Source organism: Camelus bactrianus, chromosome 13, assembly GCF_048773025.1.
Source record: "Camelus bactrianus isolate YW-2024 breed Bactrian camel chromosome 13, ASM4877302v1, whole genome shotgun sequence".
Taxonomy (NCBI): domain Eukaryota; kingdom Metazoa; phylum Chordata; class Mammalia; order Artiodactyla; family Camelidae; genus Camelus; species Camelus bactrianus.
In genome coordinates, this window is record NC_133551.1 from 66,966,600 (window position 1) to 67,108,444 (window position 141,845).

At 52.2% G+C, this 141,845-nt stretch overlaps 1 protein-coding gene and 1 long non-coding RNA gene across 7 annotated transcripts; one reads left to right on the forward strand and one right to left on the reverse strand.

Annotated features, from left to right (window-relative positions):
• Window positions 1-16,293: 16,293 nt before the first annotated feature.
• PAX7 (paired box 7) lies at window positions 16,294-117,880 on the reverse strand. 4 transcript variants are annotated; one of them, XM_074377302.1, is made up of 9 exons: window positions 117,304-117,880; window positions 114,513-114,748; window positions 113,822-113,948; window positions 112,718-112,846; window positions 64,361-64,560; window positions 58,343-58,508; window positions 57,009-57,211; window positions 27,730-27,976; window positions 16,294-20,280 (listed from the first exon to the last, which is right to left on the reverse strand). In XM_074377302.1, the coding sequence occupies exons 1-9, from the start codon at window positions 117,386-117,388 to the stop codon at window positions 20,165-20,167; spliced, it is 1,509 nt and encodes a 502-aa protein (XP_074233403.1). In that variant the 5' UTR covers window positions 117,389-117,880; the 3' UTR covers window positions 16,294-20,164. The 4 variants fall into 4 exon arrangements, with proteins under 4 accessions (XP_074233403.1, XP_074233401.1, XP_074233402.1 ...); XM_074377300.1 differs by having other exon boundaries at window positions 112,718-112,852; XM_074377301.1 differs by having other exon boundaries at window positions 113,822-113,951.
• LOC123617542 (uncharacterized) lies at window positions 84,687-89,043 on the forward strand. Of its 3 annotated transcripts, none has more exons than XR_006725698.2 (3): window positions 84,687-84,895; window positions 85,216-85,350; window positions 88,862-89,043. It is a non-coding gene; the product is annotated as an uncharacterized LOC123617542 (long non-coding RNA). The 3 variants fall into 3 exon arrangements; XR_006725697.2 differs by lacking the exon at window positions 88,862-89,043 and adding an exon at window positions 86,185-87,466; XR_006725696.2 differs by lacking the exon at window positions 88,862-89,043 and adding an exon at window positions 86,213-87,466.
• Window positions 117,881-141,845: the final 23,965 nt, after the last annotated feature.

Here is a 141,845-nt window from a genome sequence, read left to right on the forward strand (position 1 = left end):
GTCCAGGAGGGGCTGAGGACGAGCCAGAATTATCCTCATGGAGGGAAAGGCAAGACACAGCTGGCCGAGAGAGTGAAACGAGAACACACAGCAGATAGGAACCAAGTCTTGAGGGCAGCAGCTGGGGGGGGGGGGGTTTGGGAGTGTTGAAGCCCCTCCCCCAGTGGACAATGGGTCAGATAAGGAGGCTCGGAACCAAGACCAGGAACCAAGTAAGAGGTCAGAGGGCTGCTCTTAGGTGATATGGATGCCGATCTAATGGCCCAAGATGTTCACCCAAAGCTCAGACCAAAGGGATGGGTTGTTCAAGATGGCGGGCTTACAGACACAGGGAAAGGACAGATTAGTGCAGGAATGACCTTCATCAAAGTCGCTCAGCTTGGGCAATCAACAGAGAACTCCACCCAGGAATCTAAGACCCACGGGCCACCTCCCCTGTCCACTCCTGCTGAACCACGAAGTTCTTTATCTAGCCCCCAAGGCCGGAGCAAGCCACAGGCAGCGGCTTCTCATCCTTTCGTCTCCAGCCATAAAGAGACAACAGAAAGGAAAAATAATTAAAAAATAAGAGTGGAGGCTGGGGAGGGGGGTGGTGTGCCTTGGTAGAGGGGAGAGCTGGGGGCTGGGGAAGCGATTTCCAGAGAAGAGACGGATGGAGGGTTGGAGTGGCTGGCGTTGAGATAACCAACAGATGCGATTCTTCAGATAAGCGTAGCAATTTAGATAAATCTCAGGCTTTGGAGCTGGTCGCCTGCGTCTCCTCTCCTCCGTCTGCCTTTTTTCAATTTTATCTCTGAGCCAAGGAAGGGGGAGGGCAGGGGACTCTGAGGGGTGAGGAGATGGGAGGAGGGGAGGGCAGCGAGGGGGGCCAACTTCATCTTCGGGGCCTTTGGCTTTTCTTTTTAATGTGTTTTTCCCAGAAGGTGGGAAATGCCAACACACACTCGGAGACCTAGAAGGCGGCCTATGTTTTTTAAAAAGCGGCGGACAAAAATCAAAATATTTGAAAATGTATTTCATGGTAATTATGTCATATTTCATGGGCTGGTGCCACTACTGAAAGAGAGGCTGAATGCCTTAATTTGTATAGAAATTGTAATCATTTGTTCATTTCAAGGTGAAAATTGCATTTTTTAATTTAAATTGTATCCTGCATGATAGTCTATTATCTAGTAAAATTGTCTCCATGTCTGAATGCCTTATATGCAGCTGCAATGCTTGTTACAAATCCACTTATATTCATAAAAGCAGGTGGACATCTCAGGAAATGGAAGCCGTTGTGTGAACGTGAGTGTGGATGAGCGTGGATGCGTGTGGATGCGATGGCTCCTCTCGCCCATCTTGTTCCTGCGTTCTCAACCCCCCTCCCGCACCCCCCAACCTCCGATTCTCATGTCAGCATTTCCAGATCTGCTTAGCAAATGATAATTAGTCGGAGTAAATGAGGAAACGGCACAACGTTGAGAAATAAGCCCAGGACTGAGTCAGGGGAGGGGGCAGGGCTCTCTCACCACCTTGCTATGCAACCCTGGACAGATGATGGCCTTGCCCCTACTCAGACCCTCAGTTTCCCCATCTGTAAAGTCAGAAGCTTGTGCTCACCACGTGGCAGCCAGGTGGTTAAGAGTCTGGGTCCGTAGACTGACTCTGAGTCTTGGTTTTGCCACTAGCGAGCTGCATGATCTGACCCAAATTCCTTAACCCCTCTGGGACTCAGCTTCCTCCTCTTTAAAATGGGGGTAACAATGAAACCTACTCCATCTGGTTGTTGTCAGCAAACTACCACCGGTGGGTCAAATCCACCCATCCCTTGTCTATACAGCCTGCCAGCTTAGAGTGGTTTCTACCTTTTTAAATGGTTGAAAAACAAATCAAAAGAACAATCTATTGTGACATAAAATTATAGAAAATTCAAATTTAAGCTCCCATAAATAAATTTTACTGGGACACAGACACACTCATGTGTTTCCATGTGGCTGCTGTCCCCTACATCAGAGTTGAGTAGTTGTGACGGACACCATATGGCTTGCAAAGCCTAAAATATTTACTCTCTGACCCTTTATAGAAAAAGTTTGCCAACCCCTGAAATACCATAAGTACAGTGCTTAGCCCAGTGTCTGGGATGTCATAAGCACAACTTCTTGTTAGCAGTTGCTGCAGGGTGGGAGACTGAAGGAAGTTTGGGTGTTGGGAAGAAAATCAATCCATCAATCAAATGTGTCCAACAGTTACCAACAGTTACCACCTGTCTTGGAGATGCAGGATTTCTCTTTGGGGGCAAAAACTAGAATCAGGGACCTTGTTTCCCCAGAGGGACTTTACTCTGGATTTTTCTTTTTTTTGGAAAATTCTATGGCATCTTTTCTCAATCCTGTAGTGTCAGAAGGGGCTCTGGACCAGAAGTAAGATGCTTTTATCCATCCACCTGCCCTGGGCTTTAATTTTCCACATAAAATGGATCCCTTCCAGCAAAAGTTAGAACTGCCACGTGTAAAGGGTGAACATGCTTCTGTAGATAGTTAATTTCTTCCTCTCCTTTCACTGCGGCCGACTCCTTGGTCATTGGTGTCTATAAGCACCTATGATTCCATCTTTCAGCCAGCTCCTTCCTTCCTGACCATCTTCCTCCCCCCCTTTTCCCCATCCCACCTTCCCTCCTCTTCCGCCTTCTTCCTTTCCTTCCCTCCCTCCTTCCACAATTTCCAAGCTCCTCTATGTCCCAGGCACTGTCACATAGGAGACTCCATGTGGTCCCTCTTAATTCCAGGCTCCCTTTGGCAAAGGAGAAAGACACCTGAACTCAAAGCCAAGCTGAATGTCCTTTGGTAGGTGACTTCATCTCTGAGCCTCATTTCCCCAACCAGAAAATGGAACTAATCATGTCCCTCCCCCTCACAGGACTATGGGGGAGGGTTCAAAGATACAGTGTGTGTCAAAATGCCTTGTCAAGTGTAAGGAGTCATGCAATTGTTATTTAAGGATTTGACCTTTTCTAGGACTCAGGTGGGAGATGACTTGCCCAAGGCCACGTGGCTAAAAAGGAACCTAGATGAGTTTAAGACCAATGCTTCAGTTATGGACTGAACATTTTTGCATCCCCCCCTAGTCCGTATGTTGAAGTCCTAACCCCCAATGTGATGGTCTTTGAAGATGGGGTCTTTGTGTAATTAGGGTTAGATGAGGATGGGTCCCCATATGATAGGATTAGTGTCCTTATAAGTAAAGGAAGAGACATCAGAGCTGCATGTGCACTGAGGACGGCCATGTGCGCACACAGCGGGAGGGAGGCCTTCTACAAGCCAGGAAGAGAGTCCTCACCAGAACCTGACTGTGCTGGCACCCTGACCTCAGACTCTCGGCATCCTGAACTGTGTGCAAATAAATGTCTACTGTTTAAGCCCCAGTCTATAGGGATTTGTTACAGGACCCCGAGTAGACTAAGGCACTGGGCTCTTAACCACCCAGCACGCTTCCTCCCTGGGCCTATTTTGTGACGGGAAGAGAATGCCAGCCTTCTGTTGCAGCTTGGGGGAATTTCGGGTAGGAGAGAGTTAGGGTTAGAATTCCAAGTTCTCAGTTTCCCCACTGATTGTCAACTGAATGTGTGACAGAAACAACTGGGCAACTAAAATAATAATAATAATAATAATAATAATAATAATAATAATAATAATAATAATAATAATAATAATGATAATAATGATAATAATGATAATAATGATAATAATAAGCAATAATAATGATGCCTGGGCTTCGTTCCCAGAGGTTCTGGTTTAATGGGTCCAGGAAGGGCCTGGCTGTTGATGTGTTTTATCACCCCTCTCCCTACCCCATTCACCCATCCCTCTGTTATTCTGCACAGGAACATGAGACAATCCCTACCCCTTCCCATCAGCTCCGGAAAAGTGAACAGGTGCTGGAGTGGTGGGGGCGGGGTGGGGATGCAGCTCACATGGCAAGTCCATTCATGCCTCGTACCCAGCCAGAATTCCTGGAGGGCTCCCAACACTCTGTGCCAACTCCTGAGAGTCTGGGAACGTTGAAATGATTCACCCAGAGCGGATCCCAGGATTGGAGCCCCAAGCCAGCATCCCTGGCCAAGGAGCAATTGCACTGTTGAAGAGGGGCTGGTGGTGAACCAAGGAGCAGCAGCGAGGAGTCTGCAGATGCGCTGCTTTCTTGGCGATCTTCCAAGTGTATTTAAGCATTAATAACAATATTTACCAATTACCGCAGGCCTGCTCTCTTCCAGATGCTTTGTACACATCATCTCATTGAGGACCTACTATGTGCCCACCTGTTGCCTCAATCACCCGCCTCTCCTCTTGGCTTCAGTGCCATCCTCTCCTGCTTGTCCTCTTGTCCGCAGCTGCTCCTTGGCTGATTCTTTCCCCGAATTCTACTCTCTTAATTCTGAAATCTGGAGTGCCCACAGCCCAGTCCTTGGCTCTCTTTTCTTCTGTTTCTACCTCACCGCCTAAGGGGTCTCAGCCAAACTTAAAATATCAACCAAACTTTCAAAGTCATCGCAGGAGCATCACCATCTCCTCCAGCTACACAACTGTCAGGTAATGTTGACTTCACCTGGGAATTCTCAGCTAAACAGGCCTGTTGAATCTCTGCCCCATATTCTACTAAAATAAAATCCAAACTCTTTGCCAGGGTCTATAAGACCTTCCATTATCTGGTCCTTGCCCATTTTGCCCTGCCAATCTCCTACCCCAAATGAACGACTGATTGGCTGACCAAGTGAACAAGTGAATGAATGAATTTACTGGGAAGGGCCTCTGCTGAAAATTTAAGACATGGACTTAAGCTCTGGTTACTCTGGAACTTTGGACAACTTTTGTTCTCTTTGGACCTTTGCTCTCAAAGGCAATAAATTCTAGGAAGTAAGTATTGTTACACCCATTTTATAGATGGAAAAAAATCATCTTGGAGGGGTTAAGTCCCAGGCCAAGGTCACCCAGTAGTAGCTTAGAGCTAGGATTTGAAGACAGGTCCATCTGGTTCCAAAGCCCCCACACACTTTTCACTGTGCTTCCGCTCTGAATGTGTCTCCCATCTCAGAACCCTCCCCTTGGTCTCCAGGTTGGGACCAGGGGCACATCCAGCTACTGCTGGAACTCCCCTTCCTCCTTCCTTCTGGCTGGGAGCTGGGACCCCCTCATTCTGCAGAACCCTCCATCCCCCAGGCCTGGCCACTCCCACACCAGCTGCACAAGCTTGGAGAAGACGCTTTGTAAACCCCAGCGTACCCAACTGAAAACGGGCACACAGCCCCATCCAGCTGTCTTCCGGAAAGAACCAGATCAACTGCTACTCTGGTAAAGATGGAAAAATTCCGTTAATTTACTGAGTCTGGACACAGTGTGGGATGACTGAAGCCTCAGTCTCCCAGCCTCTGTGTAATGGAGCTAACCCCCTCCTGATCCTCCTCTAATCCAGAATTTCTCAACCTTGGCACTATTGACACTTGGGTCAGATAATTCTTTGCTGTGGGGGCTGTTCTGTGCACTGTAAGGTTTACAGCATCCCTGGGCTTTACTCACTAGATGCCAGTAGCAGCCTACTCACCCAGTTGTGACAAGCAAAACGACCTCCAGGCTGCCAAATGCCCCGAGGGGCTCAGATTACCCTTAGTGGAGAATCATTACTCTAATCTTAAGCATCGCTTGATCCTTACCTGTTCTAACAGGGTGATAACCACCACCCTGGGTGGTTATTTTCCATGCAGTGAGCTTCTAATGCTTAGTGGCTCCTGTTGAGCACCTACTAAGTGCCGGGCATAGACTAATTCAATCCTCACAGCAGCCCTTTGGGGTAGGTATTATAATTACCCCATTTTACAGATGAAGAGACAGGCACAGAGGAACGAGGTGAGTCGCTGGCTAGGCTGCCTGCTGGGCACGTGCCCGCATTCATGTTCTCATTCACTCCTAGCAACTTTGCAAGTTACACTGTCAAGATGCTCAGATTCCCAGGAGGAAATTGAGATTCCTGTGGTTTCCATGAACTCACCCAGGGTCCTGTAGCCGTTGCAACTGGCAGAGTCGATTTGGGTTTGAATCCAAACTTGACGGTAAAGCCCCTTGTCTTCCCACCTCTCCCGGTTGCCTTTTAGAGACTTGCAGGTGTATTTCCAGCTTGACTGGCACTTGGAGATCGTTCACTTACTCAACAAATATTTATTGATGCTCACTCCATGCCAGGCCCCGTGGTTAGGAATGTAGGCTCTTTCTTATCTATTAGAGACACTTGCTGAAATCCCTAAGGATAAGACGATGCAGGGTCTGGGATTTGCTCCAAAGTATGGATGTAGCGGGGAGGTGGGCAAGGGTGCAGATGAAACGAGCTTGGTGGTGAGTTGATAATTACTGAAGGCAGGTGATGGCTTCATCTTCACTCTTGTGGAATTTGCCATCATGCAATGAGTTTAGAAGAGTGGATACTGATTCCTTGTCTGGGTTCCAATCCCAGTTTCACTACCAATGGTATAGTCTTGGGTAGTTTTCTCTGCCTCTCTAGATCTCGGTTTCCTCATCTTCAAAATGAGGGGATAATAATTTGTAACTTGCAGGATTGTTGTGAGGATTAAACGAGATCATACAGCGGGTGACCGATCCTGAACAGAGGAAGGACCTGGCCGAGAGGGGGGCTCCTTGGGGGTCGTGGCGGCTTGTCTTTCTTCATTGTAAGAACCTCAGTGTCTGTAAAGGGGCAGGGAGACCCGGCCTCATCACAGAACTCCTCCTAGTGGTGTCCTTGGTCCATTTCCAGCCCAGGTCGCCAGGGACTGCTGCTCCCTGTGATGGCCCTGGAGGGACTCTAACCCCAAGTTACCCACAGAGCAAGGCGAAGGCAAAACTCCTAGTCCCCACAAAGGCCTCGGAGTCCAGGCAAGTCTCCCCTCGGCCCCAGCTGTGGCGAGGCCTCATCTGGAATTCCCGGTGGCCAAACTGTCAGCAAGATCCGTGCAGAAGCTGCAGATGAAAGGCCCCTCCCACACATTCGGTTCTCTCCCCACACCTGCGCTGTTCTCCCAGGGAGCCGGCCCCTTTCCTTCCTCAGCTGTCCGTGCTGGCTGAATCATTTCGATGTTCTCAGACTCTCGGGAGTTGGCACGACGTGTTGAGAGCCCTCCAGGGATTCTGGCTGGGTACTGGCCGTGGATGGACTTGCCATGTGGGCCACCCCCCGCTCAGTGCCTGTCCACTTCGCCTGGGTTGATGGGAAGGAGTGGGGATCATCTCATGCTCAGAGGGCTGCTCCTTGGGGAGGGACCTCCACCCAGCAAATATTCCATGGATTGTCCTCCATTTTCCAGACCGTCTTGCAGCAGTAAGTTGGAGCCATGTGGCCACTTTCATGAGAAGAGACACCAGGCAACTTCTGGGCTGAGGTGGTTAAGAGTCAGTGTGCTTTGGCCGCCCTCCCTTTTACCAGCCACAGTGACCTGGGGGCCATGCATTCCAAATGCTATAGGGACACAAAAGAGAAAACAAACCTTTATTGTGTAGGGCCACCAAGATTTAGGGGTTATCTGCCTCTGCAGTAGAGCCAAGCCTCTCCTGGCGGATACAACAGGGTCTGTCTAAAGGACCAGCCTCACCTCCGGTGTCAGGAGACTGCAGGTGAGCCATGTGGGCAGGTGAGCCATGTGGGCAGCCAGCCACATCTCCCCAGTGAAAACTCTGCACACCGAGGCTCCGGGGAGCTTCCCCGGTTGGCAATAGTCTGTGCATGTTGTCACCCTGTGCGTCAGGAGGGGTTGATGTGGTCTATGACTCCACATGGCAAGATGCTCCGTTTGGAGCCCTCCTGGATTCTACCCAAGCACCTCTTTTCTAGGCTGATTTTAATCTGTATCCTTATGCTGTCTTAAACCATAACCATGGGTGGAAGCTCTTTCAGTGTTTTCTGAGTCCTTCCAGCAAATTACCAAACCTAAGCGTGTTTTTGGGAACCCCAAAGTCAGAAAGAAGTGAGTGGTGGAAGTGAGGGTGATCTTGCGGACCACACCCCTAACGCCACAGTGTTCTCGCCCCCAGGCCAACCCCTGCGGAGGAACTACACAACCACGAGGGCAGCGGTGGCAAGTGGATGCCTCAGAGCAGAGAGAAAAACTACCCTTTGGATAAAGGAACCAGGTAAAGGGACCTCAGGTTGTGAAAAGCGTGGGAGAAGTCCCAGGGTTTTACTATTTTAAAATCTTGTGTCTTCATTTCAGGAAAACGATTCTTTGAGATGAGCTGTTTTTCAACTGTTTAAAGAGATGAGACACATAGGTCCTTACTCAGTTCAGCCAGATACAACAATCATATTTTTTTGTCAACCACTCCTAGATTTGGCTGCAAATTCCCACTTGGATCCTGGTTCTCTTACAGAGAAAAAAAAAAGTCTTCTCTTTTATTTTGAAAGTTCAAACCTCTGGAATCCACTTCCTTGCTGGATAGTCCACTGCTTTATCAGGAGCCCATGAGTTTGGGGTGGTAAGCCCAGGGGTTAAGGGCAGCCTCTGGGGTCATTGGGTCTGGGCTTTGATGCTGCTCTACCACTTCCTAGGGGTGAAACCTGGAGCAGGACCCTAGTTTCTTATCATAAAATGGGCCATCTTGAGAATAAAGGGTGATGATATATACAGAATGCAGTGTCTAGCACCTATAAAATGTGTCATTAGTATAATACATAAAAGTATTGGGTCACTATGTTTACACCTAAAACTTATACAATATTTTAAATCAACAATGCTTCAATTTTTAAAAAGCAATGTGAACCACCACCCCTTCATTTAAAAAAACTACTCTTAGCAGCTTCTTTGGGTGTTGTTAGGCAACTCCAAGCATTAAAACTGTCTGTGGAACTGGGAGTCCAAGAAGGCACAGAAGCTTGAGGTCACTGGGCAGGGAATTTATGGACCAGTGGTCACATGGACTCCATTTACCTGCAGGTGGCCAGATCTAAAACCTTGTCTTTTTGGCCATGGGATCCCATTTTCCAGAGGATTTGAACAGGATCCAGAGACTCACAATATGATATTCAAAAAGTCCAAAATTACTTGACATATCAAGAGCCAGAAAACTCTACTAAACCAATTCTCAAAGGATAAGACGATCAACAAATGTTAACACTGAGATGATCCAGATATTGGAATTACTGAAGACTTCATTTATATTTATAATCATACCCTCTGAGGTTAAGGTGAACATTCTTGAAATAAAGGGAAAGACAGAAATTCTTAGGTGGGAAATAGAAACTACAAAAATGAACCAAATGGAAGTTTTACAATTGAAACAGACAAAATCAGAAAATTAAAAAAAAAATTCATTGGATGAGTTTAATGGTGGAATAAAGTTCATAGAGAAAATAGTCATTGAAGTGGAAAACAGATAATAGAAATCATCTAATCCAAAGAGCAGAGAAAAAAAGTTTGAAAAAAAAAAAAAAAAAAGAATGGCACCTCAGAGACCTGTGGGACAATAAGAAAAACTCTAATGTTTCTATCACTGGAATCCCTGAATAAGAGAAATAAGAGGTAGATACAGGAAATATATTAAACAAACAAACAAACAAAAGGCTGAAAATTCCCCATACTTAAGTGAAAAATCATACATTTACAGATTCAAGAGGTTAGTGGGCCCCAAAGAAAACCAGCCCCCAAAACAACCTAATCAAACTTCAATTAATAAAAGATAAATAAAATTCTTTAAAGCAGTCAGAGAAAAGCTATATGTTACATAAAAGGGAACAACAGTTCGAGGAACTATAATGTTTCATCAGAAACCATAGAGCTCAGAAGACATTGGGACAACATCTTTTCAGAAAAAAATAGCCATCAACCCAGAATTTTATACCTAGCAAAAACATCCTTCAGATATGAAGACAAAATGAAGATACTCTTAGAAGAAAAAAAACTAAGAGAATTTTTATCCAGTAGATATGCTGTAAAAGAAAGATTAAAGAAAGTCCTGGCTGAAGGGAATCAACTCCAGAGGGAAACTTGGAACTTCAGAAATAAAGGGAGAGCCACAGATATGGTAGATATTTGAGTAAATATAATAGACCATTTTCTCCTCTTAAGTTCTTTAAAATATTTGCTTGTTTAAAAAATGTAATGTTACCTGGGAAGATTCAATGTGTGTACATGTAATACACACCACTCTAAATTCAAGGGTTGTAGGTTGTGTGTTTTATTTGAAGTTGTAAAATGTCAATGTTAAGCAGTCTGTAAAAAAGTCAGTTATGTATTTTATAATCCATAGACCAATTGCTGAAAAATAATATAAAGAGCTAGACCCCAAAAGCCAAGAGATAAACTAAAATGAAATACTAAAATGTAGTATTAAAAATCTAAAATAAGGTGGGAAAAAAGGAAAAGAGAAACAAATAAGGTTGCAAACAGAAAAATAATAAAATGGTAGACCTAAATCCACCTACATCAATCATTACATTAAATGTAAAAGGTCTAAAAAATAGCCCTTAGAAAAAGAGGTTGTCAGACTCTGACCATGCTGTCTGTAGGAAACCTGTTTACGTATTTATAAAATTATACTTTAAAATTTCTCCAGGGTCTCTTTGCCATTATTTAATATTTATCAAAACCCCAGTTGGGGAAAAGAAATGTTAAATGTAGTTTTTACCCTGCCTTACCAGGTATTCCAAAATGCCTTGGATCAAGTGACATCAGGGAACACAATGTCTGGATCACATCCCGTTCTCACTCCTCTTCATCTGCCACCAAGGTTACTTTGACTGAATTACTATTAACTCATATTGATGATCTTTATGAGAAATTATCACTCACAAAACTCACAACACACCTCTATATATTTTAAGAGTTTATTCTTGAATTGTTGTTTATTATATCACATTGTCCTATTTAGGAAGATGCCAGAGAGAACCTTCCTTTAGCAAGCTTCTTATTTCTCATTGACATTGATATTTGGATGACTCATCAGGTTTCCCAATTTCCATTGACGCTAGGAAGCTCCAGGAACCTCTCCTTAATGTTAATAAGCATCCTTACAATAAAAGATCCTATGGTCACATGAGTTTGTGAAATACAGGGCTAAAGAAAGTTAAATGCATTTCTTTATTCTGCCCCATTTAATCTTCATAACTACCTTGGAGGTTGGAAACATCATTATGCCAGTTCTATAAATTGTAAGTTTGGACTACTTGCCCAAGATTAGCCAGTTGTGTTAGGACTGGAACACAGGGTGTCTGACTTCAGAGTTTACCCTTTTAAAAATGTATAAAAATTGTGTATATAAAGTCCCTGGCACAGAGGAAATGCTCATCCTTATGTCATGGGCAGCTCAAGGGCTGGCCTCAAGCATGGCTTCACAAAAGGAGAGAGTTCTATAGGGTCAGGCAGGTGTGATCCAGCCCAAAGAATCAAGGAATCCATCCCTACCCCAATACCTTCCTAAGTCCTTTTGTCTAGGAATGCTCCTGCCAATGCCAATTTTATCCAAAGCTGCTTTAATAACCCACAGACCTCATACTGATACCCTAATCCTCACCCTGATTTCTCCTAGATACCACTTTCCTCTCTTGAAGGCTTTCTTCAAGAGATAAATTTGCAGGGCTGAGAGCGGGGACTTCGTGGACTTCAAATGTATCACGGAGGTAACCATTTATTGGTCAGCTGTGTACCAGTGAAAGTGGAGGAGGTAGAACCAGACAAGTGACGTTTTTGCTAAATTTCTTGTATAATGGTTCCCGATTCTTAACTCCTCTGTAGTGGAATTCAACATCCATACCTTTTCCATGCCTCAGGATGGGTGGAATGGACTTCCCCAACCCTTGACTTTTGGCTTGCCCATAAAACTTGTCATGGCCAATGGGTTGTTAGTAGATCTGACAAGAGAAGCTTGAAGTGCGGCTTGAAATGAGACCCCTTCAATGCTGATGCTCTGTAATCATGGCCCAGTATCTGTCTTCTTTATGGGCTTCCCAGAACAAACATTGTCAGACTTACAGCCTGAAGCCCAGCTGCCCATCTGTGTTGTTTTTCTGTGGAAAAGATTACCACAAACTTAGTGGCTTATGACAACTCATTTATTATCTCATGGTTTTTGTAGGTGAGAAGTCTGGGCATAGCATAGCTGGATCCTCTGCTCAGGATCTCACCAGGCTGAAATCGAGAAGTTGGCAGGGGCTGTGATCTCATGTGAAGGCTGGATGGGGAAGAATCTATTTCCAAGCCCATTCAGGATGTTGGTAGAATTCATTTTCTTGTGTAGGACTGAAGTCCCCACTTTCTTTCTGGCTGTCAGTCAAGGGTCACTCTTAGCTCCTAGAGGGTGACCTCTCATCCTAGCAATGGTCCTTTCATAATATAGCAGCTCACTTATTTAAAGGCAGCAGAAGAATCTCACTCTAATCTGCTGTGATGGAGTCTTATGTAATGTAATATAATCACAAAGTGAGTGTCCCATCACCTTTGCCAGATAACATAACAATGTCAAGACAGTGACCACCCCAACATCTTCACAGATCCTGCCCACACTCAAGGGCAGGGGGCTATATAGGGCATGTTCACCGAGGGGCAGGAATCTTAGTGGACATCATAGAGTTCTGCCCACCACAACATCCAAGCCTAAATTAGCCAAACCATGGTCAATCTGTGAAAGTGAGAATTAATGCTTGTTATAAGCTACTGGATTTTGAGGTGACATCATGCAGCATCATTGTGGCAATGGCTGGCTGATATGCTTCTTTTCAAGAAGCATGGCCTTCCTAGTTCATGTAGTGTCCTACTTCCATTTCGGGAAGGCAGCCTACTATGATGGACAGGGCCCTGGGACCAGCCAGGTCTGGGTTTGAATCTCCACTCCTCCCATTCCTGGCTGAGAGGCGTTAAGCCAGTTCCTTCACTTCCCTGGATCCATTTCCTCATCCAAATAGAGGGGCTCACAATGCCTATTTCATCTGGGTGTTGAGAGGGCTAGCTGAAACAATAAATAAGGGCCAGCTGGCACATAGTAGGCTCCATAAATGTTAGCATCCTATCTCTCTAAAGCTTATATTTCTAGCCAATATGCCCATGTCTTCAGAGAATGGATGTGGTGTGAATACTGGGACGGGCCACTGCACTGCTGATGTCCATGGGCTGTCTGGGTGGTACCTCACCACCAGATGAGGGTGTGACCTGCAGGGCTCTCTGACCTTGAATGGACTCTCCATTTGAGCCAGACTGTGGAAGGCAGCCCTGCCTGGTTTCTATGGGGTAGAGACCCTGGGCGTCCACCCTCAGACAAGACCCCTGTTCTATCTCTCTGGCACTTTAATTTTAAATTAATTTAAAAATGTGACATGGAAGCCTTCTTTTGGAGAGCTAAGTCTCTTCCACTAACCAGCAGTGTGAGCTTGGGCAATTGACTTTAAATTTCTGACCCTTGATTGCCTTGATTTCTTCCCCAAACATTAAGGTTAAGATTTCCACCTCACAGGTTGTTATGCTGATGATATGACAAAAAGCGTGTGCCTGGGCCCATCACAGGAGCCTAGTAGATGGTGTTCCCATTCCCGCAGAGCAGAGACTACCTGTGTCTGTTCTTTCAGTGCTACTCCCTGCCCCAACCTACCTCCAGAAGAAGAGCACAGAGCAAGTGCTTCAGGAAACATTTGCTTTCACTTTCTCATCTTTAGCCTCTTTTGATCCTCATGGAAGTTCTCTGCAGCAGGTGAGTGTGGTGGTCCTAAGGGTTGTTCCCGATACTTTTGCCTCCCACCTCTCAGGTACAGGGTGGATTACACTTCCCTGCTCTGGTTCAAGTTCATTGTGGCAATATGACTTGCTTTGGCCAATGAAGGGTGAGCTGAAGTGTCCCATGTCACTTGGGTGGAAGCTTTGGAAGACAGTGCATGATTCACCATGTCTCTCTTTCCTTCTGGAACCAGCGACCAGAAACACTCAAGACAATGCCTATTCTCTACCAGGCTGACTATGATTAATATTAAACATGAAAATGAATGAGAAAAAAGGTAAACCCTTGGTGTTTTAAGCCACCGAGTTTTGAGGTTGCTAGTTACTGCCTTCCAACCCGATATAGTGGGACAGACTTTATCTCCATTTGAAGGATGGGGAAAAATGGCTTGTCTCCAGTCACACAGAGGGCACTTGAGACGAGGGGCAGGGCTTTACCTCAGAAAGCACAATTTGATTTTTCCCAGGGTAGAGAGCACAGGTAACTGGGGCACTGAACATACTCTCCCTGGTGCCTCTGGGAAGTGAGTCCTTGCTCCCTGCCACAGCTGTTTACATGATAAGGAGCAGGAGTGATTCTCTGCTCGGAGTAAGTAAAAGGAAGCCTGGGGAATGGAGGGGATGGAGTTCTGGAAGCTGTATTCTTGGGACTACTAGACATTCTACACTTAACTTTGCAACAGACAGGATTATACTCAGAAGCCCCAGTCTCTGTTCTGTGTTTCCCTCCCCCATCTCAGTGGCTCCATTTATCTCCTGTCTCAGAAGCCTCCTTCCTTTGCTAGTAAGTTTTTCCAAGGAAAGTCTGTGAAACTCATCCACCATTAGGTGTACCTGAGCAATGAGACCAGGAACAGAGACTGTTATGTTACGCAGCATTGCTGTGGCAGGAGATGACTGATACACTTGTTGAGCCAATATCCATTCTTCCCTTTTCCCCTTGGCACAGAAACCTGATTTTATTCTGGGTAATAGTGTACCTGGGCAGGGGACTATGTTTCTCAGCTTTCTTTGGGGTATAAATAAAGGTTGTTGGGTGGGACCCCTAGGAAAGCTCTCTAAAAGGGGGTCAGAGAGCTCTCTAGGGGTCTCCAGAGGTCTGTATCTGGAGCAACTTGGCAACATACACTCAGCATCCAGCACTTTGTGTTGCTTTCCCAGCACTGATGATGGATAGCTCCAAGCCACCTATACACTCTCTGGGTTGCTTCAAGACCAGCCTTTGACTCAGCCCATTGTCACGGTAACCTGGAAGATCTTTAGATATCATCTAGCCAGCTTTTAAAAAATATACAGAAATAGGGTCTGAGAGGGGGAAGAAAACTGTCTCAGGACCCACAGCAAGTCATATGCAGAGCTAAGAGTAGAACTTGACTAGTTCTTGACTCTCCCCTGTATCTTCCTGACTTACCAAATGACAGTGGCTCTGTTGGGGTGGTAGATAGGTAGGGAGAGAGACCTGGGGTGAAATGTGGTTGGGAGACATGGATCTAACATTAGCTGCCTGGATTCCATAGGAGGCTGGTACAGAGCTCATCACACTGCAGGGATTCTATGTGAAGAAGGATGCTAGGTAGCCTTCCAGCTGGTCTCAGACCCTGGGAAGAGAACTTGGCTGGGCTGGATGGACTCAGGTCCTTCATGTACATCTTATTAATCCTTCTTATACACTTTCTCCCAACAGCTCCTTCAACTTGCCCCTCTCTGTGCTCAGATCATCCAAGTAAAGCACCCAGCACCCTGGAATAACATTAAGTGCCCTCGTTTAGAGCCAGGGGAACACACATGGCATAGACGGTGCCGGTCCTTGCCCAGGTGCCCTTTTACTGGGCCAGATCACCTGTCCCCTAACCGATGTGAATGTTGCTGCCGCATCTTTCCTGGAGAACTGCCCTCAGCCCATAGGAGCCACTTTGACTGAAGGTGCTTGAGTACATATGACATTTACCCACCCACCCGCATCCCAGGGATAGCCTGGCAGCTAATGAATGACTGAACTGTGCAAACAAAAGTCCCCTGGTCTTAAGGAGAGACTAACTCCATGCTACAACTCACCCTCCTGAGCTCCCTGCAGTGTCAGGTTGAGGCTAGACTCCAGGTAAAACCTCCTCTCTGCTTAGCATGTTCCCCAGCCCTGGCTTGCTTCCTTCACCCTCTTACAGATGTCTCTTGAGAACTCTCCCTCAGTCACTCACCTGCCCAAGAATCTCCGTATCAGGCTTCGCTTCTAAGGCACTATGGAAGCTTCTGAGCTCTCTCCTACCTTCCAAATTCTATACACTGGGAGATGGCCACAGAGGGTTCTAAGTCTAGCAACATGAAAAGTTTGTCCTGTTGAAGAAAACTGAGGTCTCACTGGAGAGATGCTTGAGAACAGTATCCATTTATCGAATACTAATGAATCTTCCACTCTGCATCCAGCAGCTGCCTAGCCCTGGGGGACCCGGTGGGGAGCAAGAGAAATGCAGTTCCTACCCCGACCCTCTAAATTAAGTCAAACGGCTTCCTGACTGCCCCTTCAGTCCTTTTTAAAGGCAGCCACACAATGGCAATCAACTGAGTACATGGCATCTTGGAAATGCTTTTAATTTCTTTTTAATGTATATGTAACAGTTACGCCTGAGTTACAGAGGAAGCGCTTACAAGCAGGTAGTTAAAGCAAATGCCAGTTTCTCTTTCTAGTCTACTACTCCATATAGCTGAATAAATTATGGTGCGATTATATTTAAACACACTCCTTCGCGCCCACTCGCCCATGCGGACACCCCACTCACACTCTCACGCGCACACACACACACTCCCACATGGAGGAAAATGGCTGTGAGTCAAACACGGATGCAACCAAGTTGCAGTTCCTAGGAAGAAGGAATGATCTAGAGTGCTATGCAGATAGTTTCCAGGTAGAGGATGGGCCTTGTGAGAGCTGACAGAGAGAGCACTGGATACACAGAGGTCTCTGAGCATTTCCAGATGGCGGCCGGAGCGCCCCCCGCTGGCCTGGGTTTGGTGCCTCTGCAGGAGGGGAGGAAAGATCCGTTGACCTCAAAATGCATCCATAGCGAAGGGCACCCTCGGGAGCTTGATGAGAACAACCATCAGAGAGAGGCCCCAGAGCGTGTCTTTTCTGGGCAACCACGGGGTTTCACAAGTTCCAGGATCCAAATCTCAGAACGCTTTACCCGCTCCGTCTCAAACAACATTGGATTTCAGTGGAGGGATCAAAGTCTGGGACCTGCCCGGTTCTCAGGCCATAGTCAGATTGGAAATCTGACCTTCTCGCTTGTCTTCTGGGCAAACCAACGTCTCTCTTGATTCTTCTCTCCTTCTCTCTCATTCCCTGATCTCTCTTCTCCTTCATGTTCCTCTGGCAAAAGAATGGCAAATGTAAATCACGGAAAACATAAAAGTATAAAAGCAGACCTTGGTTCTTACACATCACTTCTTTTTTTTTTTTTTTCCACAGCAAGAGAGAAATACCAAATGAAAAACAAAGCAATAAAAATGAAAGAACCCAACAGAGCCTGGAATGTATCATTTGAAACACACGATATGCAGATATATCCCTACAGATGGTCCCTGGCACTAGCACGACACACACTGCGGGGGTTTTCTTTCTTTTTTTAGTGTATATATTTATATATATAGATATAAAAGTCAACTTCCTATAAACGGACAGCACATCACCACGTTTCCAACTAATGTACAATGAGCTCAGAAGAGGGGCCCCCCCGTAGGCAGGACCAACAGCTACTTGTGATAAATTGGAGGAAACATCTTTCGTTTTGCTATGGACTCTATTTACAGGGATGGATGGGGGTGCTTCTGGGCCGGCCTAGCCACAGGGATTCAGGCCTTCTTTCTCAGCCTGTGGTCAACCCTCAAGAGTCTGAGGCCTTGTAACTCTCACGCAACATCACCTTTCTGGTGAAGTTGCAAGCTGCCAACACAGGAATGAATTTTATAGACCGAGTTGGCTAGACGCGTTAATACACTGGGTTTTAGGAAAACCTGTCAGGGTCAGGGTCTCTTTCTGAGGAGGGTGGGGCCCCTAAGGGAAGAAGTCCCGTTTTCTACCAAGATGGTAGCCTGGGAGAACTCTGGAGAAGTTGAATGTACTGAGAAATCGTTTGGTTTATTCCCATTTCACGACGGGGGGGCAGATGTTTGGGACCGGTCTTAGCAGTGGAATGTTACCTCCTGGGAGTGGGGCTAGTTTTCATGTCACCTGCCTGAGATCCCTGCTCTTGGGTAACATAGCATGTAAGTAGTTTCAGAGCATTTCTGATACAGTCCTCCAGGGGGAAAGATTGACCATTCAAGGAATGTGAATGAAGATTGTGTTGATTTTAAGGAAGAGTTGCTTCCTGGCTGTGACAGCTTCAAAAGCATGGACTGGGCCACCAAGAGACAGTACACTCTTCCTTCTTGTCCAGAGTTTGAAGAACCCAGAGTCTCCTGCAGTGAATGCTCCCATTGAAACCTTGGCTGAACTTGATGGGCCACACATGTCTGGGTGTCCGCTGCTATCAAAGAGTCTGTCCCCAATTAACAATAGGTTCCTCTAGACCAGAGAGATACAATCCACCTTGGTCACAGTCCAGGACAGGCTTGATATTACTGAGTCCGAAGACAAGAAGCAGGTGAGCATTTGTCACAGGGGTGATTTCCATGCAGGAAAGTGTCCTAGTATCTTGCCAACCCAGCTCCCCAGTAGGGAGGAACTCAGGTCGACTTCCAAAGCAGCAGCCCTTTCCTTTGGGAATGTCTTGTCAGCTGAGGGCAAGAGGCATGGGTTAAGCAAAGAGGTGGCCTCAGGTGCCCAGGTGGGGACAAGCAATTTGGTCCGGTCTTCGTGGGTTCTGTGCTCTGTCTCCTGCCTCAAGCGCCTTTTACCCAGCAGCACTTGATCAAGACGGTCCAAGTGTAGATGATAATGATGGCGATGGTGAAGATGAATATAATTGTGATAAACAGGTGAAGATGGTGAAAAGTTCTAAGGGAGGCCGTAGTCAGGGACTTGAACCACTTCCCAAAGGTCTCAGCTTGCAAAGAGAAGGGAGCTTGGGAGAGCACTGGAGTGGCCGAGGAAGGCGACTTTGCCCACTTCTCCAGAACCTTTGGTGACGGCTCCAAGATTGGCCGTCTGGCTGCACTGGATCAGGAGACAGAGGCATTTCGGCTGAGAGTGTGTCCACACTGAAAGATGCTGCTGTGGGTGGGATAGGGACGTGCCTTCCACCCCACAAATGCCAGGGGGAACCAGTGGTCTTGTCTGTGAGGCAAGTAGTCCCTGATGATCCAAGAACCCTCCTCCAGAGCTCCAAGGGAAGCTCTCTGCAACGCCAGCAGCTTAAAGGAACTCCCCGACAGATGGAGGCCCCATTCCTAGAGAGTTGGGCAAGCAGGGGTTGGGCCTGGGTCTCCGAGGGAGGCTTTGTGAGAAGTCGAAGCTCCATGGGGTGTGGACTTGAAGGCACAGAGCCATAGAGCCAAAGGTTTGCCGCCTACAAGCAGAGGGACCCCAGTTACAAAACCCCCTTCCGAGCCTACCTCTTCTCTCACGTGTCCTCAGGACTTGATCCCCTGCCCCTGCATCTGATTCAGTGAATGAGAAAACTGAAGGGTTCTGTGGGCTCCCCAGGCCCTACGTGCGTGGGCAAGATTGAAACTGGACTTCCCTCTAAGAGCCCAAAGCTGCTTCTGGATGACTGCGTTGGGTCCTGGTAGCCTGGGCCGACCCATTGCTGACAAGTCCCACCCATACGGCCCCGTCCCCTGGCTAAGCCTCATCCTGGTCTTCCGAGTCCCCCTGCCTGGGCTAGATTCGCCCCTCCACCCACTAGAGGTGCATGGAGAAGGTCCTGAAGTCCTCAGTATTCTTGGCTGATTCCCTGGGAAAACCCCAGGGCTAGGGTTCCCCCTCTGCTGAAGTCCCAGCACCCAGAGGAGGAACAGGGTGTGGTTCTGGCCCTGAGCCAGAGACCCCCCCAGGAGGGCTGGCTCCCAGCACCTTCAGCCGGAGTGGCCCTGTGAGCGCCACCTCTGGCCGGGGGACCCACTAGAGTTAGGTACAAAGGGCTCCAGGACCTCATCCCAGACACCATCCTCCTTTGGGCGCCCAAGGCCCTCTAGTTGGGGTGACCTTTGGTTTCTGTGTCTGAGATGGCACAGAGACCATGACAGGATTTTGCTGGGGAAAGACTGCAGGCTGACCAGAGACCCTCCTGGGGCAAGAGTGAAGGGGCAGACTCCAAGGGGTCACTCCAGGTCCGTAACCACAGGTGAATGGTAGACTGGCTGCTCGTTTCCAGAGGGCTGGCCATGAGAAAGGAGTGGGCTCCTTTCCCGGGCTCTTAGGACCCCAGGGCAATGAAGGGACTGAGGCGGGGAGGCTCAGGGATCAGAAGGGTTAGGCTGGGACTTGGGCTGGGGCAAGTCGCCCCAGGGACCCTAGTAGGCCTGGCCAGTTTCCACAGGCAGGAGTCCCAGCACAGCCGAGTGCTCCCCCAGCTTCATGCGACGCTGTGTGGAGAGGCTCACGTTTTTGGCCAGATAATCAACAGCAGCTGGGGAAAAAAAAGAGAGAAACTCCTAGAAATTGAGGTTATTTTTGCCTATTCTTCAATCTGCCCTAAATCTATCCACCCACTCATTCATCCATCCATCCATCCATTCAACCATACATCTATTCATCCATTTATTCATTCATCAGTTCATCCATCCACCTTTTTGTCAATCTGTCCATCTCTGGTTCCATCTATCCATCCATCCATCTATCCAACCATCCATCTATTCATCCATTTATTCACTCATCAGTTCCTCCTTCCATCCTTCTATGCATCTATCCATCTCTTCTTCCCATCCATCCATCCATCCAACCATATAGTTATCCATCTATCCATTCACCCATTTATCCATCATCCATCCATTTATACATTCATGAATTTGTCCATCTGCCCTCTATCTATTCATCTTTTCATCCATCCACCCACCCATCTATCCATCTCTTCACAAAGCTCTTTCTCTCACTACCTTGCCAGTCATTCAGCAAATGTTTGCTTAACACTTGTTGTTTACCCAGCTCTCTTGCGGGATCTGCAGGGAAGTACAGAGGGTATCACATTGTTTAGTGAAGAATTAGTCCCTCTTTCCAGCATGCTTCTACATATCCCTGCTATGGGGGATGCCCATGGTACCCAGGTAGTAGTAAGAGCGAGGTCCTTCTGTCTCTTCTGGACCCTGAGCCCAGCTCATAGATGAGGCAAAGCAAGAACTATTACTCAGAAACCGAAGGAGTTTTTGCAGGTGAGCTTGAGGAGGAGCAGGAAGAGTCATGAGCTTGTGATTCAGGGAGCTGAGACCTTTAGCTTTGTCAATTTGGGTCACCCAGAGGAGACGGATGAGAGTCTGAGGGCGTGTACTCTTGTGTGCGTGTGTGTGTGAACGGTGGAAACAAGAATGAAGTCGTAATGGGCACAAATGTCCACACATGAGCAATTTGCACACGTACCCGTGCACAGATGTGGGTGAATTGTGTGCACCTGTGTGAGTCAGAGAACACTGGGGACACCTGTACCTTAGAGGTGACTGACTTCTACCTAGGCCAGGTACGTGCATCTGTGTGTGTGTGCGCGTGCACGCGCAGGTAGGTATACATGTTTTCTGTCTTGACTGGACTAATTGTGCCCGCCGGAGGCTGCAGCAGAAATCTTCCCTTACCAAATGATGTGACTGGCATGTAACTGAGGCCTCTTGAGGCCCCGAGATGCCACCTCCCAAACTGGAATCCATGGCTGTGGCCAATCCAGCCCCCTGGGACCTCTTGGGTGTAAGGCAGAGGAAGATGGCGAGGGGGCTACCCTAGGAAACACGAGACCTGGCCCAACATCCTCTCCGCCACCTACCCATGGAGGGACCCTGTGACACTACATGCCTCCCCAAGGTTGGGGGCTCCTGCCAAAGGCAGGAGGGCAGAGCCAGGAGGTGATGGGTGTGGCTGGAGGCCAGATGGTCTGTATCAATGATTGAGTTACAAGGTGCCGTACTGCCTAGGGGCTCAAAGGATGTAGGTCAAACCCTGCGCCTGTCAACTCTTAGTGTGTGATTTGGGAGCACACCATCTCACCTTTCCAAGCCTCAGTTTTCTTCTAAAATAATGATAGCACCTGGGTTGAAGGGTGATTGTGAGGATTAAAAGAGAAAATGTACGTAAAGTGGTTCGTTAGCACTGTGCCCGGCACATAGTGAGTTCAGTAGGTGTGGCTCCTAGGACTGGGGTTTCATAAACAGATGTGACCTTTGATGGGGGCAGGAAGGGCAGGAACAGTGCATGGGGCAATTCAGGGTCCCAGCTACTTCCTGTTTATGAGGCTCTGGGCAAAAGGCTTGCCACTCCATCCCTGTTTCCTTCTCTCTAAAATGGGGAGAACAAATTCCAGCTTCCTTAAGGAGCAAATGAGATAATGTGCTTTAAGATGCCAGGCACAGAGGTCTCAGGGCATGGCCCTCTAGATTTCTAAAGGATGTGCAAATGCCTGGGGTCTTTCTGGAGTGTCTGGACCCTGTGCCCCTCAGCTTTCCCTGGGTGCTGCCTCTGAGGTCACTCAGCCTCCAGGCTTCCAGCTGATAGGACAGAGTGATGGTGGCCAGCTTGCCCTGCCTTCAGTCTGCCCCTTACTCTGGGTAAGGATGGGAGAACCTCCTATCTCTGGCCTCAGGGGGTGCCCTGCAGCTCTGGCCACACCATCTCTGCTACTTGGAGTCAGTCTTATCTGGGCTTCGGTCCTCCCCACAAAGAAGGCATATTGTCAGAGTGGTCAGAGGAAGTGGGGAGGGGAGCTGACATTTACTGAGAACTAGCTCCATGCCCTCCTGTTCTAAGTACTTTATGTGCGTCAGCTCATTCAAGTCTCACAACACTGTGAGGCTGCTGTTAGTATCATCTCCATTTGACAGATGACAACACTGAGGCCCTGCCCTGAGAGACTGCATAACTTGAAAGATCACATGGCTCCTAAGTTGTAGAATCATCATTCAAACTCAGGCAGTCTGACTGACAGATGATTGGACAAAGAAGTTGTGGTATATATATACAATGGAATACCACTCAGCCATAAAAAAGAATGAAATAATGCCATTTGCAGCAACATAGATGGACCTAGAGATTATCATATCAAGTGAAGCAAGTCAGACAGAGAAAAATGAATATCATATGATATCACTTATATGTAGAATCTAAAAAAAGTGACACAAATGAACCTATTTACAAAACAGAAATAGACTCACAGACATAGAAAATAAACTTATGGTTAAGTTCGAGGGGAAAGGAGGGGGGAAGGATAAATTAGGAGTTTGGAATTAACAGATACACACTACTATAGAATAGATAAACAACAACACGATATACACCTGAAACTCAATATTCAAAAGCTTGTAACAACCTATAGTGAAAAGTATATTAAAAATTATATATGCATATGTAAACATACTTGGGCAATCTAGTGCCAGCTGCTAACCACTCCCCACCACCTCCACCCAGCAGCCTCCTCTAGAGTCACCCCTGGGCTGTGCACAGCGCTTCAGAGTGCATGGAGCACTTCATTCCGCAAAGCCGGCTTTGGCCCCACTTTTCTACCCCAGAAGTTGTAAGTGACTAGTCTAAGGGAGCAGCTCTTCCTGCGGGTGCGGCAGAAAGGTCTGGCTTTGAATAAAAATGATGAGAATCGCAGAGTGAGCGTTTACTAGGTGTGAGGTGGACATAACCTCATGTAATTCTCTCAGCAGCCCCCAGGTTTTAGATACAGTTGTTCCCATTTTACAAACGTGGAAACTGAGGCTCAGAAAGATGGCTGGCCCAGAGGCACGCATGCAGCATGTGAGCTGGAGGAGCCCGAATTTGTCCTGCTTGTGCCTCTGGTCACTCTGTACCCTTCTCTTTAGCCTCTCCCTGTCACCAGCCACGGCCCTGCGCACAGTAGGTGCTTTTCTAGGAAAAATCAAGAAGTCGAACTTTACTGACAAGCCAGCCAACTTCAAGGGCACCCGTCTTCCCGCAGAGCCTGCCTCTCCCTGGGGTCGAGCCGGGGTCCGGCGAGGGCAGGGCAGTGACATTTCTCATTACGGCCTCTGTCAATGGTCCTTCCTGTCCCTCTGTCCCTCCGTGTCTCCCCTCCTCTGCCTCGTGCCCGCGCCTGGGTTCTAAATGTCTCAAATTAGATTAATCGGGAGTTGGCAGGAGATGTGGTGGCGATGCCAACCAGTAAACAAATCTCAGCCGTCAGCGTCTCGTCAGCCCGCGGCCCCAGAGGAGGACCCTTCTAGACACAAATTCTTATTAGACTTGTCAGATCTATTAAAATTCTTTTCACACTTCTGCGTTCTATCAGCCCCATCATTAGTACGGCCCTGGCCTCTGGGAACACCAGGGCCATATTAATCTGCCGTGCGCCCCGTCCCTGCCCCTCCGCCCCCACCCTCTTCAGGGACAGGGAGAGACAGACAGATGGACAGACGATGGCAGGGAGCAGGAAGGGAAGGTGTGAAGGGGTCCCTGGGAAGATGAGAGGCCCAGGGAGAGAGGCAGACTCTGCTGCCTAAGAGCCTGGCCCACGTGTTCACTCCGGGCACACCTGACGGTGAGGCTCTCATATCTAGAGGTGTGGCCTGCGCACATCAGTATGTACTGCCGGGTGACCTCAGGCGAACAGCCTCTCTGGGGATCCCATTTCCTCATCTGTCCAGTGGGAATAACCCCGCACACTGCACAGGATGGCCATGAGGATGGAATGCCAGACCCGCAGGAGATGCTCCATAAACGATCGTTTCTCCTTTCTTTATACACATACCTTTTGTATAGTTATACCCTGAAGCCACGTAGATATGCACATTAGTGAATATTCACACAGAAATACAGCTCTGTCCATGCACAGGTGCCTGTGAAGTTGTGAACGTGACTTCACACCCAGGTGAGTCTAGGTGTGAATCGTTACTCAGCATCTTACACAAGTTTGTGGTTTGGTACAAAGAGAACTCGGTTTGAAGTTAGGAGACCTGGAGTCCATCATTCACTTCCTGTGTGACCTTGGGAAAGTTCCTAGCCTCTCTGAGCCTTAGCTTTTGCATCTGTAACCTGAGGGCAAAGAACACCTACCTTGGGTGGGGTTTTTGCGAATTACATAAAATAAGGAACATGCATTTTGCCCAGAGCCCGATATGCCAGCCTCATGCACGGGACAGATGTGGGAAGATGACAGGTGGTCCCGGACCTACAGGGAGCAACTTGGAACATGAGGCTCTCGCACGTGGACTGTGGAAGCCCAGTCATAGGTGGATTTAGTCGCCCATGCACGTGGGGCGGTGGTCAGTGGGAACACTGTGTGTCCCGGGGCTGTTTCAGAATGTCAAAGGTGAGGGGAATGGTACCATGGGAAACTCTCGAGGTAATGGAGTTGAATCCTTGGGCCCCTATTTCATAGATGGCAGGTCTGAGGCTTGGAGAGGCGGGTGACTTGTCCACGCCATGGTAGGGGAGGGGCAGACTTTCCCTCAGGCCCCTCTCAGCCCGAGCTCTGTGGGGTGGGGGAAGGGGTATGGGGTCTGAGCTGAGATTCCCTCTGGGTAAGGCTGGAGAATGTGGCCCAGGAGAAGCTCTGAGCTACCCCTGGAGGAGTCAGGGGAACGAGGCTGGCACTAGAGGGGAAGTGGGGGCAGGAGGGGGAGCGGCAAGGAGGAAGGCTGAGGATGGAGGACGGAGGAGGTGGGGCTTGGGGTGGGGTGGGGGTGGGGATGGGGAGGAAATCACTCCGGCCAGCTTTGCCCCAGCAAAGAGGAACAAAACTCCTTTCTCGCCTCCTGGGCCCTTTCCCTTTTGATCCCCCTCCCCGGCGGCCACCGTGCTGACTTTAGGGTTAATTTTATTTCCGAGTTGGGCAGGCGCCCCTGGAGGGGGACACGGGGCTCTGGGTGTGACTAACGCCTGCCCCAGGCTGGGGCTGCTGGAGCTGCTCTAAACTTTTTATCAAGAGCATGTGTCTCACTCAGTGCCCAGGAACAGGGGCTGGGCCAGGGTGTCACCCTGGCCCCCCTGGAAACACTCCCGTGCATCCGCGTGCACCCTGCTCTCAAACAAACAGGCACACACACGTTCTGTCACCCCCTGCACAACATTCGCACAGACACAGTTATACACACAGGCAGCAAGCATCATGTGTTCACTCCCAGATGCACAACTGGACAACAGTGCACACAGCCACACCCAGGCACACACTCACACACCCGTACTTCCACTCTGCATACATAGTCTATGCGCACACGCATCCTCCCAGACGCACACTCACAGACACACTCCAGCATATGGATGTGCTGAACGCACATGCAGACGCACGTACATCCTTGTACACTCACACACACAGCTACACACATGCACACGTATTATACCTGCCTGCATAGTGACATGCGTCAGACACACAGGCACTGACGTAGACACTGAGCCACACGCACACACCCGCGTGCACATTTAGACACACGTGGATATGTGTTATAGCTACATACCCTCACATGACCAAATGTGTGCACATGTGTACTCACATACAAACCCACATTCAACCAGGTGCACACGATACACTCATACTCATACACGTGTGAATCGTCACGCGCCGCTCACTCATCCACACACCCACGCACCTACACACAAGATGCCTGCCCAAACACTCCCTCAACACGTGGACGGTAACAAATCCGGGACACAGGTGTCCCCACTCACCCAGATACGCATACGTGAACCCGCACACACACAGGGACGGGGCCGTGAGCACAGCTGGGAGGTGGAGGCCGGCACAGCTGGCCCTCATTTAGCCGTGGAGGCCGCGGCGGTGAGAGGAGGGGGGTTGGTGTGGGGGGCAGGAAGCAGAGGTCAGGGGGGCCGGGCCAGGGCTGCAGCGGGGACAGAGGAGGCCCTGGGGCTGGGGGGTCTCGCCCTCTCGCCACACGCCCTTCTGATTCGTTTGACACCAGCAGGTGAGGCCTCTGCCGGAGGTGGGGCAGGAGGGCAGCCCGTGACCTCGGCTCGCCCGTCCTGGCCTGCCCTGCTGCTGCCCCATCCCTCCGGCAGCTGGAGGCTGTGCAGGCCTGCCTCTGGCAGCCTCTGGTCTGAGGGTCTGCTGTCCCTGTCTCCCGGCCAGGTGTCAACGGCACGGCGGCTGGGGTGGGCACCCGAGACCCGCTCCAAGTTTGGGGAAACCAAGGCTGAGGACGGGGTGGGGTAGGAGTGGAGGAAAGAGCTCAAAATACAGCTCTGCCCTACAGAGTGGGGCAGAAAAGGGCAGGGTCTCTCCCACCACATCGTCTAACATGGCAGCCACCAGCCAAGTGTGGCCAGGAGCTGAATATTATCTTTTGATTTAATTTTATCTAATTTAAATTTAAAAACCAAAATTCGATTTAGCTTCATGGGTGGGAAACTTTTCAGTGTATTTAGAACAACTTGGCTGTGTGAGTCTACTTCCTCAGTTGTAAATTTTACGAAACTTAAGCGCAGACCGAGTATTTGCGGTGCAAACTTAGTGTCTGAATTAAAATGGGCTGGATTTCAAAAACACTGTACCAAAAAAAGAATGTAAAAAAATCTCATGAATGATTTTATATGGATTACATGTAAAATGATCATCTTTTGGAGGATACATATGGGCTAAATAAAATATATTAATAAAAATAATCTCCACTTGTTTCTTCTTATGTTTAAAAATGTGGCTACTAGGACATTTTAAATGACATTTGTGGGTCACGTCACATTCTCATGGGACAGCTGGGCTCTAAGACAATAGTAGCCTGAGTGCAGGGGTCCAACTCAGCAGCATCTTAGGACATCTCCTCTTTTCTGGACCTTAATTGCTTCACCTGTGAAATGGGCACCCCCTACCCCGACACCACCTTGCAGGGCTCTGAGAATCAGCGGGAGGTCCTTGGAGGGGGGCGGGGCAGGGAGAGGGAGGAGGATGCCCAGGGCGCCAGGCACTCACTCTGGCCATACTGGCCGTACTGGTAGCCAGCCACGGGGTCCACGCTGTAGCCGGTGGTGCTGTAGGTGGGCGGGCAGTAGGACTGAGACGTAGGCAGGCTGTCTCCCGGCTTGATGGAGTCAGCCCGCTGGCTGCAACTGGCCGAGATGGAGGTGGCGGAGTCCAGGCCGCCGTGCAGCGGGGAGATGGAGAAGTCGGCCTGCGGCTGCGGTGGCACCGCGCTGGGGTTGCTCAGAATGCTCATTACCTGCGGGGGAGACAGCGTCAGAGCCGGCCCTCCAGCCGGCGAGTTGGGGGCGCTTGGAGGAAGAACCTCGCAAGTGCACGTGTGAGCAGGGTCGATGTCTGGCTGGCCTGGGACAGGCCTTTACTGGAGTTGCTCCCTTGAGGTCCTGCAGCCTTGAGGTCCTCAGTTTACCTGGTTTGCTTGCCCTTGTGGGTAAGATGGCTGGTTTCTCTGGTTAAATCCTGACCCGTGGAACCTCCCTCCACTGAGAGTTTTTGGGGACAGGACCGGCCTAGTTTATCTCTCTATTTTCTGAGAGGTTCTGAGCAGCACCTTGTGTCTGTCTGCTGAATGAATGAATGCATACGTGCATGAATCAATGAATGAATGAATAAACGAGCCAGCTAATTATGTCTCTCATCGGACAGGGAGCTCCCTTAGGACAGGGACCTGTGTCTCCCCCATCAGACTGGGATGCTCCATCTTCCAATGCAAAGGTTAAACTCTGGACCTGTCCAACTTCACCCCCTATTCTGTGCTACGCCTGCTACACTCCTGACTTTGCGGTCCTACCCTCACTACACCAATGTACATGGCCAGGGCTTCCAAATAGCCTTCCAGGCACCCTTGATTCTGGCCACTCCTGGATGTCTATGACCATCACCTCGTTCCCTGCTTGGCCTGGTTTAGCAAACAGGAACTCAGCATCAGGGCTGGCCACTTGGACTGATAGGGTGAGGCTTGTCTTTAGAAACTCAGCTTCTCTAAGCTGGTGTTGGTTCATTGGTGTGTTCACTTATTCATTCAACAAACATGCACTGATAGTGACTATGGCTCCAGGCCTCAGGCTGGGCCCTGGGACTTCAGAGGAGGAAGAGCCATGGTCCCTGACCATGGCGGGATGGCCGTCTGGGTCTGGTGGGGGTGGCAACTAGCAGCAGACCATCAAAATATGCAGTGATGAGGGGTATGGAAAGGCAGCTCAGCGAGGCTGTGGGAGCCCAGAGGAGAGAACCCTTGCAGCCTGGTGGTCCAGTGACCGGAGAGAGCCAGGGAAGGCATTGCAGGCAGCAGGTGCACGCGGGATGAGAGAGCAGGGCTGTCCCAGTTGGTCCTGAGGCGAGGAGGGAGGGGTGGGGAGAGAGGCAGGCCCTTGTGGACCCGACCTGCAGGGCCAGGCTTTGGGCATTGGAGCAATGATCTTTTTTTTGGTGAGGGAGGTAATTAGGTTTATTTATTTATTTAACGGAGGCACTGGGGATTGAACTCAGGACCTCGTGCTCACTAAGCCAGCGCTCTACCACTGAGCTACATCCTCCCCCCGGAGCAATGATCCTTTTGCCAACTAGACACCTTGTGAAATTTTTCACCTTTCCATTTTTGAGTCATCCCTGCTGCAGGCCTGAGGCATGGCCGGGGTGAAGGGCACGGATGTGGCATCCTCAGGCCAGGGGCAGACACCGAGCTCCTCCACTTACTAACTGTGCAGCTGCCAGGAGTCCCTTAACACCTGTGACCACCCCGTCTTCAGGGCGTGGCTGGGAGGCAGAGATGGGCTCTGTGCATGGAAAGTTCTCTGGAATCAGCGGGCCCAGAGCCTCTTCTCCCCTCTTCCCCTTCTCCTTACCTTTCCCTCCTCTCCCAGTCCAGAGCCCTGCAGGGTTGTGCAAGGTGGAACTATGATGCCCATTTCTCAGATGGAGAAACTGAGCCCCATGAAGGGCTGTGGCTTCCCCAGATCTCACAGCAGGTCTGCAAGGGAATAGTCTAGGGTCCAGCTGGCCTGACCCCACTCACCTGATAACGTCAAGTCTGACTCTCAAGGATGGGTTAATTTAGGCGCGCAACCACAGTAGAGATTCTCACTCCAGATGTTTGCTCCCTGGGCAGCTGTTTTGGTGGGGGAGTAGGGTGGGGTCCCTCAGCCCTGGGGGGCCTGGCTCCTCCGGAATGCCCTGAGCACAGCCTCCCCAGACTCTTCCCGCAGTGCACCCAGCACGCTCCCCTCAGCCCTGGGGGTCACCTCTCCTCTGTCCTTCCATTCCCCACCCCCTCCCAGAGCCAAAGTCAAGAGCAGCTGGCCTGCTGGGGCTGGTCTTTGTCTCCATCAAAGCTGGCGGGGCTTAGGTGGGACTTCACAGGGTCTCAGCCCAGTGAGATGGCAAGGACACCAGGGCTGGGTTTGGGAGGAGACGTCTGGGCCACTCTGGGCAGTAGTGCTGGTCTAGGGAACTGACGTTCCCCAAACTCACTTTGTTGGTTACACTTCAGAGGCCTCTGTTTCGGCAGAGCCCACACAGGGTGCTTGGGTGCAGGTAAGAGGGGGTGGTGGTGGGTTGCAGTTTTCTAGCTGTTGACGTGGGGCCCTGGGGGCCTGAGGAACTTGCTAGGGGTGTGTGTTCGAGGGGCTGGTGGGGGGACTCAGGAATCTAACACTGCCCTGGGGTTAGGAGACCCGATTCTCTTCCAGGTTGCCTGTCAGTTTCCCAATCTCGACCTCACTTTCCATCTAAATTAAGAAAATCACCACCATCCCATTCCCTACTAACCTGCTCCTCCCTCCGAGGAGGCCTGGACCCCAAGAATAAACTTAGAGGCTCAAGGAAAGCACACAGGCCCCCTCTCCCTTCCTTCAGAATGACCACTGTGGCAGTGGGGAGACTCTCGGGAGGGACTGCCAGCTTTGCTGAGACCCCAGTTGAATCCTTCCCTCCTGCAAATCACCAGGATGCTAAGGCCCAGAAAGATGAGATGGAGGGTTAGGGAGAGGATAGGGTGTTTGGGGGACGGGCTGGGAGCTGTGCCTAGACCCAGTACTCATCCTGCAAGGCAGATACCTACTGCCACCTAATTTGAGCACATCCCTCAAGAATTATCGGTGGCTCCTCAGTACCTTCCAGATGAACAGGGCACGGGGTTCTTGGACCCATACTTGCCTGTCCCAACTCCTCCCACCCCTTTCTACCTTGCACTTTATGCCTCAGCTATAGCAAAAGATATAGTGTTTCCTGAAGACATCCTTCATTAATTCACTTATTCATTCATCAAACATTTCACAGAGTGCTACTATGTGCCAGGCTAGAGATAGGGCTGGACTGTGAGCTCTTTGAGGGCAGGATGGACTGTGTTTCATCCTTCATTGCAACCGCAGTGCCTGCATTGTACCTGCAACATACTATATGCTCAGAAAATCCTGTTGAATTCATGTATATTCACTTAACAAGTATTTATTGAGCACCTAGTATGTACCAGACACTGAGCCAGGTACTGAGATACAGTCATGAAGAGTAGCAGCTCCCTGACCTCCTGGAGCTGCCAGTCTAATGAAGGAGGCTGACAACAAACAAATGAACAAATAAATAATATAATTTCCCATACTGATAAATGCCATGGAAGAAAAATTAAAATAAAGGGAGTATGTGGAGTAGCCAGGCAAGATCTCCCCAAAGAGGTGAGAGTCAGCAAGACCGAAAAGAACCAGCCAAGGGAAGATAGAGCGGGCTGGCTCTTCTGCCTGCTTTTTTCAGGCAGAAGAGCCAGCCAGTGCAAAGGCCCTGAGGTCAGAACATGCCTAGCAGATCTAAGACATAGCAAGAAGGTCCATGATAAGAGTGAAGAACCCCCAGAGCTGTGAGCCTTCTTGGCATGCTTTGTCAGAAGGGGCTCATGTGATGCTCAGTGGCTCAGGGAGTCTTGGACCCTGGGCCAGTAACAGACAGCTCAGAATGAGCTTTTTCTGTAATGGGATTTGTTCAATGGGATTTGCCCTGGAACATCAAATCAAATCCACATCTGGGATAGGTGTGAATGGGGGTGTGGGGTATCTGCCTGCTCTCTCCCAGAGTGCTCAGAGGCCTGGGGATCAAAGGGCTTCCATTGCATCCAACCCTGTGTATCAAGGCATGGCAACTTCTAAGCAAAGGGGACAGGACCCGACTGAAGAGAGATGGGAGGGGGAGCATTGAATGACTTCTCAAGCAAATGGGCTATGACTCCCATTCTGCATAAGGGGAAATTAAGGCCCAGGGAAGTGAAAAGGCACCCGTGTGATCACTCAGCCAGTAAGCGGCAGAGCTGGGAACTGGACTCACGTCTTCGTGACCCTGAGCAGTGGTCCTTCCCCACAGCAAGCTGTGCTGCAGAACACGGAGAGAGCGGCCCTCGGCAACCCCAATGCAAAGAGCCTTGCGGGCCGACGTGGCCCTTGCCAGCCTCTGGCTGGCCTGCGGACCCCTGGGAGTCCCTCTTTGCCTGCGGAAGCAGGAAGTTTGCCCACAGTTAGGGGCCCAGCTGAGGTCTGGGGCCTGCAAACTTTTGAACTTGAGGAAGTCCTGGTCTGATGCGGTAATCCACCCCCCTCAAGAATGCTAAGACCTCTCCCCCGGTGGGTTTGACTTTTTTCCCTGTGACCTTGCTTTCACTAATGTATTACTTCTTGGTACGTTACCGTTACTAACTCAAAATCAATACCGACCTCCACATCTGTAAGGTTTTATCTGAAGGCAAATCTCTGGGCTGTCCATCAGGCTGAGTGACAGCCATCCTTTCCTCTCCCCCTCAACCCGCCGTGGCCCCCACCCGCCCCCAGCCCCTTCCTCTCCCTCTGCTCTAAATCAGTCCCAGCCTCCACCAGACTAAATCAACAAGGGGCCCAGCTTCACCCCCCCTTCCGCCGCTGGGGAGAGGCTTGTAGGGTTTTGGGGGGTGGGGGCCCCGGGAGCCCAGCACCAGCCCCCCTTTCGCATCCTCTGCTCACTGCCCCCTCCCCTGGGACCTGCCGGCGCTCCCCGACTTTAAAAGAAGGGGATGGGAAAATGTAATTAACTCCCTCCGTTCCTGAGCTGGCCCCGAGGGCCTGGGACCGAGGAGGCTGAGCTGTGAGATCTGCACCCTCTGTGATAACCGAACGTGGCTTTGGGAGCGAGGCTGCAATTAGAAGGGGTGATCGCCGTCATCGGGGCTCCGTGGCAGGGTCTGGGGTGGGAGAGAGGGGGCTGTGGCAGGATGCAGAGGGGAGAGGGAGGGGCAGGGGCAGAAACTAGTGAGGTCAGGATGGTGGACATGGAGATGAGGCTGAGGCTGGAATGAAGCCAAGGACCACCCTGACCAGCGACCAGGGGGCAGGTCGGGAGTCCCACCTCTGTGATGCCAGAAGGTGACCCTGAGGCCTCGCAGGGATAGCGGTTTCATCAAGGGCACTCGGCCAATCAGGGCTCTGAGGGGCTTCCCTGCAGCACTGGGGGCCAGAATATCTGCATTAGCATCCATGCTCTGCTGCTGACTAGCTGGGACCCTGGGCAATGTCTTTAACCATCTGTGCCTCAGTTTCCTCATCTGTATAATGGGAATGATAATAATTGTAGCTCCCTAGAGGGTTATTGGAAGGACTAAATGAGTAAGTGCACATAGAACTCTTAAGACACGTTGTTTGTTCTCAGTGAACGCAAGCTCTCCCCATCCCCTTCCTCTCCTTCACCCACCCCCCCCCCCGCCTCCTCTGCCACCTGGATTAGAAGGCACCTAGCTTGAGAGACCCAGGGAACTCCTCCCTGCCTTTTCCACCTCTTCTCCCTAGTGGGCCCGGCACACAGTGGGTGCTTTCTGAATGAAGCGTTGGTCTGCCTGCACTCTGGAAAGGGAGCCAGGTGTGTGTCATGTGGACAGGTCACACCTTCCTCTGGGGATGATCCCATGAGCCCAGCTCACGACTTGCCTTGGTCCCTAAGGGTCCCCGAACGTGCTCATTTGTGGAGAGTGGGTCACATCACAAGATACAGGGCCCTGATGGCGAATCTGTGAAGTCACAAGTTGAGAACTAGCACAGCCCAGAATTCACACACCAGAGCGGCATACCGCACGTCCACAGGGACACATGCCTGAATCCAGGAAGGTGAGACATCTCAAAATGCCTCTTCCCTGGATCATCAAATAGCTTTTCATAGAAACCCTAATAAACCGTCACGATAAACTTCACATATGCCCACCTACCTTTCTTAAACTCATCAATACACTTACACACACGCCCCTGCATGTCAACACACCTAAAGACAAGCCTGGACACAACTTGGAGGCTGGCGCATCTTCAGAGATGGGGATACTGGGTCTCAAAGAGAGGCAGTGGTGTGCACTGGGGTAGAGTGTCATCAAAAGCCAGTGGCCGTGCAGCGGGTCCTGGGGTGGGGCTCACCACCGCCACTCATCCTGACCCCGGTCTGGCCCCAAACATGATTGGTGGCTTGGCACACTGAGCCCTTCTGTCTCCCAGGCTCAGACCCGAGGGCAGCCCTGGCCCACCCTCTTACTAATTCACCCCCTTGACTTCCACAAGAGGTGGGAGGGGGCATGTTTGGGGGGCAGTCTGTCCCCACTGTCAGGGAGAGAAGGCAAGGGCACAGCTTGTCAGGAATGGAGTGCCGTTTTTGTCTGGATTACGTGAAATACGCCTCTACAGACCACACACTGTCCCAGGCTGGGGGCTGATCTGGGGCAGCCCAGCTCACGACTTGCCCTGGTCCCTCAGGGTCTGGGGCCTGGAGTCCACCTCTGTGTCTAGATGAGCCCCATGGGACAGGCTAAGAGCTGGGAAGAAGGGACAGGGAGGCTCCGCTGGGGTCTGTCTGTTCAAATACTGTTTCTCCGCCTTGGCTGCCCGGTGCAATCGCCTGGGAGTCTTTCAAAATGATGATGCTAGGACCCCACACCTTAGAGACTCGAATGACTTGGCCTGGGGGTCTGCGCATCAGGCTTTTTCCCCAGCGGATTCTAATGTCAAGTCTGAGGACCACTGCATTCAGTCACTATTGTTGCTGCACACACAACAGGACTACACACCCACACCCACGTGGGTGACATCATGGGCACGCACACAAGATTCACACGGACAGTCGTACCGGAACGCACACAGCATTACACGGACGGGCTAACACGGACATATAAAGAATAATACCCACGAAAACCTGCCTGCCCGGCCACCCTCCACACACTTCACACACGCACTTGGGCAAACAGACCCACACACATTCTGCACACCGCAGCCTCTCAACTCCAGAAGCACCAGCTCGCTAATGCAAGCCTGTATGCCTGCCTTCACCCCCCACGCACCCCCAGCAGACACCCAGACACACATCACGCAGATGCACGCCCGCCCGGCCCTCTGCCTGGCCCCGGCTCCATGCTGGGATTACTGCAAGCGAGAAATCACCCACCCAGGCAGCCGCCCACCATCGCTCCCCCCCTCTCCAGCTCAATTCTCTGCTAAGAGGATCTGGGCCCCCTCCCCTCTCCCTGCCCCCTGTGGACAGCAGTAATGGGCTTCGGGTGCTGACTTTGAGCTTCCAAACAAGATTTCCTGCAGGTCTCCCTGTCCCCGACCACCTCCCCCACTTTGCCTGCCATCTCTCTGCTTATGGCCCTTGCCCTCCCCACCTCCCCCCACACCATCCATGTCTTACACAGCCCCTCACCAACCAGGAGAGCTAGTGCACAGGCAAGCCCCCCTCCCCTACCCCAACCCCAACCCCAATCCCAGCCTCCTGACTCCCGTTCCCCTCTCGTCATCCCCACCCAGTCTCCCGTGAAGGCTTCTCTGAGTCTGGCTGCTGCCACCCTCCTGCATGAGCCCGGCACCTTACAGTTTCCAAAGCATCTCCTTTTAAGCCTCATAGCTACTCTATGAAGTGCCGTTACCCCACTTCTCAGATGAGGAAACTGAGGCTTAGGAGGAGCTCACCCAGAATCACCTAGGGGTGAGTGACAGCACTGGGGCAAGAACCCTTGACCTCTGACTTCTAGTCTAATACTCCTACCTTGCACTTGGCTGTGGTCTTCATTTACCATAGGTGGCTCTGGGTCATTCTTAACTCTGTGTGTGTGTGTGTGTGTATGTGTGTGTATGTGTGTGTGTGTGCAGGCGCGTATGGGAATATCGCATGTGTCAGATTAGTGTGGGTGTGTGCCAGCATGTGCACATGAAAGTATTTTGTGTGTATATATTTGAATTTTCTAGGTGTGTTTCTGAGTCTGTGTGTGCATGGATATGAGTATCGTGTGTGCATGTGCGAGTCTGGCGTATGTGCATGCATGTACACATGGGAGCATAATGTGTGCAGGAGTGAACTTTGTGTGTGTGCTTGTGAGTTTGTGGGAGTATTGTGTATGCTTGTGTGTGAGTTTCGTGTGTGATTATCATGTGTGAGTGTTCTCTGTGGGTACCGCATCTGTGTCTGGGCACATGTCCGGTCTGACCCTCTACAGTTGACCTCACCAAGGGCACACACTGGGGCTTGGGGACCTCAGAAGCTCAGAGGGCACTCGGGATACACCTGGCCATTGACGGTCCTCTCTGGCCGGAAGGGGACTCCCTACCCACCAAGTCCACCAGCTTCCCTCTCCCTTCTACATGGAAGTTCAACACACCAGACCTGAAAAGACTCAAGAGACAGGCTCTGCTTGAATGGAGAGGAAAGCAGGGACCATCATTTTTGTAGAGGAAGGATTCAGCCAAGGCTGCACGAAGAACCTCTGGCTGAGCAGAGGGAGACCCTCTGAGAGACGAAGCCAAAAAAGGCTGACAAGCCTTGCGTTTGGGTCCCACTCAGAGAAAACTTTCAGTCCTCCTGTGGTCCCCCTCCTGTCTTAGGCACAGACCAGCCTTGACCTTGGATTTGACCAGGAGCTGCTGGAGGCAGACTTGCTGTCCCCTTCCCAGTGCCTGGCAAAGAAGGTGCCCAATAAACATTCTTTGAATGAGTGAATTCATGAATGAATGAATGAATTTGCTTCTCTGTTTATCTCCAGCACAGAGCCTGGCAGAGTTGCATGGATGAAAAGAATAAACAGAGGGTCACGTGGCATACTCACCCCCATCCCTCAACTCAACGGGTTTCAGAGTTCCCTCCCCATCCCAGGGGTCCTTGCAGTCTAGAAAATGGGAGGATGCATAGAATGACTTCCCACTCATTGTCCAAGAAGCTAAAGATTCACACACACACACACAAATTCCCAACGTTTGGTCTACAAGAGGTCAACCTCCAAATGTCTGGAAACATCTAGAAATATCTAGACTGGCGGGGGCACTGGCTGTGGACCTGGGCTGGCCCAAGTCTGAAGGTGTCTGTGCCACGATGGGCCCAAGGGCTCCTGGCCCCCGGCGGGTGCTGGAGCCGGTGGGGTGCGGTGGGATTTGGAGACCATCTCTGATGGCGCGATCATGGCAGGCGGGGGATTAGCGCAACTCTGCTCAGAGCGGCGGCGGGGCTGGGGAAGGAAGGGGCCGATCGCCGGGAAAGATATGACTATTTAAAGATAATGATTGCATAAATTTAATTAGCACACTTTCACGCGGCAAATGGCCGTTTTGTAATTAATGTATCTGGCCTTACTAAGCATGAAAGATCCCATCCCCTCCCCCTCCCCTCCCGCTCCCCCTCCTCTGCGGCCCTAATGAAAGACAGAGAGCAAGTGACAGAAACAGTTTGTCAGCGGCTCCAGGTGTCAGGGGCCTAATTGGCTGAGCTGAGGGGAGGAGGGGGAGCCGGGAGGGATGAGAGCGGGAGGGAGGGGGCCTGCTTGACTTTGGCCGGGCCCAGGTTGGGAGAGGAGGCGGGGGACCGGGAGGCCGGGGCTCTCAGGCCCCCTGGCGTGGTGGGGGAGCGCCCCTTCAGTAATTGCCGGCGACGAGGACGCAGATTGGCTGTGGCAGGGAGTGAGTGGTGGCAGGAAGGCCTCGTTAGTACCTGGGCAGACAAGCTGGCACATATCACAATGCGTTAAGGACTCCCGGCCATGATAGCTTTGCCCTCTCTGAGGAGCAAAGCCCCTTAAAGTGGGAAGGATGAAAAAGCAAATGAACAAATCTTAGTGTCCTCTTCTATAAAACAGGCCCTGGTTATCAAGAGGCTCCCAAGGAAACAGGATCCTAGCCTTCCATTGTTAAGCTCCTACTATGTGCCAAGCACCTACTATGTGCCAAGCATCTACTATGGGCAAGGAGTACAGCCAATCACTCCTAGCACAGCTGTCAGAGGGATGCGGATTTTAATCCTTCTAGAAGTGGGATGCATTTCACCCTCCAGAGCTCCCTGCTGCAGCTGTGGTAGCAGCCAGGCAGCAGGCAGTGAGGCCCCCAGCTGTGTGCAAAGCTCCAGTTGAGGCCTTCTGAGAAGATCAAGAAAGGGCCAGCACCAAATCATCTTAGAGTCAAATAATGTGGGTCTGGGCTGTTCCATGCTACAGATCAGGAAACTGAGACTTGGGGAAGCTAAAAACTTCGCCCAAGTCTGTACAATTGGTAAGAGGGGCAGGGTGGGCTGGGATTTGAGCTCAGAAGGTGTGATTCCAAAGTCAATTCTCTCTCTAGCATCTCCCTCAGGGACCCACAGCAGGGCCAGCTTCATGCCTTTCCTGCCTCCCACTCCCATCCCCCGTGGGCCCATCCCCTGAAGGCTGCCTAAGACGCTTGCCTGGCACCAAAGGGAAGCCTCTTTGTTAGGTGAGTACATGAGTTGATTGCAGTAATGTCTGCCCAAGTTAGAGCTGTCTGGTTTTCCTGTAGGACGAGCAGGTAACGGGGTCCAGAGGGTTCCAGCGGCCATGCCTGCCCCATGTGTCGTGGCCACCTTGCTGGCTGTGTGCATTCTGATCTCTCTGACAATGACCATCCACCGTCTTCACCAGCAGCCCTCTGCCAGCCTTAGCCACCAGCCCCTGCCCGGGCCAGCCCAGCCCCTGCCCAGTTTTCTCAGAGGAAGGCAGGGCTGGGAGGCCTTGAGCCAGCCTAGGCCGGGTGGAGCAGGGCCCAGCCAGCCCTCTCCCGGACCAAATTCAATTTCAAAGCTTAATGAGTTTGCAGAGGAGCCGGGTGAGCTCACTGACGCCACTCCTTGCCGGCTGGGTGGTTCCCGGCCAGGCCACCGAGCTCGCAGTGGCCCGAGCGGGGAGAGCCCTGGGTTCCATCGAGAGTGGCGGGGGCACTGAGCGAGTGAAAAATGTCAGAGCAAATTGCTCTTGACAGCGTTAATATCTGCACCTCATAGCAATAATTACATGTAAATAAATAGCAAAATCACACTCAGCTGGAGGCAGCTTGGGGAGGACAGCCGCTGTTAAGGACCAGCTGGGGACCTGGGATGCTCTGTTCCATCCTTTTCTCTCCTTCTTAGAGTCTCCGCTCCCCCTCTCACCCTCAACCAGATTCTTACTGCAGCACGGGGCAGGGACCTCAAGATCCTGGCCACCCATATTAAAAATGGGGAAGAAAAAGGAAACATTTGGGTCCCCCTGTGTTCTCGTCCAGCCTAGGGGAACAGCTGGACCAGGCATCCTCCCAGCTCTTTCTCTCCCTCCCTGAGCATTCTACTCCATCTCCAGGTCTCTTTAGAAAGATGCTTCTGAAATCCACACCCCTTTCCTGGGAACCCCCTGGCCTTGACCTCCACACGTCTACCCTGATCCAAGTCCTCCTCCTCTCTCTATTTGCTTATGATTACATCCCCTTTTTGGGGCAGACTCCACGCCTCTAGTCACCTTTGCCGCCCCTGGTCAGCCTCAATATCTGCGATGCTACAGATAACATGGCGCCACTTCCTGGAGTGTCAGCTTGCCCCGATGCTAATTAATTTTATTACGATGATCAACAAATATGGCTCCACAGTGGCAACGAATGCGAAACGAGCGTGCATTTTCAAGACAACACATGAAAGTCTGTTAGGCCCCCACCCCCGGGGCCTCGGGGGGAGCACACTCAACTGTTACCAGAAAGACTTCGGAGGGAAGTTGGAGGAGCCCAGTGCGCAACCATAGTTGCCTCTTGCTGTCATGTTTGGGGGCCTCTTGGTTTGGTTTTGTGTTTTTGTCTATAAAGGCAAGGACCGTGTTTCGTCCGTGTCTGGATTCACAATACTTAGCAAAAGGCCTCTGGGGGTGTTTGAGGGAAGAAAGAAAAGAAAAAGGAAGCAAGAGGCTAGGAGGAAAGGGAGGAAGGAAAGGAAAGGCGTTGGAAGGTAGGAGATGGGGAGGTGGAAGCTGCCGCCCACAGATGGGATGCTCTCCAAGTGAGTTCAGGGATGACAGGGCTGGATTTAACTCAGGGTTCCACTCTCCCCTCCCCAGTGGGACCCAGAGGCCTGTTCTCCTGGGGCCCAACCTCCCTCCCACTTCCTGCTTGCACCACAGAGAGTTCCCACGAGTTCGGGCTCCCCTGCCCGGGCAGAAGGAGCTCAGAGGGCCCGCCCTCCGGCTACTGCGCTTGCACAGGGCAGGAACGCAAGCTTCATTCTTTGCAAAACAAATATCTTCTCTGGAGCAGCCCCCGCGTCCCGCACCGTCTTGTTTAGCTCACCGACTAATCCACTTATCGAGGATAAAGCGCCTGTGAATCCCTATTTGATAAAGGCAGCCACAAAATTAGCAGAAACGTGCCCACGGCTCCGATGTACCAAACAAACAAGAGGCTGGGGACGACGGGCGGCAGAGAGATGTTGTCTCTGTGCGGGGGGTGGGGGGGGGCCCAGGCTGGGAGAGATGGGGGGAGGAGATAGCAACTTTCTGCTAGCGCCGCAGGCTGGGAAGGCGATGCTCTGGGTTATTTGAGAAGGGGGTTGGGCAAGGTGGGGGAAGGAACCAGAATGGAGGGCCCACCCCATCCTCTACTGCGTGCGCCCCAAGGCAGCTGGTTCCTCAGCTCCCGAGAAAACGCTACTCCATGACCGCACGCTGCCCACGCTTCCTAATGGAACCACCTGTAATCCTCGCTGACGCTGCTTCAGCGCTTACTTCACACCAGGCAGCGTTCTAAGCATTTCCTGTGCTCACTCATTTACTCTTCACAGCGACCCTGTGACATAGGTGCGACTGTCATCCACCTCTTATAGATGAGGAAACGGAGGCCCAGAGAGGTCAAGTCACTTGCTCAAGGTCACCCAGCTGGTAACCAGTGCTCCCAGCTGGAGAGTTATGACCTAAAGCTCTCCCATTCAACCACGACCAATTCGAACTCAAACTGCATCTCCAACGATGGTCCCCAATTCTGGCAGCAGTCCCCCAAACCACCTGGCAGTACCCCCAACTATTCATGGTGCCTTCCCCTGCCTCCCCACATCAGAGTCTTTAAGTGGCTAAAGTCCTTTGGGCCCCCTACCTGGCTTGATGAACTGTCAGGTTCACCTCCCAAAGTCACTGTCTGAGCCAGTTATTCTTCTGCGCCCATGTCCACCTTTAGTGCCTCTGTTATCAGGGTGGTAGGAGCCCCCAGCGGGCCCCCAGAGGTCTCCCTGCTTGGCCCTTAGGGGCTCCGGGCGCTTTGCTGACATAGCCCCCAATGATGGCCACAGGATTATAGGTCTCACAGAGACGGGAAAACAGGGACTTGGATGAAAACTCAGCTCATCTGAGTTTAACTGGCTCATCTCAGGGCGACTTTGAGGAGCGTCCTTCTCTGCTCTTAGGTCCAGGAAGAGGGAGCGACCAGGAGGGGATTCTGGAAGGCTCGGTCCTTGTGCTGCCCACACACCCACCAGCTCTGGCTTGCAGAGGAGGGGCTGGTCCCTGGCCTAGGGGGTGGGGACATTAATCACAGGGGAGCCCCTGTCAGGGTGGCATCTGGAACTAAAGAGAAACACTCGTCAAAAGGCCAAGACTTCTCACCCCGGGCTCCCAGGGCTCGGAGACCAACCACTGCCACACCAGGAGGCCAGGGATGGGAGTGGGGCATCTGGGGTTCAGGGCCGGGCAGGCCCCCTTTGCTTGGGAAAAGGTCCCTGCCATGGACACCTGACTTGTAGCAGGGAGAAGGGAGCTTGGAGAGTAGCTGGGCTCCGGCAGGGTCCCACATCCCACTGATGGAGGAACCCAAGGTGAAGTACCTTCCCTCCCCAAGGCCACACGGCTAGGTGGAGGTGGGGCTGGGATTCAAACTTGAGTCTGACTGCGGAGCTAGATCTGTGTCACCCTCAAGCCCTCTGCACCTGCCCCTCTCCAGCTCTGGGGTCCTCCCTTCTGTCTCGGCTCCCTGTCCCCACCCCATTTCCGTGAGTTCATCTCCCTGCAACTGTGTCTCTGACTCTCCATCACTCCTTGCTCATTCCCATCATCCCTGGCCTTTCCCTGTTTCTCCCTGCCTTTTGCTTCCTGGCAGGTCCCTGTCTGCACATCACTCTCTGTGATGTCCTTTCTCTCTCTCTTCCTGTTTTTGCCTCTCTGTCTCTGGGAGTCTCTCTCTCTGTCTGTCTCCCTGTCTCTATCTCTCCATGTGCTTCTCTCCCAGACTCTTTATCTCTTCCTGCCTCCCTCCCTCTGCCTCCACTGCTCCTCCATGCCTCCCTTTTCCTGCACGTCTGGACTTATCTCCCTTCTCTCCACCAGCATCTCACACCCCCCATTCTCTCTATCGCTCTGTCAGTCTGTCCATTTCCATGCCCCTCTGCCTGCCACTCCTATATCACTTCAGCAGGGGGCACCTCCAGAATCAGCCCCAGAGCTTAGTGGGCCAGAATTGAGAATGCCATGCCAGAAAGGCTGGGCTGGCACCCTGGTCCAGCTGATTGTCACCATCGCAGGCTGGATGAGCCCTCAGCCTACTTCCCCTGCTTCCCTGCTTCTTCCTTTGGGCCTCTGAGGGATTTCAGCTTCCCTCCAAGGCTCTCCTCCCCTTCCTCCTTCCTCTGCTGCCCAGGGTGGTCCATTCTGAGTCACTCAAGGAGCTGATGGGGCATCTGAGAACCAGGGAGTGGGGAGGGCATAACGCAGTCATTTCATCCAGGGCTTCTCAAACTTTGCACCTGCGAATCCTCTGGAAGCTTATCAAAGCACAGAGCAGACCTGGAAGCAAGGGTTCCGTTGTGACAGCCCGGCACAGAGGACTGAATCAAACCCCTGGCATCAGGCAGATGTGGGTTTTGGATTTCGACGTGGTTCCTTGCCGCTGACCCTGAGCTTTGCTTCTTTGAGTCTGCAAAATGGGTGTAATGGTTCCAGGCCCTCAGGGCTCAATGAGGACCAAGTAGTGAATGGGGCAAAAGCACCTCGGTGACCCCTCTGGTTCTGAACACATCAAGGCTAAACAGTAAAGGTGCTAAAGGAGCAACTGCATTTCTTCAGGGACAATGCAGGTGGGGTCACAGCTGAGACAGCTGCTTCCCCCAGAGGCCTAGAGAGGGAGGTCGGAGTTGGCTGGGGTTGGAGTCAGCACCCACGGGCTCAGGGAAGGATGCCACGGAGTCAGGGGTGGGGAAGGGCATTATCTGTGGTGGGGAAGGGCAGGCAGCCCCTGAGGGCGGCTCAGGAACCCGCCTCTATTTCAGCCTGGTCGAGTCCCCTTGGTGTAAGACACCTGCCAGGGTGCTCACGGGAACGCAATCCTCTGATGAAGCAGCTCAGACCCCGATCTGGAAAGAGGGTGGCAGGCATGCTGAGCCCTCACACTTTCTGCTGGCCCCCCACAGACCAGCGGGACGGAGGGCCAGGCGCTGCGCAGGGGTAAGTATCCGTCACGCACCCCACCAGGGTCTCCTTATCTGGTGCTGGATGCTTGAAGGGATTTTTCAGGGCTTTGCATCAAGCAGGGATTGCTGTGTCGCTGGGTGCAGAGACAGAGGTGACTGGAAATGCTGTCCCTTGACCTTCTGAAATGATCCAGCCATTGCCACACCCACTGTGCCCTGGGAAAAGCCCTGCTAATCCCGAAGTCTTTCTAGGCAGTGAAAAGCCTGCAGGGCTACCGTGGGGGTCTCTGTTGCAAAAGGAGGCAGTGGGTTAACTACTTCTAGGTACGGTCTAAGCTGGAGACTGCTGGAGAGGGATCTCAGTTCAGCTCAAACAGCCCCATCCCAGAGTCAGTTTCTAAAGAAAGAGCAGGAGGGGTCAAGGTGCTGATGGGATGTTGACAAGCTAACCCCCTGCTTTGGATGTGCCAGGCCTTGGAAGATGCCTTCTTTAAAACATAGATTCCCCCAGGACCACAACAGACCCACTGGATCAACCTACCAGGGTGGAGCCTGGGAATTTAGATTTTTAACAAGCATCTCAGATCATTCCGATGCACAATGTGGGAACCACTGACTCTAACTGGATTAAATTACCCTTCGAAGAGCCCACTCCCCAACAGTCTTGACAAAACCAGATCCGGCCTGCACCCCCCAGAAGATGGGGTCCTCACTGCTTTATAAGGCTGTCCCTTCCATCATCCTGAGCTGGATTCTGCCTCCCCACGACCTCTGCCTCTTACCATCACTAGGACCACAGTGGCTCTCTCTGTCCCAAGCAGTCCCCTGGAGATTTAGGGTAGGATTGTGAAGGTTCCCTTTTGATCTCATTATCTGACCTCCAGTCACCTCCTGAACCTCCGATCTCCGCTTGCCAAGGAGGGTGGTGGGAAAGCAAAGAGGCACCTCTAGGTGATCAGTCCAGCCTAGCCTGGTGGCCCTGAGGAAGGTGTTTCCCACGTCAGGTGGATGCAGGGGCCACAGATCCTTCACCTCCGCGCCCCCTCTTGTCTGGGGCATCCCCTTCCCTCTGAAGCCTTCTGGCTCCTGGTTTGCTTGCTTGTCTCTTGCCAAACTAACTGAAAGGTCCTGAAGGCAGGGGCCATGGGGCCAACATGGGATGGAGCTCAGTGTCCAGTGCAGGCCCACAGCTGTTTACTGGACCCCTACTATGTGCCAGGCTTTGTGCTGAGGCCAAGGGCCATCGGAAAAGACTAGTCCTTGCTTTAGGGGGAGAGAGCAGTACCCAGAAAGTTAGAGTTCAGAGGCAAAATTGCTACCCTGGTCGGGAGTACAGCCACCTAGACTGGAGGATGGTGGAAGTGAAGAGGGCTTGGCTAAGTGAAGAAAGGGGAGGGTGAGAATGTTCCAGCAAGCGCATTGGCTGAGGGGACCAAAGGAATGGCCGGGAAACCGGGAGGAAACCCTCGCTGTAGCTGCCCAGGAAGTTAAGTGCCTGCCTGCAGAGCGCTGGCTCGTGCTCCGGCCCTGCCCCTCGGCCACCGGCCACCGTGCGCGCCCCAGATGGACGGGCCTGCGGAGGCAGGGCCCGCGCCCGCACCCGCACACCCAGCACCCGGCCCCGGCGTTCTGGGGGCGGCCAGTCTCTCTGCTGCTCCCCGATCCCAGGCCCGGGCCGCAGGAATTAAGCAGGCCGCCGAGCCCGAGCGCATCCTTATCTCGGGGAGACAGTTGTTGGGAATCACTTTGACTGAGTGGTTTTGTCTCCCCGCATTTTCCACTGTCAGGCGGCCTCGGGCCATGGATCAAAGGCGCGGCGGCGGCGGCGGCGGCAGCGGAGCGCAGGGAGGGGCGGCCGCGCGGATCCCGCCGATCCCCACCCCCCACCAACCCTCCCGCTTCCACGCCGCCACCCCCACCCCGGCCCCGGCCCCAGGTCGGCCTGGCCCCGGATCCGCGCCCAGCCCTGCCTGGAGCCCGCCGTCAGCGAACTGGAGGAGAGAAATGCGGGACAAGTGGAACGGGAGGAAAGGGGAGGGGGTGGCGAGAGGGGGCAGAGGGTGAGGGGACCGGGAGGGGCTGGAGAGGGAGAAAGAAGAGGTGTTCGCGGGAGAAACCGGAGCGGCATGAGAGCGATTAGGGGAAAGAGAATGGGGGTGGGGGGGGGTAGGGACTGGATTTGAGAGGAAAGAAGGAAGAAGGGAGAAAAAGGGTCTGACGTAGATGCAGCTAAAAGGGGAGAAGGAGCCGGAGATCTGGGGATGGGAGGGAGGAAATGGGGGAGGAGAGAACCAGGAAGCAAGAAGAAAATCAGTGCAGTAGAGGAAGCAGCAGTTAATTTCCCATCAGCTGGGCCCGAGAGAAAGTTAGGGGCTGAGGGACAGGACCTGAAGACAAGACTGTTTGGATGAGAGTGGGAGGGCAGCCTGGCTGGGCTGGGGGTGGGGTAGACGCTGTCCTCCCTCCAAAGAAAGCGCTGACTCTTGTCACTCAAAAGGAAACAGACGCACAGAGTGGCCATGCCTGGCTGAGGCTGCCCAGGAGTTGGGGTGGCACTCAGACCTGACCTTCCAAAAGTTGCCAGTGATGCTCAGGGGACACTGGCCCAGGTCTTGGAGGCTCCCAGAAGCCCCAGGAGAGGAGCTTCCTCTGCCTGTCTCCATCCCATCAGCTTCCACCCCATAGCAGAAGTCCCCAGGGCAGCTCAGAACACCTGTCCCAACCCCCTAAAGGTGTCGGAGAAACATTCCCAGCTGGGGAGAGGGCCAGGAGAGAGAAGGGGCCGGTGGGGAGGATGTGGAGAGAGGGGTAGCCCTGGGGCTGGGGTTGGGGCAGGGCAGGAGCCTGGACAGGGAGGCCGGAAGGAGCAGGGGAACTCAAAAGATGCCAAAGGGAATTAATTCCCCAACTGGAGATCTGGGGCCTGGCCCTGTGCCAACTCACTGTGTGGCCTCGGAAGCCCCCATCTGCAAAGAGCTACCCCGCACTGCGCTGGATGCCACACTGCTCAGCATCCATCAACACATGGACCAGCTCTAGGAGATGGGAACTGTTTATTAGCCCCACTTTACAGAGAGGGAAACAGGGAGAGAAGAAGCCGTCTGGAATCACACAGGTAGGAAGTGACAGTGCTGGGGACTGGCCGCAGGCCCAGGGGATCGAGAGCTGCTGCCTGATCTGCCTGCTCTCCTGCCTCTTAGGGGGCCCTGAGAATAGCCGAGATCAAAGAGTTTGGGGCCCTCAAAGATCTCACCAGCGGGTGGCAAACAGACCCTAGCTAAGAGCATGGTCTCTGGGACCAGGCAGGCTGGGTTCAAGTCCAGGCCCTGACACTTGTTAGCAACTGACCTTGGACAAATTATTTAAACTGCATGGTGCCAGTGTCCCCTCCCTGCCCTGCCATTTGTAAAACAGAAATAATTCCAGACCTTGCCCTTCCAAAGGTGATGTTCTGAAGATTAAATGAGATAACGCATGTAATGAGCTTAGCACAACATCTGGTCTGTGGTATATGTGCCCCCCACCTCAGATTGAACCATTACTGTTATTACTTAATATTTGTCTAGTAATAGAAGCCCTTTTAATACACAGATAAAATATGATAAACACACAGGGTAAGGACAACTAATTCAGCATGAGGGGGTGAGGGAAGTCTTCCTGGGAGGGGCCAAGTCTTAAAGAGTAAGTAGGAGTGGGTTTGAAATGATGACTGGGTGATAGAGAAGGAATCCCAGGCAGAGGGAGCAGCAGGTGCAAAGGCTTGGAGGCAGGGGACAGCATGGCCCTTTGGGGACCCTCAAAGTCACCCCCACCTCTCCTACCTGGAGTCTTGCCTGGCCTTCCAGTTCCGGTTACCGAGCCATTCCGGAGGCCTCCCTCCCGCTGGGGACCCCAGGGACGGACCTGAGCAGCTCTGAGCCTGCCCGCCGTATTAATTGCTAATCTCCCTCATTTTCTTCCCCTCTATCTGCCGGGACTGTCTCGTTCAGAGCCCTCGTGCTAATCAGAAAGAAGGACAAATCCGCTATTTGCATTTTTTCCCACCAAGCCAGGCAGGTCTGGTTGACTAAACCCCTCTGCCTGTTGGGAAGCCCACCAGGCCCAGGCTGGGGTCCCAGGAGGGTGGGGAGGAGGTGCAGGATGGAGAGGCTGAGATTCAACGTGCTCTTGTACAGAGAGCCTGCAGAAATCAAGGACTCTGAGCAGGAAGGTTCCTTACTAGCAGATGGTCCGTCTCTTTCATTGCACAGATAGGAACCTGACTTCTCCAGAGCAGACAGGCATTTACCAAGGTCTCACGGTGGATCAGGAGAAAAGTCTAGAGGGAGCTCAGATCGCCTGACTTTCCAAGCAGTGACCAGGCCTGGCCCGGGCTGACCTAGACCTCTAGTCTCTGAAAAGAATGGCTAATTCAATTTCTAATTAGGGCGAGGAGAAGCAGAGAGGGAAAAACTGTCACATATTCAGCTCTTCCTATCTGCCAGGCATCGTTTCTGGTATTTCGCTTGAAAGTCTCATTTATTTCTCAAAATTCTACAGGATTAGTATTGGCTCTATCTTCCAGCTTAGGCAACTGAAGCTCAGAGAGCTGATGTAACTTGCCTGTGGTCACATAGCAAGTAAGTAGAGAGGACCTGGGATCCCAACTCCGGTCTGTATGATCATTTCACTGTGCCTGTGACGTGTCTGAATTAGACGCTGTTTTAATTTTTGCCATATTATTTGCTGCTGTCTAGTCTGCACCAACCTCCCACCCCTTCCCTTATTTTCCTCTGAGCCAATGCTGCCTCTGCTTTGAGACTCCTCCTCCAGGAAGCCTTCTTTGACCATACCCTCCCTTCTCCAAACTCCTCTGCTCTTCCTATCCTGTCTGATCAGAAATCCCCGGAAACTGTCAGTAAGTGATTCTCTCACTGCTCTTTGGTGGTGAGCGGGGGAAGTAATGTCTCGTCCAAAACATACTTGGTAAGAGCAGAGACAGCCATGTCTTTTTCTTTTTTTGAGCCCTTCTATACGTTGTGTCAATAACATGAGCTAGACAAATGCATTTGAACTGAATTGCACGCAATGAAATTCGAGTGCAAACTAACTGATCAGCTGCCTCAGAAATCTCTTGGGTACAGAGCACAGTGTGTGTTGTCAGGCCTGCGAGGCACCCCAGGGGGTTCACCAGCACTTGCTGGATGCCTACTATGTGCCAGACACTGAGTTCTGTGTGTCACCAGAACGAATCATCACGCACAGAAGACTGCTGCCTCGCCTGCGATCCTACTGAAGACCATGGTCCCCAACACCAAGTAGTGCGTGGAAATACCCAGGTCTCTCCCTCCCCACTAGTTTACGCCAGGCCTTACTCTGCCCAGGGGGAGGGGCAAGGTCAGCTCCCGCCCACACCTTCTTAATGCACAGAGTCTTGATTGCTACAGGTGTATCAGCGGTGGACAAAAAGGAGGCCCAGAGCATCACTTGAAGACAGCCCTCAAGATGCCGTCTTCGCAGAATCCCATCTGGTCTCTAGGAAAGAAGGAAGGCCAGGGTTTCCCCCAGTGATAAAAAGGTCCTGAAGTCACTCGGAAACTAGGCACTAAACCAGTCCCCGAATTCCTAGCAGGGCCTGCACGCAGGCCTGACCCGCCCCCATCACTAGCATTCCAGAAAGTTCCTGATCCCAGTCTCGCCTTTCTGTCCCCCACCCCCTCCGTCCCTTCCACCCAGGAAAAAGGGGTGAGAAAAGCAGAGACGTAAACATGGGTCTGTTTTCACAGGAGACAAGGCGGTCCCGGCCTCCCTCTGTGGGCCGGAGCTGGGCCCCTGATTGACGTGAGCAGGTGGCGTTGTTTGGCAAAGAGCCGCCAGGGGGGAAATAACTCAGCTTTTCCCACTGAGGTAGGTTAACCACGGACAAAAGCAGAGCTGGATGTGAGAGCAGGATCTTGGCAGGGTCTGTCCCCCCAGGAGCTGGCCGGTGCCACGAGGATGCCCAGGGCCTCATGGCTGATTCTTGGAGCCTGTAGCCCATCCCTGTGCTGGGGTAGGACTGGCTGGGAGTCATGGGGAAGGGGCACTTAGCATGTAAGGAGGCCTGATGTGCTGAGTGGACACTCCCCAGGGCCCCCAACTGGTACCCTGATCGGGGCTGTGATGGGGGCTGGCAGATATGGCTGCTGGGGAGGGGGGCGATCTTGGAGCTGGGCTCTTACTGGTACAGGGAAAGCCAGTTACTGCAAAATAGCATTTGGCTTCAGGTCCAAGAAAATCTGGCCAGATTTTTGGTCCTTTCCACCAGCTGACCCTTGACCCCACACCATCACTATTGGTCACCATGAGAAGTGGGTACATGAGTGGGTGTGTGAGGTGACTCAGTTAGCTTTCCCCTAATCCTGGGAAAAACCAGCATCAGAGCCAGTGTCCTTCCAACTGAGACTGGTCACTCCTTCCATCCCAACTCATCCTTCCCTGGAGCCCAAGGACAGAGCAGGGAGATGGCCTTTCCTGTACTTTCTGCAAAGAAGGATGCTACCTGCACCCTGGCCTCCTCCCTTCCCAAGACTGGAAACCAACTCAAGCATTTTCCAGGAGTGGAGGAGAGAAGGAAGGGGGAAGAGATGGAAGACATGGGGCAGCAGAAAGGCAGAGTTGGGAGGCCAGGGCACGGATTGGGGAGAGGGTGGAGAATGCACACTTATAAAAGCACCTACTGTGTGCCAGGCCCTGTACTCAGATTCTCCCTTGGCTCTCACAGCAGCCCCTGAGAGGTGGGGATTATCCTTCCCACTTTCCAATGAGGAAAATGAAGCCCAGAGGGGTTAGGCCAGCTGTCCCAGGGGCACACAACAGTTTAGAAAGTGGCAGGACCAGAACAACAACTCAAGGCTGCTCGTTGGCAAAGGCCACACGCTTTCTCTTGCCCGAGGCTTCCTCCCACTCACGGGGCCTGCTGGAGAGACCTCCCGGGAAAGAAGAGTCTGGAAGAGACCCTGAGAAGGCAAAAGGAAGGAAGCTGGAGGCAGAAGAGCCGCAGGGAAGGGCGGAGCAGGAAGGGCTGGGCGGAGCCCAGAGAAGCGCTCACTTGGCTGGGGTTAAAGCCCCCATGTTCCTACAACCCGCTAAGCCGGAGAAATGAATTCTGATCCCTCCAAAACCCAACCTTGGAAAATGTGCAAGAGAAGGGTCTCCTTTCAGGGGAGCAGGAAATCCTCCACACCTCCTCCCGACGCCCCGGTAATGCCAGGATGTCCCCAATCTGCTTTGAGGAATGGAGAGATTAAGAATAATAAAAAAATTGCAATAAAATATGTGTGAAGGAGGGGGTAATTGTGGACAAACGCAGCATTCAAATTCATTTTTCAGCTCTTTTACACACCATTTCAATCTTATTTTCTGCTTGTTAATGAGATCTTGTTGCCTGGGCTAGGCAAAACCTTCCAATATCAGGACGTAATTGCACATAATTTTCTCTCCTACCAGTGATTTGCATCAGTTTTTTAAAAATTCTGGGCTATTTAACACCCCACAACCCCCCTCCCCATCTTCCTGCCTACAAATCTCCCCCTCCCTCCTCCTTCCCTGTCCCTGGTCCAGCAAGACTCATTTTGAATGCTTATTATAAACGCAGCGTTGCCAATAAAGGGGAAGAAAAAACACATAGAGGAAGTGAGGGGACAGAAAGGCGAAGGGAGTTTCCAGTGGCCACCACAGGATGCCCGGCTCAGTTCCCTTGCGCGGGCGGACGGTCTTGATCTCATCCCGCTGGGAGGGTGATGAGAAGGTGAGCTGCATGGGTCAGGCAGATCTGCCTTAGAACCCCATGGCCACCACTCATGTGCTCTGTGGCCTTTAGCAAGTGACTTAACCTCTCTGTGCCTGTCTCCCCAAGTTCTGTGGGGCTGGAGTAACGTCACAGAAGTAAAGTGCTGGCCAGGGATGGGGGCATCCTGTAAGTGTTCAGCTGATGGAGTACCTTCCCCTGCTGGTTCAGCTTCCCTGGAGGCCTGGTGATGCCAGGAGGGCAGTGGTGGGAGTCTACTGGGGAGACACATTTAGGAGACCACATCATACAGAAATGAAAAGTCTTGAGCTTTACTCCTGCTGGTCTCAGAAGGAGGGGGAAGCTTGGCTTTTGAAGGTATAGACTAGGAACCTGGCTATGCTCTTAACTGCCACTGTGGCTTCAAGCCTCCATTTCCCCATAGGGACACAGGACCAACCTTACGGGGCAGAGACAACAGAGCAGCACGGGGGCTCTGTAGCCAGACCATTGGAAGCCTGGCTCTGCCGCTTCCCAGAATCTACCACAAGACCTGGTATGTGATGGGGCTTAATAAATCTTTGTTAGATGGGTGGATGGATGGATGACCCCAGACAAATCCGATGCCTCATCTGTAAGCCAAGGTCACAGGGCAACTGCCAAACTTCGCAGAGTGGAAGCAGGTAAAACGTTTAGCCCCATCTGCAGCTGGCCCGCGGGAAGCATTCGCTCCACGGTCACCGTAACTCTTTCGTGCACAGAAGGGAAAGGAGAAAAGAAAATCAAGATGCAGGGAAGAACAAGGCTAGGTCTACTGTGATCCCGGCTGTGTGATTAACTGCACACTTAGAGAATATTTTTCATTAGTTCTGTGTGGGGGAAATTGTAAATATGGAAATCTCTTTACAGGTTCCTGCAGGTTAAGCTCCAAAGAGAAGCAAAGGGGGTGGATGGTGAATGAGGGAGAATGAAGGACGTCGTGATGAAGCAAGAGGAACAGCGGTGATGAGACCGAAACACCCCCCTTCCTGTGAAGCAGCAGCTGGAGCCCCGGTGTTGGGTCCGGAGCCCTGGGTGTGGGTCCCAGCTTGGCTGCTCACCCACCGTGTGATCTGGGCAATTTCCTCCCCCTCTCTGGACCTCAGTTTCCACTTCCGACTCTAATAGAGTCTGCATCTAGGAAAGTACAGGGAGAAGGCAGCTCCAGTTCCAGGCTGCCCCCCCGGGGACACATTACACAGGCCCCCGAGGAAACCCCAGCACAGGGCAGCCTGTCCGTGACCTCCAGCCCAAATGACCCTTGAAATGGCAGAAGCTTGCTCCCGATTTCTTTGCTTGGGAGCTTGGACTGGTCAGCACTGTGGCTATGAATGGCTTCCGCTGTCTGTCTCCCCCATCACGCTGGGGAGTCTCCAAGAGAGGGCTGTGCTTCCACCGTCAGATTGGGGTGCCTAAGGACAAGGGGTTTCTTTCCCAGCAGGCTATGAGTTCCTGAGGACAGGAGCTGGGTCTCTCCTCTCAGATCATGAGCTCCTCAGGAAGGGGCTGTGTCTCCATCATCAGACCGAGGAATCTCTAAAGGGCAGGCCAGGTGTCCCCTTTCTGTCTCTGCCCACCACCCCTAAAAGCCTGCCCTGTTCACAATTCCTAGATGTGGGCTGGTAGGAACTGATCCATCTGCAGGAATCAGATCACTCGAAGTGTTGTCACAAAAGCTTTTGTTCTAAGCTGTCCTGAGCTGGTTTCTAAGAGTTATTCCCAAGCCACTGGCCCTTAACCTGGAATGAAGGGGAGAGAGTGGGCTGGGGGCTGCGAGTCCCAGCCTCCGACAAGCCATCAGAGAGGAGGTCAAATGGGCAGTATTTGTTTTCCTTGCACCTCTTCAGAGGGCCCCAGAGCGGAAAGCCAGGGGTGTCCACGTGTTGAGTGCTGAGCCCCTAATCCTATCAGGCTGGGCTTTGGGGGTGGGTGAGGGGCTGGCCCCTAGGGAACCGAACCTCGAGGTCATCCAAACACCCCCTGGAGGCTTTTCCCCATCTGACTCAGTTCCGCCTGTTGGCTCCTAACCTGAGGGCCTGGCCTCAGTGTTCTTATCCATGACATGGGCTGAAGGAGATTTCCCCGCCACTGAGCTGAAGGGACTGGCTGCCGAGATGACTGCTTCTCGCTGCCTGCCAATCTCTCAAAAAGAGAGAAAGTGTGTGCATTTCTGGGAGGCAGGAGAGCAGTGTGAGTGGTTAAAATCTCAGGCTCTAGAGATGAGCATTGAATCCTGGCTTTGGCCCTCAGGTGGATTAACATACAGAAAACACTGAGAAGAGGGTCTGAACATCACAGGAGCTCGGAAGGTTTAGCTGCCCTCATTGGTCTGTATTAAATATATTGTATGACTTGCTGTTTGATTCTGTTTATTGCTTCTCTGTCCTGTTAAACTGCCAGCTCCTCTAGAGCAGGGGTCCTCATCTCTCATGGTCACTGATTTACCCACGTGCGGAGAACAGTGCCTGGCACGTAGCAGGCACTCCGTAACTACCTTTATATTAGAGTCGGGGGACAGGCACGGAGCTGACACGAGTAAACAGCTTTTCCACGAGATTCTGCTGGGCAGTCTCTCCGTGGAGTCTCTGAGGCTTGGCAGTACCCACTTCCCATGCTGGGTCTGAGACAAGGACCTGGGTCCACCCCCGGGGAGGAGGCACGTCCTCCCCAGGCAGCATCAAGCCCACCAGCGTGATGAGCAGATGCTCCAAGTGCAACCCTAATGTAATCCGTTTGGGCTTTTGTAAGAACCAGGGCCAAGGCTACCTGAGTGACAGTGGACCTGAGATCCTGGATGAGGGGAGATGGTGCTGGCCCCATAGCCCACATGGGGGTCCCATCCCAGATGGGGTTTCTCCTCTCCCTGCTGTTCAGGTGAGCTACAGAGAAACTCCTCATGGAGGAGAAACAGGACATGGTAGTTCATCTGTCTTGGTGGAGAACCCCCACACCCACCCTCCTGGGACCACAGAGATGTGCTGAACATGTGTAGTCGGCCTGCTCGGAAGGAAGACAGAGTTTACTGGGAATCAGAGCTCAGAAATGCCAGGAACTTCTGTATAAGACCCAGAAACGCCCCCCTCGCTGCCCCCTTCCTTCAGGAAGTGTTCATAGCTCCACCCCGGCAGTTCACGTGCACAGAAGCACACAGCCTGCCCTGGCCCCCGTGACCGCCCTGCGAGCAGCCCCCTCTCCCTGCTCCAGCAGCTGTTCACCTCCTGGTCCCCTATGCCCCTGTCAGACCTTCCATTTGTCTTCACACCTTTGGTGGGAACCTCTGGGCAAGTCTCCGAAGTTCACCCAATCCATCATGCCCCCACACCCTCTCTGCCCTGAGGAATGGGGAGGAAACCTGGAGGGCCTCTTGGAGGATGGGTGAGGGTCCAGCTTGGACGGGGAGAAGGTTGGGATTGATCTGGCTGCTCAAAGTAGTGGGTCGGGTTCTCTTCCTCCTCCTCCCTCCCTCCCTCCCTGAGGCTCATTTCTGGGCCCAGCCAGTGCAGGACACATCCTCATTCTTTAATCCCACTGCTGAGCTATGTTCTAGAAGCCAGGGGCCCCTTGTATGCCAGTCTCTTCTCTGCCCTGTGAAGAAGATGCTGCTTTGATGATAAACCTCCACCCACACTGAGAAGGGTGGGCTGGGAAGAGCAGTGGTCAGAGAGCCAGGTGTCCTGGACTCTCAGGCCTGGCCCAGCCAATGTGTCCTGGGCCCTCCAACTGAAAAGTGGGATGGGGGGCCCACCTAATCTCAGTACCCCTCTTCAGATTTCCAAGTGATGCTTCTTCAAATTGTTCTGTAATATAAGGCCAGGCCTGGACCACATTCTCAGATGTGGACACCTCAGGTCTCTGCAGCCATCCTCACCTGGCTGGTTCTGGATCCCCTTGTGTCTAAACTTGGCTCTGGAAGGTTAGCTTAGCCGGTTCATCATCCTTGGCACTAACGAGATGGAGGTAGTGGCCTTGAACCCCGATGAGGCCAATTAGATTCTATTGGAAAAACATTCTGGTCTGCAGGCTGCGTCACCCCCACAATGTGGGGCCCACGAGGATGTGGTGCTTTACCACTGAGAGCCTGGCCTTCAACTGCTTCTGTTCACAGGACACTCAACTCTGCACCGGACCTGGGCTAAGCGCTTTATGTATATCATTTCATTCGACCCTAAACAACCCTATGAGGTAGGTGCTAGCATTGTCCCCATGTCATGGATGGGAAAGCTGAGGTGTAGAGAGGGGAAGGGATCTTACCCACAAGTAAACGATGAAACGGAAATTCAGTCAGCCCTCAACCACACACAGGAATAGAGGCAAAAGGAATGAACACAAAACATGCAGAAAATTAACATTTGGGGGAATCTTTTAGACCAAGGGTAGCCTTTTTTCTGTAACAACCAGAGAGTACATGTAGGCTTTCAGGCCACGCAAAAGCCTGCAACATGATCTCTTTTGAAACTACTAAATTCTGATGTTACAGCACAAGAGCAGCCATGAGTATGTAAATGAATGGACATGGCTGTGTTCCAATAAAACTTTATTTACAAAAACAGGTTGTTGGATGGAAGTGGCCTGGGGGATTGTAGCTGATCTCCCCTTTGGCCCCTATTTTCCTTCAGGCAACAGATTTCTCATACCAACCATATTGTTCTGGTAATAGGGGGGCAGGAAGGGAACTGATGTTGATTTGGCCCCTATTTTGTTCCAGGCTCTGTGCTAAGCGCTTTGACCCATTAGCATGTTGAATGCAGAGAACACCCTTCTTAGAAGGTTATCAATTCTTTGTTTAATCACTCTTCTGTTAAATGGGGGATACACTAAGGCTCAGAGATGCTCTGAGTAGTGCAGCCTCACCTCTTCTACCACGTAACAGCTGTTCAGGTAAGTTTGCATTATCTGTGTTCTCACCACAGACACAGAGAGGTGTCTCAGAAGGTGGAAGGAAGGGTAAAAGGAGTCTTGGATTTAATTCCTTCCGCTAGGGATATTTAAGAGCCTGCTATAGCTACAAAAATGAACTCAGCAGTTCCTCCAGTTTGCTAGAACTTCCAGCATCACGGAGTCCTGTTCCCCAAACCCACCAATAACCACCACCAGCCTCAGCCTCATCTTTCTGACTCCATCTAAAGATGGTCCCATGACTTTCATCAGCATCATCGGGCAATGAGTGACTTAACCAGCAACCAATCATATGCGAATGAATAGAGTTCCCAGACCCAATGGGAGTAGAGTTCCCCAGCTAGAACCGCCCCACCACAGTTCTCTCCACCAATAGGATGCGGTCCTGCCTTTTACTCATTGGTCACTCCTCATGAAAGGCGAAAGATGGAGCACAGGAAGAACTCCTGGGTCTAGAACAAAACCCCAACCACAGTCAGCATCCCATAGGAAATGGTGCAAGGCTTCCACCAGCACACCATCTGAAAATGCTTGACTTTTCTGGAGTGAACAGCCACGAAGAGGCTGGTGGGCCAGTTTAATAAGTTCTGGGTGGCTAACCGGTCAGGAGCAAGTCTATAATACGGTATCTGTCTCTGGGTAGCGAGAAGTATGGAAACCTTTTCTCTCCATCCGCCCACTGCATCACCCAGGTCTCCAGCTTGAAGAAGATAAACCCAGGGTAAAGGGTCACAGAATATAGACAAGTGAAAGTGGAAGGTGCAGTTCCGCCTCCCACTTAACTATTTCAAGGTGTCCAACAGCCAGTGGGTTTGGTGGAGAGCAGCGAATTCTTCCCCAAGGGAGAGCCAGCCTGTGTCCCCCAGAGCCCTTGCTGACTGGGCTGACGAGCATCTGGCAGTGGGACCCGGGGAAGAGAGGCGAGGCCACCTACCTGAGGAGACAGGCCGTTGCTGACGGGGTTCATGTGGTTGGAGGGCGCCGCCGGGTTCATGAAGCTGTCCGAGTAGCTGGAGAAGCTATGGCGGGCTCCGTAGGCAGAGCTGGTGTCCGCGGCTGCCGCGGCCGCAGCCAGCCCGCCCTGGTGCATGGTGGACGGCGGGAGGGGCTGGGGCCGGTGCACGGTGCTGCCGCCATCTGCGGAGAGACCCAGGAGCGGGCTTGAGCAAGCGGCCTCACCCCAGAGGGTGAGGGAAGGTAAAGCGCCTCCTGCTTGGAAGGTAGACCCTGAGCCTCCTTCTCCCAGCCTCCAGCCAGTGGAGGGAGAGGGGAGGCGACCGCCTTCCCTCGCTACTTGGGACAGGACAACGAGCTTCTGGGGAGGACACTGGGATTGGGCAAGCCTTGACTGACAGCCAATCAATACTCCAGATAACCTCTAGGCACCTACAGTTACCGGCCCTGATCTCAGCGGTCGACACATAGCAGGTGCTCAATAAACCTTATCTGGACTGAACGTCAGAGCTCGTTGAGGACTCTGTCAATCTGCCCAGGCCTCTCCTGATAGCATTTTGTGAGCACTGACCACTCGCCAGGTGCTTTTACAAATACTAAGAATGGGAAGCGAGAATATGATTACCATTTTACAGATGAAGAAACCAAGGCTCAGTGAGATGCAAGGTAACAAGGTTAGTGAGTGGGGAGCCGGGGTTTGAACTGCTGTCCTGTTCCTAGCTACTGGGCTGTTACTCCTCTCTGTCACGGCCCCTCCATGCAGCCTTCCAGAAGATGGGACAGTCACCCTTGGCAATGGTTGAGTTTCTTATCAAGAATCACAGGGAGGCCTCTCTCCTCAGCCTCCAGAATTCCAGCCTGCCAGTCCTTTAAGAGGGAGCCACGGGGCTCCATGAGGCAGAAGTCAAGTAGTGGAACTCTTAATGTGTGCTGGGGAGGGGGCAGAGTCTGGGACCGGAGCCAGGGAGGGAGGGGAGCTACCCTTCTCTGCCTACAGGGCTCACCACCATTTCTTCTGCATTTTAATGAGACCCAGGAGATTGACATGACTTTACAGTTGGAGAAACTCTGTTCTGACCGTGTGCATGGAGGCTACCTTGCTCATCTTCCCCTGGATGCAGAGTGAAGAAGTTCAAGGGCAGAACCCCATCTCTTTTGTCTTAATAGTCTATCCACATGAAAGTAGACAAATGATCATTAAAAAACACCCAAACCTTCTTATTCCTTCTTTGTTAAGGAAGGAGGCAGACGGGGGCCGGGGGAGGGAGGGTGAAAGGATATGGCTGAGATGCCAGGGTGGGGCTGAGCACTCACCTTGGGAGATGGTGGTGGTGGGGTAGGTGGAGTCCGGCAGCTGGTAGGGGGGCAGCGTGGGCATGCCGGTGGGCGGGAAGCCGCCTGGCAGAAGGTGGTTGAACGCTGCCAGCTGGTTGGCTCCTGCCTGCTTACGCCAACGGGCACGGCGGTTACTGAACCAGACCTGGGGGATGGAGAGCGGAGCATGGAGAGCCCTCAGCCTGGCTCCTGGCAGGGATCTGAGACATAGCTAGAACCGGTCCCCCGAGCCATCACCCTCGATCAAGCCGGCATCCTCCGCAGGAGGACAGTTTGCAGAGCGCTTTTATAGGTGCCATCGCATTCTGTCTTCTCGACCACCCAGTGAGGAAGTCATTATCATGACCTGCATCTTACAGATGAGCAAACTGAGACCCAGAGAGAGTGGGGAACTTGCCTACGTGACAGGGTGGGTCAGAGGCACAGCCAGGTCTGAGTGACTCTGTCCAACGCCCTTTCACTGTAGCTGCTCCTGCCCTGAAGGCTGTCAGTGGGTGACCATCCTTGTTCCGACACACGCTCACTCTCCACCTCCTCCAGGAAGCCCCCCAGGAGGAAGCCATACATCGAGAACCCACCTGAATGAGACCCACCTGCCAGACTCAGATGTAAAAGCCAGTTCTTGGTCAAGAGCCTGAGGCCCTGCTTGGCTTATGCTGCACGGGCCCCCTTGGATAGGAAAGCCCACCTCACACAGACATATACATAGACCCATGAGGCATGCCCTACTAGCCCCATTCCCCAGAAGGGGAAACTGAGGCTCACAGAGGTCCAATCACTTGCCTAAGGCCACACTGCTAGTCTGTAATGGATCAAACTTCAATCAGTCTGATTTTCTAGAACCCTCTTGTCTGAATTCGCAGCCAGTTCCCTGGGACCGGCCAGAGAAAGAGAATGGGCATGGGAAGTGGGGCTGCTCTGGGGAAACTCTTTTCTACCTTTGGACTTTGCACATGCTGTTCCCTCTAACCCTAATACTCTTCCCACTGCTGGTTCCTTGGCCTGCAGGGCTCAGCGGAAATGCCTCCTGCTCCAGTGATGGATCCCTGCATGAAAGTAAGTCCAGGCAGGTCCCCCCACCTTCTCAGGAGGCCTCCAGCTATGAGCTGCCTCACACAAACCATTATTGTCTTTATCTGTTTCTTGGCTCTGTGCCTTCCCTTCGAGCCTTGAGCCCCAGGGGCAGAGGTCAGGCATTCCTTGTCCACTGCTCACAGCTCTATAGGAGTACTTGTTGAATGAATGAATGAATGAATGAATGAATGAATGAACAGTGGAAGGCAGAGATGGCTCTGGTGGGTCTTTGCTGGTGCTGGGGCCACAAAGGCTCAGTGGGGAGCCCCCCTTGGTGAGTGACGACCTGGCCTCCCCTGGCATGGATCATTTAAGACCCCCAAACCTCTAGGCCGCGTCTGCTGACACGCGGGAAGGGAGTCTCAGGCAGGTGGCAGGTGCACATGGGCCCCTGGTATCATCTGTCTTTTCTCCAAGGGGAAAACAGAGTTCAGTTTTTCAAGCTGGATGGACAGAGCAGCTGGCTCTGACCTGCTTAGGATTCACAGAGAAAGGAGATGTGGCAGCCAAATCAGGATTGCAAACTGTCCGGAATAAAATGAAAGTCCTGGCTTCTCCGCACCTCCCCAGGGCAGCCAGGGCTCCCCAACGGGCGTCCTGGGTGGGATGGATGCCGACCAGTCAGACTGAGGCTGCCTCTGAAATGGTGAGGAATGGGCAGTGTTCCCTGCTCCCTGCTTCCAGGCGAGGGTGTGGGGAACAGTTTTGTTTAAATTGTGTTTACCAAAGGGTGGGGCTCCTGCCACTCCTTGGTGCAGACATCCCAGAAGGTGAGTGACACAGACTTAAATAACCCTGAACCAGTCCCTTCTCCTCCAGGCCTGGAGCGTGTGGAAGGGAAGGTCTCAGCTTGTCACTCACACATCCTTAGCGCCTTTCCAACACTTGCCAATCTCCCCATTTAATGCACAGAGAGGATGCCTTGGCGAGTGATGTTTCCTGCAGGACTTTCTCCGTGTTGTCTTGTTTCCCCCGTGTGTGTGTGTTTCCAACTGCCTTCCTCTTATGAGAGTGATACACACATTTATTTTAAAATACACTGAGGGGATTAAAAACTACAAACTACTATGTATAAAATAAATAAGCTACAAGGATATACTGTACAGCACAGGGAACATAGCCAATATTTTATAATAAATATAGATGGAGTATAGCCTTTAAAAATTGTGACTCACTATGTATACCTGAAACTTACATAGACTTGTTAAATCAACTATACCTTAATTAAAATTTACTTTTTAAAAACAGACTAATTTTATAAAAAAAGAACAGGACAATACGGATAATATGCAAATGTGGCCAAAAGAAGGTCGGAGAGTGACTTCAGTTTGGGGCACGCCGCTACAGTTTTGTTGGACGCAGCTGTCCCTTCGGCAGGGGTCACCGTCCCTCAAATGGAGAGGACCCAAACACGCTGGAAGCGTTCTTCCCCCTTCCCTTCCTTTCCCTTCTCCTCCCTGCCTTCCTGACCTCCCTCCTCTTCATCTCAGACTGTTCCCAGGACTCCGATCCATGTCAAACAGGACAGTAAGGATAGATGGTGAGCATGACCTAGTCCGAGCCTTCAAGCTGCCCTTGGCCAGGTGCACGACAGGTGAGTCAAAGGACAGTTACCCTCCAGAGTAGTAAGCTCAGACGGGGTGGTATGCAAGGTGCTATAAGGAGGTCTGAGAAGGGGCTTCTAACTCCTTTCACAATCCAGGAGGACTTCCTGGAGGAGAGGACATGCCTTTTGCTTTTTTCTCTCACCTCTTCTTCCTCATTGTCCTGTTTCCCCAGGGCTGCCTCCACCCCAGCAGGCACCTCCGTCCTCCCAAAGTGTAACATGATGGTTAAGAGCCCGACTGCCTGGGTTTGAATCCTGCCTCTGACTCCTCACTAAGATGGACAAGTTCTGTTGTTCCTCTGTGTCTTACTTTCTTCGTTGCTAATAATAGCATCTCACTTCTAGGTGGCTCTAGGAGTTAACACAGGCAAAGTGCTTACCCAGAATGGCATCTACATCTTATTCCTACACTGGAAGGTGGCTGGGCTTTCTGTGGGCTGAGACAGGGCATCTCTGCGAGATATCAGGGGCACCAGGCTTCGGAGAATGGCTCCTGACCCTTTGCTGGGGAGCAGGCTGTAGAGGAGGCAGAGGGGGGTCACATACTTAAGTGACTAGAACTCTGCCTAATTAAATGATGTCTGGCACACAGGAGGTGCCCAATATGATTGCCAGATGAATGAACCTGGAGTTTCAAGGGTGGCCAGAATTGGAACCACCAAAAACAGGTGGAATTTTAATAATAATGGTCCCCACTCATGGCCCTTCTGTGTGCCAGGCACTTCCTGACTGCGTGTGTGTATGTGTGTGTCGTGCGCGTGTTTACATGCAATCATTTAATCCTCAGAACAAAGTGAACCCTATTACTGTCATCTCCATTTTGCAGATGAGGAAACTGAGGGCAGAGAGAGTAAGTGATGGAGCTGGAATCCACACCTAGGCATCTGGCTCTGAGCCCACTCTGAACCACTCGACTCTCCCACCATCTCCCAGCGCCACTGAAATGAGGTGGCACAGGATTGCAAAAATCCCTGAACCACAGACTCTTAGAATCAGAGGCCAAGACACCAAAAGTATAGAGCCGTAAAACCTAAGCAGTGCTCAGGGGGCTTCAAGGACCCTGCCCCGCTGTCCACAGCAGGAACTGTCTCATTAGGGTCTCCGATCCACTGGACATTGTACTTTTTCTTGAATACTTCTGGTAACAGGGATCTCATCACCCCACAGGGCAGCTCTGATTGTTGATGTGTAAGGACCCTAAAACTTTAAGGAGACTTGGTGCTCATTTAGTTTGATCACTTTATTTATAGATGGGAAGTTAAGTCTCAGGAGAGGAAAGTGACCTGTTGAAGGTAAGCCAACTGATCAGAGTCAGAAACCGAGGGGAACCCAGGCCTGTGGCTCCCAGTCTTGCGCTTTCGTCCCTGCAGACCTTTATATGGGACTTTTAGGATATCCTCTTATCCACCCTGGTCCACCCCCTGGGGTGTCTCAGAGCAGCAGCGTTCTTCAAGCCTTCTCTTCTCCAGGCCAAATGTTCTATTATTCCTGTCTTGACTGTTTGGGTCGGCCTTTGTTCATTCTTTAAAAACTCAACATGTATTGATCCTCTGCTGGGATCAGTCCAAGTTCTCAGGCTAAGGGTTGGGGGGAGACTGAGCCCCGTCCTGGGGCAGCTCATAGTCTGATAGGGGGAGTCAGCATGTGGAGGATGTCTGCTCTCGCCCCCCTCACTGTGGGTTTGCCTGGGCTCTGGCCGCTCCCCCTGTTCCCAGCCCCCCTCTATCCTTGGACCTTGAGTGACACCTGTTTCTGGGTCCCCTGGGCCAATAAAAGCACTGCCCTGACAGCCAGGAAATTTTACAAGGAGCAGTCAGGCTTCAAGGTGGTGGGAAGCAGCCGTGGTCGCCAGACGTGGGAGTGAGAAAGCACCCAGGAATGTGCCCAGGAGAACAGCTGCAGGAGGACCGGAGCAGGGGAGGGAGGCCGGGGCTGGGGGCAGGCTCGGGTATCACCCCAGAGAGGCGGGGAGGGAATGAGGTGAGCCTGCTGCTGCCGCCGCCCCCCTCCCCTCGGGGTCCCCCTCTACGGCAGCCAAGGGTCCCCCACTCCAGGATGGGGGTGGGGTGGGCAGAGGGAGGGCGTTGGTTCCTGGATTGCTTAAGTGCCACTTTGCTTCCAGAACTTTGTCGCTTTCAAACCCCAGGCTCTGAGTCCATTTCCTTCTTCCGGATGAAAAGACCCTGGAGGGTTTGGAGTTCCAGGCCCAGCTCAGCCTCCCTTGAACTCTGTGCCCTGCCGCGTGTGGCTCCTCTGAGCCTCAATTCTGTGCCTGTGGCTTGGGGAGTGACCATCCTGACCTGAGGAGGTGGTCTGAGGTTCCCTTGGGTCAGGTGGGAGAAGCTCTGAGCATTGCCCCTGGCACAAGGCAGGTGCCCAACAAAGGCTGGCCGCTCCTCGGACAGAAGCACCCCCAGTGAACAGTTGGGGGCGTCCCTCTGCAGACCCGCCTCCCCCATTCACAGAGAGGCCAGACCAGGAACGAGTTCCCACCGGAGCGGTGCATCAGACCCCTCTCTTGCTCCTCTGCCCCCACCCAGCCCGAGCTCTTCCCAGCCCAGCCCCCAGAGACTCCAGGAGAACAAGTGTAGACCTCTCGGAATCTGAGAGCTGCCCCTGGGGAGAGGAAGCAATAACCCCTCGCAACTGCAGGCCTTGAACCTTAGGCAGATTGTGCTTTCTCTGCCCTCCCTTCCCCAGCCCCACTGATCAGGAACCACACATTTTGAGGGTGTGGAGGAGGTGTTCAAGGTCTGCCCACCCTCCCTTGGATGCTTCTAATCCATCAGGAACATGCACCCAGGAGTCAGCTTGCATGCTTCTCATGACAGGAGACTCATTACCCATCTTAGGAAGCCAGGCCTGTTCTGACATTTTCGTCCATTTCCTTCCTCCCCAGTCAGAGGTTTGGATTTTTCTCCTCCCTGAGCTGTCTTTTCTGGCTGAACGAATGGCCCTCCTTCTTCCCTCCCTCCTGCTTTTCTCCTCTTCTTCTCTGTCTCTCCCTCCATCCTTCCTTCCCTCATTTTCCTGAAGTACTTGTTGGCAGATGTGAAGGCAATCCAAGTCCTCACTGCCGCTTCCCTGGGGCTTGTCCACCACTTGGGCAGCCAGTTAATCAATTTGCTGCTCACTTACTCTGCACCAAGGGCTGGGGGCATTCCTTGCCTACACGGTCCGTGGACCACTTGCTGCAGAAATCCCCCCACCCCGGGGGGCCCACTAAACCTTCCAACCCGGGCTCCCCCTACCTCCTCAGTCCCGGTCTCTAGATGATGCCCACAGTGCAAACCCCCCCACCCCAGGCACCTCCTCACCTGGACGCGAGCCTCGGTCAGCTTGGTCCTCTGCGCCAGCTCCTCGCGTGTGTAGATGTCCGGGTAGTGAGTCCTCTCGAAGGCCTTCTCTAGCTCCTCCAGCTGCTCAGCCGTGAACGTGGTCCGACTGCGGCGCTGCTTACGCTTCAGAGGGAGGTCAGGTTCCGACTCCACATCCGAGCCCTCGTCCAGACGGTTCCCTACAGCCAGGCGAGAGTGAGGGAGAGAGTGGGGGCCCAGTGAGATGGAGAGGTGCCTTGTGCCCATCTTCAGGCCACCACGGCCCTGAAGATCAGATCCCTCCTGAGCACAGGAAGGATATTCACACAGCACTGTTCACCAGACTGAAGGCTGGGAAGCAACCTCCCTGTCCAACCTTAGGGGATTGGTTAAATAATTTACAGCCCAGCAATTTCATTAAAAAAATAATCCCCTGTAGCTGGGCATTTAGATTATTTCCACTGATGTGGAAGAACGTACATGACATAGGACTCAGGGGATGGTTTCATGATGAAATACATTTGTCAACATTTCTAGAACTATGGTCTCCGAAAAAGGGAGAACTTCACAATATTTTCACTGTAGCTCAATAAACCTGACTTTAAAAAAAAGGCAAGGTACAAACCAGTTTGCAAAGCTCTATCCCACTTTTGGAAAAAACACGCTTCACACATTATAGAACATTATACTTGAAAGAGTAGCAAATGTTAACCTTCAGGGTGATAGGACTTTTGTTTGCTTTTTTAAACTTGTTTATAGTTTAAACTAACTTATAGTTCAGTATTTTTAAAACAATGATCATTTAAACAACGACCCTATTACATTTTGGGAAAATATTGCAAAAACTAAGGAAAGGAGGAAGCAAGAAGAAAGGAAGGGTCAGAGAGAGGGAGTCAATGCTTGTGCCCAGGGCCAGAGACAGGAAGCCTAGATTCCAGCTTCTTGTGATGATAGGAAGGCTACCATCCCTCCTCAGGCCTGAGTTTCTCCATTTGTAGTATGAACGGTTTGGACTACATGACCTCCACACCTGGGCCCTTCCTGGGATGTTTCAGGATCTTCTGGGCTGGAGGAGGAGACCTCACCTGCTGATCTTGGTCATGGCCATGGCTCCCATCCCATCATCCCCACCAATTTCCACCCTGGAGCCTGGGTGGTGGGTGAAGCCTTTGCTTTCTGTGCAAAGAGATACCAGGAGTCTGGGGCCAGCTCACTTCCCAGCCCTGGATGGGCTGTCAGGCCAAGAATCTACACCTGTAGGTCCAGGCGAGGGAGGCTGCAGGAAGGGCTTGATCAAGTTCCTCAGTAGTGAGGGCTGAAGACACTATTGGACTGAACTGACTTTCTGCCCCCAACAAGTTTGGGCCTCTTGTTCATTTCTGCTCCAGCAGAAGGGATGCTAGTAAGCAGTTCCCTAGCCAGGCCTCTGAAGCTGCACCCTCGGCAGCCCCAGTGGAACTGGAGTATGGAGGAGGGGCTGGTGAGAAGAGGAAACCAGGGAAGGGAGAGGGAAAAGAGAGGGCCAGCCATCAGAGATTATCTTCCTCCTCCCCACTTCTCCCTTCCCCCTTTTATTTTTTGCTTCACGTCTCTCTCCTCTCCCTTTCCATCTCCATCTTCGGTATTTCTGGACGCAATTCTACGTCTGGTCATTCATTCATTCCCGAAAGCACTGACAGAGCACCTGCTATGTAAACTTTGCTTGGAGAGCTCGCCTGAGTCAAACTGGAGAAGCCTCAGAGATCATGCGCTCACACCACAGATGGGAGAAACTGAGTCACAGATAAGTAGGACAAATGCCCAAAGTCCCTCAGCAAATGTTCACACACACGCTTGGACCCAGCTCTCCTGTCCCCTGTCCCGTTCTTATTCAATTGCTTCAAATGTTACTTACACAAATAAGGCCTAGCCTCCTCCCATAAGGGACGACCTTCCCCCAATCCTGAAAAAAAAACACCTAATGCAGACTCTTAGATGTGAAGTGGAGGTGAAGGGAAAGGCATTCCAGGCCCGGGGAAGAGCATGGCATGTTAACAGGCATGATGGAGGAGGCTACAAGGGGCCTGCATCCACAGCCGGCAGGTCATCCAGTCTTGGATGGATTCCTTTTCCCTCCAACCTACTAACTTGGCATCGAGAAGTCATCTCTGCTTTTTATTGGCCACTGACTGTGACGTCACACAACAAGGGAGCCAATGGCAAGGGTGCCCTGTCTTCATCACTGCCCGCCTTATCCCTAACGGCAGAGACCTGGGATAGGATCCAGCCCTTCCTCTGCCCTCTCCCAGCTGCCCAGCCCCCTGTCACTGAGAGGAGGCCACAATGGACACAGCTGGCATCCTGGGCTGCTTTCCCCAACATGTCTGGGGCTCAGAGCCAAATAGAACTAATCCCAAGGATTCATTTCCTGAAACTCACTGCACAACCTCAGTTTTCTGACATTGACAAGGAGAGCCCTTGGGGCCTCAGAAGGAGGAGGCAGAGATTGGCAGGCAAGAAAGGAGGCCGGCCCACGGATGGGGAATGGGGCACCAGGCTCCATCCTCCAGTGAGGACCCTTGGGCTCAGACAGGAGCTGAGTGGGGTGGGGAATCCAGGTTGTCGGGGACAAAACCTATGTGTAGACACTGTACTCAGATCTGTAAGGTCAGAATGGGGAGGAGACGGAGCGCTCCAGCCTGATGGAGGAGGCACAGCCCTATCTTGGGAGAAACCCCAGACGGATTAAGTCTTAGTTCAGTTCTAGAGCAGCGCTGTCCAATAGAACTTTCCATGATGATGGACATATGCTAGGTCCGTGCAGTTCAATATGGTATCAGCCACGTGTGGTACTGAGGGCTTGAAATGTGCCTCGTGCAACTGAAGAACAGAGTTTTTTATTTTACTTTATTTTAATTCAAATTTACATAGCTGCATGGGGTTGGTGGCTGCCCCACAGGACAGCACATCTTTAGCACCGTTGGTCCCCCCTTTTAACTCAGGCTCTTTCTGCACACAAAAGTCTCCAGGTAGGATTGAATGCCATCGTTTGTTTTTATAATATTTGTCTTTATGGTTCCCATCTATTTGTAGGACATAATATGCATATTCTACTTAGAAAAGAATTAGTTTCCTTGAATTCAGTTTTTAAGGATACTTTTGGACAAAGTAAAACATTAAGGAAACAACAGGACAGGCCATAGGGTTGTCACCAAAGTCACATGTTAGCAAAGGAGGTGCTGGGCGGATAAGTTCGCGGTGCTTCTGATACTGATCCTCACCCAGCCTTAGTGCCCATGCAGGCCCCCGTACCATCCAAATTACTGGCGGCTTTCCAGGTCCTCATGGAGTTCTGAGTTTATTTCTTCCTCATCTCCCTGGCCCTCCTGCCCCTTATTCAGAATGGATCTGGGAACTCCATGGGCCTAGAGAGATAACCAGATGGGAACCCAGCCTGGAGAAGACACAGCCCACAGGTCTCTGTGGATGGAAGAGATCTGGGAATGGTCCTCCAGGATGATGGTGGTTACCATAACAACCTTCTGGACAGTGAGCAGGGAGAGCACAGCTGTGTCCTGCTAGCTGGGAGATCCAGAGAGATTTCAAGAGAGCTGGACTATCGTCTGTGACTTTAGGCCCCTGGAAAAGATCTCCTGCCTCCTCCCTGGCCCAGCTCAGGGGAAGAGATCCCACCCCGCCGCCTTGTAGGTCTGTGTCATTCTTCGGTGTGCCAGGTCTATGAAGCTGGGACTGTTGGATCTTTTACAAATAGGGAAACGAAGCTCAGAATGGTTCAGTAACTTGCGAGAGGCCACAGAGCGAGTAAGCTCGTGCTTGTTCCTGGAGACGGATGAGGAGGAGGTGCAGATCGGGAGGGAGTCTGGGGGGAGTCTAGGGGGCCTCTGGGGCTGCTCTGGTCTAGTCCAGAGTCCTGGTCTGGAAGGCCTGACACTTGAATTCTGAGCTCTGTCTCTCCCCGTGCTGTGTGGCCTTGGACAAGTTGCATCGCCTCTCTGGACCTCCATTGTCTCAGATGTGAAAAAGGATGATGATGCATCCCTGCATGCCCCACTGGACTGCTCTGAGGACAGAATGAAATGAAGACCATGGGAGTCATTTGGAACCTGGAAAGGGCACTTGAAGGATTATCATTATTAATGATGATGATGATGACAGAAAAAGAAAGTGGGGGGAGGGGATACAGAACTGAAGCATCATAAGTAAGAAGGAACACAAAGATCCCTGATGCCACCGCATTCGGTTTCCAAAATGCTGTCCCTTCCCCCCACACCCCTGGGAACCCTTTAGCCTCAGAGTTTAATTAATCAATCGGATTAGGTGGACCTGGCCACTGAGAGGCCCTGCTGGCTGGAGCTGAGTCCTCCATGCACCGAAAGCCGGTTGTCGTCTCTTGGGGAAGCCTGTGCAGCTGGCACGGGGAGGGGGACCCGCTGGGAAAGTGGACGTGGGAGCGCATTCATTTAACAGAGGCTGGATTTGGGGTGGGCAGTAGGGGAGCAGCCTCCTGGCCCCCTGCAGTGTCTGCACTCTGGCTCTCAAACAGCTGTGGATGGAGAGGCCCCAAGGGAGGGTGGGACAGAGCCAGGTGCTGGCTTGGAGATAGCCCCAGGGAGGACTATGGTGAGGGACCCTCTCTCTGGGTTCCCAGATCCTGTCTCTGCTCAGGGAAGTGGGGAGTCCCATACAGAGCGAGGAAGAAACAGCCACTCCCTTGGGACAAGCTTATGGGGGGAAAGCAGCCTCTGTCTTAGAAAGCTCTCAATCTGATGAGAAGGCATCACCCCGATGCTGGGAATTCCCCAGTCTGCTGGAGGAAACACTGCTTTAGATGAACTGAGGCCAGGACAGGCATAAAACAGGAAGTTCTGTGATTCGAGTGAGCCCCAGAGCAGCCTGAGGATAGGATAAGGGACAAGAGGGTGACGAGCTCTCTGGCTCATCAAAGCTTTCGGGTAGGCAGGAACGAGGTCTGCTCAGGGCAGAGTCCAGCCCAGGTTGGGTGGATGGAGGTGGACAGAAAATGGCTGGGGCAGATCTCCTGTTCTTTACCCGAGCCTCTGCCCTCTCCTTCGAAATCCACTAGCTTCCACAGCCCCTGACTCCGGAGACCCCACCCCTCCCTGTCCAGCTCTTGGCTTCCTAATGGTCCAGCCATGCTGTCTCATACCTCCCTGCCTTTGAACTCCAGCTTCCTCTGCTTGGAATGCCCCACCCTTTCATTGGCACACTCCTGCTCACCCGGCAGAACCCAGCTCGTGGGTGGCCTCCGCCAGCAAGGCTGCCGGGTCTATTCAGGCTGGTTTCGGTGACCATCCTCGGGTTCTCAGGGGTCATCAGGAGACACCAAACTTGCCTGTTTACAGGTCTCCTGGTCCCACTGGAACCCGGAGATCCTTGAGCGCACCAGGGCCTCTGCCTGGCACACAGCAGGGGCTTAACAGCACCTTCTTACATGAAGAGGGCTTAGCAGAATGATCACAAAGTTCCTTTCGAACTCTGACACACTGCAGCAGCCATCACCTCATACTTGGGCACGCACTCTACAGTTTACAGGCCCTTTCATTGTTCTAATGCAATCTCTCCCAATAACCCTGGAGGACCAGACAAGCAGGATCAGCCCCACTTTACAAGTGGCTGATGCAGTCTCAGGACAGCGGGGTTGGGGAGAAAACCCTCAGACGCAGGCCTCCCGGCCCAGGGAGAGCCAACTTTGCTACATTTCCGGGTGATGGGGAATTTGATTTCTGATCGTGAAAACCAAAGTGATGTCTTCTCCATCCTACCCCACCCCCAAACTTTCTTTGTTCTCCCTTTTACCAAAGGAAAAGCCCAGAACCAATATGGTCACAATTTCTGGACCCACCCAGTTCTCTCCCGGAAGGCAAGAGGGAGCCGACCCACCTCCAAACCACGTCCTTGTCATCCTAGACCCAGGGAAGCCAGCAGTGGCCTTGAGGTTTGGGGTCCTGATTTCAGCTCCCCCGAACTCAGAGACGCCCTCCCAGCCCGCTCCTGAGCTCGCCGTCCCCGCAGCCTCCCAGCCCAGCCTTTATTACAGTTTAACATAGGCCAGCTCGGAGCTGCGGCAGAGAAATGAATCACATAATAGTTGATATGCGTTTTAATCAAGTAATTCGGGCAGAGCCGAGAGCTGGCGAGTGTGGGCCGGGTGTCCCTGAATACCAAACAGGCCTGGGCGCAGGTCTCGGGAAAATGGAAAAGTCATTTACAGCTCAGCTGGGGGCCCGGCGAGCAGGGGCCGTGGCGGGCGGCCTCCCGGCCCCCAAACTGCTCAGCTGTAACCAGCGCGTGGTGCCTGCAGCTCGGGAGGGTCTGCGGTAGCCGGACCAGGCCGCACACAAAGGCTGGGCAACAGAGGGTGGATGGAGAGATGGGGCTCAGAGCCCAAGTGACACCTCCCTGGAACCCTGGAAGCGACCCCTCCTGTCCTCCTCCTCTGCCCCCCAGACTGCTCTGGGATGCCGTTCTCAGCACCACCACCCAGGTGTCCAGATCGCAGACCTTAGTAACCCCTGTGCTCTCCCTTCATGACTCGCAGGCCACCAGCCCAGCCCCAAACCCGGGTGATTCAGCATCCAGGTTACCTGCCAACCCATCCTCCGCCCCACCCTGGCCCTGCCCCAGCAACTGCACGGGCGGTACCCTCCGCCTGGAGCACCCCTCCCATCACCCTCTTGGCCTGCAGTTTGCTGCCGGCCAGAGCCAGGCATTTAAAAGCACAGGCTCCCAACACAGTTTGCCTCAATTATGTGGATTTCATGTGTATAAAACATGGATAATAACGGGGATCCACTCCCCTTCTACCTCCCCGCCATCGGGAGCCACCTTCCTTGCTTTGCAGTTTCTCCACAGCTCAAGTCACAATCAGATGTGTCAAATATTTCACTTTATTGCCTCCTTCCCGCCTGCCCTCCACCTTCATCCTGGCTGTCACTACAGTGCAAGCTCCAAAAGGGTGGACATTTTGTCTTTTTTTTCCCTGCTGAATCTCCAATGCTTGGCACAAAGTGGACCCCGAATATTTGTTGAATGACTGGAAGAGTCAGTGAGTGAGTGTATCAAGGCTGTGAAAGAGTGCCAGGGGTGAGTGCAAGCATGAGCTTCCATGAAGCCTCATCCTTTTCCGACTCAGTTTGGGACCACTCCTCCAGGAAGCCTTCCTGACGGCGCCCTCTCCATCGGGGTCTGGGGTGCCCACCTCTGTGCTGTCATGGCCGGGGCTCAGCAAAACTGTCTACACGGCTTCATTTCAGTCCTGCTCTCCGAGAAGTCTCCCTAGGAGTCCGGAGGCCTTGGCAAGGTGGGGGTCCAAATAGGTTTTGTCTGACTCTGGATCCTATGCTATTTCTCAATGACTGAGATGAGTCAACACGCCCAAATTCACCCTGCCAACTTGAGGAGGAGAGGGCAGGGAGAAGAGTATCTTTAGAAAGCCAAGCTGGAACTCTCACTTTGTCCACAACCTAAATTTGACAAAACTTTCCCTTGTCCAGGAAATGCCCATCTAACCCCAGTAGGCTGCTTTTTTTTTTTTTTTTTTTTTTTTTAACTCTGAACCTTTGGTAGATGATTTGCATTACAAAATACGGGGCCCACTTGGAATATTCTCTGATTGTGGCTTCTATGCTCACAGTATAGTTCCGTCCTCAGGCACTAGAGGGCACCCTTTATACATCCCCTCCAGGAAGGGGCACATCCAGGAAGAAGGAAGTAGTACTGCTTGAAATGGTACTGTGTAGTTGCATCTCCAGAATTCCGAGCCATGTTTTCTCATGATGGATCAAGAGCTCTTTCTGCACTGAACTGTGAACCAAGGGCAAGTCTTGTGTAGGAGAGAAGAGAGGGGCAGTGGCCATGGGTGAGGAGAGAAGGCAGGACATTTTTAGCAGACACCTTAGAGGCAGAAGCCAGTCCACAATAAGAGGAGTCCAGCTCACAAACCCTTTTATGTTCTTCTTGTGACTTTAAGACAATCTTGAAGACAATCAGCAGTTTTCCTTTATTTCTTCGCTGGGTTATTTCAGTTGTTTACTCATGGAACCCATTTAATGACAAGAAGAGCAGTGATTGGTGCCGGGCAGATGGTAGAGTCCGCTATGTCAGCTCCATAAAGGGGGCTTGCCAACTGGGCCCCATCTTACAGAGCGTGGCTGAGGTTGCCACCAGCAGGCACTGGGGGCAGGTGGACAGAACAGAAGCTGTGGGGCCAAATGGACTTGGGCTTGAATTCTGGATCTGCCTCCCACAGCTAGAGATGCTGGGTATGTTCTTTCACCCCCAAGCCTCATTCTCCTCCTTTCTAAAACGGGGGCAGTGATGGGAGTCAGGGAGGAAGGGAAGAGCAGGAAACTGTCTGGGGGTTGAGCTCCGAGAGCTGTGGGTGATGGGGCATCCCGGCTGAGCTGGCCCATCTCTCCTTATTCAGACAGAAGACTGGCAGGTGGGGAGCTGGCACTCCAGGCTCAGTCCTTGAACTACTGTGTGACCTTGACCATGTCATTTGTCCTCCTGGCATCTCCATTTCCCCCTCCACCCACTGGGAGTAAGAAGGGCCAGCCACCTACCCTTTAGAGTGTTGGGGTGGCTACACGGATGGGACCTGAGAAGTACCAAGGGGAGTCCTGGATGCTGTGATCACAGCCCGCTCCCCTACTAATTCAGGAAAGTTGCTTTACTCCTCTGGGCCCCAATTTCCTCATCTGTAAAATGAGGAAAATCATACTACTGACCTCAAGGAGTTGTCACCCACAAGGATGAAATAAATTACTGCAAGACAAGGCTTACAACACCGCCAGGTATACAGTCAGCACTCAATATATGTTGTTGTTGTTGTTGTTGTTGTTGTTGTTGTTGTTGTTGTTACATCCTCCCTGACTCCCATCACTGCCCCCGTTTTAGGAAGGAGGAGAGTGAGGCTTGGGGGTGAAGGAACACATGCAGCATCTCTAGCTGTGGGAGGCAGACCCAGAATTCAAGCCCAAGTCCATTCAAGCCTGAATACAATAAGAACTTTACCTACCTCTGTAGCCCCCAGAGGCAACCACATTTGCCTGGCCCCAAACACAAAGGCAAGGAATACATGCATGTGTGAATGAATGAACGAGTGAATGAATGAATGAATACCCCTTTGTCATTCCTTCCTTATTCTCCTCTGGTGGGGGCTTTGCACAAACCCAGCCACATCCACAGACCGCACATCCCATCCCCGGGGGAAGCCATCCCAGATGCAAGTGGTACCCAAGGAGAGGAGAGGGTACGAGGGTCTCAGGTAAGTGATTTAGCCGGGACTCAAATGCTGGCAGGCACTAAACAGCCAGAGATGGAGACAGACCTCAGGAAGCCGAGCTGGGGGAGGCCTCAAAGTCAGCGAAGGGGAAACAGCAGCAGCTGGGGCCCCAGCGGCCAGACGAAAATGCCCTGCACGGCGGCAGCGGGAAAAGGCAGCCTCACCACCCGTCAGCGCCCCACAAAGCCACTGTGAAAGGACCATATGCCTGGGAAGTCAAGCCTGCCCGGATCCTCCTGCCCCTCTCCCCACCCCCCTCTCCCCCTCCTCCATGCTGGAGCCTGGAAGGCTGCAGCCGTTGGAAAGGCAGCAGGGGAGGTGGGATGGAAAATGGTTTCAGGATGATGGCCCCTGTCTCCCTCCCTCCATCAGATCCCCTGCCTCCAGGCTCAACCTTGAGGAAGGACTTAAAACTAGGGCTCCCGGTACCCCGAAGACTGGGCTCTGTGACCACACAGTCTCTGACAGCAGGACGGGGCATGAAAGTCACAGAGGAATAAACACAAAAATAGCTATTGATGTTCTGAGCTGCCTGTGTGTTTTTCCCATCACAAGGCATCTAGTCCCAGGATAACCCTAAGAGGTGAGTGCTACTATGAGCCCCACGTGACAGATAAGGAAACCAAGGCTCAAAGGGACTAACTGAGTGGCAGAGTGACAGTTAAACCCGGGTGGCTGGATCCAGAGGCGCCATCTTAACCATCAAGGTGATACTTGTGAGCCTGGCATTCAAGGCCCTCCCTGCCCTGGCCCAAATATGTGTCCCCTGCAGGCCACTTCCAGGGCTTCACTCGCTGCTGTGGCCTGGTGAGGTGCCTTCCACTACTTCTTACTGTCTCACTTTCCCCCTCCTTCAAGTCTTGACTCAAAGTCCTCCTAGTCCAGGAAGCTCTCCATGACTGCCACACCCTGGGTGCTCGCTTTCCTGGAACCCCTGTGGCATCTGCCCCCCCGGTGCCATCCTCAGCACTGGGCATAGACTCTTGCTGGGGACCGACAATGAAGTTCTAATGCTTGTGTTTTGTTTACCAATACACCTCATCATCCAGTTTGTAAAAGGTCTATTTGAACTTCCTGAGGATGGGAACTAGGCCTCCCTCATCAAGCTGGGGACACCCTGGAGTAGAGACTGGGCCTTCACAATAAGACTGGGAATTTCTTGAGGACAGAAGCTATACTTCTCCTATAAAAGGGCATTACCCCAGGGGCGGGGTGACTGGGCACAGCTCTGTGTTTCTATCATTCTAGAATGTTCTTAATAACAGGCTCTAACAGGAGCCATCAGTTAAACAAAGAAACCATGGAGCTTGCCGTCACAGACAACAAGGAGAAATAACTCAAGGTTCCCCAAAGTCAAAGGTTCTTTCTTGGGACTCTGGGCTGATTCCTCTTTCGTCAGGAGTCCTTTCTAACCATCCGACGTCTCCATCTCTCCTCATCTCCATCTTTCTTTAAATGGGCCTCCCAGAAAACTCTGAAACCTAACATTTTATTGAATATCAAGGTGCACCTACTGGGGGACCCAAGACCCACAAAGACAAAAGCTATAGCAATGAACGTCACTGCCACGGAAACAAGTAGATTTCTCAGCATCCTGCCTTTTGGAAGAGAACCGCTCTCACAGGCGGGCAGTGCTGCCGGCTGACTCTAGAGCGCGCATCTGAGAGTGAAGTAGAATTGCCAGAAAAACAAGCCGGACCTTGAATGTCGCTTAAGGGAGGCCAGCCCCCCTCCTTAGAAAAAGAAGCTTTACCTGGGAAGCCCACCTAACAGAACAGACTTCCCCTCTGTAGACCCACATCAAGGGTCTCAACTTAATTCACTTCTCCACCTACTGCTGCCTCCGAGAACTCCAGACTAAAATACAGACAGTCACTGTGGAAGTGCCCTCCAAACCTGCTACAGGCAGCCGTGGGCACCCCAGCTAGAGGAGGGGACAATTACCTTGCCCAGAGGCAGGTCCCCAGGGAGCCCGTAGGCTGATTGGAAAGACAAGGGGGTTCTGGATTGGAACTCTGATGTTTGTTCTTGACTTTGCGAGGGTCTAAACCCTTCTCTGGACCTCCTTTTCCCCATCCCTGAAAACCAGAGGTCATCCTGGGACTCTAAGAACAGCCCTGAGAAGGGGACCTGCACTGTATCTGATTTATTCACCATTTCACACACCAGAACCCAGTACAGTTCTTGGTACACAGTAGGGCTTTTGCTAAATGTCTGTTGCTGGATGGAAAAATGATTTATGGATGGAGGTAATGAGGAGCTCAGGAAGGGACTGAGATTCTAAGTTAGGGGTGCAGGGTGGGCTGCAGGACACCCCAAGATCATCTGACTCCAGTAGAGGCAGGGAAGGATGGATTTCACCCCCTTGTATTCTGCCTGGGGCCAGCCCCGCTTCCCAGTAGTCCCCAGACCCTTTCTCTCTAAGGAGAAGGGGCTGGGGAAGGCGTTCTCCTCCTTTCGCCTCCCTGTCTCCCCTCCCCTCCCCCACCCTTCCCGGCCAGGCCAGAGCCAGTCTCGGGGCCCCTTGTGTCTCAGGCTGGTCGCTGGGCAGCCCGGCCTTTCATGGTACATTCTCCCGCTGCCCCCTCCCCACCCTCTCTCCCCAGCAACCCCATCCTGCCGTGCCCCCATCAATCTAGGGCAACCCGGCCTCTCCAGCTGGCCTGGCCGGGCTGTTCCCAGGCAGAGCAGGTCCACAGTGGAAGGTGGTGGAAAAATGTGGACAAATTTCTGATTTGCAACACTCTGGGAAAGAGTTTATTGCCATTGTTTGAGGACGAATGTATAAATAAAGCAAGGCGAAGATTGCAGGGGGAGGCTGATGAAAGGCAGAAAACGAGAAATTTTATGGCCATAAGGAGCGTACTCTAATGGTGATTTTTGAGGCACTGGACCATGGTAGTTACTTAGCCAAATGATCGCTGTGAAGCTGGGCAAGGCGGCTTATTTCTTAATTACTGTTCCGTATTATGTCAGGCGGACGCCCCAGCCCTGGAAAACTTGGTCCTGAAGCAGACACCAGCTCCGAGCCAGGTCCCGGTGCTGGGATGCTGATGGGTCCGTGGGAGGCCATCACCTGTGCCCATCAAGGGCAGGGGGTCCCCAGGGTCTAATGCCCTCTCCCCGCTGCTCAGGCTCCTGTTCCCAGATATAATTCATCCTTTCAACACACAGGTGTCAAACACGTGTGGGTTCTGAGCCAGCTACGGGTGATACGACGATGAAATGGACACGATGCCCAGCTTCCAAAAGATATTTACAAGAAGCAGCTAGGAGACCATCTGGGGCTCCTTTTGCAAAATAAGCCAGAGGACAGGACAGACAGAGGAAGGAAGCAGCAGTGTGGTCAGAGGGGGGTTGAGGGAGATGAGAGACGGCTCTGGTGTGCTGTGTCACTCGGGCCAGGTACACAGCCTCTACGATCCTCTGTTTCCTCACCTGTAAAGAGAGGGCTGGGACTAAATTGTCCCGTTTCGGCTCTAACATATTATGGTTCCAAGATTCTAAGGCGCCATGATTCTGTTGCTCTTAGAGTTGGTGAGTTTGATTTTTCAAAGGTGATCAGCACTTGTCCTGTTGAACCCCTTCATCTTGTTACGGTTTGCTTCCGTCACACGATACGATACAGTTAACAGAAAGATGAGGGAGTTGACCGTTTATTCAGGGTCTGATATGTACCAGGAACTCAGCACACATTATGTCCTCTCATAAAATCCCTGCCATCACTTCTTGGGGCCAGGGCTTTTGGGGAAATGCTCAGAAAGCTGCGGAGACCCCAGCTGCTCAGTGGCAAAGTCTCCCTGCAGCCCAGGCAGGTCCCACGCCTAAGCCAATGAATGCGTTTTAAGTAAACCAAGACACGTCCCCAGCGTCTCCTGCACCAGGGGTTCTCAAGCTTTAGGGCATCAGGATCCCCTGGAAGACTTGTGGAAACAGATTGCTGGGCTCCTGGGGGAGTTTCCGATTCAGTAGGTGGAGCCTAAGAAGTCACATTTCCAGCAAGTTCCCTGGTGAAGCCGCCGCCACCGCTGCTGGGGGCCACACTTTGAGAACCACTGTTCTGTAGTAATTCAGAGAAAAGGAGCAATAGCTAACAAAATCCACGCTACACTAGGGAAAGGGGAAACCACGCAACTCTTCTTACTATTGTCAGGTGGAAATAGAGGGGTTGAGAGAGGGTGCCAAGCCCACAGCCCCTCATGGCACCAAAACGCTAGATCTTTTTCACATGGTGGGGGTGGGGGGATCGGGGAGAAGACAGCCCAGTCGGGACGCAGCCAGGGGACAGTTCCACAGGTGAACTTTCTTCTCTGCAGTCCTTGCTCCTGCAACTTACCATGGTGGCTGGGTCATCAGACTTGTGCCAGACCTCAGCCAGGGATGCATGGAACCCTGACCAGGGCCCAGCCTGTCCTCCACCCACCCCAGCCTCTGAACCCACCTCTTTCTACTCCTTCTGTTCACCCCAGCTCCCGCCCTAAGCCCTCTTCCTCCCCCCCGCCCACCTTTATCCTCGAGTTCAACAATCAGATTTGCACAGTCAGCAGGGGACAGCTGCTTCAGCATCAGGAGAGTGACTTTAAAAGGCTGAAGTCAGGGACCACACCTGACACCTGCCTCCTCCCCGACCCCTCCTCCAGCTCCCAGCTTGAATTATTTGAAGGGACAATGCTTCCGCTCCACGAGGACAAGGGTTTTTTATCTGTTTTGTTCACTGCTTTATTCTCAATGCCCAGAAGAGGGCCTGGCCCATGGGAAGAGCTCAACACAGACTTGTGGAATGAATGAATGAGGGGATAAATGCACATGTAAGGAATAAATGCAACCCCCATACACTGAGATCGGTGCCATAACTTGCAACTTTGCAACAGATGCCGACGAAGGTTCGCTCTTCAAGCCAACGTGATTATCGGTGGGTATGTTCAGATCATCCTGCACAATCATCTCATTAGAGATGTATTTATGCATCGCCAGACACCTGGCACCCCGCTGCAAGCCCCAGCTAGCCAGCTGAACAGTTCCAAGAGGTCTGGAGGATCGACGCTCTGTAAACCAACACATCGGTACTCTACTGAATCCCTGCATCCTTATCCAGATGTTTGGTCCACTCAGAGGCAGCCCAAATGCAAATGAGGTGTCTGAATGATGGCGGCAAAACTGCTGCAACGGCCCTAAGACCCCTGGGCCACCCTGGACCGTGAGCATCTCAAGGCAGAGCATCAGACATCTTTGGAAATGGGTTGCTGGAGTTTTTAAAGGAGTTAAAATCCAATTTGAGCCTGCTGCTTACGCCTTTTCTCATTTCATGTGTTTTTGATAAAAAAATTTTTTTGATCAATAAAAATAAAATCTGTTGCTTGCACCCTGGGGCAATTATTGCCCTGGGCCCAGTTTGCTGAATCTCGATAGAATAAATAATGCTATTTTCCCCAAATGTGGCCAGCCATGGGTTAGTTACATTAAACTAGCAGGGAGAGGGAGGAATCTGAAAAGACAGGGTTCTCAGAGGGCAAAATCATGCTTCGAGATGGGGAGAGATCAGGCTTCTCAGTTCTGAGAAACAAGTGGCATTCTCCATGAGGACACAACAGTGATAACAGGCATTTGTGGTGCTTTTACCAGGTGCCAGGTTCTGAGTTTGGCACACATCACTGGCTTCACCCCACAACACTCAGAGCTGGCAGGCGCTGATATCGAACCGGTTCTAAGGATGAGACTCAGAGAGGGGCAATGACTTACCCAAGGTCACACAGCTCTATGCGACTGTGCCTGGACTTGAACCCGGGTCCATCAGGAGTCAGAACCACGGTCAGACCCCTGTGCCACTCTATCTCCCTTTCACTAAGTGAGCGCAGTGACAAGACCTTGGAAACTGTAGGACATTCACAAGCCAATGTCTCTTTTCTACACTCCTTTGCCATCTTCCCCTCTCCCTGCAATGCCATTCTGTGCTTGCTCCGAATCACCCTGACAAGGCTGCTGAAAAGACCAGTGCTCTCTGGCCTGGGGTGGCATTGGTGGGAGGGGATGCTGCGCTCAAGCTAGGGATGGACCTCGTGAGAAGATGCTGGATCTTGTGCTTTGTGAAATAAACATGGAAAGACCCACATCCGCTGTTAACCATGGTCCTGCTGGGTGTGCGCACGTGTGCTTACAGTTCCTGGAACTTTTACTCTCTGCTGTATATTTCTGAACAAAAAGTTGATCTTCCACTAAAAGAATCTGAAGTATCCCGCAAGAGGGCAGGGAAGGAGGAAGGTTTGGCGACCTCTGAACTAGACGTGTAAAACCAGGAGGCTAGGGGACCTGGTGGCTAGATTCAGAGGGTCAGTGGCGAAAGAGAGGGAGGTGGTGAAGGGAGATTCTGAAAGTGAAGGGGTTTATCACAGTGCCTAGAGATTCGGAAGTTGTCAGTGATGGAGGTGGGGAGGCTGGTGATGGCGGTGAACGAGGAAGGACAGAAACATACAAACACAGAGTGCCCGGGGTGTATCCGGCTCTGCTCAGACCTTCCCCCATTTCATCCTGACAAGTATACGGACAAGGAATTTTCTCATTTTATCATTCCCATTTTTAAATGAGGTAGCAGATGCTCATGTGAAGCCAACTCAAAGACATAAGGCAGAGCCAAAATTCAGGATTCGAATCCAAGCCAGCTGAGCCTCCCGGGATGCTGGGAAGGGAAGTGCCTCCCCCAAAGCCCAACCTTTACCCTCTCAGCCCTCCTCCCACGCAGCCCAGGGAGCCCCCCAACCCCAGCCTCCAGCTTTCACCCCCCTACAGGCTGGACCGCCTGCCCTCTAATTAGATTCCCCTGGAAATAAGAGTTCATTGTACCGTTCTGCTAAAGGCAAACTGATTTTACAATTTCTTTTCTTTCCTCCTCTTTAATAACTCACAATGTCTCAAGGAGGTTTTACTTAGGGCCTGCACACTGGAAAATTATTCTGTCTCTCATACACTCATTTTTCTCTTGAGGAAAATTGAAAACTGGATTTCTCCTCCATCACTGGCCCCCTCTCTTGGCCTGTCTTGTGCCCAGAATATGCTAGTCCCTTCTCAAATCCTTCCTTGCCCTTCCCTGCCTTGAAAGCAAGGCCCCCTGCCTTCCTGCCCCACAGCTTGGAAAGGCTGGCAGCCCCACGGATCTTGGGAACAGTGAGGAGTCTTTCAAAAGCTGAGAGAGGGAGCAGGCGGGAGAGCGAGCAGGAGGCAGGAGGTGGGGGAGCAAAGCGGTTTGCTCCACTTTGAGATGCATTTGCCTCCAGAGAACTGGACCGGCTCCAGCACTTTTGAGGTGGGAGCTGGGTGACGGCAGGGCCTTTATCCCATCGGGTTCCCGTTAAGTGTCAGGGAGTAAATTATAAACAAATGGGCCGCATTTCCATTTCTGAAAGCATCTCCAGCCCTGCCTTCGCTCTCCGCATTTAAGGTACATCCCCTTAAGTGGTTTCTGATGGGACAAGGAGCCAGGTGGATGGTGTCACACAGGCCGGGGCTGTCATCTCTACAGCCCACAGGCCCCACCGGCTGGCTGGCATTCCTTCTTCAGGCATTGGAGCCAGACTAGCGCCGATCTGAGCCGGATGGACAGACAGACAGACGGACGCCCCTGGGGGACTGCAGATCTGGGCTCTGAGTCGACAGGTTTCATAAATTAGGGTTTGAGAGCTCTGGCCCAAGGGGAAACAGGAGGGTGGAGCGGGTGCTCGCTGGAGAACAGGGCCTGGGCTGGGGCTGCACCGAGGGTGTGGCTGATGTGACCACGGCGGGGAGGGGCACAGCAGGTCCCTGAGCCTGGGTACTCAGGGGGTGTGGGACAGAGTGTCTTTGGCACCCTAAGCAGGGCAACACTCCCCACGTCACCCCACCTCCCAGCTCCTTCTGCCACTGTTCGCATTAAGGAGGATGGAAACGGGAGAAAGGCTCAGCTACACCCATGGGACAGAAACATACAAACACAGAATGCTCAGGGTGTGTCCAGCTGTACACAAGTCATTTCACAATAACTGGGACCATGGCCAGGCAGCCAGGTCCGGGCTCTTATTATCTCATTTGATTGTCTCCTGGCAATATCCCCACCAGGCAGGCACTATTACCCCACTTTACAGATAAGGGTTCTGGAACGCAGCGAACCCGTTACCGGCCATCAGGACAGCTCCCTGGAAGTGTGTTCTCTGTACCAGGTGCCGTTAAGGTTCTTTTGTGGATGAGTTCCCTTAACTATTGCAACACATGGCAACTATTACGATTCCACTGACAGATCAAGAAACCAAGGCTCAGAGAGGCAGAGTGCGGGTTGATCTCAGGGCTGATGCAGGCACCAACCTCTCTGCTTGGGAAGAGGAGGCTCCCCCCAGATGAACTTGGCCTCTCATGTTTGAAACCTCCTTTTTGTGTTGAGAGAGTCAGTTGGCTCAAGCTAGGAGCAACCTGAGAGATCATTTAGCCCCACCTAATTCATGGTCTGACAGTTGAGAAAACCGAGACCAGAGAGGGGATGTGACTTACCAGAAGTCACACAGCAGCTCAGTGGGAGAGCCGGGACTGGTGTCAGGCTGCCCTCTAGTCCCAGAGACACTTTCAGGGTACGTCAGCAACAGGGCGGGCGCGGGATGGGGGTGGCGGCAGGTAGCAGGGCTCCCGGGCAGGGCTCTGCAGAGGGTGTGGCCAGTCTGGCCACTATTTTTCCTAAGTCCTGGAACCACTGACTCGGATGCAGGTTCTGAGTTCTTACAATGCCCTAAATTCCTCCTGGCCCTCCCCTGCAAGCCTGGAAGTAATGCCTTTGGCTGCCACCCACAGTCTGAGGGTGCTCTGAGCCTGGGTGGAGGAAAGAAAAAAGTGAGAGTGAGGCCAAGAGCCAGGAACTGAGCGGTGTCGGCCAGGCTGGGGATCGGAGCATTGTTCCTTTGTTCACCACATGGTACTAGAGGCTGCCAGCGAGAGATGGCTTTGGAGACTGAGAACTGGGAGTTTGAATCCTGGGTGACCTCGGGTTGATCACTTAGCCCCTCTGAGCCCCAGCACCTAGGAGGCAGGTGGGTGTTCAGGTAAAGCAAGTATCTGAGGAAGGGGAGGCAAAACAGACAGCCGCTGTCCCTCGCCTCCATCCCTGCCAAGGGCCCCCAAGGAAAACAAGACACAGGCACTTGCCACAATCTCTTGGGCCCTGACATGTTGCAGGAAGAAACTTGAGGAAGACGAGTCTGGCCGGGGAAGGGACTTGGCTATGGCTGAGTCACTGTTTGCTGAAGGTTACCTAAGATGTGCCCAAACAAGAACCAGCCAGGGTCCTCCCCTAGGGCCTCCAGACACACCTGCTCGCCCAAAACCAGGACAAAGGCAACCGTCCTCCTGGGAAAACACGCGCCAACCCAGGAATCATTGGGTCCAGAAAAAAGCTGATGTAAATGCATACAAAAGCAGGTGCTCCATGATTGGGAGCCATTATTATTTCAACAAGCATTTAATATGCACCTACTAGGTACCAGGCGCTTTTTCACATGCTCTCCTTTCTCAGCTTCCTGCCAGTCTAAGAGGTTTCTGATGGTTTCTGGTCATTGCAGGGGAGGATGCTGAAGCTGGGAGGGTGTGGCTCAGGCATCCATGTGGCTGGAACATCCCCATCTCTGACTCTGGGCCAGGGGTTCTCAACCTGGACCACTCATTAGAATCACCTGGGAGCTCTTAAAAATACGACCCACCTCCATTCTGATGTAATGGTCTAGGGGTGCAATTTGGGCACTGGGATTTTAAAAAGCTCCCCTATTTGCGGCCAGGGCTGAGAACTGCTGCTCTAGGGCTCTGGGCTTTGCTCCAAATCTTCCCACCTCCTGTTCGGCTCTGGGGGCAGCATGGTTAAGAGATTTAGAGCAGAAGGGAGAATCAGGAGCTGGGGAGGGGTCATGTGTCCCACTGACCTTGGCTGAGGGAAAGAGAAGAGCAAAGACTGACTCCTCCCCATCCCCCCGGTGCTGGTTGGGCTGGCTCAGGGGCAGGGGTCCCAGCCAAAGCTGGTAAGTGGGCAGGAGCTCCTGGGACTGGGCTAGGAGGTCATTCACAGCATCCCCCTGCCTCTACCACGTTCTCCCACCCCTGTCCTCCTAATCTTCCTCCTCACCCCCAGGACCTCATGACTTACAGGACTCACGTGTGTTTCCTTAAATCTAACCTTAGTCCCTCCAGCTGCATCCTCCAGAATTCATCTACTGGAATTTGTCCTCCTTGCATTCCACTGCTGTGTGAGGATCTAGGCTTCTTGGGAGGAGGGTTTCCCCTTATGGGACTGCTGCAAAGCCAGGGGTGTGTGTAGTCTGAAGCATCCTTCCTTCCCCTGCATCTCTCTGAAGGATGGAGATGAAGCTCAGCCACAGAACCAGCTTCTCCCCACCTCTTCCCTTTTTGTAGGATTTTACACTTGACCAAGAACCTCAGACTGGGTATTACTATTCTCCCTCATTTTACAGATGGGGATCAGGCCCAGGGCAGCAGCGTGGCTAACAGCACACACAGCTGGCTGTGGCAGGGTCAGGACCTGAACCCAGCTCCTCAACTCTCAGTCACTGAGTCAAGGGCAAGTAGTTGAGGTCCCACCATCTTTGATCTGCAGCATGAGGGAATAAAGTCAGACTGAAGGAAGAACTGCCCAACCTTAATAGTCCTAAGCTGTAGAATCAGCTGCTATGGGGAAGCTTTAGAATGTCTCAGGGGCCTTGCTGGATGACCCCTAAAGTACGCCTGCCCCCTAAACTTACCACAGGAGCCAAGCTTCCATATGCCCCCACCACCTAGCAGTTGGATATTTCCCCCCAGGTGAGTCAAAGGGGATATTCAATCCTGTTTCCTTTTCTCTGAACTTGCCAAAAGCTTGTTTGCTCTGAGAGGCCCGTGAGGCCTTGGCTTCCCCGGTTTCAAATAATTGACTTTCAAAGCCCGTCTTCAGGTGGAATGCTGCCACGCACCACCTGGGTGAAGGGCTGGGCCCCAGGGACTGTGCCAGGGAATGAACGGGGAGGTGTCTGGGCTCCATGATTGGTGGATGCCTCCCAGATTCATCTCTGGGCCCCACCAGCCCCTTTCCTCACCCTAAAGCCTTGTCCATCATCACTGGCTGGCATGGAGTCGACTCTGATTGGGGGTTGAGATGAGCAGGGCAGGAATGCAAGCCCCTCTGCACCCTTGAGGATCTTAGTGGGCAGCTAGTAGCAAGAACGCAGCATTTGCAGGTATGTTCATCAGTGCCATTAGCCCGTCTGGGGCTTCAGGCTGAGAGTACACCACCCCGCACCCAGGACCTCTTCTCTGGAGCGCCTGTGAGGTCCCCACGGGCCAGAGCCCTCAGGGTCCCCCCTGGACTGAAACCAGACCACTGTGTGTGGAGGGGGTGGGGAAAGGCCCGAGGTTTGGAGTTGCAAAGCTGGGTGGTGGTGGTGGGTTTTTTTTCCCACTCCAGATTAAATTATTATTTTGAAACAGAATGAGTTGAATTGGCACCGTCTCCGGAGAAGGGAGGTGCTGATAACCACTTCCTTTCTTTCTCCTACAGGCAACTTCACCACTTCTGCAGCTGGAATGCCCCCCGAGCCTACCCGTGCCCATGTTTGTGTGACTCCAGACACGAGACAGCTGCTTCCTCCAACTTCCGTGTTGGCTAGAGACCTGGGAAGGACACGTGCCACAGGTGTGTTGTCAAGGCCACTGGGGCGGAGAGCTGGGCCAATCTCAACCCCTCAGTCTGTCCCGGAGATAAAAATAATCAGCCACCACACTGATCAAGCACTCACGGTGTCCGGGCTCTCTGTTAAAGCTGCGTGCACGTTATCGCATCACATCACCTAACCTATTCAGCCACTATCGGTAATGAAACTCCACCATAGACATGAGGAAACTGAGGCCCAGAGAGATGAGGTAGTTTTCCCAAGGACACACAGCAGAGTCAGGATTGGAATTCGGGTCCGGCTGACTCTGGAGCCTGAGAGTTTAGCCATCCCCCTACACTGGCATGTTTAGAATCACTAGAAGCAAAGGGTGGTATCTCAGGCTGGGCCTCATCCCTGATGGGAATGGTCCCTGGGAAAGGTAACTCATTGCTCTGTTTCCTCTTGTGATCAGGGGCTCACCTGTCTCAGGGAACACTGTGTGTCTAGGGGAGCAGGTCCTAGAATAGGGAGCTCCTGGCCCCTCTCCTCTGGGCCTTACCTTCCTCACCTGTAAAATGGGGGCAGAGAACTAACTGGTCCCAAAGCTCCCTGCCTCTCAGCCCCAGTCTGACACTCCATTGTTTACTGCGTGGCTTTGAGCTACCGGTGTCACTCTTTGGGCTTCAATTTCCCCATATGTAAAGCAGAGTGACAAGGCCACCGCCCAGAGGGTCATGAGGATCACAGCCTTGGAAGTGCTTTGTAAACTGTAAAGTGCTGGTCACATGAGAGGTCTGTGTTAGCTTCGTAAATGGACCTCCAGCATGGCGGTCTCACCCTCAGGCCTGAGAGCAGCTCCTCTCTCCCTCCCCCAGCCCCCAGGCTTTGCCTTCATTTTTCCAGGTCACCAGCTCCCCATCTGTGAAGCCTCCTGGCCTCCTCCAGGTGTGGAAGACTCTCAGCAGTTGGGAAGGAAAAACCCAGATGTGGCTCTAGGCTGCGTGGGGGCCAGGAGAGAGGTCACCACCGCCTCAGAGGAACGAGATCATCTTTCCAGCAAGATGGAATCTGTCCCAGCCCTGCCACTAATTAGCTGTGTGACCTTGGGCAAGTCACTTAACCTTTCTGGGGCCTTTGCCCCTCCATCTGTGAAAATGAGAGGGTCAGACTAGCCGCTTCCAGAGCTGACATATGAGGAGGATCTGCTGCAGGAGGAGCTTCTTTCAGCTCCAAATCCCAATCTGAGTGCAGTGACTGGGGGGGAACTGTGAGTTTCAGGACCCTAGATGGGAGAGGGGATTTCGGCCCCGGGATCCCACGTCCTTAGAGCTGGTGGCTGCGATGTGGGCTTACATCCCCCTTTCTCTCTGCGCTCTCACTGGGAGGGAGAAGGGAAGGCTGTGGTACCAGGGAGCCGTCCTGGACGGGCTGGTAGCAGCCGGCCTTAGCTTCAAGGCCACGTTAAAGTCTCTAACCTTTTCTGGGAGAGTGTCAGCAGTGCCTGTCTTTCACTGTGGGACCAGGCAGTTCCTATCTGCAGTCTGTCCTCTGAACTCATCAGCAGTTGCATGTTATGATGGGGCCAATTCCTCCGCACACCCCAGAAAATTCCAGACGACTTAGAGTCCGAAAACCCAAATTCAAATTCCAGCTGAGCTACTTTTTAGCAGGAAGCTGAAAAGAACATTCTACTTCGCTGGTCATTAGTCTTACCATCAACATAGGAGCCGAATGGTTCCTTGAGCGAAAAGGTGAGAGTGACAGGCACCGGGCCAGGCATTCTAGCTCTCACCTGCCAGCTGGGCAGCGACAAATCAATCAACAAAACCCACTGCGGGTGAGGCCTCGAGGAGGAAGCACCCTCTTCTTCTAGCCTCCAGAAAAGGATGTCCTTGACACTTGAACTGTAAGTCTAGAGCAGTGCACACTGCACAAGCCCGCTCTGTCAAGATAAACGTATGTGTGGATGTGCACATTTCCCTGCAGAGAAATATCTAGAAGATCAAACTTCCAAATTATTCTCAATATTTAACTCCAGGGGACAGATTAAGAAAAGAAGGGAGTGACAACCTTTTAACTTTCTATATTCTTTGGGTGTTTGACTTTCCTTTTAGTGTTAAGCATGTAATTCTTTTATAATAAAGAACTAATAAAATGTTTTTGGATGTTAGAAACCAGCTTTCTTTTTTTCTAAAGGGTAAATACCTATTTGATTTATTTTTTTTAACCTATATCCAAAACTGGTAACACAGTATTACTCTTTTGTTTGGCTTTTTCCTCCCTCCTTTTTTCTAAATCAAAGTATATTTGATTTATAATGTTGTGGAAGTTTCTGGTGTACAGCACAGTGATTCAGCTATACACACATATTCTTTTTCATATTCTTTTAAATTATGTATTATTCCAAGATACTGAATATAGTTCCCTGTGCTATATATACAATAGGACCTTGTGGTTAATCTATTTTATATACAGTAGTTAGTATCTGCAAATCCCAAACTCCTAATTTATCCCTTTCCCCTCTCTCCCTGTTGGTAACCCTAAGTTTGTTTTCTACGTCTGTGAGTCTGTTTCTGTTTTGTAAATAGGAGAAACCAGCTTTCTGTTTTCTAATCCAAGCAGAACTCTTGACCTGTAGCTATAGACTCTCTCACAGGGCAAGAAAATAAGTGAATGAATGAATGAACTAAAGAAGAAATAAAGAAGCCACTACAAACTCCAAGACTTCAGAAAGGTTACCTAATTTTTCCACACCATTGAGCATCACTTAGAGCACCTTACAGACGGCTGGGCAGGGATCATTATTTTTAGGCTGGTTTTGAAGACAAAATCACCAAAGCTCAGAGAGGATGAGTGACTTGGCCAGGGCCCTGGTCACATGCTTTAGAAGTGCTCGTTTCAGGCTCTAGGAAGTCAAAGCTCCCTCCCTACTCCCAGCTCGGGGTCCTCCCTGGCCTGCCCGCAGCTCATGGAAGACAGGCTGCCTTCCTGGCTCTTGGGTGCTCACCTTGTCCTTGGCAAAGCACCCACCCCAGTTGTCCAGATCCTGAGCAGACTCTGAGGATGCCGGTGCAGGTAGAGGTCAGGCTGGGCTCAACCGGGGACCAAAAAAAAAAAAAAAGACACTCTCTGGGCTCCGAGAGGCTGGTTTCAACCCTCCTCTTTGGAAACATTCTTTGATTTCAAAACAGGCTGGAGTGTAAAACCAATAAAGTTTCTTGTGCCCATAAACAAACAGGCAGCCACTTAACCTCCCTCTTCCTCGCGCCCTCAGCCCACCCCCTGCCACTCGAAGGCGCAGGCAGAGGGCAGGGCTGAGCACCATTGTCCCGGGTAATTAATTGCGGTAATAAAGAGCTGCACTGAGCTTCAAAGGCCAGCCTGGCCACGGGAGCTGGAGCCCTGGCTCCTGAGGGCAGCCAGAAGCCAGCCTGGGCTCCAGGCCTGCCTCTGCACCTGCACGCACTCTCTGAGAACCTACTGTGTGCAAGCATGGTACCCGGCACTTGGCTTTTTCCAATACTATTGTGTGTCATTCACTCTATTTTACAGATGGGAAGACTGAGGCTCAGAGATTACAAGAGTCAGGGAAAGGGCCAATTTGACACGGAATCCAGCCTCTTGTGGGCTCCCAGAATATCTAGAAGGAAAGATGCGACAGGCCATTAAGAAGATGGGAAGAAATGCAGTCTAAGGCAGGAGATGTGGACACAGCACAGTTGGTTTGCGGCAGACGTGGGGGGCATGGTGGTGGGTGGGAGGAGGAATCGGAAAGTTTCTGGAAAAATGCACAGGAAATGTGAGTTTGAAAAAAATAAAGACAAATTCATTTCCATCTCATGAACCCCAAAGCCTGAATCTCATGCTTCAGCCCAGTGCCTGGCATTTGGTTAGTGCTCAGCAAAGACACTGATCAACTGACAACAGGCTGTCGACGAGTTCAGTCCTCACTCATCACCCCATCCTGTGCCCCCGGCTGTATCACATTTTTCTTTCCACCTTTCCCCTTGCACTCTCTTGAGCCTCTGTGATGCTCCAGGCTCACGTGAGCTGCTTTCACCCATTATTTCACTTAATCCTTACAAAACCCCTATGAGAACAGTATTTTTAGCTCCATTTTACAGGTGAGAAAACTGAGGGTCCAAGAGAAGAAAGGCTTTCTTATTCGGGGGGTCAGCTGCCCACTTCTCCTCCCCAAACTCCTTCCACCTCCTGATTATCCTCCCAGCCCCCCACTCAACCCTCCGCCCCCACCCACCCCCTCCTTGGCCAGGAGCTCACCGCCTAGGTCCTGCCCCACCTCTGAGCTCCCTTCTGTTTTTTCGCTCAGGATTCCAGAGCCCAAGGAGCTGGGCTTGTTTATAGCCCTGCCTGCCCTGTTGCCTTGGTCCCAGCTCAGGTCAACTCTCTGGGGCTAGTAGGGACTTTTGAACGTGCTAAATACAGGTTACAGGGGTCAGGGGTCACAGCCCTTCCTCGGGGGAAGTTTGACTTGAACCATCCATGAAATAGCAACTCTTATCTTGTGGGGAGGGAGGAGAGGCAGATTTCTTAAATTACGATGATTCTTCAGCCACCTCCCCCGGCACCCCCATGCCTCACTCACCCCCTTCCCCCTTTGGCCTCTCTGGGTATTTGGCATCTGGATTTCCCGTTTTCTTCCCTCTAATTCTGTTCTTAAGCCAGAAAAAAAAAAAAAAAAAAAAAGAGGGGTCTGGGGTGATGAGCAGAGCAGAAGTGGAGGGAGGAGTTTAACATTTGTTGGAGGCCTGTCTTAGTCTGAGCAGACTGGATTTGAGGGGTGTCACCATCCTTTCCTAGGCCGGGTGATGACTCGGTGATGACCCAGTCGGAGTCAGGGCTGAAACTTGGTTAGTCTAAAGCAAAGGGTCAAATCACCAAATGGGAATCGGGCCGGCTCTGGAGGCCCCTCCCCTGGCAGAGGCTCCACCCACCCAGCAGGCTCCGGCCCCGAGCTCCACTTCCACCCACCTGGCACAAGCATGGATGCCCCAGACCCCAGGTACCGCCTCGCAAGCACAGAGCCCTGTGCGCTGCTCCAAGTCCCTTCTCAGTCCCTCTTCTCGTCCTGCCCAGGCCTTTAGCAAAGCTGGGATGAGACTGAGATGATCCTATGTGATGGTGGCTTGTCCTCAAGGCCAAAGAGGCTTGTCCCTGTACCCCAAGGAGTAGGGTGACCGGCCTAGGAGTGGTTTTCTGGGATGTGGGACTCTCAGTGCTAAAACCAGGACAGCTCACCACCCCACCAGAGAGGGAAGGTCCAAGGCAGAGTCCGGGCTCCTACCTCCCAGGCATCTGCATTTTCCTTCCACCTGCTACTTGCCTAAGCCCCTTCCCTTCCCCTGTCCATCCTTTTCTCCAGGGAGGCTGACTGCAAACACCGTCCCTGGCATTGCTGGAGGGAAGCTGTTCAGAAAGTGAAGATAAATCGTCTGAGTTCGATTCTCTAGCCCATGATCATTAGCGATGCTCCCTTTTCAGGCCCCGTCGGTATCCAAATTAAAACAGGTGTGGGATGGAGAGAGGGATGAGGAGGAGGGCAGGGGGACGGGCAGGAGGGGCTCGCCTCAGCCTTCAGCAGAAGCCTGGTTGCCCCTCTCCCCTCCACTGCTCATGGGTCTCAGGAAAGTTCCAGATTTAGGGGACACTTCCCGAGCACCGACTCTGCCTACAGCATGGTACTGGGTAGAGGGGATCAAAACGGAACAAGATGCAGTTAACAGGTCCTGGGCCTCAAAGTTCTAATCTGGCACTGGAGATGGAAGCATGGATGTAAACCCACTAGGACGGCGAATCTTCAGGACACCACATGTACACATACATGCCACACATGTGCACAAGTGCACACACACACACATGAACACACATACACAAACACATACGGACAGACACGCTTCCCAACCCAGTTAGAGGGAACCTGGTTTTTCCCTTACTGTGGCTTCTCGGAGTGATCTTCAGGGACGGGTTCTCCGGAGGCCACCTCCTGTCCAGCACCTCAGCCAGATCTCCTCCCATGCCCCGGCCCGGCCCGGCATCCTGGAGGTCCAAGCACGGTCCTGATGCTGCCACTGGAGAGCAGGGCAAGGTCTCAAGCCTCAACCAGGCAAGGAGCGCATCCCAGCTGGATGCCTCCGGAGAAGGGCACTTTTCCTCTCTCGCCTCACTTTCCTGTCCATGGCTTGGGGGAAATCGCGCCAACCTCCACATCAAAGCCCACCCCAGCGATGACACACACCAGTCCCTCCTCCAGCCCCAGTACATATAGAGTAAGTGTTCAATCAAGGTGGTTATTACCATGAGGACAGACGGGAAGAGACGGAGGCTGGAGAACCCTGTTCTCTCACTCTCCTCCAGAAATACCCACCCTGGGTTCCCTCGAAGACTCCAGCAGGCAACATATGGCTGGAGAACGGCTGGGGGGAGGGGCGGGATGGGAGGGGCAGGTGGAGGCAGGGCAGAGGAGGAGGAAGGGTGTACTTTGGAAAAAAGAAAAACCCACACAAAACCGACAGAATTCCAGCCGATTATTCCTCCTGCTGCAGACGCACATTAATGCAGGAGAAGCGGGGACAGAGCTTTGGGCCGTGGACAGAGAAACAGTCGCAGTTTCTTTTAACAAGCCCTTGTCTGGCTTGATCTTGTCACTCTAAAGAGGGCCATTGAGGGGTATTCAAGCGTCGGCCCTGGGGGGACAAAAGGGCCCAGTATATATACTGACTGCTCAGTTGCCTGCGGGCCCTGGGGCCTTTGTCTAACCTTCCCTTAATAAACTTTTGGGAAGAGTTCATCAATCTGCTTCAATAGCTGATGGTCTCATTTTCAGAGAGAGAAGAAAAATAGCAGAAGGCTGGCGTGGCTTTTTTTTTTAAGAAGGCATTCTCAAAAAGAAGGGGAATGGGAAAGAGAGAGAAAGGAGAAGGCCCACAGACACCCCACTTTAAAAGGAAAAAGAACACATCACAACGAGGGCCACAAACCCTAGATAGGAGCCGAGACAAAACAGCTATTCATCGGCCCCGAGGTCTGCCTCCGTCTGAGCGTCCCAGGGCCACCGGCGCGGGGTCCCCTTGGCGGAGGCAGGGATGGCTGAGTTCGCTGCTGTAGGGGAGTCGGGGTGCGAGGAGAAATGTCTTAGAAGGAAAAGTGTGGCTGAGACACAACAGCCAGGCAGGACCCTTCCCTCCAGTCTCTTGTCATTTTGTGTCTTTTCCATCCGGCAGTTTTTAACAACTGTAGGTGGTTTTTCTTTTCTTTTCTTTTCTTTTCTTTTCTTTTCTTTTCTTTTCAATTATGGGGGTGGTGGAGTTGGGTGGGTGGATAGTTTTTTCTCCTCTAAGCAGTTTTTTCTTCTCTAAGTGAGGCTTCTGCTTCGAAGACCACAGGAACCTCCACCCTCAGGCCGGGGTGAGGTTTCCTGAAAGGCTTCAACCCCCTCAGCTCTGCCTTAGGTTGTACGAAGTGTTTCTCCCCAAACAACGCGAGACCCAGAAATCCCCCTGCCCGCCTACCCGGTTCCCTGCTGCAGGGGGAGGGGAGGGGGGTGGGTTCCATCGAGAAGGAGACGAGAACGGGAAAGACAGGCTATTCCTAATATTCCTACAATGCCAGACTCTGTGCTGGTTTTGACTGAGTGTTAACTCACTTCTCACCACTCTCCTATTTTCCAACGCATATTTTTTTTTCTTATTTTACTTGGGGAAACTGAGGCTCAGGGAAATGATCCCTGATTCCGAGTCCCACAGCAGGAAACTGAGGTCCAAACTCGAATCTTATCAAATCCACATTTCCAACTAAGCTGCTTCTTACATTTTAAGATATTATTTATTTTAAAATTTTAAATTTGTATTTATTTGGAGGGGAGGTAAATTGGTTTATTTATTTACATACTTATTTATTTTTAATGGAGGTACTGGGGATTGAACCCAGGAACTCGTGCATGCCGAGCTTGTGCTCCACCACTCAGCTATACCCTCCCCGCCTTAGGGTATTATTAATAAAAATACTAGCTACAGAAGTTGTGCTTTTAAAACGTGCCAGAAATTGTTCTAAGGCCTTATGTACATTGTTTTCCAAACAGCCCAGAGAGGGCTCCTACTGTTATAACACCCATAACACAGATGGGGTGACTGAGGCTCAGAGGAGAAAGAACTGGCAGCTGGCCAGACTCCAACTCAAGGCTGACTCTGGGGCTGGGCTTTGGCCCCCTACACTGCTCCGCCTTCGATGAAAGGCAGATGCAAGAGGATGGAGGAAGCAGAGGAACAAACGAATCTGACTTCTGCCCCCTGGACAAGCCTCGGAGGTGGGTCTCCCAGGTCCCAGTTCAGATTTGCAGTGCTGGCTCCCAGACACACACACACCACACACACACACACACACACACACACACACCCTCCAAGTCTCCCCAGTGGCTCTAGTTCAATGTTTTACAGGCCTAATGAGTGTTGACAAGTTTAATGAGTTTGTTTTAAAGAGGGGAGGGGGGATCTGGTCAAGTTGAGATTTCCGAGTCAAATGAATTAGTGGAGGCCGCCAGACTTCAGCTGACAGGCCTGGAAACCCTCCCACCGACTGCAGCCTTGAGCCCTGGACCGGGGCTCCCTCAGTGGGAGTGGGGGGCCCCACGCCAGACACCCGAGGGCAGCTCCGAGGCCCCTGGGTGCCTGGGTCCCAGTCAAAGCTCATTTCTTCATCCCACCGGTCCCCTCCCTGCCAGCCCACCAGGGCGGGCCCCTCTTCTGCCGGACTCTCCTCCCCCTCCGGGTCCCCAGTGAGAAATTTGATTCAAACCCAGTTTGGCACTTGTTTGCATATTGATTGCGTGGTAATTAAGTGGCTTCATCTGTGGAGGGGACGCGCCACCTGCATTTCTAAGCTTCCCAGTCAGGGGCCAGGACGGGGGCTGCAGCCCTTGTTTCTGACCGTGCAAACCGGAATCTGGGGAGACCGGCTTCTGGTTGCTAGAAGGGACTTACGTCGCCTGTCCTTCAAATAGTATTCTCTTTTTGGCGGTGCTGAGATGAGTTGAGAAGGAGCTTGCACAAACCTGACCAGCTCCAGATGAAAGAGTAGAGTTACATGAAATCATCATAATTATGCCAAAAAGAAAGGAATACATATGCGCTTCTGATGTCACTGTGTCATGACAGGCACGTGCAAGGCAAGATTAGTTCTCCCTGTGATTAGCCCCTCCTGAGCCACTGGGAGGCTGACCTGAGTCCCGGACCCAAAAGCCAGAGAGGCAGGGATTCAAACTCCTGCCTCTTTCTCTAGACCTGATCTTGGGCAAGTGACTTTACCACCCTGAGCCTCAGTTTCCTCATCTGTAAAATGGGTTTAGCAACACCTGTGATATTCACAGGGTTGTGGGTTAACGGGGCTATTGCCTGGCACACGGTGAGTCCTCCACCATCCCAAGTTTGTTTTCCAGAGCCGCATCCCAGCTGGAAATGAGCATGATCTGTTCATTCCTAATTATCGCAGCCTTGCAAATTAGTACATGCTACCTTCCAGCCCACCCAGTGTTCGTTTTTTTGTTTTTTTTTCCTTCACTAGCCCCAGTAGTGAAGTCCTCAGGGGGGCATCCGTCACCTTTGCGGCTCGCCAGGAGGAAGTGGGTGAGTGGATTCAGGGAAAAAAAAGGCTTTGCATCTCTGTGCATTGGTTTTGCTTTATTATGTCGTGTTTTGTCGCCCGTTAAGGAGAAAAGAGTTGGAGCTGACACATCTCAGGCTGGGTCACAGCGTCCAGCTGGGATTCCAGACCCCACCCCCGCCCTCCCCTCTCTCTCTCTCATGTGATTATTTATTGGATATTTCCCCCTGGGAGGGGGTGCCCCTCCTCTTCTTTAACTTTCCCCTAATCTCTGGTCTAAGGTGATGGACTTGTGGGAAGTGTTCTTTGGAGCGAGAATTTCTTTACAGACTGTTTCCCCTTTCCAGCTGGGTGCACGGAGCTGGGGGCGGGGTGGGAGGGGGAGGGGGGCTGGGTCACACCAAGTCAAGTGGGCAGACCCTGTGAACCGCCCCTCTGGACAGGGCTGTGGTGCCTCTCTGGTGATTTCTTCACTTCCTAGGTCTTGCCATTGTTCAGGGCTGCAGCCAGCTGCGGGCGTTAATCTTTGGCGTATTTGCAACCCCAAGAAAGAAAGGCCCGTGTGCAACAGGGCTGGGCTGGGGGCCCAGGGAATGGGCAGAGGCTGAGACGCCAGAGTGAGGAGGGGGATATGCATGTGACTGCACACACGTCCGTCCGCCAGGCCCCGGGACAGGGACCGAAGACAGAATAGCATCCATGCACGCTGGCGTGTGAACCTTCTGTTGTCACTTAACTCTTTCCAGGGGGACAGAAGAGAGATGAGCTCAAGGCAGCCCTGGTTTCCCTTCCTGGCTCAACCCCTGGCTAGCTAGGTGACTTTGGGCAGATGACCTGAGCTCTCTAAGCCTCTGTTCCTGTCTGTAAAATGGGGGCAAGTGCATTTGGACCACAGACAAATGCACTGACCTGCCCCCGAGCCCAGTGGAAATGACGCAGCCCCATGAATACACACACACCCAGGGACATCCACCCCAGAGCACAAAGAGATGCACCCCTGTATCTATACAACCACACAGCCCTGATCATGTTCACACTCAGTCCTCACACTTCATATCACGAGGACACACCCCCACACACCAACAACCCAAGACAAAGCCCCCCACCTAATCTAACCAGGACCCACCTACCTTGACCTCCTTCCGGACTCACAAAATACGATCCATCAGCAACCATGCATACACAGTACAGTTGCAACAACCACAAAATACACACAAGAAAGATGCTCCCTTAACAGAGGCCCCAACAACTGCCTTCCAGCACAATCCCGAGGCCCACTGGGATTCTCAGTTCACAGTCCCAAATGCAAGTCAGAAATGTGGGCGGGGTATTCCATTAAAAAAAACAAATCAGCAAGCCCTCTTCTGGTTGAATCTTCTGTTCATGACAAGCCTGTTGCTCTAGAGATGGGGGAAGCCACGCCCCTGGGACACGGGGACCCCGTGAATCCGTAGAGGGCATTTCAAAGTCAGCTGCCTACCAAAAGCTGGTGTGTTGTAGCAGGAAGAGTTCATGGCACCTGGATTCTATTACTGGCTCTGCTGTTCTCTGGCTGTGTGACTCTGGGGAATCAAGCAAACCTCTCTGAGCTCCACTTTCATCTGCAAAATTGGGATAATAAATAGCCACAGGGCAGGGCTACAGGGTTAAGGGTTAAGTGAGAAGAGATACATAAAGCACTTGACATGGCTCCTCACACATAGCAAGAGGTGGGCAGGTTGAGAGCACAGGCATCCAATCTTGCAATGAGATGTACCCACCTGTCTGTGCCCAAATGGATGAACACCAACTTGTGCCTCAGTTTCCTTATCTTTGAATGAGCATCTTAATGATCCCTCCTGCAATGTGCGCTTGGGAGGATTTCACGAATTCATTCCTGTAAAGCGCTTAACCCAATGCTTGGCACAGAGTCGGCTCTCATTGGGCTACTCTCCTAAGTAGATGGTCAATAAATGGCTGCCTCTTTCCTGCCATCCAGGCTGCAGGTCAAATATCACCTCCTCCAGGCAGGCCTCCCCGATAACCCACCTACTGTCACTTCCCTGGCCAGCCACTTTCTATCATGACTCTGCTTTATCTTCTTCAAATCCTTGTCCACCTTCTCCAAGTATTTTCTTACTTGTGGAAGTGCTCGTTGTGCAAGCTCCGTGAAGCCAGGGCCTTGTGGGGTTTGAGGCTGTCCTCCCAGCTCCTAGAACAGTGCCTAGCACGTAGTAGGTGCTCAGTACAACACTGTGGGAATCAAGCAGTGATTCTAGCTCCAGCTACCCGGGGCACTGGCGTTGGGGAGGGGAAGAAGGATGGTCGAGGTTGCAGGTGCAGGAGGGGCCTTCCTTCTCCTCCCAGCCCTGCCTTCCTGCGCACACCCCACCCCCCTCGGGAATGTGACTCCGGGCTGCTGGCCCAGCCTTTCCGCTGCCTGCTGCCAAGCCCAAGTGGCCAGCCGGTGAGCCCTTGATGGGTTTACCTGGGTGTTAATCCCCCAACAATCCCTCCAGGCCTGACCCGAGAGCCAGCCTCCATTCTTGTCCTGGGTCTAATTAAGTGCCTGAAATGCCACTTCCCCTTTCAAACCAGGCTGCTTTTCTCCGAGGTGAGTCAGGTAAAGCCCAGCCTGTCCCTCTGAAGCAGAGGAGGCCGGAAGCCCAGGCAGGTGCACCGGGGGGAGGAGGAGGCGCTGAGGGGCCTGGGGGTGTGGGGGACTTCTGCCTACCCCTCTTCAGAGAGGACAGACACCTGCAAAGCCCCTGACGCTGCCTAACCTTTTGGGGACCCTGAGCCCTAGGAGACCCAGGAAGACTAAGGATCCCTCCCCAGGGAACTGAACTGAGAATTCAATTCCGGGGCTCCATGGTCACCTCTAAGCCTCTGTAGTCCCCGGGTTAAGTAGACGTGACGCCACTTTCCTTTAACTGCACATCTGTACCTAGATGGATGGGTGGAATGGATACTGGTAAAATCTAGCTGTGTAAATCTAGACAACTGGACCCCCCAACTCAACAGATTATCTCTGGGGAAGGAGAGGATTCTCAATTTTTATCTGTTATACCTTTGTCTGATTTGAAATTTTACAAGAATATGTTAACTTTCATACTATCTCTTTCAAACTCATGTGAAAAGAGATCCGCATATATATTTCAGAGCCCCTGATAAAACAATGGGCGTTTGACCTGGGAAACCCTCTTCTTAGAAACCATCACAGAGCCTCTATGCCACACAAATTACTTCCAGGTGTTTTATCTCATTTCAGTCGCACGCTCCCTAGGTGCCAGCCACCTTTTCTGTGTTTTCACTCATTTGCTCCTTTTGTAATTTTTATCTCCATTGGATGGATGAGAAAACTCAGGCTCAGAGAGGTGAAGCGACTTGCTCAGGGGACACAGCACAGGAAGGCTGCACCTGGGTCTCACTGATTTCGAGCCCAGAGCTCCTTTGTGGCCCAGTGTGGCTGCCTTTGGATGCAACGGCTGAGGACCCAGAGCTGAGACGAAAGTGAGTGTCTGGAGGCCATCCTTGTGGTGTGGGCAGGAGCTGGGGACAGCAGGACAGGCATGGTGCCCTGGCAGATTATACCCTTGATAAGGGCCAGTGACACTAATAAAAGGCAAGGGACCCAGTGACTTTGAAAGAAGGTTCCATTCATGGTGCCTGATCGAACAGCCTGGTGATGGGTCCCTGTTCTGACCCTGTTCTCTATTTGCTGTGCAACAAGGAACAAGTCCCTTCCCCTCTCTGGGCCCCAGTTTCTCCATCTGTGAAACAGGGAGTTGCACTAGATCAGCAGCTCTCAACTCAGGTGGCCAGGACAGCTTACCCAAAAGCCACTCCCCTCAGATATCCCAAATCAAGAAAGTGCCCAAGTGTGTAGGCTTTGCAAAAACAGCTGGATGATTCTGCGGCACACCTTCTGCTCTCCTGGCCTGTGGATTTTTCCATCTCCTCCACTCGGCATTGAGTCCTCCCAGGACCAAGCCAGGATGGTGCTGCCACCCAGCCACATCACCAGTACCCCAATGAAGCACAGAGAGGGCAGCTGCCTCCCCCTGGTCACACAGCAAGCTGGGCAGGGACTCAAGAGGTAAACCCCACTGTAGAGACCAGCCTAGCTCTTGCCAGAGAGACCTCCCAGCCAGGAGAGAAAGTTCCCTAATCAGGGGAACAGAAGAGGAGGGGAGCCATTTGTCACCAGATAAGAAATATCAGCTTATCTCTGAAGACCAATAACCACAGCCTGGGGCTCTGATTCCAGGCGTAAACAGAGCTTCTCCCTCCTCCCCTCCTTCAAAGTAGCCACCGAGAGGAGGAAGCCCTGACTCCTCCTTGGGACAAAGCCCTGTCTCACCAGAGATTCCTCTATCAATGGGGGAACAGCGCTGGTTTTGACCTCTTCCCCTCCAGTGCAGACATGCCCAGAGCATCAGAGCTTGAAGAAGCCTCACCTGCTGCATCACCCCTGAAACTTCTGCTCAGAACACCAAGGCTCCACGGAACACGGTTTGAAAACCACCGGCTGATTGTGCCCTGCCATTGTTCGGACAAAGGGACAAGAACCGGAGAGACTAAGTGGCCTGTCCGGAGTCACACAGCAGTTAGCGCTGAAATCAAGGCCTCTTTATGGGGCCACAGAAGGAGCTGAATTCCAACCCAGCCAAGATATGTGGTTACTTTCCCTTGGGGCTTCATCTTTTCTTGCTGCTAAAAGGACTCTTCCCAGGAAGATGAACAGACCTTCAAAGGGCCAAATCTGGGGCATCTGTCAAGTCTCAAGATTCCCAGTAGGTATTCATGGGTGGCAGTGAGGGTACCAGCTTAAACCATCATCTCCCCAGGATCTAGAGTTCACGAGGGATGGGGAGGGTGCTGAGGGCTGCATTGTTCAGATGTGGCGAGAAGCACAGCTGGATTTGTGCCCTTCAGGTTTCTCGGGGTGAAGGTATCAGGGTCCTGCAGACCCTATCAGGAGAGAATTCTCCTCTCCCTACTTCCTAATCTCTCTGTGCCTCAGTTTCCCCCTCCAAAATGGAACTTAAAAGCACGTATCACTTAAATACAAAGGTGACAGACTGCAGGGATGGGAAAGGCCCCCATCCCAAGCTTTCAAATTCCTGCTTCAACCAGCTTTCAGGGCACACCTGCCAGGGGACCAGGGTTATTTTTCCCTTTGGGGGGCACACTCATGCCACGCCCTCTGGACTTCAGCTTTTCCATCTGTAAACTGGCCAGATGACCTCTAAGGCCTGTTCAACTCTGTCTTACTCTTTGGGGTCTCAACTTGGAGAGGAACTCCAAGGTCCCTTTAATTGACCTAGCCAGCCCTGGGCTCAGCACACCTGGGCATCAGGTGGGAAGAATCTGGGAACAGCTGCTTCTCCCCTCCTCTCCACCTCAGGCTGGGGCCGCCCTCTCCTAAAATCTCTCCACTGGTCCTCGGTTCTCCCTCCCACGCCCATGTCACAGCATTATCAACCCAGCTGTCTCTTCACATCTTCCAGTACATTCTCTGCTCAGTCCAACTCCCTGCCTTGGCTCGCCTGCCCTTGAAATAAGTCTTAGCTCCTTAACTCAGCCTCGGGGAGTCCACGATTGAGGCTCTGGTGCTATCATCCCCAGAGCAGCCCACAAAAAAAGAAGGGCTTCATACATTGTTGTGGGATGAAAGGATGAACAGCCAAGATGCCTTCAAAGCACTTCCAAGTCATTTGGGTCAGGGACCGGACATACCCTACTTCGAGGGGGAAGCAGCCATGGTTGAGGAGGGGATGTGACTGGGGGTCTGTGTCACCTTCACCTCCCTCCTTTACACCTGGGAGATACTTCCACCATCTCCTTCAGTCACCACGTGGTGCTCACCCCCACCTCCCCACCCGGCCAGCCAAAGCCTTTATGGGGGAGGGGAGAGGAGATCACAACTCATTAGGGGAAGAGAGTCCGTCCACACATCTAAGGGGCTGCTGGGTTCTGTTAGTTTCCGCCTTCTCCCCTTGGCCTCTATTGAATGAGGAGCTGCCCACAGGGCACACTGATCTCTTTCACTTAAGGAAGAATACTATTTATTGGCACGTGGCTGAGCACCTGCTCCCATCCGACCCCACCCCAGCCCAAATATGGTGGTCCCTTATAGATTTACAGCCCCTATTATTTTTAAAGTCATAGGGGCTGGGCTCTGGATTGAAAGAGGTCTTGGAGAAGAGGAGGTGAAAGGGATTGGACAGTAATATTTATTCAGTCTCCCAGTTTGTCTTGTGCTTTATGTAATCATACTGTTGACTCTTCCCAAGGCACTTTGAAGTTGTCACCCACGGGGCCATTTTGCAAATGGGGACACTGAGGCTCTCAGGGGACGTCACTCAGCTACCCAGATCCTTCAGACTCGGACTTTTCTCCTTCATTCCTCCCTCCCCGCCCCCCACTCAGGCACCTCCTCTAGAGCATCTCAGAGGAGCGGCCTCTGTTCACCAGACATCACTGATCAGACCGGCAGGTGGACGCGGCTGCGGATGGCTCTGGCGGGGGGGTGGGGGGTGGGGGGGTTCTGGCCCCAACTCTGGGGTTCACAGACGCAGAAAGGATGGCCCGAGGGCGCTTAGCGACCGACAGACAAGCCTGCTTCGAGGGCTCTAACTTTCTCCTTTCCTCTACCACCCCCTCCCAAGAAAGCCACCGACTCCAGGTTCCTTGGCGACCCCCCCCCTTCCACCTCCGTGGGCCGCCGTGGGCAGCTGACCCGGCAGAAGCTCGGCAGTCGCAGCCCACGGGGCCCGGCTTCCCCTGGCCCGGAGCTCGGTTTTGTTGTGGGGTTTTGTGCGTCCTGTTTTGTTCCGTCTCCCCGCCCCTTCCCGCGCGGGGCCAGCCCCCTCCCTACCCGCTCCGGTCCCCGTCCCCTCCCCCTCCCGGGCTCCCAGCGCGCCCGCTCTTGACTTCATCCACTAAGTCAATAGCCCGGGCGCGGGCGGGCCGCTCCCCCCGCTCCCCCGCCCCGCGCCGCCCCCCGGTTTTCTTCTCGGGATAATGGGGGCTCTTTGTGGCCTAATCAGCCTCCTGAGGGGCCAGGAGGCCGGGAGCGCTTCCCCCGCGGCCGTCGGTGAAAATGAAAGCGGGATTAGGCCGGGGCCTCGGCCCACACCATAGTAAAGCGCCACCAGGCATTCGCCCCTTCAAAGCCCCTTTCGGGGGTTTGGTTACTTTATTTCTAAAGTTGTTTGTATTTCTAAAGTGGCCATTGAGGCGCGAGCGGGGACTGCGCCGAGAGGGCGCTGGGAGGAGGGGGCGGCTGGGCGGAGGAGAAACTCTCGCAGCCTCCCTCTCCCCCTCCTCGGACCCGCTGACCGGTTTCCAAAGAGCCTTTCCTGGCCCTTATTTCCTCCCGCCGCGGGAGGTGGGGAGGGGCTCTCATCCCCACTAGTCAGATGGGGAAACTGAGGCTCGGGCACTGGAAGTCACTGATGCAAGGCTCCACACTAGGAGATGGGGTCCCGGCATTAAAGCTCAACTGGGAGCCAGGAGGGGAAAGGGGCTTTTGTTTTTGTGCTTTATTTTTCACGAGGAGACGCTCAGGAGCATTTACTGCGGTAATCGCCCATGGCCCACCAGCTACATCTCTTGTCGCCTGCCAGTACAGGCCATCTAAAGGAAAGTCCCAACCCGAACACAATTCGACCCCCCGAGGGAGGGAAACTCAGTCCCACTATTAAAGAAAGTTCCAGAGCCTCTTTCCTTAGGGTTCACTCCTAGGACCTTCAATAAATCCCAGAAATGCTGGCGCCATAATTCAGAATCTTCTGCCATCACGCGATGGCGGGGTGCAGAGATTTTGAATTTTGGAATTTGCAGGCTGCTGGAGGGAGAACAGAGGAAGGGGTAGAGATAGAAGTTGGGGGGTGCAAAAAGCAGCAGAAGAAAGGGGTTTCTCCTAGCTGCACCCTGTCTCCCACATACATTGGAATCTTTGTTTTCTGTTGGAGGTTTTGACCCTCTGAAGGGTGAATCCAAGCTCAAAAAGTCCAGGCGTGGAGAAAAACCTGTAAAACTGGGGATCTGGGATGGGGGTGGGGCGATGCTAAGTGCAAATTCAGGGCTCAGCTTCTGGTTCTGCAGCTGGACCAGCAGTCAGTTGTGTCCGTGGTTACAAGGGAGCTCGGGAGATAAAGGCACATCTGCAGGCTTTCACTGGGACCAAAAGAGTTCTAGAAGGTTCTTTAGGACTCCTCCTGACCCCTCCCAACCTCAAAGTTGTGCTTTAGAGAAGAACTTGAGCTTGAATCTGATTTTCTTGTCTACACAGTCCAGGTAAATCCCGTGCGGACTTCTAGGACAAGTTTCCAGGGTACAGGAGGACTGGAGCCCATCTCCACGAAAAAGTATATACAACACAGCACCCAAATACACATACACCCCACGAAACTCTGCCGGAATGTTGCACCTCTCCACCTTCCCCAGTCACCTAGTGACTCGCAATCTGAATTCAAACCCGAAGCCTTAGCGGTCCCTTTCCACCTGTCACCGCGTGCCCTCGTGGAGTCTTGGGATCGTGTGAGGGCCCCGCGGAAATGTGGCTGCCCACTCGGCTGGGGCTCTGTTGGGTCTGGGTCCCACGGAAAGGACCCCAGAAAAGTTCTGGGGAGAGTTTTCCAAGCTACTTCTCCAGTCGATGCCCCACCCCCTTTTTTGTTCGGATCTGGGGGCCTCTTTGATCTTCTGTCAAACAAAGAGCGCAGTGAAGGCCAGAGGCTGGGGAGCCCCGCGGCCTGACTGCTCCTCCCTCCTCCTCAAGCTCGAACCCGCTGCACTTCCAGGCTCTAGCCAACGCCTGCGCCTTCTGAGATCAGGTTGGCGGTTGCCTGCCAAATTCAGAAAAGGCCCAAACACATTCTGCTGTTGTGTTCATACCTAGAACCACCACAGACACACACTTCACCCCCTCTCCCAGCATTCACAAACACCCAGACATACACAGGTTGCCTGGCAAGGAGGTGGGCGCACAGGGAGATGTAGGTAAACACTCACACAAACACGTGAACTGAAGCACGCCTGTTTATCGCAGGCTTTTAATTTTCTGTCTCCACCACCTGTCTCAGAACTCCACGAAGGCAGGGACCCTTCTTGAAGTCTTGGGTATTCCTGGGCACTTAACACGATGCCTGGCACATAGTCGGTGCTCCAGAAATTTTTGCAGAATGAGTTAAGAAATTCATCCCCTAAGAACATTTCTTTCTTTCTTTCTTTCTTTCTTTCTTTCTTTCTTTCTTTCTTTCTTTCTTTCTTTCTTTCTTTCTTTTTCTTTTCTTCCTTTCTTTCTTTCTTTCTTTCTTTCTTTCTTTCTTTCTTTCTTTCTTTCTTTCTTTCTTTCTTTCTTTCTCTTTCTCTCTTTCTCTCTTTCTCTCTTTCTTTCTTTCTTTCTTTTTCTCTCTTTTTCTCTCTTTCTTTCTCTATCTCTTTCCTTCTTTCTTTTTTCCTTTTCTTTTCCCCCTCCCTCCCTCCCTTTCTTTCTGACAAAAGGCGGGCACAGCATTTGTGCTTACCTCTGTATGTAACAACCTCATTAAGGACCCCCTTCAACCACCCAAAGTTGGGTGGGAAGGTGGGATCTGCTGCCTCTGTTGTGGAAAGGAGAGGATCAGCAAAGGCCAGACAGGGACAGGCTCTCAAGCCCACCTCTTCCCCCACCCAGCCCCTTCCACCATCCATCTCCTCCTCCTGGGCTCCTGCTCCTGGAATCAGAGTCTCCTTCAGGAATACTGGAGTCACCAGGAAAAAATTCTTAATGGGGGTATGGCCTCCAGAAGCCCAGAGATCACTTTATACTGTCTGTAAAATTCTTCCTCTATGAACCTCTGTGAATGACCAATTTCTTAGAATTTTGTCTTAGTGCAATTCTCTGGTCTGTCATGGAAGGAAACTGAGACCCAGAGGGGCTGAGAGGGTTGTTCAACATTGCATTGCTAGCAAGTTGGGAGTGGGATTGATGGCAGCACCCTTACTTCCTGGGCCCGCGGCAAGGACTCTGCCCCTCCTGGACTCCTCCTGCTAGATTCAACTGGAGATTGGGAGAGCAGGCCATCGGAGGCGCCAGGAACTGGTGGGTGTGAACTGGATTCAGAGTTGTCTGAAGCTGTCATCTCGTGCAGTGTTGTAACTTCACCCTTACTCACGCTCCAGTCTGTAGGGTTCGAAGCTGGGGAGTGGGATGGTCGCCTGCGCGCCATCCCTTCCCAAAGCTGAGAACTTGGAAGGGGCGGCCGCTAAAAGCCAGAAGGCGGGAGCCTCACTCTCCGGGCAGTGAAACCCGGACTAGGCTGTTTATTTAACGACGCTATGAATAAGGATTCTCCGCCCCCACCTTGCTCCCAGTCCCGACGGGGCCAGGCCGCTTTCCAGCGCCCGGGTCTGAGCGTGGAGCCCGGGCCCCCGCCTCGAGGTCGGCCTCCCTCCCGCCCCGCCGGCCCGACTCGCTCGCTTCTAATTAAGCGGCGGGATCGCAGCGAGCCGCCGGGCCGCGCTGTAATATGATGAACTGCCTTTGTGCCAGTGTCACCGAAAGCGCTTCTGATAAGGGGAAGCCGCGGAGGATCAAAAGGACGACAGCGGCTCGCCCGCCTCCCGCCGCCGCCCGGCTTTGCGCGCTCGCCCTCTCCGCCCGCGCTCTCCCGCGGGCTGTCTCCGGGTCCCGCGGTCTCTCCTGATCTGCCCGTCCCAGGCCAGCCTTTCGGTGACTCTGCGCCTCTTTGTCTTTCTCCCTGCTGTTCTGCGCCTCCCTCAGCCCCTGCGCGTTTCTCAGCGTTTTCAAATGCTCTAGGCAGGTTCTCTTGTCCCACGCTGGGTCTTTCTCACTCTGAATTTTCTCGTGCGCGCGCTCGCTCTCTCTCCTGACGCTCTTCCCCTCCTTTCTGACTCTCTCTCGTCCCCACTCTGTGGCTCTGTGTCTCCCCGGCCTCTGCCCATCCCTCCCTTGGTCTCGACCCGGGCTCAGGCCCTGTGCAACCCCAGGGCTTGGGCGGCCGAATCTTGGAAAGGTCCACGAGCTGAACCGCGCGGTCTCAGGGAAGTCGGACCAATTAATCCGCAGCAGGCTCGCAGGGCTCCCAGACCCCTGGCAACCCACCCTCACTTAGCTGCGGATCGGAAGGCTAGACACGGGCGCCCAAGGCGCCCTGGAATGCTGTAGGGGCCTATCCCGAGCGTGACTTGGGGTGCACACAACTTCGCCTCACCCCTCTTTAGGCTGCAGCGGCCAGAGACGCTCTTCCTCTCCCCCGGGGCTGAAGTTCCAAGTGCAGCCCACTCCCCTTTAGCATCTCCTTTCCTACACCCCTTCCTTTGGCCCCCACCTCCCCTTTGCCCTCGACCCCTTCTCTTCCTCCTCCAGGCCCCTCCCCCTCGCTTTCTCCCGTTCCCTCCGCAGCTCTCTCCAGACTCCTTCCCTGCCTCCCCTCTCCCTTCCCCCCACTTTGTTTGAAGTTCTGGAGAGATCTATCTACTAATGGGGAAGTTTCCCCCCTTAGGTCACCGTTCTGCCTTGATTCGATTTGGGAAGGCGAGTTCCCTCCCTCCCCCTGCCCGACCCCAGTCGAGGCCAATTGCTCCAGAGCAGGTCAGAAAGCGTTGACCCCATTTCCACCTTTCCCTCTTTCAGCCAGAGCTGGGGGAAGGGGGGAAGAAGAAGGAAGGCGTAGGACCGCAAAAACTGAGGGGGACGTCCCAACCTTCCAATCCCATCTCATCCCCATCCCCAACTGGGTTTCCTAATTACCTCATTAGTCTGGAGTGGGAGAGGGAGACAAGCTATTTTTCTGGAATCCCTGGAATGTGCACCCCCCCCAAGTCAAGGCCTTCAAGGCCCCAAAGCCCCTGGAGAACCTCCCCTTTGGGGTGTCTCTTCTGTGTTCTATGTCGCAGGAAGGCTTCCCCTCTCTAGGCACTGTCTATTCTGTGGTGTGAGTTCTGTCTGGCTTTAGACTATGCGCTTCCAGGGCCAGAGCCAGGGGTCTTGTACGTTTCATGTTTGTATGGTTAGGTGCCCATTAGGAATGAAGCTTCATCAACTTTGCTGATGATGGCAAATAAAAACTCCAAAGAGGCAACCTAGAAGGAAATCTTATTTGCTGAGTCCTCTCTCCCTATATAGAAAAATATGTTTGTATATAATATTATTTATATAAAATGTAGTGTGTGACAACTATCATTTTCAGAAAGATATTCTTTAGGAAAAAAAAAGAAAAGCTCAAATAATCACCTTACTGCTTTAAGGCTACTGTTATATGTGCTTTTAAATCCTTCCATGTAAATTCCACTGAAAAATTTGGAAAGCTGTGAAAGGGGAGGGGGCCGCGGAGGTAGGAGGGGGGAGGTTAATCCGGGTTTAACGCTGCGATGCCGTCTTAGGACCAGGGTTAGCCTGATTGCGTTATCTCTTCCCAACATTTGAGACGCCCATATTTCACCCAGCCAAATAGCTCGGAGAGCAGCGCAGATGGCTGCCGTGGTCGCGCCTCAGGAAAATGTGTTATTAATATCTAAATAACTTCCCAATACTGTCTGGTAAATCTCCCTTCCACCATTCCAAATGATGAATTCGTTTGAAGTCTTCCCCTAGCCTCATCTTTTCAATGTCTCTCTCTCTTCTCTCTTCTTCTTAGCCAGGCTTATTTCAAACTGGTAAATATCTAATTCCTTTAACGGCTGGGCCGTGCACACGAGTCTTTTAGGTACAAACGCCTGCAAACAGCCGGTGTGTGGCGGTGCTTGCCCGGAGGTGAACAGAAAACCCGCACGCCCTCGCAGCAGGGACCCCACCCTGTTAAGAAATGCGTTCGGGAGTCTGGGGCCGCGGGGGAGCCTCAATCTGGGAGCAGAGCCCTTCCCTCGCGTGCCCCGGGGACCCTCTCCTGGCTCCCCGTGGAGTCCCAAAGGCACCCCTCCTCCCCAGCGCTCGGCTCTTCGGCGGCTCCTGTCCCCGAGACCCCACCCGCAGCCCCCCGAAGGCGTCCCTGGCTCTCTGGGGCGGATAATTACTCTCCGCTCGCCTGTTCTCCCTTGTTTAAAGTTTGTTTTCTAAATGTCTTCTATTAGATTATGTTCGTTCATTCCCCCTCCAACCTTATCTCCTTCTGTCTCTTCTCTCCTTGCCCGTCACACTCGATTTAGGCACGAGTTTATCTGGCAAACAGTTTGCCGACTTTGTTTATTTACCGCGGGTTCTGGGGCTGCGAGCGCGCGCGCGCCAGTGTTCGCCTTTGTAATAGTTATCTCATTGTTGTTCTTCGTTAGTCTCAGCTTCCTCCACCCCCTCTCTCTTCTTCGGTTGGGGGGAATGAAGGAAAGAAAGGGGGAGTCTTGTCAGCCCAGTGTGGGTTCGCCCCCTCGCCCGGAGCCCCCTCCGCAGGGATATCCCCCCTACACACACACCCCCTTTCTGTTCACCCCATCCCCCCACCACCCAGGCGCGGCGGAGCCCTCGCCCCCTCCCTCTCCCCCTCTGGTCTCACTGAATATCCACCGCCGAGCGCTGCCTAAAGCCGGGGAATTGCCTGACACCCTCCCATCTTCCTCCGAGCCCCCATTATGCGAAGCTGATCCCACTCTGAACAGCCTCAAATCCCGCCTGGACTCTGTTTGATTAGATTGCCAACCCGGGGTAATCCTTTGATTTGGTGGAGTGTCAATTACCTTTCTCTAAACACACATTTACAGAGGAGGGAACTTGTTGGTTTAAATCAATGCAGATTGTTTCTTGATAAATGGACTATCTTCGACCCCTCCCTCGCTCCCTCTTCCAAGGCCCCTCTCCCTGAGGGCCCCTCCCCTCCCAGTCCCCGATCTCGCCTATCCAGTAAACAATGCCCCTTCCAGGTGTGAAGCCGAAGAAACGGTGTGGGCTGAGGAGAGCCGTGCCCCCCTTCCCCTATTCATTCGCTCCCCCGGAGCCTAATTAAATTTGGCAGGTCCTTGTACACACAATCAAAACAGCTTCCTCCAGTGTAGCAAACGACCGAAAACCGCATTAGCAGCTATCGCTGCTGCCAAATTAAATTGTTTCCCACCTCCTTTTACAAGTGTCTAAAACCGACACTTCGGGCTCTCCCCTCCTTTCCGATCCTTCTCCGTCATTTCCCACTCCACACCTGTAACTTTGCTGTTTTAAAAATAAATTAAGGAAAAATGCAAAGAAACACAAACCTGCCTCTCACACACGCCCTCTTTCACACCCGGAAGTCAGCAAATTCACCACTGGACTGTGACATCCCCACTTCTCCCCCACCCAGAGGAAAAAGCACACTCTTCTTTTTAATCTTGTGACTTTCCCCTTTATTTCATATTAACTGTGTCCCGGCTGGGCTTTCTACCCAAGAAACCAAAATAGTCTGATCTGGTCAGTTTCAGCCTAAACTTGTGCTTTGTCAGATGCAAGGGGCTCCTGGTGCTGTTTCTTCCTGTTGTTACTGCTTTTCTAAATTATTGCTTATTTCTTCACACTCATTCCCTAGCTCCCACGGAGAAATGGTTCGACTCTTTGCAAACCCCTATCAAATTTCCCACAAGAGTCTCCCTGGGCTCAGGTTGGGAAAATCTTTTTCTTTCCCATCCCTCCTCAAATCCTTTCCTAGCTGGGTCCCTGGCCTGTCCCTCCCCTGATCCTCAGAGGAGAGAGTCCAGTGCATGATGGCAAACAACTGTCCATTTCTTTTTCCAGGTGTGTAGAGTATGGCCAGAGCCCCTGTCCACAGCGGTCTGAGAATTCTCACAACCAACAATCCTAATAACTCAGTCTTAACAAGGATAAGAGCAAAAAAAAAAAAAAAATATGAACAGCCTCATGAATATCAGCCCAAGGGGAGCAGGAGTGAGCTGTTCAGAGATGAAAGTGCACAGAAATAAAAGCTCAATTTAATCTGCTTTAAAACCCTTCAACTTAACGTTTGTGCTTCAAACTCTGAGAGTGAGGACTGATTGCGGATAAATAGTTTCTTACCATGCCTGGAAGCTATTACACCCCTCTCCAACACAGTTTCCTATTCAGCAGTCCCAGTTTTCATTACCAGCTCTAATAAGTCTTAACATTATTAAATGCCAAGCGGACGATAGGAAAAAACGGACTCAGGGAGGGATCTCTCTTTAGCGCTTAAAGAGGCGAGCTCTTAAACCCCTTCTTCGGTGGCTCCCCGCCATGAGAGGGGCAACCCTCGGAGAAAGCATTTGTCAGGAGCAAGAAGCCAAAACAAAGTTTGTGGGTGTGCACCCCTCCCCCTGTTCTGCCCATGGGATATCTCTGCCTCTCCCCACCTGGCTCACTCTGTTGGAGGCTGGGAATGTCTTTCCACCTTTAACTTGGCCATGAAACTGCTATCTGGGGCCTGGGAGAGAGATGAGAGGTTCCCACTGGTTGGTTCCCTGGAATGCCCGCCACTGGCCAAGGTACTCAAATCCGGAGCTGATACCACAGACAGAAAGACAACCCTCTCTCACCCCCACTGTCATACTGCCCATTCACACCCACCTACAATCACGCTGCACATCCACACAGAATCCCACTTGCGTGGAACACGACCCATGGCACTTGGATCCAAAGGCCCGTGGGCAAACAGCCACACCAAGAGACACATGGGCTTCCACAGCCATCCAGCTCCCAGTCACAGGGCCCAACACGCCCACTGTCACTCAAAAACCACAGTGCTTTCTGGACACCAGAGCCACCAATTTCATTTCATTTCTGCCACTCCTCTCCAGATTTAGCACATGTACTTTCAGCCTCCCCATCTGGAACTGCCAGCCTCCTCATTACACGCTTCGAGATTTGGAGATTCCTGGTTCTACTGTGGGGAAAACCTCTGTCCAGCGAAGTTGCCTGTCGGCTGATTTTGTAAACCCAGATCAGCACTGGAAACCCCTGGACTCCTTTGAGCCAAAGGCATCTCCAAACTCCCCAATTTGCTATCCTCTTCCTCTCCTTTCCTTCTTCCTCAGAAGAAATGTATCTATTGTGCTTCATTACAGACCGAATTGGACATACTCCTGCCACACACACCTACCCAAAGTCTCTCCAAATAAAAGCAAACCTCCTTCTTGTCTCCCGGGGTACCTCTCAGAAGCTATGTCTGCTGTGCGGTATTTGGCCAGGAAAGATTATTTATGTTCTATGTCCCCCGCCCCACAAAAAGAAGTCCAAGTCCCTTTCCAATCTGAACTGAAACAAGGAGGGGGCTCCCCCACAAGGATCCCCGGGGCCTCAGCCGAGCCTGGGGCCACTGGGCAATGCAGGGCCCCCTCCCGCTGCAGACCTGAGGCCCTTCGGCAGGCCCAGCACAGCGGGGTGCCAGGCACAGCCCGCTCCCTTTCTTCCCTGCCCTTTTGTCCCCGGTGAGACTGGGCTCCACTTGGGGCCCTGAATGTCAATAGCCTGCCCCCTCCCCAGCTCCAGGCTGCTCTCACACTGGGCTGCCCTGGCCCCCCCATCCTCCCCCCTCAGACGAGGACTGTGGGGGCTGGGCCTAGCTGGGAGTTGTCTTTGGAAGCGGGCTTTGTCTGTGAAGTTCATCTTCAAGGTTGGGAGAGACTGCTGAAAGCTGGAGGGAGATCTGGGCTAGGAGTTGGAGGAGAAGGGTGCCTTGAGAAACCTCTAGAAGGGAACTCGGGCAAAACACGCTCTTCACAAGTTTCTGTTCAGAACACTCCCTCACTTTTTGCAAAGCCACTGTGGTTTTTGGTTTTTTTCTCAGATTATTATGGCCACTGCCTTTCCTGTCTGCCTGCTGCCTCCCTGCGTTGTGTGTTGGGGGCTTAGCTTCTTTTCCCGGTCCGTCTTTGTGACTTTCGGTCTTCCATTTTTATTTCTTTTCCCACATCCCAACTTGACATGCGCTTGCCAAGTCTCAAAGAGACCTGCGAGGGGAGTGGTGGTGAGGGAGGGGTTTCCCTTCTCCAGAAGCTTCCCCTGTCAATAAACAAAAGCATAGTCCCCTTTCCTGGGCGTGCAGGCGCTTGAAAGATAAATGTCTTCCGTCCTGATCTCTAGAAAAAGTCAGACGCGGAGCTCAGACTCCAGCCCACGCGGCAGCCGCGCTAAAAGCGGGAAGCGAGCGTGTGGAGCCTGAATCTCTCTCTCCCAAGGGGATCCTCTGATCCTGGGCATCTGGGAACTTGGCCTCAACTCCTGGCCTCACCGGCGCCAGCCTAAGAGGAAAGCACCTAGAAAGAGCACCCCCTCGGTCCCCTCCTGCCTCCGCGCTGTCTCTGTTCGGCCTGGCATCGCGGGACTGGGAATTAGGCGGCGGCCCACGCGGCCTTCGCTAATTTTTATTGATTGCAGCGGTCAGTCAACTGTCAGGCGGGGTTTCAAGGGACCGTTTAGTGAGCGTGTGCGGGTCTGGTTAACAAATTCATTTAGGGAGCGGAGGGCCGGCTCCTCCTTCCTCGGCCCCCGCCCCCCTGCCCAAGTTTCCTATAAATAATAGATCGACACCGGGACTAGCTGCCAAAACGCCAGCCCCGGAGGACACACGGCCCGGCCCGGAGTCCTCGGCTAGAGCAGGCAGTCTGCGGCGCACGGAGCACCAACCTGCCGCCAGGCTCCCCGGGGATGCGGTGGCCGTCTGGGCCAGCGCCGCCGCGCATCGGAAACGCGAGCTCCGAGCCCCGCCCGGCCCGGGGGCGCACCGAGGGGGCGCTCTCTGCACATCCCGAGAGGCCCCGATAAAGTTCCGCCCGCCCGTCTGAGCGGCAGAGGCGAGCCCCTGGTCCGCCGCACCCTGGCGCGTGGGAAACGCGCGCGCGGGCGTAGCCGGCCCCGGGGCGGCTTCCTACCTTTGTCGCCCAGGATGCCATCGATGCTGTGCTTGGCTTTCTTCTCGCCGTCGTCCTCCTTCTTGTCCGCTTCGTCCTCCTCCTCTTTCTTCCCGAACTTGATTCTGAGCACGCGGCTAATCGAACTCACTAAACCTCAGAAATTCAAAGGCAAAAGAGCGAGTATAAGTCGTTGGGGCTGGGGAGCGCAGCCACCTGGGGCCCTGGGAGAAGTCACGAAGCCCACTCCCCCTCTAAACACACCCATGAGGATTTCCATCCGTGCTCCCTCCCAACACACATTTCAGCATTTACACCTACTGGGAGGCACAAGTAGAGTCACCCACGGAGTGACTCACACCTGGGGCACTCACACAGTGGCAAGACTGGGGCAGAGGCACCCACCTAGAGCACTCCTATACAACATCCTTGCACACACTTGGGCTTTACACTATCACATACTCTAGATGCACGTTGACACCCAGCTCCCCAGGATCTCCCTGAGGCCCCACAGCCCCTGCTGCTGCTGTCCCCACACTCAGATGCATGCCTGAATGCTCAGGTACACACACACATACACCCAGGACACTTTCCCTCTCACAGCCAGCATGGTTCAGGGGCTCCATATTTGCCGACCCACTCACTCATGGCTGGTGGCAGCGACAGAACAGAAATGGTGACTTAGAGAAAGGAGTCCAAGGAGTCCACGATCTACCCTTCTAGGATGGATTCACCTTTCTAAGTCACTGCTTTGACAAGGCACCAAGGGAGCTTCTCTTATCCAACTTTATAGGATAACTTTTTGCCCATTTCTTTCCTTCCTTCCTCCCTCCCTTCCTTCCTTCTTCTCTTTCTTCCTTTCTTTCTCACTCCCTTCCTCTTCCCCCTTTCTCCTTCTTTCTCAACTTCTTTTCTGTCCTTCTTCCCTCTTCCCATCTTCCTTTCGATTTTGATTCCCTCCTGTGCCCTCACCCTCTTCATGGGCACTCTGGCTCTTTTCCTTCCAACTTTTCTTCAAGTCACCTGTCATCCATCATCTCCCCATCCTTTCCCACCTCCAGCCCCACACACCCTGAGCCCTGGCCAGACTCCGGGCAAGCTCTGCTGGCTCAGCTGCCTTCTCACCTGAGGGCACGGTGCTGCGGTCACAGTGCCCATCCTTCAGCAGCCGGTCTCGGATCTCCCAGCTGAACATGCCTGGGTTTTCCCTCTTGTACTCCTCAATCTTCTTCTCCACATCCGGAGTCGCCACCTGCTTCAGAGGTGGAGGTGGGAGAGTAGGAGTGGAAAGATGGGGTGGGGGGAGGGAGATACTTTTAATATCAACCTCCCAAGAGCCCCAGGCCAGGCTGGTGGCTCTGGTCACCATGCTTCCATTCTGAGATTGGTTTTATCTTTCCAAGAGACCTGTTTCTGGCTCCCAGGAAGGCAGTTGGGGTGGGAGTGGGGAGGTGTGGAATAGAATAGTGGTAGGTAATAAAATGGAAACCTAATTAGGACCCCCAGGACCCACCTCACTGTTTCAAGCAAGACTGTGGGAAGTTTCCCTGGTCTGGGATGGTGATAAAGGATCTGGGCAGAGATAGGGACAACACAGGAATGACTCATTGGCCTCAAAGTCTTGGGCAATCTGAACCTCAGTGATCTCCATCCCTGAGAAATTCAAATAATGGGGGATGTCTGGGGCTGGGGGACACTCCTACTGTATGGAAGCATATAGACACCCTGATGCTACTGGATGACACAAGGAATCCTAAAGCCAGGATCCCCTAACCATGAGAAGGCTGGCTGCCAGCTCTGAGGCAGAGACACTCACTCTGGGCTTGCTGCCGCCAATGGCCCCAGGTCGGATGGACCCAGTCTCTTGGTAGCGGCAGAGAATCTTGGAGACACAGCCGTGGGAGACACGCAGCTGGCGGGAGATGACACAGGGTCGGATGCCGTGGTGGGCCATCTCTACTATCTTGTGGCGGATGTGGTTAGGCAGAGGTCGCCCGTTGATGAAGACCCCACCAAGCTGATTGACCCGGCCTTGGCCAAGTGGGGTGGACACTGGAGAAAGGAGGAGGAGATGAGGAAAGAGAGAGGCACAGAGTGAGGACAGGGAGGACATAAAGAGTACAGCCCTTTTGACTCCAGTTTTGTTTGAGCCCCAAGACTCCTGAAAACAGATCTGTGTTCCCCACATTTGGAGCTGTGGCAGTTCAGAGGTCAGGGAAAAAAAAACTCATGAAGCCAAGAGAAGGTCTGGTGGGGATGGAGAGAGGGGACACAGCTGGCTGCAGGAGTCCCCCCAGATGTTTATGTGTCCCAGTCCTGCCACACTGTGGAAAGAGAAAACACCTGGGGGGGTCCGAAGCCTCTGAGAAGGGGAAGGAGAGAGAGATGAGAGGACAGAACCTAGAGTCTGGTGGAGCCTGGAGATTCTGGGACCAATGGCTCTCTGTTGCCCAGGATGCAGCTTGGGCGGCAGGCCCACCTGCCTCTTAGAAAAGCCAGTAACAGGTAAGATGTGGCCCATCTGGTCAGTTGTTCCATGCTCTAAGTGGTCAAGACATATGCATTTTATTGGGGTCGAGAAGGGGCTGGTTGTTTACTTGTATTTACAGCCCTGGCTTGGGCAGCAGAACTGTCCCACCCGTAACTGAACAGCCGAGGCACAGCAGAGGGACCGGCAATATAATGCCGTTGGCCGCTGCCTCTGGGGGCACCTGGCTGTCTCTTGAGGGCCTCTCCTTCCTTCCAGCCCGTCTCAGAGTTCTAATTTCGTTTTGGGATGATTTGGGGACATGATCAATTGTCAGCAAGATCCTAAATCAAATGCCTGTTTGGCCTCAAAAATCCATGAACTGTCTCTGCAGGTTCAGAGAGTCTGGTATACAGATGGGCCAGAGTCCCTGGGTGTGGATGACTTTGGGAACCAGGAAGACAGCCTTCCCTGGTGTGTGCTGGGGAGAGGAGAACGCCTGGAAAGCCTTAATGCAAAGTCCACACAATTTCCTCCCAGAAGGTTGGGGGACACGCGGTGCACTAATCCGGCCTCGATCCCCCGATATGGGGACTCGGCGGCTGCGGAGATCTGGCAGATTAGAACGATTTCACAGCCGCCCGAGTAGAGGGAGCTGACAGTTTAATTGGAAGGGAGGAGGCGAGAAGGGGCTCGGGCTGCTGAGCCGTTCCTACCGCCTCCTCCTTTCCTCGGCCGGTCCCCCCACCCTTCTCTGTAAAAGTAGGTGTCTGAAGCCACCCTCGGATTTAATCAGAAATCGTGCGTCGCCAAGTCAGAGTCACTCGGTCTCCGTGGCGGGATATGCCATTAGCGCTCGAGAGCTCTCGAGCGCCCAACTTTATATTCAAGAGCCTCTTTAGCGACTGGCACTCGGCTCTCCTCAGTATTCTTCGTCATGTTGGGCAAATATTGTCCTAATCCGCTGTGCGTCCTCGGCCGCCTGTTTCACTTGCATTCGCCACAGGAGAGTGCTACGACAAATCCCCGGGCTTGTGCGCTCTCCCGCCTGCGTGGTTGCTCGCGCGCACTTGATCACGGAGCCACTCTCTTCGCCTCTGTCTAATTCAGAGACCCGCGCCGTCTAGCTGCCAGAGGGACCCCCCCTCCCCAGATCTCAGGCTGCCTGCCCATCCATCTCCTCCCTGCCTTCTCTCCCCTTCCTCACGCACAAGGGACTCATACAATTACAAGCAGAGTAGTTTAAAAATAAAAGTCGCACCTATTTCTAACCACTTCTCTCTCACACCCTGGGCTACCTACCCCTAGAAGCCAAGTGATCCCTCAGTTGACAGGTTGAAGGCTTTTCATTATTTTAAAAAGAAAACAAGACAAAAACGCAGGAAAGGGTCATGGCGGTGCGCTCCCAGCCCTTCCTCGAGCCGGGAACGGGTTCACCGCCCGTCCTTTCTGCTCACCCCGGGTGTTGGATATTCCGGGAGGACACCTTACAAAATTAACACTTTTCCCTTGTCTGGACATTTCGGTGCCCTCTTGCCATCTTGAGGTTTCTCCTGGGAGATTTCCAAAGTTCAGGAGCCCAAGTTAAAAGTTTTTGGGGGGAAATTGTTACTATTTATTATTTCAAATTAGTTTGTTTCCAAACCCCAAAGCAGGAATTTCTGTCCTAGTTTAAACATGTAAAATATCACACATTGCTGGTATTTCGAAATAAAGGGGATTGGAAGACCATCTTAGGGGTAAAAACAATTCAAAACAAGAGTAGAAAGCGTGTAGCTGGCGAACGCAGAGAGCGAGAAAGTCAGGGGGAAAGTATCTAAAAATAGTGGAATGAGCAGAAATTCACCAAGACTTGAAATTGACTAGGAGCCGAAATCTACTCGGAGTTTAGTCCTGCGGGTAAAGGCCAGAACCCGCGACCTGTGAAGCTGAGGCCGCGCGGGTCAGTAAAACCTACGCGAAAACGGACAAGTGTCGGTCCCAGAAACTTCCTGGGTCTGGCGCCCGGACTTGCACCCAGAAGAGAAGGGGACCCCCTGCTGCCGCTGGCGCCGCAGCCACCCCGTGGAGATCGCCACTTCTCCAAGGACCTCGAGGTCCTGGCGGAGGAGGGAGGAGAGGCAAGCCCAGGCGCTCTTACCTTCCAGAGGAAATCCCGTGCGGGGATAGTTCTGCCCGGGAGCCGGCCGCATCATCCTCGGTACAGTGCCGGGAAGGGCCGCCATTCTTGCGCACGCCGGGGACGAATCCAGAGTCGGCAAAAATCGCTTCCCGTCCGCTCCCTTTACCCCTGCTGCGATCTCTTTCTTTCTTCTTTTTTTTTTTTTTAACGTCTTCCCCCTCCCCTCCGCGAACACTCCCTACCCCCACCCCCCACCCCCGGCTGCAGTCAGTCGCGTCCAGAAGCTGGGGAGGGGGGTGAGGTGGGGGCGGAGGTTGGGGGGAGGGAAGGTGGCGACAAGGAAGTTCAAACAAACAAACACACCAACCCCAAGGCCGCCTCTGCCCGCTCCGCTCTGCTAGAAGTTGTGCGGGCGGATGCGCCGGGCAGAACCGGGAGATGGGGCCAGGCTGCGGCGCGGGGCCGGTGTACGCGGCCCGAGTCAGGGCCCCCGCCTGGGACTGGCAGGCGACGCGCTCTGGCGCTCCCGGCCAAAGTTTCTGAGCCGAGAGGCTGCGGAGTGGATTTCTTTTTCGTATTTATTTATATATTTATTCTCTCGCTCTCACTCCCCTCCCTCCCTCTCCTCTCCGACTACTCTCCACGCCTTCTTTCTGCGACCACGCTCGCTACTCCCTTACACACCAGCTTTCACCTCCCCCGCCCCTCAGGAGACTTGGGGAGGGAAGAAGGTGCCTCTCCAGTTTCGGGGCTTGAGAGGAGGCGACAAGGGGTGACGGGGTTGGGAAGAGAAGAGAGAAAGCGAGGGGGCGAGTGATCCACTGGGTAAGTTGTGCAAAAGTGCTCACTGGAGTACGCGGAGGAGGAGGAGGAGGCAGCGAATGAGATCTGATAGGTTCGGACTTTTCTTTTATTCATGAGGAGGGAAGGGGGCCAGGGAGCAAGGGAGCCGAGGACCAATAACGAAAAGAAATCTCCAACGAATATTTTCTCCGTCTTTTCTAATCCCTGGCTCACCTCGCTTTTGGGGGGAGAATTTGAACGGCCCGTTAAAACCGAGGGAGCAGAGGCGGGGGGTTGGGGGCTGGAGGAGAAGGGAGAAGGGGAGGGGGCCAACTTAGTCCAGTGTCTTCCTTTGACGAATGGGCTGGATCCGTGGAGTCCCCGGCCCCTGGTGGCCCACCGCCCCTCTCGGCAGTCCGGCTGCATGGGAATGCCTGCCTCCCGTTGGTGGCTTCCTTGGGTTCTCACCTCTTCTCTAGGCTCCCAGAGTCCGAGTCCACTGTATTTCACATCTTCTCGCTCATCTCACTCACACAGTCTGAAATTTCCTCTAGTGGGGCCCACCCAGAATTGGCATAGGAGACTTAAAGGAAGGGGTTTGTGACTTTCTCTGTGAAACAGCCTTTGAGCCCCGATGTTCAGTTCTTGCCCGGCCTCCTGCAGTTCTGAGAAGGCCAGAGTGAGGGCTGGGTCTAGAGCTTAGAAAACTGGGTCTGCCCTGTGTTAGGGACCCATGTCCTCCTCCCCTGCCAGGACCCCACCCCTCACCCATCTCCGGCCAGGATTAAACCCGTACTCCTTTTTGGCCCCCAGCCCACACCCAGGACCCCTCTCCAGCAGGTAGTCGGTGCCCTGAGGCTAAACAGCAAGTGTGCGCCCAAGATCTGGGGGTCCCAAGGGGTGGGAGCAGTCAGGACTTGGTACCACCCTGAGCTCATGAATTCTGAGCTCTTCTGCTGGTGGATTTGGGAGGAGGATGCCCCAATTAATGGGTGAGGAATGGGGGCAGGGTGATCAGAGGTCCCGCAGTTCTGTGCTCTCCCCCTCGCTCTCCGCTCTCCAGGTCAGAGTGACCAGACGCCTCTGCCTGGGGATACTGAGTTCTGGGGGTGAACCGCCCTCCCAGCGGGGCAGGACGCCACGACTGCAGGTCTTTTGTCTCCCCCGGGAAAGAGTGTCTCCGGCCCCTTGCTGGAGGCAAAATACAATAAAATAAACCCAGCCCTCAAACTCGCCCCCAACTCCCCAGCCTGCCCCCTGCCCGCCCTCTCCCGGTGCTGGGGTCAGCCTCTTCTTGGCCTGGGGGCTTTCCTCAGGCTGGCCCCAGTATGCCCCTCTCCCCTCCCCTTTTCCTCACCTGTGACCTTTGCCCCTCTCAGCATGTGATAGACTCCCTCCTCTCCCCTCTGTCCCTGTACAAGGGGCTCCTTCAGCTCTGGGAGGAGGGGAGAGGCCTTATGGAAATGGGGGCTTTCTGAAAAGCTGTTAAACTCACGCCCCCCAGTGGCCCCAGAATTGAGGGGGCAGAGGCCAAGTAGCTTTAGAATTGGAAAGTGGAGTGTGTCTCTCCCCGACTAGGATGCCTGAGTAATAGGGGCCCTCCAAGGATTTCTGGGATCCTGTATCCACTGCCCCCAAGAGAGACTGGAAGATAAAGTTTTAAGCCCCAGTCTGTGTATCCGGGGAAGATGAGTTAGACCTGAGTCCTTTTTATATCTCATCTTGCTGGAGGATCTGGCCTGCCTTGACCTCCAAAGGTGGTGTTTTATATACACATACACATATACATATACAACACAGATATACACACACAGACATAGGTATGTAATATACACACATATACACACACATATATTATATATATTGTTCATTCATTCATCCATCAGTAATTTCACTCCTGGCAAAGAAGGATTTAAGGCACTTCTCTGTATCTCTGGGTGGAATGGGTCAGTGGGCTTGTGTGTGAGTCTAGGTTTATGTCTACGTCTGTGTGTGTCCAGGTGAAGGTGGGTTTGTGTGTAGGTCTGCTGTCGGCTTGTGTGCCAGTCTGAGTACATGTGTTTCTAAGTGAGGGTTGGTGTTTGAGTTTAGGTTTTGGAGTTGCTTCATTGTTACCTTAGTATAGCCCTAAAGGCCCATCAAGAAGGTGCGAGCCTATGATTTGGTCAATTTCTGGGCGAGAGAAGCCTTCTGGGGCGTGCCCGCCACGGCCGCCAACGACTCCGTCCCACCTCACGGACCTGGTTGCCAGCGCAGGCGCGTATCCCGAGCCAAGTAGGGCGAGCACATGGCTGGACACCTCAGTTCAGGGCCACCGGTCGGCTGCCGCCGGGGACATAGGAACCTCAGGTGACCCCCGCGGGGACCATCTAACCTTTGGCCTGGTCCAGGCCCTCCGTTGTTACAGAAGACTCGGAGCCGCGGGTCTGTTTGCGAAGGAGACCCTCTCCCCTGAGCCAGCTCCCCAGAACCCCACGTTGGCGGCTCCCACCCAGCATTTCCACGGCTGGGGGATTCCGTGGGCTCCCGCGGGGCAGGCGGAGGGGAGGAAGGGAGGGTGTCTGTCGGAATGAGCGTGGCCGTTCTCGCCTGTTGGAGACCAATTTCACAAATGATTTTTGCAACAATTAAGAAGTGTGGCGGGGTGAAATGGCAATTTCACATCCAGCAGGGGAAAGGGGGGTCCACCTGGGATCTGGGGCGGCTGCAGCTGGCAAGGAGTCGGGGGATCTTTCCCCCTCCTCTCATATCCCTTTGCTAACCGCCTTGCCCTGATTCACTCCCCATACAGATGTGAATCAACTCGCTGCTGTAAGCGTGGCGGTGTGTGTTGGGCTGGATGTGGCCTGGGAAGTTTCCCTTTCAGCGTCTCACCCCAATCTCTCTCTGTCTCTCTCCCTGTTTCTTTCTGCCTCCCACTCCTTCTCTCTCCCTTTCTCTGCCTGTCTCTGCCTATCTGTCTCACAGCACACTTTTCTGTCCGTCTCTGTACCCCCTGCTCCCAGGCTGTCTCGTGGGCTCCTCCATCTTTCTTTTTGTGCCTCCCCCCCTCTTTTCACCCTTGCCTGTCTGACTTCTCCCCAGCGGTTTCCTCTCCTTGTTGTTCATCTTGTCCACGGCCTTCCCCATCTCCATGGTTTCCTGAGGTATGTAGGGGCTTCCATTGCTCTCTGGACTGCAAGTCAGACCTGAATCGCTGGGGAAACCCTTTGGTCAGATGGGGCTGGGCAAAGACCTTTGGGAAGGGACCCTCCTCTGTTTGGCATCCACTTAAACTGTCTCCAAAGGAGATTGTCCAGGCCGGCCTAGCCTGATTCCAGGACCCCGCCCCCTGCAGACATCACTTCTACCCTAGTCCTCTCTGGCTTGAACAATGGTCCCCTGCGTCCATCTCTCCTGGTCTGATCAGAGATCACCCCCTGCCTCCTTTCTGAGGTCCACAACAATACTAAAAATAGGAATTCTCTCTCCCAAGTCCCCAAATGGAACCCTCCAAACCCGATTAAAATGGGAAAGAAAGAGTCCTAAGGCTCAGGAGCAAGACCTCAGGTTGACTTCAGCTGGGGAAGTTGGCCTTTCTCTGGCTGTGAATTGATGGGAAGTGTGAGTCAGTTATGGCCACCACTGGGGCTCCTTTTCCCTGCCCCTGGGGGGCCAGTGGTCCCTTTCCCCAGCCCAAGGGAGAAGACACTCTTTCTTTCAGGTCCCTGTGCGATGAGCACTTTTTGAAAGCGATTAACCAATAAATCTTCCTTTAAAGGGTGATAAATCCACCTTGAAAACCAGGGGTTTTGATTTCGGCGGGGCCTCTTGCATTTTCAGAGGCTCTGGCCAGAGACATCAACAAATGGAATTATTCAGTCTTCAAATGTTTGATAATGAGAGAGGAGGGGGTGGGCATGGGGGTGGGGAGAGAAATGAAATCTCCGTGAACAAAGGACCCTCTGGAGGCTCGCTCCAGGTTCCGGATGCCGGAATTCCTCAGTGCCGCATTTGAAGAGGCACCCTTGAGAAAGAACACCTTTTCCCCTACTCCCCCAAATCTTTTATTAATATTTTTTTCCCTCTTAAAAAGTAGCACTCTTCTAAGAGTGACCTTGAAATATTTATCCAAACCCAAAAAGAAAGGAAAGGGAAACTGGGATGTTTTCTTGCTTGACATTTTAATTTTCCCCAGAGAAATAAAATAGTATGCGTTGGATTCCAGTTCTCCACGTAAATATCAACAACAATAACCGTAATCAGGCTGCTCCCAGGCCCACTGCTAAGTAGGACCCCCGTGAGCCTCCTGCTTCCCCTCTTCTTCCTGGCCCTTCATCCTCCTCTCCCTCCTTCACCTCCTCCTCCCCCTCTTCCTTCTCCTCCTTCTCAGGCTGGTCCTCTTACCTCCTGAAGTTCTAGAAATAAAGACAGTGAGGCTGAGGCTTGGAGGTGCCTCTCTCACTCACCTTGATATGACCGACTTCTGAGGCCTCCCCCACCCTCCTCATCTTCCTCCTTCTCCTCTTTTTTTTTTTAACTGAAGTATAGTCAGTTACAACGTGTCAATTTCACATGTACAGCATAGTGTTTCAGTCATACATATACATACATGTATTCATTTTCATATTCTTTTTTATTACCTCCTCCGCTTCCTCCCCTCCCTCCTCCGTCCTCCTCCTCTCTTCCCTCCACCTCCTCTGCTCCGTCTGGACTTCCCTCTCTTGCTAACTGCTTTCCCACTGGCTTTCAGAAATGCAGTTGAGGCCATCTTTATGGTGTGTTTCCCAATATCTGTAAAAACCTTTCCTCTGCCTAGTAATTCCTCTTTCTTTTCCATTTCCAGTATGGGAAAAGGGCTGCCCCAGGAGTAGGAGAATGCCCCTCCAATCTGGTCCTAGCGGCCTACGGGGAGTGGAGTGGGATGAAGGGGACTGCGTGTGCGAGTGTGTGTGCAAGAACATGTGAGGCTGACAGCACGTGGGTACCTGAATACAAATGTATGAGAGCGTGAGGGTGTCTGGACACGAGCGTGTGTGCAGGTATGCGTGTGTACACATGCAGATCTGAGGAGGTGGAGGTGTGTGTGCCACAGAAGTTTCCTAGCTGCTTGAACAAAAGACCAAGTGGTGGATCAGACTATGCTGGGCTGCCTTCTCGGGCCCCTTTAGATCACTTCTCCAAGTTCAATTTGCACTCAGTCCAGCGTTAATGGGTTGTAAGCTGCGCCCTTGGACAATTACCTTATCACAGCTGAGCATCTATAGAACCGGCAAAGCATTTTCATTAAACAAATCAAAAAGGAGCGGGGGCGCCCGGCTCCGGCTGGCCCTGAGCTCGTGGCTGTGCACTCGTTCCAGGGAAGTCCACAAGCCCTGACTAACTTTCCCTCCAGGCCCCCAGACTTTTGCGGGGGGGTCGTACGGTGGGATGAGAATGAGGATGAAAAGATCAGACGCTGCTGGGTCCCCACCTCAGATGGACTTGTTGCTCAGGGGAAGCTGATGGAATTGGGTTCCTTTGGCCCCCAGGGCTCCTCCTTCCTCCTCTCTTTGGGAAGCCCCCTCCTCTGTCCTGGTCTACTCAGTGGGGAGGGGTCTTTCTTTTTCCTGGGTACAGGAGCACTTGTTCTGTGTCTTCACTGCTGTCACCTAAGTTCCCTCGTAGACAGATGTTCAAATATTCACTGAATGAATGGCTGAGTGATTTCACCACAAGCAGGATATCTGGACTTGGGAAAAGGCGAGGAGACCTGGGCTTGAACCAACCGTGTGAGGCCAGTGATTTGTGGTGATATTGAACCTTTGGTGTGCCTTCTGTGTGCTAAGACTTTCTCGATCCCTTGAAGCATCGGCAGGACGAATAGTCATGTATGCATAGAGAACTATGCTCAAACAAAACCCAAAACACGGCTAATCTGTACCATCTAAAGTGGCAGTGGTGAGTTGGGTGCAGACACCTAGGCTAGTGTTTGCTCTGCAGTCGGCACTCAGTGCATGCTGACTCTCTTCCTTCCTGCTTCCTCTGTGTAGTGGGCCACTGGGTCCCTTTTGTATTCATCTCTGCAGTTCTAGGGCTGAGCTCGGTGTCTAGAAGAACACAGATGGTGTTCAAGAAAGGGCTAAGTTGAATGATCATGTTACTCTTTGACCCTGGGCACCAATGTTACTAACTAGCATTTTTGAATGCCGACCCTATGCCAGGCATTCAGGCAAGCCTGTTTAACCTCAAAGCCACTCTAGGTGGTGGATTTCAGCATCTCTGTCTTACAGAGGGGGAAATTGAGACTCAGTGAGGTCCAAGGTCAAACTGAGACAGATCCAAGGTCAAAGAGCTATCAAATGGTAGGGAAGAGATTTTAACTTAAGCCTCCTTGACTCTAAAGGCTGCCATCATTCCTGCTCACATTTCTTCTGCTGCCTCAGTTTCCCCTTTTGTAAACCAGATGATTCCCAGCACTGAGCAGAGACTGTTACATAGCAGGTGCTCAGAAGGTGCTATTGAAAGAATGAATGAAGTCGGAACATTCTAATGAGCACAGGATATTATGTCCTGCTACCGGAGTCCATAGGGCTGGGACAGGGGACAAGGACAGCAGGGCCAGAGCATGTGAGAACTGGGACGGAGCCTTTGAGATGCCCTTGTTCAAGGAGTTTGCAGGTTCAGGAGCCCAGCCGCTTCCTGGGGGCTCTGGGGAAGCCAGAAGGTGCCTAGCCAGAGGGAGGAGGTGGCCGCTCCAGGGGTGGGGGTACTCCAGAGCTCCCGATGGGTGCCAGGTCTTCATTAGAATGTATAGATGGAAGGGAGAGTGCACCGCATATTTGTCTAGGTGAATTAAAAGCACAATCCCCATTTCCCAGAGGGAGCAGTTGGTTCATATTTATACATTTAGTCTTACAGGTGTAAAATAGGTTTCCTTTATGCTTATATAATAATTTTTCATTTGAATTTCAAGGCTTTATTCCCTTCTTTGGATTCAAGTCTTCTACCTGAACCCGATTCTCTCCATAACCATTAATTCCTTCATCATAAAAATGAATTCCATCTAATTCTCTATAGTGGCAGTTAGAGCAGATCAAAAAGTACCTTTGCAAAGGGGCTCCCCCCACCTCCACCACTGTAGTTTTCAGCTCGCCCGGTTCGCACCCCCCCCCCCCCCCGCCAATGCTGAGTTTCAGAAACCAGGGCTTGGAGCAGAAAAACTTATTTCCCTCGCTCAGGAAGTGTGTGAGTGCGCGTGTATGTGAGCATGCTTTACAGAGAGCTCTTTAGTTTCAGAAAGACAACAATAACAATAATAATAATGGTGACTCAGTACTTAAGACGAGTCAGACACCTGCCGGGCACGTTTATAAACACGACTGAATGCTTGTACACACCCATGAAGTAGGTATCAGTACCTTCATATTACAGGGGAGGAGATGAAAGTCCAGAAAAGTGAAATAAATTGTGCGAGGTCACATGCAGCTGGGCTTAAAATTAAGAAAAAAATTATTGGGGAGAAGGGCATAGCTCAACTGGTAGAGTGCGTGCTTAGCATGCATGAGGTCCTGAGCTCAATCCCCAGTACCTCCTCAAAGAATAAGTAGGTCCAATTATCTCCCCCCACCAAAACAAAAATTATGAAGTATTTCACACAGACACTATAAGTGAATGGGCACCTCCAGACTAAGTTGGTACCCCTATACACCCCTCTGCTGTACCATTCCCTTTATTTGCCCCCATATCACGAATTTGTTATCATTTCTGCACATACTGTTGGAGGCTGAATAATAGCCCCCAAAGATATCAGGTCCTAATCCCTGGAACCTATAAATGTTACCTTGACATCAAAAAGGATGTTTGCATATGGGACTAAGTTAAGGATCTGGAGACGGGGAGATTATCCTGGACTATCTGGGAAGGTCCTAAATGCCATCACAAGTGTAAAAAAGAAGAAAAAAGATACCTGACACAGACAGAGGGGGACAGGGTTCTGTGAAAGTGGAGGCAGAGATTGGAGTCATGCGGCCATAAGCCAAGGCAGCCACCTGAAGCATAAAGAAGTAAGAAATAGATTTTCCCAGAGAGCCTCCAAAGGGAATGTGCCTTGTGACACTGATTTCAGCCCAGTGGCAGTGTGATTTAGGACTTCTGACCTCCAGAACTGTGTGAGAGTAAGTTTGTGTTGTTTTAAGTCACCAAGATCGTGGTAATTTGTTTCCATAGCCACAGGAAAGTAATACACATGCTTTTATAATTTTATGACCTTTTTACATTAAAATATGTAGTTTTCCCTGTTTATATAATGGTATACTGTAGGTTTCATCTTGAAACTTGCTTTCCTTACCCAACCTAATGTTTCTGCGATTTAGCCTTATTGACACAAGTAGTGTTGGTTTAAAGACAAAGAAGAATCTAATTTGGCAGGCAGATCCAGTTGCATTTTGAGTGGCTTCCTTTTTGCCTCTGCAGGATGCTCTGCTGGGCAGAAGCTGAGGTACCTCTGGCTGCCACATTCGGCAAGGGCAGGACCACACTTGCCCTCTGTGCACCCCTAGGTATGGGGACTCAAATGAACAGGGATTTGCTATGTACTGGGAAGGCCGGGCTCATTAGAAACAGAGGGAAGGTGTCAGGACCTGGTTTCAAGTAAACTCAAGGATTCCATGTCTCCAAGACCTCCGAGAGTCAAGGCTTCCCAGCCACGAAGAGAAGGACACTCAGAAGGAGCGCTCAAGTGGAGACGAGATTGTGTGTGTGCATGTGCATGGCGTGTGTGTGTGTGTGTACACGGCACGTGCGTAAGTATGAGTAGGCGTAAGTGCATTAGCGTGAGCTCCTTGAGGTCACAGACACAGTCTGCCTCTCCCCCCAGGACCTGGAGAACAGTGGCTGTTTGTTGAACCCATGAATGAGTGTGTTTGTGAGGGTGGGAAGGGGGTTGATGATTCGTCCTGTACATGTAAGTATCTGGCTATATATGATTGATTCAAGTTCTGCAAGTTGATAGAAATTGTAAGGTTGTGAGTGAATTAATGAGTCTGTGGACTTCATCTCGGATTTACACCTTTGTTGAACACTTTTATGGCTTATGGAGTTTTCATGTCCGTGTTTAAAAAGCTTGACTCTCGCCTCAATAATGTGTAGTGCAGAGGCAGGCTGTGATGCTCCCCAGATGAAGGACAGCTGGGGATGAGGGTGTGAAAGTTTACCTGGTGTCATAGAGCAAGCAGGTGGCAAACTGGGTCCAGTAAGTGGCTCAGCAAGAGGACACATGCTTTGAAACCCCATGAGCTCCATTTAAATCTCGGTGTCAGTCCTCAGGAGCTGGGTTTCCTGGGACAAGTGACTTAACCTCTCTGAACTCCATTTCCTCATTTGAAAAATGAGCACAGAAACACTTAGCTTGTGGGGATTGCTGAAGAGAGATGCATGCACGAGGGCTGGCATACGGGAGGGTTCCATCAGGGGCAGCTCTCGTCACTCCTCAATTGGATAGTGTCTTTCTTCTTGCAGTCCTGGGTTATAACCCACATTCCACCAAAAATTATCAGGGAAATTTAGAGAAGCAAGCTGCCAAACCAGTTAGCTGGCATCAACTGCTATCACCAGGGGGTCTGAGTTATCCCTTTTTGGGGGTCACTGGGGCGTGATGACCTGTGACCTGTGCAGCCAGCAGGGGTAGGAACCCAGCAGATTTGGGGTCATCTAGGACTTCTGGAAAGACCCGAGAGACCACTTTCCAATCTGGGGTTTTTCATTATGTAGGGGGCAGTAAATCAAAGGGACTGCCCCAGGCTACAAACTTGAAAGGGCCCCAGGCGGATGGAACTGGGCAGGGAAGATACTGATGGGGGAGGGAGCTATGGCTCCCCTGGCTGGTTACCAAATGGATCTGAAGACAACAAAGTAACACACAAAGTGGAAAAATCCACTAGAAGTAAAACTGAGAAATCAGTGACAAACTGGAGAAAATACTGTTATCATCTCTGCGGCAAAAGGTTAATGCCTTTGCTATATAAAGAGCTCCTGCAAATCAATAAGGACGAGGAACAACCCCTGGGCAAAGGACACGGACAGCGGTGAGGGCTAGAAGCCAGTGAAAAACTGTCGGTCTTATCAGATACCTAAGAAAAGAAATTAACACCTTAACCATGCTCACCCATCACAGTGGCCGTTGTGAGGGGGGAATTCATGCTAACCAGGGTTGCTGAGGGTTCTGGAAGCTGGGACTGTCATATAATGTTCGTTGCTGAGGACACGGGTACCAGCTTTCTGAAAGGCAACTTGGAAAGTATGTTTCAAAAGCTCCAGAAATGTTTAGAACCATCCTTGGGCCATCACTTTGTACTTCTGGGAATTTATTAAGCATATAGGCAAAGATATAAATGCGCTCATCACAATCTTTTTTATAATAGGGAAAACAGGGGGAAAAATCTTTAACAAGAGGATATTGCCAATACACTGTGAGACTTCCATATCTTCCACATATCCAATACACTGGAACCATCACAAGCACCCGTAGTGAAAAGTGACACTCGGGTACCGTCTCTTTCTCTCCATGCTAGCAACCATTCTAAAAGCCTAGCTCATTTACTTCTCACAACTGTTTGAGATACGTACTGACCTCATCATCCTGATTGTACTGGTGAAGAATGTGAGGCACTGAGAGGTTAAGTGACCTGTCCCTGGTCTCTCACCTGGTAAATGGCAGAGGCTACTGTGAACTCAGTCTGGCTCGGTCCTCTGTCTTCTTAACTGAACTGTAAGACCTCTCCGAGTTTTTAATGACTTGGCAAAATGATCATGACACGTTGAGCGAAAAAAGAAGCTTCCAAACAGCATGATCCTACTTAAAAAAAAAAAACAAAACCAACAACTTATGTGTAGAGAAATAGCCCTAGAAGAATGTTTATCCAAAAGATGAGTAAGTACCACTAAGGGGTACTTTTGGCTTCCAGGTATTTTCTAAATTTCCTATAATGAGGATTATAACTTTTAAAAATCAGGACAGCCACATGAAAGTTATTACAATGAATAGAAACAGACTTCCGGCCCATGTTCAGAATCTAATTACTTTTCAACCCAATGTCAAGGCGAAGAAATGAGACTCACGGCTGACCTGTGATGCTCCCCAAGACCCGTGTCCATCCCTCCCTTCCTGTCCACTTAGGAGGTGGGAAAGCCGTGGGATGAATTGCCTCCACCCAACAACCAAGATGGCATCCAGAAACACACATTTACCTGACACCTACGATGGACCAGCTCTGGGACCAGGCACCAGGGAGCAGCAGTGAACAGGCCAGCACTCCTGAAGTTTATGGTGGAGCCCTGGTGCCAATGCCCCTGCTGGACTTGGAGTCTTGTGTTTGACGCAACCACTGTGTTATCCGGCTCCCAGATGAATAAAGCAGCTTTTTTGCCCTTTTGTCCGGATCTTCTAAATAGCCTCAATGGCAGAGAATGCTGATTCTCAAAGTGTGGTCCCCTGAACCAGCAGCAGAGCATCACCTGGGAGCTTGTTAGAAATGCAACTTCTCAGGCCCTCGCCAGACCTGCTGAGTCAGAAACTCTGGGTGGGGGGCAGCAACCTGTGTTTTAACCAGCTTTCCAGGTGACGCTAACGTATGAGCGTCACTGGATCAGAGGGATCACGGTGCCAGGTTAGAGTATTTCAGGGCGTGAGAGGCATTTCTCATCTCTTTTTCAGAGGCCCCCAAAGTGACTGGCTCTGCTAAACTCGTTTTTGAAATCCCGAAGACAGGCTCTGGGAAATGAGTTAGTCCTTTCCCCACCCCGCCTCGCCTCCCTCAGAACGCTGCTGACAGCTGATTAATGGGGAATGACTCTCCAAAGATTTCTTTACATATATTAGGTTAGGAAAGGCTTTGAAAACTTTTTGTGGCCATTGTGCCTGCGAAGATTCCCTGCATTGGCTCTCCTTGGGGATGGAGAAGTGCTATTTGTCTCCTTGTGATGTAGACAATGACCTCTGTTCTTATACCTCTCTGGGTAGTGCTGGGCTGGGAGCAGGGGGCCTGGAGCCCACTTGGGCTCCCGTGCAGATTCACCGAATGACCTTGGGCGAGTCCCTTCCCCTCTGGGCCTCAGTGTGCTCCTCAGTGTTCTCCTCTGTTTAATGACAGGGTCATAGGGTCCCTCCCTGCGCTTGTATCCATGATTTGAAACCTGGAAGATTTCTTCTGTTCTGAATTTCCAGAGCTGGGCTTGATTGAGAAGGTTCACAGAGCTGTGTTTCCTTTATTGAGTACTTTTAGGGAAGAAACCCACAGAGTTGTAAAGACAGAGTGTGTGTGTGTGTGTGTGTGTGTGTGTGTTTGTGTGTGTGTGTGTTTGTGTGTGTGTGTGTTATGTGTCTGGACCCTAAAGACTGATTTGGGCTGGGTCATGGAAGATGTGGCTGGATACAGATTAAAGGAGCAGACTTCAATTTTCTTTGTTCCCTGAAAGATATGTTAACCAAAAAGTGTTGACTGATCCTGGGTTGGTTGCTCTGAATTGCAAAATATGTGCCATTCAGATGTGCTCACTGGAGGGGGGAGGGGATAGCTCAGCAAGCACCAGGTCTTGGGTTCAATTCCCCAGGACCTCCATTAAAATAAACAAACAAATAAATAAATAAAAACCTAATTACCTCCCCCTCCAAAAGAAAAAAAATAGTTAAAAAAAAAAAACCACCAAGTGTGCTCACTGGAAAGTCAAACATTTCTTCAAGTGCTCATGGACACCAATGGCTTCCATTAAAGCTGGGAATTTGCATTAGAGTGGAGCGTCCCTGGAATGAACTGGGGAGTCCTTTTAAAACCCTTTAGAGGCAAATTCTTAATTTCCCCTTCAAGTGAAAAGTAACTCCTAGAGGGTGGGGATGGGAGGCGGCAGGGGCTGGGTGCTCCTGAACCAACTTCCCTCTTTCCATACCAAGATCTGGATCCCCTCAAGCCTGGGGTGGGAGTAGGGGGGCTGAGCCAGGGGCCTCCAGCTGCCAGTGGGACTTGCCGATTTACCCCAAGTACTATCAGTTTCATTATAATATAGTTATAATACACAATGATAATATTTCATTATTATGTCAGTATCCATGTGTGCCATGATGTGTGAAGGGTTAAGAAGTGAGCATCTATGTTTTGTCAGTGGGCCACCTGCTTGGCCTGTAAGGAAGAGAGCATCTTACCTTGTCTCCTTCAGCTGGGCGATGTCCACTGACCTGCAGCTGGGTCACAAGGTCCCCCCATCCACAGCTGGCTGAGGCTCCCTGCCCCCACAGTCTGTGTTGAGTGGAGGGAGCCCCAGGGTACCAACTGCAACAGGCCCAGGGCGCAGCCGCCCAACCCTAAGCTGGGATCAAGATTTCCAGTGGCTGAACCTACCCAGGGCAGTCCGTTTTGAACCCATTACCTCTGGTCCTATTTAGTTCTTGGCTGTTAAGTCCCAAGCCACAGAGCTAATAATCTTAACCTTTAATACGTCCAACACCCTTGGGTCCAGATCCCCTGCTCACCAGCTGTGTGATGCTGGGTGACTCTCTGTGCCTGCATCTCTTCATCTGTAAAACGGGGATGATAATGCCCCCCTCGCAGGGACTGATTTAAGATTGAATCAGATGATGCGTGGAAAGCCCTTAGCGCAGCGGCTGACACCAAGTGGTCCCACGAGCAACGATTATCATCGTGACAGATTCTTCACCAATGTTTGCTGAGCCAGAGGTGATGTGGATTGTCAAGTCACAGGGTAGCCAGAGGGACAGTAAGGACACACAAATGAGAAACAATTCAAAGGGACTTCGACCCTGGGTCCAGGGATCTGGGTTCAGATCCCAACTCTGTCATTTTCCAGCCGGGCAGCTTTGGGCAGCTCTTTCCATCAGTACGGCTGCATCTGCCTCAGAGGGTCGTCCAGGTAGGCGAGTAAGTAGACCAGAGTGGCCTGAGCGCGGGGTTAGAATCGCAGGCAGGACTGGAGCCCTGCGGACTTGCTCATTGGACTCTCACTGGAACAACTACACTTGTCCCTCTTCAGTGTCCGTGCGGGATTGGTTCCAGGAACCCCCAACAGATACCAAAATCATGGCTGCTCGAGTCCCTTACATAAAACAGCCCAGTGAAGTGAATGCAGCCAACCCTCCATATCCCCAGGGTCAGCATTCGCCAGTTCGGTGTCCGCATCTCTGGAGGACAGACTGTATTTTTTTTTTTTTTTAATGGTGGTGATTCAAATGACATGCCTAAGGGCACACAACCAGGGAAGTGGCCGATGCAGTAGTGGAGAGCATTCAAGAGGAGGCTGGGGAGGGGGGCGGGGAGAACCGCCTACACTCAGATGGAAAAGGATGGTCCTGATTCTCTCTGAGGAAGAAGTCCATCATGGCTGGAACTGGGGAATGGAGAAGAAGGACCATGTTCTCCTGGAGGGAGGCTGTGTGTCCCCGCAAAGCCCCATGGCCTCTCTAGGACTGGGTTTCCCTACTGCTCTCCGCAGAGGCCGCATCTTTGGGAGGTGGCCAGGAGCAGCCCGCCGCGAGATGCTTCTTTCTCTGTCTGTGATCTGAATTTCCCCCACTGCGGCGGCGGCGGTGACAGGCGTAGAGCAAAGAAGCGTTTAGGCCACTTGCAAGATGGAAGCCATTTCAAAGGGAAGGCTGGTCCTTGATAGTCCCTGAAAATATTTGGGAAAAAAATGTTTCTGGATTATAAAAGCAACACTCGCTCTTGGCAAAGTGTATAGGACAAAATGAGGACTGGCCATTGTGAAATCATTCTGTGTGTTTTCACGTATTTGCTTCCAATGTTTTCCCTGCACCTATATTTGCAATCGGATTAAGGGTTCAAGTGCTATTTTACTCAAATCTAGATGAAAATACATCTTCATGTTCTCAGTTGTTTCCCAACTCCCCCCACCACCCAGTCCAGACAGCATATTTGATAGCTGTGTGATGTCCCATTGAATGCAGACAGCAGTTTCATTAGCTAGTCCCAACTGAGACTTTTTCTCCTTCCCCCCAGGACACATCGTGCTGTGATGAGCCCCCTGGCACACCTGTTATATAAAACCCTCCTCTCTGGGGCCCCAGGGAAGAGTGAAGCCCTTGCGTCATTTTCCCATCCCTTGGAGTGGGACCAAAACTCACTCTGGCTCCAAATGCCTGAGGCCAGCTCCTTCAAAGAAAGGACTTTCCCTCTTCTATTAATTGGGCAATTTGGAAACCAGGGCTTGAGGAAAAATATTATTTTTCCCCAGTCATTCTCAAGTTGCATATTCACCAAGTTAAAGCAGCCAGTCAAAGCGAGGGAAAAGAAAACAAAACCCCAAACTTGGAACCAGCTGTGCTGTGTTGTGTAGACAAAATAAGCCTTTGACAGACCGATCAGATCACCTTTTTTGACCTGTTGATTCCTCACCACGTCAGCGAGACTTCAGCTGTTTCAGTGGTTTGGGCTTGTTTGTTTCTTCCATCTCCTTCTCCCCTCCTCCTTCTTTTTTGGTTGGTTTGTTGTACAAACAATATTTCAGAATAGAGAGATGGAAGGAAAAGAAAAAAAAAAAACAATGCTCACATACACTCCAGGCCCAGAGGAGTCAGACTGGTTCTTTTCTTTTTTTCTCTTTCTTCCTCCCTTCCCTCCTTCCTTTTCCTTCCTTCCCTCCTTCCTTTTCCTTCCTTCCCTCCTTCCTTTTCCTTCCTTCTCTCCCTCCCTTCCTCTCTGTTTCCTTCTTTCATTCTTTCCTTACATTTAAAACAATTATGGGAAAATACATACATACATACAATACACCGTGTTTTAACCATTTTAAACTGTATTGTGCAGTGACATTTAGTGCATTCACACTGTTGTGCAACCATCACCCCATCTAGTTCAGGAACATTTCCACCTGTGAAAGGAAACCGTGTCCACACTAGCAGCCACTCCCTGTGCCTCCCTTGACCACAGCCTGAAGCAACCCCTAACTTCCTTTCTGTCTCTATAGACTTGCCTACTGGGACCCTTGTCTATAAATGGAATCATACAATGTGTGTCCTTTAGTGTCTGGCTTCTCTCAGCGTAACTCTTTCCTGGTTCATCCATGTCGTAGCATGAATCAGGACCCCATTCTTTTTTGTGGCTGAGTAATATTCCCTTGTATGGATATACTTCTTTCTGTGGTTTTGAGTCTGGTGTTTCTATCAGGTAGCCTAGTGGCGTGGATTGGAGTGGGGCACTGGGACCATGGGGCTGGCTGAAACACGGGCAGACTGCATCAAATGTGCCAATCTTCTGGGTTAGTTAGCCTGTGTAGACCACAGAATTAACCAAATCAGCTTCTGGACAAGGAGGAAAGAATACCTCCTCCACATTGGTTGAGAACCTGGGATTTCCTCATCTTAAAAAAAGGAATAATGTAATAATATTCTTTTTTTGTAAAGAGTTGCTGTGAGAATTAACTGGTTCATTCAGGTGATACACTAAGAGTTATTATTCTTCCCTATCTAAGCAAATCAGTGTGATTCATTTAACCTCCAACAACTCATTTAATTCAGGTGTAAGTCTCTGCTTTCTCATTTACTCACAAGTCACTTGGCTGAGCCTGTTTCCTCATTTGTTTGTTTTACATAGCTGTTGAGAGAATGAAATAAGTTCTAAATGAAACTACAGACATAGTTTCATTCATAAAATTCTTTTAAGTTACTTTAAAAACCAACAAGAGTTAGTTTTGGTTTAGTTTTTATACCTTTTTCATGTAACAGTAGAACGTGATTAAAATGAGACAAAAATCCCACAGACCTATTGAAGGAAGGATAAAAACAGATATAGAGTAACTAAAGATAGGAGTAGTGGAAAGAGTTGAATCAGAAACCTAGGCTGAGAGAAGGTATAGCAATTGGGAACTTCACTCTGAGCTTCCTAGTGGCCAAGGCAAAAAGGGAAAGCAAGTGGGTTTAATCAATCTGATGCAGGATGTCTCAACCTAGGTACCATTGATATGTTGGCCTGGATGACTCTGTTGTGGAGAGCTGTCCTGTGCTCTGTAGGATATTTAGCAGCATCCCTAACCTCTGTCCACTAGATGCCAGAGGCAGCTTCTCGCCCCTTCCCTGCTCAGCTGTGATTATTAAAAATATCTCCAGGTAATGCTAAATATCCTATGGGGGTGAAAACTGCCCTGGTTGGGAACTGATGATCTAGCAAAAGGAAACAAACCTTGAGGTGGGGTCTTCGATAAAGGACTGGGCAATGTGACTGGCAGGGCCTTTAGGATCAGGTCTCAAAGTCCATAGCTTTTCAGCCTGTGCTGTTCTCAGCCCACGCAGGCATCAGACCCAGCTCCAGTGGCTTCCATCATTGATGTTCGTCTTCTCTGGGCGATGCTCTCTCTTCCTCCCATCCCAGGACCACTTCCTTGGTTAAGCACGTTTGCCAGGTGCTGGGCTGATGTCCTTGCATGTCACTAACATGCCCATCTCACAGATGAGGAGACTGAGCTTAGAGAGGTTAAGCGGCTTGCCAATTGTGACCCTTTAAGGGGCAGCAGGGATATTTGAACCAGGGTACCCTGGTCCCTGTATTTTTAACTGCTAGTGCAGGGGAATCTCAACTAGGGGGTGATTTTGTCCCCTGAGGGACTCTCAGTAAATACCTGAAAACACTTGTGGTTGTCGCCATGTTAGGGGCAGGGGGAGGATACTGGTATCTAGTGGGTAGAGGCCAGAAAAGCAGCTAAACATCCTACTACACACAGGGCAGCCTCCACAACACAGAACTGCCAGCCCAGTGGGTCAGGGGTGCTGAGGCTGAAAAGCCCTGCCCTAGATGGTGGCCCAGTAAGGGGAGAGGTGAGCCTGGTGGGATGGGAGTCCTAGAAAAGGAGAGAAGATGGTGAGTGTGAAAATAGGGTCCGTGGGCAGGTGAAGCCTCCACTAACTGGGCTCAGTGCACTTCTCCACACTCTCGCCACCTCCTGGAATAAAGACCCAGACCTGGGCTGCCCTGGAGTTCAGCTGACGTTTGCATTGGCCCTGGAGGGTAACATGGCAGCTGGGAGCTTCTCCAGAAGGCTTTAAGATTCTAGACACATTTCTTTCTTTGTTTTTAGTTGATGAGAAAACGTTGGAAGAGAAATGTACAATCTTAGACAGTCCGAGGTGGTGATGCCGAGAGTCACGAAAGGGGGACGTGGACTCAGGCAGGGCAGGGGTCCAGGCACCACCGCTGCCTGCCTGAGGACAAGGCTCTCTCCGTGGCCGGGGGTCACCGCACTGGCTGCTTCTGCTCCCGCCCCCTCATCGGCACGGTGAGGATAATAATACCCAGCCCACGGTGTTGTTGGGAGAACTCAGTGGCATGATACCTGTGACAGCGCGGCGCCGGCCGCTTGTCTGCTCTCACCACGTGGCGCTTCTTGTCATTACTATTACTAGTTAATTATGATTACGATGATCAGAATCAGGACTAGCCCCAGAGCTGATCTAAGCCAACCGCTCGGTTGACAGATGGGGAAAGTGAGGCCCAGGGAGGCAGTGACCCCCTCGGCATCACTCAGCAGATGAGAGGGGTTGCCGGCCTTGCTCACCGCCTGCCAGTTGCTCTGGGGCCCATCCTGGCCAGAGCAGGAATTTCCACCTGAGGTTGGAGCTGGGATGTGTAAATCGTTTCTCCAGCCTTTTTGCTCCCTGAACCAATTTGTAATTAATGGCTTGTGGCCACGTTTCTCCCCGCCTCTGAGGCAGACCTGCAAAACCTGTATGAGAAGCTGTTGTGGGCAGGGCAGCCGGCTGGGCAGCCAGCCTCTCTGTTCCGGCCCTTTGTCCCTTTGCTCCTGCGGGAGGGGGTGGATGGGCCACCTCCCCATCCTGGCGGCCCTTGCCTCAGCTCTTTCCTGCTGGCCGTAATCCACACTTGTCTGGGCTGTAATTTGTGGCTGGTGTTGAGGCCTTTCTGGGGTGTGGTGCCCTGCTGGAGGGGGCTGACCCAAGGGGCAGGGGCTCCCTGAGGCCAGCTGAAGAATTTGGGAGGTGGTGAGGTGGAGGTCCTGGGGGGGTGGGCAGTGGCCCAGAAGAATGAGGACCTCTTCCCCCACTCCCCAAGGCCCCATGGGCGATGCCATCACAGTCGGAGTTCCGGGAGCTGGGACGTCTCTGCCATAGCTGCTGACTTTGGCAAAACAGAAATCCTCCTTCTTAATACACTCTCCTTCCAGATAGACGGGGGGGTTTGAAGTCGGCTGTGGAAAGGGAAGACAATCTCGTTACTAATGCACCATAAAGTACAATAAATATTCTGCTGACAGGCTCCAAACCCAGGAAACAATTCTGAAACTCTAAAAAATAATAATAATGAAGAAAAAGAACCCAAATTTTCCCGAAGCCTCGTTCTCCTTTGGTAAAATTTTATGAAGATGGGAAGCAAAGTCACGCTCCCTCCCTGTCCCCCCACCTCCACCCTGCACCTCCCTTTTGGGTCAAGATCTTCCTCCCGGGCTGAGGACTCCTGCCTGATTTTACAACTTTGAGGTCGGAGCATCCGCACGTGGGCTGGGATGCGCTGCGTCGTCCCACACCCTCCTGATGGAGCAGGGCCTCCTCTGAGCCGACCAAATAAATGCCTCCCAGCCCCCTTCTCTCTCCCTCCGTGCCCCACAAGCACACCTGGCTTCAAAACCGGTTCCATTTTTTCATTAAATCTGAGAGTCACAGGGAGGGAATGACCTGGCTACTTCAATTAATTTTTTTTTCCCCTTTCGAATCATAAGGTTCAATTTCCTTCGGAGGAGGTAGTATCTTGCAGGGGGAGGGGGGTTTAAAACGTAGGGCTGCATTTGAATGTTTGGTCTTGATAGGAGATAGGGACCAGCATGGAAAATCATCTTTATCACCCCAATATGGAAGGGAGAGCGTGTGGCCTGGGCTGGCATACCAAACGGCCTGCCAGCCCTTATCATAATCCCAGGAGCCGGCACCCCCCCAACTCGGTCACCTCTGCTATTCCAGGCAAGCGTCAGACGTCTTCCTGCTGTAGGGAGCCAGATAGCACCGAGCTGGGCCGGCTCAGCGGGCATAATAAGAAGTGGAAATTGCTCCCAAGGAAAGTTTCCGAGGAGGAATTAACTTCTGATGGGTGGAGGAGGCAGTGTGGGGGGCGGGGGGGGGGCAGGGAGGGGGCGGGGGAGCAGGGGGAAGAAGATGGGGAGCTGGGTGAAGGCAAGGAGAACGCTGGCAGCATCGGACGAAGGAAGGGGAGGCCTTGGATTTGCCCAGAAGGGATGCGTTGCTTTGAATGGGAAAGACAGGTGGGTCGGCCGTGCTCATGGGGGAGAGGGCAGCCAACGGACGGCAGCAAGGGCTCTGGGACCCCAAGACTCCCAGCTGCCCGAGGGGAGGGGATCTGAATTCCCCTCTGGGTACCAATTGTGCCAGAAGCTCTGGGCTGCGTGTTTGTCCCAGGAACCGTGCCACTTTGGGTCAGGCAGGGCCCCTGGCCCAGATGTGTTTGCTGATTCTCCTCTGAGAAGCCTCCACCACCAGCCTCCTTCCCTCCTGAAGGCTAGGTCTAAAGTTCCCACCCCCGTGCGGAGGGCTCCTCAGCCTGCAGGATGTTCCTTACAATCCTTATCTACAAATACATATTGAGCACCTACTGTGTGCCTGGCACCGTTCCAGGCACTGAGGACCCAGCAGAGAAAAGGACGGGCGGGATGAGGCTGCTAAGTCAGGACCAGCTGAAATGAACACCTTCCTGCACACAAACCGAGAGGGCAGAAGCCCTGACAAGGATGTAAGATCCGGTGCCGTGGCGTGGATGGTGGCGTGGCCGCGATGCAGCCGTGAGGCCTGGGACAAAGGACTTCTCCCCATGCCTCCAACTCTTCACCTGTAAACTGGGGATGAAACACCCCGTTCTCCAGGAGGCGAGTTAGGTACAAAGGGATGGTGCTTGGCACAGAGCCCTCCCTGTATATAGTATATGCTCAATAAAGCTTTGTTCGGGTTTAATCAGCAAGGACAAGTGCCAAGCTGGCGGATATCCCTGTCGGGAAGTTCTGAGTCTGAGGACGTGGCAGAGGAGCTAGGCCTCTGGGATCTGAATCCTGGCTCACCTGGGTCCTAGGTGTGGGACCTTGGACCGGGATGTGCCCCTGGCCTCAGTTTCCTCATCCATAGATTGGGGGTAATTCTGCAGGTTTCTAGGTGCGTTACAGAGCTGTGATGCGGAGTAAATGTGCGGCTATGAAAGGGACTTCGTCGCAGCAGTGTAAATGGGAGCTATTCTTATAATGCTGGTACCCACTGGACCATGTGTCTGGGGCCCCAGTGGATGTCAAAGATGTGGGGCAGGGATGGAGCTTGCGCTGGGAGCTAGCACCTTGGCTTCCTTCCTGGGTGGATACCCATGCCCGTGTCTCTGGTGTAGCCCTCTGGGGCCACGCAGGAGTGGAGGGGCAAGCATGGTGCATGACTGGTCTGTTGATTTGTCAGGACGCTCAAGACAGCTAATGAGGCAAGATACTCAGAGAAGGTGTGGGAACTTCCTAAGGCCACACAGCAAGCAGATGACACCTGCCTGCCCCAGCCGGGTCCTGGAAGGGGTGATGGAGAGGGTCACAGGGAGGGGGTGGCACTTCAGTTTTAGCTCCAGGGGAGCCAGGAATGATCATCCCAGAGTAATTGGGTGCTAATACCATTATGCCTCCCATTTCATACTTCTCAGGTCCCCAAGGCTCTCTCTCCAAGGATCTCAAAGCCCTTTACATGACAATGCCGCCATTAACTCCTAAATCCTCCCCGGCCTGCTGGGAGGAGAGGTGGGTTGTGTGCGTGAGATGCTGAGGAATTAACCTCAATTATTTTCCTCTGATTTAGACTTCACAGCGTTGTCAGGTTGGCTCTGGGGTTTGGCGGGCCCCAGTCACTGCTTGTGGGGCAGAGGCCGAGAGGCCGGGAGGGGCTGGTGGGGTTTGCTGAGCAGCGCTATGTTCTCCAGCTGAGCTGCTCCATTTCACTTCCTAATTTTCAGAACAGCCCCGGGGATGTGGGCGCAGTATTCCTATTTTACAGTGGGGGAGATTCAGGGAGGGCGATGACGCACTTAAAGTCACACAGCGAGTAAAGAGCAAGGCTGAAATTTAACTCCCAGCTGCCGCTCTGTCACCAAGCACAGGGCTGTCGAGTCCCAGCGCCGGGTCCTGCAGGATGGACTGTCTGGCCTCCACCCACCGAGCTGTGTGATTCAGGGCCATGGCTGCCTGTCTCTGAGTGGAACCCATGAGCTGATGGTCCAACGTCAGGGTCTTAGGTCTAGCGCTAGCTTCCAGATCTGAAGGGGTTGCTTTGCCCCACACTGTCGGAGAAACCTAGGGCCCTCAGGGGGCTGGGTGAGAAAGCATTCATTCATTCATAAGTGCATGTATTCATCAATTCCTCTTTGTGCTGCTGCCCCTACGTAGGGTGGAAGTTAATAGGATGGACTCTGGAGTCAGACTGCAGGGAGTTCAAAATTTCACCTGTATGTGACCTTGGGCAACTGACTTCATCTTTCTAAGCCTCAGTTTCCTCATCTGTAGAAGGGGATAGTAGTGGCGCTCCCCATCCAGACATTCCCTCCAGAGCCAGGTCTTGAGCACCTGCTCTGAGCCAGGCACTGCTCTCCAGCCTGCGAACACAGCATCAAAGCAGGCAGGAAGGTTGGCTGCATGTCCCCATGACCCAGTGGGGGAGACAGACAACGCCCATTGAAATAAACCTCTAATCATCAGGTGATGGACGCACCCAGGGGGTGTGAGGTGGTGGCGGGGATTAGACCAGATGATCCGCATAGAACGCTTCACGTGGGGCTTGGTGCCCGGACAGTGTTTAATTAGCGTTGGTGGGGATGTTGATGCTCTAGGGAGCATCTACGCTGGGGGCTGGGGACATATGACGCACGCACCGTGATTATCAGAGCCTACCTGCTCCCCGGAAAGGGAGGCAGAAGCAGCATCTCCCGGTAGGAGGGTTGGTCTGTCCTCCCACCTTCTGCCCTCCACCTGACCCGGGAAGAGGAGGGGCGTGAGGCCAGCACAGGGACCAGAGCCTGGCCCCTGGAGGCACAGTGCCCTGTCCCTGGGCAGGGGGCTTGGAGATGTTTCCAGAGCCTCAGTCTCTTGGGCCAGGGCTGCAGAGAAAAGAGAATCTGCTCCCATTTCACAGATGAGGAAACTGAGGCCCAGAGTGGCAACAGGGCTCCCTTGAGATCACAAGGTCAGGCCTTGACTGAGTCCGAGACTGGCTGCCCTGACACAGAGGCCTGGGGAGCTTCAGGGGTTTGGAAGAGCATTTTGTTTTTGGTTTTGTTTTAAAAATTTTTTTAAAAAATTGAAATATAGTTGTTTTGCAATGCTGTGCCAGCGTAGTGCCTCGGCTATTCGTACATGCATGTACACACATATATATATCTCTTCCTCCACCCCCCCCATCACAGGCCATTAAAGGTGTCGAACACAGTCCCCTGCGCTATACAGTACGACCTTGCGGTTGATCTGTTTTTTATATAGTAGTTAGTATCTGCAAATCCCAAACTCCCAGTTTATCCCTCCACCACCCCTTTTCCCCCTCCCTGATAACCGTAAGTTTGTTTTCTATGTCTGTGAGTCTGTTTCTATTTTCTCAATAAGTTCATTTGTGTCATTTCTTTAGATCCCACACGAGTGGTACCATATGGTATTTTTCTTTCTCTTTCTGGCTTAGTTCACTTAGAATGACGATCTCCAGGTCCATCACGTTCTTTTTTATGGCTGAGTAGTATTCCATTGTATAACTGTACCACGACTTCTTTATCCAGTCATCTGTC

Bases quoted from the DNA above. Each gene is read 5' to 3' on its own strand.
- PAX7 (XM_074377299.1), bottom strand. From the start codon at position 117,388: ATGGCGGCCCTTCCCGGCACTGTACCGAGGATGATGCGGCCGGCTCCC. The intron at 114,749-117,303 runs GTAAGAGCGCCT...TCCTTTCTCCAG, and splicing joins CACGGGATTTCCTCTGGAAG to TGTCCACCCCACTTGGCCAA. The intron at 112,853-113,821 runs GTGAGAAGGCAG...TGAATTTCTGAG, and splicing joins CCGCAGCACCGTGCCCTCAG to GTTTAGTGAGTTCGATTAGC.